At 47.1% G+C, this 142,113-nt stretch overlaps 3 protein-coding genes and 1 pseudogene across 7 annotated transcripts; 1 reads left to right on the top strand and 3 right to left on the bottom strand.

Annotated features, from left to right (window-relative positions):
* Nucleotides 1-859: 859 nt before the first annotated feature.
* On the bottom strand, nt 860-1,441 carry LOC129470570 (large ribosomal subunit protein uL6-like; annotated as a pseudogene).
* Nucleotides 1,442-33,332: 31,891 nt separating this feature from the next.
* On the top strand, nt 33,333-34,400 carry PRAC2 (PRAC2 small nuclear protein). Its single transcript, XM_055258487.1, has 2 exons — nt 33,333-33,412; nt 33,968-34,400. The coding sequence occupies exons 1-2, from the start codon at nt 33,378-33,380 to the stop codon at nt 34,323-34,325; spliced, it is 393 nt and encodes a 130-aa protein (XP_055114462.1). The 5' UTR covers nt 33,333-33,377; the 3' UTR covers nt 34,326-34,400.
* A 4-nt stretch (nt 34,401-34,404) lies between these two features.
* HOXB13 (homeobox B13) lies at nt 34,405-38,460 on the bottom strand. Its single transcript, XM_055258471.1, has 2 exons — nt 37,702-38,460; nt 34,405-36,743 (listed from the first exon to the last, which is right to left on the bottom strand). Exons 1-2 carry the CDS (start codon nt 38,300-38,302, stop codon nt 36,490-36,492), a joined length of 855 nt encoding a protein of 284 aa, XP_055114446.1. The 5' UTR covers nt 38,303-38,460; the 3' UTR covers nt 34,405-36,489.
* A 34,551-nt stretch (nt 38,461-73,011) lies between these two features.
* On the bottom strand, nt 73,012-128,920 carry TTLL6 (tubulin tyrosine ligase like 6). Of its 5 annotated transcripts, XM_055258452.2 has the most exons (18): nt 128,555-128,664; nt 126,921-126,989; nt 124,235-124,309; nt 116,067-116,282; nt 115,185-115,223; nt 112,786-112,904; nt 112,516-112,646; nt 110,863-111,019; nt 108,320-108,463; nt 107,324-107,409; nt 102,660-102,885; nt 101,210-101,385; nt 99,096-99,284; nt 97,463-97,634; nt 96,221-96,499; nt 80,510-80,879; nt 79,754-80,019; nt 73,012-73,740 (listed from the first exon to the last, which is right to left on the bottom strand). In XM_055258452.2, the coding sequence occupies exons 4-17, from the start codon at nt 116,239-116,241 to the stop codon at nt 79,754-79,756; spliced, it is 2,529 nt and encodes an 842-aa protein (XP_055114427.2). In that variant the 5' UTR covers nt 116,242-116,282; nt 124,235-124,309; nt 126,921-126,989; nt 128,555-128,664; the 3' UTR covers nt 73,012-73,740. The 5 variants fall into 5 exon arrangements, with proteins under 5 accessions (XP_055114427.2, XP_055114429.2, XP_063484839.1 ...); XM_055258454.2 differs by lacking the exon at nt 124,235-124,309; XM_063628769.1 differs by lacking the exons at nt 124,235-124,309; nt 126,921-126,989; nt 128,555-128,664 and adding an exon at nt 128,874-128,920.
* Between the last annotated feature and the right edge of the window lie 13,193 nt (nt 128,921-142,113).

Here is a 142,113-nt window from a genome sequence, read left to right as displayed (position 1 = left end):
AGAAATCCCCTGTACAGAGATCCAGTGTGCCCTATAGCCATTCTCCCAATGGTAACATGTTGCAAAACTCCAAGAAGACTGAGTTCTATATTGATGTGATTGAAGTCCCTCCACAGGGTTCCTCTGGGGCCCTTCACAACAACTGTGCGTCCCTTCAGAGTGATGTTAACATTTTCTGGAATGTCAACGGTCTGATTGCTGAGAATCGTCTTCATTCTCGCAGTAGACATGGCTAATAGCACAATAGCACAACCAGGATACTGACACTGATAGGTCAAGATATAGAACAGTTTCATCACCATAAGGATCTCTCATGTTTCCATTTTACAGCTGCCCACATTTCCTCCATTTCCTTACTGCTCCTGCTCCCTGCTCCTTTGTTTGTCTCTTTCTTTCTTTCTTTCTTTTTCCCTTTCTTTCTTTCTTTCTCTTTCTTTCTTTCTTTCTTTCTTTCTTTCTTTCTTTCTTTCTTTCTTTCTTTCTTTCTTTCTTTCTTTCTTTCTTCTTCTTTCTTTCTTTCTTTCTTTCTTCTTTCTTTCTTTTCTTTTCTTTCTTTTCTTTTCTTTCTTTTCTTTCTTTTTTTGAGACAGGATATCATTCTGTCACCCAGGCTGGCGATCATGTGGTGCGATCATGGCTAAAGGCAGCCGTGACCTCCTGGGCTCAGGCGATCCTCCTGCCTCGGCCTCCTGTATAGCTGGGATCACAGGCTCATGCCGCCATGACTGCCTAATTTTTTGAAATTATTATTATTATTATTTCCAAATCAGTAGGTCTTTTATTGTATTGTTTAAATATCACAAATAGGTCTTAGGAATCATCCAGCATCTTGTTTGTATAGGTGGACAACTCTCAAATCTTATTCATCAGCCTGCTGAACAGTTCCCTTTTCAGAGACATAGATACCGTTCAAAAATTTCCTGATATCCTTGTTTTTAACTGTTGTGGCTGAATCAAAGCTGCTGAATTTGAAACAAGCTCAATGGCATTTCCTTCAAGGATGAATTCATCTTTCTGGGCTTGAGATACTGAACAAGCAACACCTGGTCTCATCTGAACCCTGTGGATGTATTTTTCACCCGATAAATTTTGGATTTCAACAAGAGACCCATTCTCCTAGATAACAACGTTGATGAGGAAGTGAGCAGACACAGACCTCATCTTATAACTGAGGCCCAGTGTAACACCCTTGATCGTGTTCTGTACATGACTACAAATATTCTGAACGGCAGCCAGTTCCTCTCTGTTACCCCACCGTTAGTCAACCCGGAGCCTCTTTTTTTTCTTTCCAAGAAGACTGAGTTCTATATTGATGTGATTGAAGTCCCTCCACAGGGTTCCTCTGGGGCCCTTCACAATAACTGTGCGTCCCTTCAGAGTAATGTCAACATTTTCTGGAATGTTGACAGTCTGATTGCTGAGAATGGTCTTCATTCTCGCAGTAGACATGGCTAAAAATTATTTTTAGTATTGGGTTTCCCTGTGTTGCCCAGGCTAACCTCAACCTCCTGGGCTCAAGCAGTCCTTACACCTTGGCTTCCCCAAGTGCTGGGATTACAGGTGTGAGCCACTGTGCCCGGCCTCCTGCTCCCTGCTTAATCCCTGGCAACTACTAATCTGTTCTCCATTTCTATAATTTTTTTTTCAAAAGTGTTATATATATAATGGAATCAAGCAGTATGTAACCTTTTGGGATTGACTTTCTTCACTCAGCATAATTCTCAGGAGATTCATCCAGTTTGTTGCATGGGTCAACAGTTCATTCTTTTTTATTGCTATATAGTATTCCATGGTATGGATGTACTACAGTTTGTTTAACCATTCAGCCATTGATGGACATTTGAGTTGTTTCCAGTTTTTGGCCATCACGAATAGAGTTACTATAAACACTCATGTATTCTTTTTTGTGAACATAAATTTTTATTTCTCTGGAATAAATTCCCAAAAGCCCATATGGTAGTTCCATGTTTAGCTTTTTTTAAGAAACTGCTGACTGGGCATGGTGGCTCACACCTATTATCCCAGCACTTTGGGATGCCAAAGTGGGCAGATCGCTTGAGCCCAGGAGTTCAAGACTAGCCTAGGCAATATAGCAAAATCCCATCTCATACAAAAAATTAGCTGCACATGGTGGTGCATGCCTGTTGTCCCTGGCTACTTGGGAGGCTGGGGTGGGAGGATCACTTGAGCCTGGGAGGCAGAGGTTGCAGTGATTGCGCTACTGCACTCCAGCCTGGGAGACAGAGACCCTGTCTCAAAACACATACAAAATTTCCCAAACCATTTCTAAAGTGGCTGTATCCTTTTACATTTCCACCATCAATGTGTGAGTGACTTAGTTTCTCCACATCCTCACCAACATTTGGTATTGTCACTTTTAACAATGTTAGCATTCTGATAGGTGTGTAGCCATATCTCATTATGGTTTTATTTTGCATTTGCATTTCCCTACTGACAATGACATTGAATCTCTTTCATGTGCTCATTTGCCATCTGTATTTCCACTTTTGTGAAATGTCTCTTCATGTCTTTTGCCCATTTTCTAATTAGATTGTTTGTGTTTTTATTGTTGCATTTTTAGAGTTCTTTAATATTCTATTTGCTAGTCTTTTGTTGGATAAATGGTTTGCAAATATTTTCTCCTCTCTAGCTCGTCTTTTTGTCTTTTTACAGATTATTTCACAAAAGTTTTCAGTTTTGATAATGTCCAATTTATCGATTTTTCTTTTATGGATTGTACTTTGGTGTCAACTTTAAGAGCTGTTTGCTTCGTCCTAGACCTTGAAGATTTCTTCTATTTTTTTTCTAAAAGGTTTTCTTTTTTCTTTTTTTTTTTTTTTTTTTTTTGAGACAGGGTCTCGCTCTGTCACTCAGGCTGAAGTACAGTGGCACAATCACAGCTCTTGCAGCCTTGATCTCCCAGGCTCAAGCAATTCTCCTGCCTCAGCCTCTGAAGTAGCTGGGATTACAAGCATGTGCCACCACAACTGGCCAATTTTTGTATTCGGGTTCTTTTTTTTTTGTAGAGATGGAGTTTCCCAAAGTGCTGGGACTATAGGCATGAGCCACCACACCCAGCCTACATGTTTATCTTGTATCCTGTGACATTCCTGAATTCACTTATTTCTAGGAGGTTTGTTTGTTTGTTTTTGTAGACTCCTTGAGATTTTCTGTATATATAATCATGTCATCTGCAAATAGGAAGAGTTTTCCCTCTTCATTACCAATCTTTTATTTCCTTCTCTTATCTTATTGCACGGACTAGAGCTACCAGCACTATGTTGAATAAAAGCGGTGCTTTATTCCCACTATTAGAGGCAAAGCATTCAGTCTTTTACCATTAAGTATAATGTTAGCAGGTTTTTCATAGTTGCTGCTTATCAAGTTGAGGACATTCCCCTCTATTCCTATTTTTTCTGACAGGTGTTTTTGTTTGTTTGTTTGTTTTTGTTTGTTTTTTGTTTTTTGAGACAAAATTTCGCTCTTGTGGCCCAGGCTGGAGTGCAATGGCACAATCTTCACTCACCGCAACCTCTGCCTCCCGGGTTCAAGAGATTCTCCTGCCTCAGCCTCCTGAGTAGCTGGGATTACAGGCATGTGCCACCACGCCTGGCTAATTTTGCATTTTTAGTAGAGATAGTGTTTCTCCATGTTGGTCAGGCTGGTCTCGAAATCCTGACCTCCGGTGATCCACCAGCCTCGGCCTCCCAAAGTGCTGGGATTACACCACACCCAGTCAGGTTTTTTTTTTAATTATTAAATGGGTGTTGAATTCCGTCAAATGTCTTTTCTGCATCATTGCTATGATTATGTGGATTTTCCTCTTTATACTGTTAACATGGTGGATTACATTGATCAATTTTTGGATATTGAATCAGCCTTGCATCCCTGAAATGCAAGTGTATAATTCTTTTTATATATTGCTGGAGTCCATTTGCTACTATTTTGTTAAGGATTTTTGCCTATATATTCATGCAGGATATTGGTCTATAGTTTTCTTTTTGTTCTACTGTCCTCATCTGGTTTTGATAATAGTAACCTTATAAAATTAATTGGAAAACATTTTCTCTCTTCTGTTCTCTGGAAGAGATTGTGAAGAATTAAATTCTTCTTTGAGTGTTTGGTAGAATTCTCCAGTGAAACCATCTGGATCAGGAAATATTGAGAGGGAGGGAGGATGGATTTTATTACAAATTCAATTTTCTTAGTAGTTATAGGGCTATTCAAATTCAACTAATACCCTAAAATTAAACTAATTTAAACTAATATGCTAAGAAAAACTTCTACACATATAAACTCATACTGGATAAGTTAAGTAGTTTGTGTGTTTGAGGGAAATTGGTTTATTTTATTTAAGTTGCCAAATTTATGCGTGTAGAGATTTTTTGGAGGATATTAATTTCTTGGGGCTGCTGCAACAAATAAACACAACTTAATAACTTGAAGCAACAGAAATTTATTCTCTCACAGTTATGGAGGCCAGAAGTTCAAAATCGGCATCAATGGTCAAATCAAGGCATTGGCAGGACCACACACTTTTCAGAAGCTCTGTAGAAGAATTCATTTCTTGCCTCTTCAAGTTTCTGGTAGCAACCAACATTCCTTGGCTTGTGGCCACATTGCTTAAATCTCTGCCTCCATGGTTGCATTCCCTTCTCTTTTGTCCACAACTCCCTCTGTCTCTCTCTTATAAAGACATTTGTCATTGCACTTAAGGTCTACTAGGATAATCTCATCTCAAAATCCTTACTTAATCGCATCTACAAACACTCATTTTCTACATAAGGTAATATTTACAGGTTCCAGGTATTAGGACCTAGTTAACACTTTGGAGGTCTACTGAGGCTGACTAATGGCCTCCAAACATAATTCTCTAATTCTTTTTATTTCCCTATTATTAAGTCCCATAGTGTTTCCCTATTATCCTTTTGATGCCTGCAGGGTCCATGTGATATCTCTTCTTTCATTGCTAATATATTTCTCCTCTCTTTTAAAATTTGTCAGTCTTGCTAGAGATTTATTGATCTTTTCAAATAATTAGCTCCTTGTTTCGTTGGTTTTCTCTTTTTCTTTTCAGTTTTCTGTTTCGTTTTTTATTTTGAATGTCATGGATTTCTGCCTTTTTTTTGAGACAGGGTCTTTCTCTGTCGCCCAGGCTGGAGGGCAGTGGCATGATCATAGCTCACTGCAGCTTCCAGCTCCTCAGCTCAATTGAGCCTCCCACCTTAGCCTCCCAAGTACCTGGGACCATAGTTGTGTACCACCGTGATTCGTTAATTTTTAATTTTTAATGTTTTTTAGAAATAGGGTCTCGCTATGTTGCTCAGGCTGCTCTCAAACTCCTGACCTCAAGCAATTCTGCCACCTTGGTCTCCCAGAGCGTTGGGATTACAGGTGTGAGCCACCATGCTCAGCCCTGCTCTTATCTTATTATTTCCTTCCTTCTGCTGGCTTTGGATTTATTTTTTTCCCAGGTTCTTGAGGTATGAGCTTAGATCATTGATTTGATAAAGACTTTACTACTTTTCATCTATTTTCTTTTTTCCTTTCTTTCTTTTTGACACAGGATCTCGCACTCTCACCCAGGCTGGAGTGCAGTGGCACGATCTCAGCTCACTGCAGCCTTGATCTCCCCAGCTCAAGTGATCCTCCCACCTCAGCCTCCTGAGTAGCTGAGACCACAGGGACACGCCACCATACCTGGCTAATATTTGTATTTGGGTTTGTTTGTTTTTTGGTTTTTTGAGTGTGTTTTTTTGTAGAGATGGAGTTTTGCCATGTTGCCCAGGCTGCTCTCGAACTCCTGGGCTCAAGCGATCTGTCCACCTCGGCCCCCCAAAATACTAGGATTACAGGCATGAGTTACCATACCTGGGCCTCTACTGTTCTAATATGTGCATTTAATGCTATACATTTTCTTCATCTATGCCCCAAAGATTTTGTTACATTATATTTTCATTTCACTCGCTTCAGTGTATTTTACAATTTCCCTTGGCCAGGTGCAGTGACTCATACCTGTAATATCAGCACTTTGGGAGGCAGAGGCAGGTGAATCACCTGAGTACAGGAGTTGGAGACCAGCCTGGGCAACACAGGGAGACCCCATCTCTAAAAAAAATCCAAAAATTAGCCAAGCGTGGTAGTGTGCTCTTGTAGTCCTAGCTACTCGGGAGGTTGAGGCTGCAGTGAGCTGTGATAGTGCCACTGCATTCCAGCCTGGACAACAGAGCGAGAGCCCATCTCTAAAAAAAGAATAAATAAATAAATGTATATATTATTATAGGTAAGTATTATATAATAGTATAATATATTATACTATCATAATATACTATTATATAATATATAATACATGCAATACATATACATATATGTGTAATTTTATACATGTATTATATATACACATACATTATATAGGTGTATATATAATATTGTATACATAAAATATTTTATATATATACATATATAATTTATCTTGAGACTTCCCTTTTTCGTCCATGGAGTACTTAGAAGTGTGTTGTTTAGTTTCCAAGCATTTGGAAATTTTTCTGTTATCTTTTTGTGACTGATTTCTAGTTTGATTCCATTGTGGTCACAGAACACACTTAGTATTAATTCAGTTGTTTTACATCTGTTTGTTTTATGGCCCAGGATATGGTCTATCTTGAAATGTGTTACCTGAGTAGTCGAAAAGAATGAACATTTTGCTGTTGTTGGGTGAAGTGTTCTATAAATATTCATTAGATCTTGTTGGTTGATGGTTTTGTTGAACTCTTCTATATCCTTGTTGATTTTCTGTCTAGCTGTCCTATCAATTGTCAAGAGAGGAGGATTGAAGTCTTCAGCCACAGTTGCAGATTTTTCTTTTTTCTTTTTTTTTTTTTTTTTTGAACTAAGTGGCTTTTTTATTAGAGAAAGCCAGAATTACAAAGGACTTAAGAGTTGGCATTGGGGCACTTCTTCTTGCCAAAGGTGGGCACAACGTTGACAAAGCGCCGGTTGTACTGCATCCGCCGCTTAGCCCGACCTGTCTTCTTCTTCTTCTCCTGTTTGGCCACCTTAGGAGTCAGATTTTTCTATCTCTCCTTTCAGTTCTATCAGTTTTGGCTTCATATGGATTGCAGTTCTGTTGTTTGGTGCATACACATTTAGGATGATTTGTTTTCTCGCTAGATTGGCTCTTGTATCATTGTATAATGTCTCTGTCTCTAGAAAAGTTTCTTTGCTCTGAAGCCCACTTTATCTGACATATATACATACACAATATATATATATATGTATAGCTACTCCTGCTTTCTTTTGTTTAATGTTTACATAACCTATCTTTCCTATCTTTTTTCATCTTTTTACTTCCAACCTACCTTTATTGCTATACTTACAATGACTTTATGCACCACATCTAGTTAGGTCATGTTTTTTAATCCACTCTATCAATCGCTTTCAATTAGATATCAATCTTTTGCATTTAGACCATTTATATTCAATATAATTATTGATATGTTAGGGAATAAGCCTGCTGGGTTTTTTTGTTTTGTTTTATGTTTTTCTCTCTGTTTTTTTGTTTTTGTTTTTTTCCTGAGACGGAGTCTTGGTCTATTTCCCAGGCTGGAATGCAGTGGCATGATCTCGGCTCACTGCAACCTCTGCCTCCCAGGTTCAAGTGATACTTGTGCCTCAGCCTCCTGAGTAGCTGGGACTACAGGCACCTGCCACCACGCCTGGCTAGTTTTTGTATTTTTAGTACAGACGTTGTTTCAATGTTGACCAGGCTGGTCTTGAACTTCTGACCTCAAGTAATCCGCCTCCCTCGGCCTCCCAAAGTACTGAGATTATAGGCGGGAGCCACCGTGCCAGGCCCACTTTTCATTTTTCTATTTTCTTTTCCCTGCCTTCCTGTGGGCTACTTGAACATTTTCATTAGAATCTTCTTTTTATTTATCTGTAGTACTTGGGGATATTTCTTTACATGTAACTTTTTTTTTTTTTTGAGAGGGGGGTCTCACTCTGTCGCCCAAGCTGGAGTGCAATGGCACGATCTCAGTTCACTGCAGCCTCTGCCTCCTGGGTTCAAGTGACTCTAATGCCTCAGCCACCCAAGTAGCTGGGATTACACGCATGCACCACCACGACAGGCTAATTTTTGTATTTTTAGTAGAGATGTTAGCCAGGCTGGGCTTGAACTACAGGCCTCACATGATCCACCCGCATTGGCTTCTCAAAGTGCTGGGATTACAGACGTAAGCCACCAAACCTGGCCTACACGTAACTTTTTAAGTGACTTATCTAGGTATTACATTGTGTGTACATGGCTTAATACAGTGCACTGGTTTTACCGGTTAAAGTGAAATATAAAAACCTTACCTCCCAAGCTGGGCGTGGTGACTCACGCCTGTGATTCTAGCACTTTGGGAGGCCCAGGTGGGAGGATCCTTTGGACCTAAGAGTTAAAGACTAGCCTGGGCAACATAGCGAGACCTTGCCTCTAAAAAAATTTAAAAATTAGCTGGGTGTGGTGGTGTGCCTGTAGTCCCAGCTACTCGGGAGGCTGTGGTGGGAGGATCACTTAAGTCTAGAAAGTCGAGACTGCAGTGAGCCATTATCATGCTGTTACACTCCAGCCTGGGCAACAGACTGAGACCCTGCCTCAAAAAGAAAAAAAAAGAAATATTACTTCTCTTTACATCCTTTTGCCAGCCTCCATTTATAATATGATTGCCTTAAATATTTCCTCTGCATATTTTTAGAACCACAACAGACTGTATTGTAATTTTTGCTTCAATTATCAAAAATAATTTAGAAAACTCAAGAAGAGGCCAGGTGCAGTGTCTCATGCCTGTAGTCCCAGCACTTTGGGAGGCCGGGGTGGGCAGATCACGAGGTCAGGAGATCGAGACCATCCTGGCCAACATGGTGAAACCCTGTCTCTACTAAAATACAAAAACAGCTGGGCATGGTGGCGCATGCCTGTGGTCCCAGCTACTTGGGAGGCTGAGGCATGAGAATAGCTTGAACCTGGGAGACGGAGGTTGCAGTGAGCCAAGATTGTGCCACTGCCCTCTAGTCTGGGTGGCAGAGTGAGACCCTGTATTGAGGAGGAGGAGGAGGAGGAAGAGAAGGAGGAGGAAGGGGGAGGAGGAGGAGGAGGAGGGGGAAGGGGAAAGGAAGGGATGGGGAAGAAGAAGAAGAAAAGTGTTTTTGAACAATGAGAATACGTGGATGGGGAGGGGAAATAACACACCAGGGGTGGGGAGCTGGGGGAGGGATAGCATTAGGAGAAATACTTAATGTAGATGACGGGTTGATGAGTGCAGCAAACCACCATGGCACGTATATACCTATGTAACAAACCTGCACATTCTGCACATGTACCCCAGAACTTAAAGTATAATTTAAAAAAAAGAAGAAAAGTGTTTTATATTTACTTATGTCTTTGCTCACTGTGTTCTTTCTCCCTTCCTGATGTTTGTTTTCTTTCTTTTTAGAGAAATTTATTTCCCTTTACCCTTTATTCCTGAAATACAATTTCACAGGCAATAGAATTCTGGGCTGACTATTTTTTTTTCTTTCAGCACTTGAAAATATTGGCTATTTCCTTCTGACCCCCATGGTTTCTTTTAAAAAATTTGCTGTTGTTTGAATTATTTTTCTCTACAGGCAAGGTGTCATTTCTGTCTTGCTGCTTTCAAGAGTTTTCTTTGCCTTTACTTTTTAAAAAAAAAATTTTTTTAATTTTGTAGAAACAGGGTCTCACTGTTATCCAGACTGGTCTTGAACTCCTGGACTCAAATGATCCTCTTGCCTCAGCCTCCCAAATTACTGGGATTACAGACATGAGCCATCATGCCCGGCCTGCCTTTAATATTTAGAAATTTGACTTTAATGTATCTTGGTATTTCTGGAGTTTATCCTGTTTTGATGTGTTATCCTATTCACTCAGCTTATTGAATCTGTAGGCTAATGGGGCTCTTTTTTGCCAAATTTGGGGAGTTTTAAGCCGTTACTTTTTTCTTTTCTTTTTTTTTTCCTTTTTGAGATGGAGCCTTGCTCTGCCACCCAGACTGGAGTGCGATGGCGCGATCTCGGCTCACTGCACCCTCCGCCTCCTGGATTCAAGCTATTCTCCTGCCTCAGCCTCCTGAGCAGCTGGGACTACAGGCACCTGCCACCATGCCTGGCTAATTTTTGCATTTTTATTAGAGATGGGGTTTCACCATGTTGGCTAGGCTGGTCTCAAACTCCTGACCTCAAATGATCCACCCACCTCGGCCTCCCCAAGTGCTGGGATTATAGGCGTGAGCCACCGCGCCCCGCCAGCCATTACTTTTTGAGTACTTTTTTAAGCTGTGCCCTCTTTTTCATTTCTTCCAGGATTCTGATGACATGAATTTTAGATCTTTTCATCTAGTTCCACAGGTGCTTATGACTTTTTTCATTTTCTTCAAACTGTTTTCTCTCTGTTTCTCAGATTGGGTGATTTTTAATTATTCTATTTTAAGGTTCACTTGTTCTTTCCTCTGTCCCCTCCATTCTATTGTTTAGTCCATTTCCTGAGGTTTTTTTACTTTGGTTATTATGTTTTTCAGGTTTAAATGTTCCATTTAGCTCTTCTTTATATTTTCTGTTTCTTTACTAATACTTTCTGTTTTTTTGGTTTGTTTCAAATGTGTTCTTAATTATTTGTTGAAGCATCTCTATGATAGCTGCTTTAAAATCTTTGTCAGATAATGTTAACATCTGGTATCTTTGTATTGGCATCTGTTGATTGTCTTTTTAAAATCAGTTTGAGATTTTTCTGATTCTTGGTATCATGAGTGATTTTCAATTGATACCTAGATATCTCATATTATCTTATAGGCTCTGGATCTTATTTAAGTCTTCAGTCTTAGCTGGTTTTCTCTGACACTGCTCCTACAGAGGAAGGGTGGGGGACTGTTACTTCTTTATTGCCAGGTGGGGGTAGAAGTCCAGCTTCTCCACTTGGCCTCCATTGGCACTTCAAGGAGTGGGTATTTCTCATTACTGCTGGTCAGGAGTGGGAGTTCTGCCTCCCCACATGGTTTCTGCTGATATCATGGTGGGGATAGCCTTGTTACTACTATGTAATGGTGAAATTTCTGCCTCTTTACTAGGTCTCTACTCTAGTGGAAAGGGAGAAGGACATTTCATTGCTTCCAGGTGAAGAGTAGTTTTGCCATGTACTCTCCATTGACAATGGGGAGGTGGGGATGGGACCCAGGGACATGGGTACAGTCCTGCAAGGATAAAAGTCCCTGATCTCTACATGGCCTCCTCTGACACCACCCAATAGAGGTGCTGGGGGGCCTTGTTACAGCTTTGCCTTCAAAAGCGTGAAAGTCTCGGCTTCTGCCTCAACCTTTGCTGATGTGGGTGGGACCACAGTTTTTTCTGTAGTGTTTGATTGGAGCAGAACAGTTATTGTCTTCAAAGTTTTCTGTCTTGCTGGGCTGTCCCTTTCCTAGTCCTTTGGCTAGTGAGAGCAGGGTTTTTTTCAGGCTCCTCCTTCTCCTTCTCCTTCTTATTCTTCTCCTCCTGTCTGAACCCATTGGCATTTCTGGGTTGCTGCTCCAAGCCTTGGATATATGATACCGTAAGAAAATTGAGAGAATGTACCACCATGTTTTCCTCAGCCCAGGTCCACAGCCTGTCTGCCGTCTTTGTATCTTTCCTAGTGTTCTAATGTCTGTTTTATAGACAATGTCCAGAGTTCTCAGCTGTATTTAGGAGGAGGAATAGGGAGAAGTACAGTTCCTCTGTATTCCTGGAGTGGAATTCTCTGTCTCTCTGATTTTAAACGAGCCAAACTCAAAAGAGGGCAAGCAGAAAGCGATTTTATTCTTTCTCACGACTATCCCTTTCAATCTGGCCTGTGGCCTCATTCTTCTAGATGAAATTTGAGGCAGATTCATAACCTTTTCAATCCCTTTCAGTTATAAATATGTGCATGTGTGTTTGTTCATATTAACATCAATCCTCTGAACTCTTGTCCAATCTAATTTTTTGCCCTCCCAAACTTGGACCTATCTCAGGGCCTATCTGTATCTATGGTAGAAAGGGGGGTCTTGTGGGTCTTGGTTAGCTTCTTTACTATTTCCCCTCCTTACTCTTTTCTCCTCCCCTGCCTCCCTTTTTCTTTTTTATTTATTTTTAGAGCTAGAGTCTCGCTATATTGCCCAGGCTAGATCAACTCCTGGGCTCAAGCGATCCTCTTGCCTCAGCTTCGTGAGTAGCTGGGACTACTGCACTCAGCTCCCCTTTATTTTCTGTGTTGCATCTGGCTCCACTAGTGTTGAAGTGAGGGAGATCAAGGAGAAATACGGGGCAAGAAAAGATCCTGTGTCTGCTATAGTTTTAATCAGGTGTTGGAGCTCTCCAGGTGTAGCCAAAAGCTAACTCTTTTCTATGGGGCCCATTTGTGGATTTTTCAGTTCCTCCCATTTCTGGTTATTATTTGGAATCAGAATACCAATAACTAAAAAGAAACAGCATTTCAAGCAAGGGAATATCTGTTCTGGCTTGGAAAAAATCTATTTCGCACACATTTTCATTTTTAGAAAGAATATTGCTGTTTAGAAGGAATATTTAAAAGTTTATATTTAGGGCCGGGCGCGGTGGCTCACACTTGTAATCCCAGCACTTTGGGAGGCCGAGGCGGGCGGATCACGAGGTCAGGAGATCGAGACCACGGTGAAACCCCGTCTCTACCAAAAATACAAAAAATTAGCCGGGCGTGGTGGCGGGCGCCTGTAGTCCCAGCTACTCGGAGAGGCTGAGGCAGGAGAATGGCGTGAACCCGGGAGGCGGAGCTTGCAGTGAGCCGAGATCGCGCCACTGCACTCCAGCCTGGGTGACAGAGCAAAGACTCCGTCTCAAAAAAAAAAAAAAAAAAAAAAAAAAAAAAAAAAAAAAAAAAAAGTTTATATTTAGAATGCTGTCAAAAGTTCCAAATTATTTGTTAAATATTTAGAAGATTTTATAGAAAAGGAGCATTTCAAATACAACTCAAGCATTAAAAAACAAATACCAATTAGGCAATAATACCAATTAAGCATTAAAAAAAAGAATACCAGTTAGGCAACCCACTCTCCTGTTGGGCTGTGAACTGGCCATGCCCATTTCTGCCTACATTTTTTGCTCACATCACTCACTGGCTGAAATGCCTTCCCCTTCCTCTAGCCAAATCCTGCTTTTCCTTTGAGGCCCAAGTAGCACCTCTTCATGAAAGCCTCCTGTGACTACCCAAACTCACTTCTCTTTTTCCTCTCACATTTAGCCGTTGACTCTTGCCTCGCGAAGGCTGGTCCTGTCTCTACAGTGAATGTGGTGCACCTCAGGGTAGAATGGAGAGCACAAGGCTTCAAATCAGGCAGTCCGGGTTCAGACCCCAATTCCAGTGCTAAAGAGCTACGTGACTGTAGGCCGATTGTGTGTGACTTCTCTGAGCCCCAGTCTCTTTGCCTGCAAAATGAGAAAAATGATAACAATTGTCATCGGTTGTTCTGAGGATTCTGAGAGGAATTAGTAGGAGAGGGAACTGAGAAGCTGCAGGCATCTACAGAGCCCTCCAACTGGCATTTAGGAAGATGTTGCCCATCAGAGTCGGACCTTCTCAGCATCTTCCGGCTGGGCCCAAACTTCCCAAGACCATTTGAACAAGGTCATCTCTATCCCACCCTGGCCTCCTCCCAGAGGAGGAGAAGAATCATGCTGTTACAGCAGAACCGAAGATTTGGGCAAGGGAGCTAATGATTATGTTCTGCGTCAGGTCAGAGATGGGCTGGGAAAGCCACACCAAAGCCAAGACCAGCAGTTTCCTGGAAAAAGAAGGCTGCACGGAGCCCAGAGTGGCCTGGATCCTGCCTCATTTGCTGGACCAGCTCCTTAGGTGGTTACTGGATGGCCAAGAAGGCAGAGCTTATTAAAGTCAACGAGCTCAGGCTTCATCGCTGCCGTGGTATCCAAGCACCAGTCTGTCTGGGATTTCATTTGCCTGGTGGACAAAGGAGAGGATCTTCCAATACATATCCTGAGTGGTGGGGGTGAGGAGAGAAGGGGAAGAATGCTCTCTAGAGAATTCTCTTTCTCCTCTGAAGTAAATAGAGATCATGTCTTCCCCAACCACACTCAGTGATCTGAATCTCTTGGACTGTGGATTTTTCCTTTACCTGCTGTGAAGCCTTGAAAAGTATGAATTAGCTAGATAATGATCCTCTTAAGAGGTTCAACAGTTAAAGATGTGTTTAAGTTCTTCTGGCAATCCAATATGACTACAGGTTTCCAAAAATTTGAAGGAAACTGAAAATCATGGTTCCCAAACCAGATATTTTCCAGTGTCCAGATGTTCACTGGCATGCAACCAAATGTCTGGATTATGAGCTCCTTTTTTCATTTCTTTCTTTAAGCTTACATCCAGATGTTGGGTCCAACTGGTCAGAGGCCTGGGGCAGAGATAGAAATCAAATCTAGGGTGTTCATCTAGAGTCTCCTGCTCCTCCATTCCTGCTTCCTCCTCACGCTGCCCCCTACATCCTCCCCAACTCACCTGCATGCTACATCTCCGCAAATACAGCTCATATCCAGACACAGTGCTGCCCTTGACAGCTGGGTCCGCAAAGGCAGGTCGGGTATATCTTTAAAGTAAAGTCCTTAACCATTCAGAAGCCTTCCTTCCTCACAGGAGAGCACCTCCCCAGCAGACCTCCGAGGAGACCAAGGGCAGGACAGGAAGGGTAAAAGGAGGTTTCAGGACTGTAGGAAATAAGAGCTTGGAGGTCAAGGGAGAGATCAGAGAAAACATGAATCTGATCAGCATCCTAGTGGTCTAGAGTGGAGACGATCTGGAGAGTCAACCTCAGTAAGGACACACATAGTCAGAGAAGAACCAAAGCCTCTAAAGACGAGGCTGAGAAGTGTATGGTCATAGAAGACTCCTGTCTGTTATTCCTAAAAGCTCAAGGAGGTATAAACTGCATAAGATTTAAATGGAGGAACACACGATCCTACTTGCTTTCAGAGGATTTTGGGGTCCCCATTCTCCCATTAGCAGCCAGGCAACTCTCTCTGTCCTCTCCAAAGAGAGGAGTGGAAAGGCTTCAAAATCCCTAGGAAATAAATGTCCCCTCCACCCAAAGTCCAGTGTGTAGCCTGAGGACAGGACTTTCACTGAGAGAAATATGTAAAAGAAGGGGATAGAAGCCAGGCATCCAGGTGGTGGGTGACAGAAGATAACTTCCTAGCTGGTTTTAGTTAGGGAGGGCATCCTGGGCAAAAGTCAGAATGCAACTTTTTTTTTTAAACCCCTTTTAACAAGATGCTGTTGAAATCCTCTTTTGCAGATGTTCTGCCAATCGAATGGAAACTGTCCATAGTGGGGAGCAGAGAGCCTCATCTTGTCTGGACATCCATCCTTAAGGCCAGAGTTCTCCCACCACCAACTTTAACTTCTGCCCTAGCCCTCTCTCTTCCTTTTCAAAACCCTCACAACCCAGGAAGGGAGATTCTGGAGCCAAGACTGTACCAGCCACACCTCCCCAGAGTTGTTAAGGAAGGAACCCGAAGCCAGGGGTGGTCCTGTGACAATCACCCCCACTACCAATAGCAGGACAGATGTGTTTCTAATGGACTACACTATCCCCAGAGGTCACATGATTCAGGCTGCCAAGGGTACCTGCCCTTGGGAAATCAACTCCTGAAGGTAAGTTGGGATTGGGCCCTGAGAAGATCCATGGAAGCGCAGAGGACCCTGCCTCTCTCTGCTGCTTCATGCTGTAGAGGTGGTACTGGGGAGAGCCTGCCCCACATCCGGCGGGGCAGCTGGGACCATACGTTTGATGACACTCTGCTCCCTCAGTGTGGAGCCTCATCCTCATCTCACAGTCCAGCAGGCCTCTGGCAGGATGGGCTGGTCTCACCCAGTGTGTGAGTTTTTTTGGAAGTGACCTGATTTTGGAGTTTCCCTCCAAGCCTTTCCCAGGCACATGCTTTCTCTCTCATTCTGTCTTCTTTTTTCGATCTTCTTAAATCTGATTTTCTCCTTTTTCCCTCTCTTGTCTCCATCTTTTTTCCAGTCTCTCGCTTCTCTTTATTTCTCCCCGTATTTCACTGTGTTCTCTCCCCGCCCTTTCCCTTCTGTTTCTCTCCCTCCCTCTCTTCCCACCCCCTGCCTGGCCTTCCATATATCAAGCAGAGTTTTATCACCTTATGCAGGGGCAGCCTTGCCACCTGCCATAAAGTTGATAGGCTAATGACAGTTGGTGGATATTGCCATGTCACAAGTGCAGGGACAGCATCAAAAATAGCCCTCATGTCTAAACCACTTCAGCTATCTTTTTTATTTTTAAAATAACTACATTCACATGCTTTTAAGAAACTATAAAAATGTATGAAGTAAAAAGATCTTTCTCTCACACTGTCTCCACCTCTCCTGGTCTCACCGTTGTGCTTAGGGGAAACCATCGTGATTAGTTTCTTCTATGTCCTTCCAGAGTGTCTTTATGCAAATGAAAATTATTGTGATAATATATTCCCATTTTCCCCCTTACTACACAAAAGGTAGACTACCATAATCCCATTCTGCACTTTTTTTCACTTGATAATAAAAACATGATTTTATTAACGGGTGTTTATGGAGTGATTACCATGTGCTATGTGCCTGCTGGGCACTGTGGAACATACACAGGTGAACAAGATACAGTCACAATCCCCGTATTCAAGGATCTGAAGACCGTCTAGTGACAAAGCCCAACAGGCTCATCTACATTCAGCCATGCGATAGAGGGCTGAATGCCTTTAAATAAGTAAAGTCGGCCAGGCATAGTGGCTCATCCCTGTAATCCCAGCACTTTGGGAGGCCGAGGCAGGAGGATCGCTTGTGTCCAGGAGTTCGAGACCAGCCTGGGCAACATAGTGAGACCCTGACTCTACAAAAAATAAAAAATTAGCTGGGCATGGTGTGGTGGTGTGTGCCTGTAGTTCCAGCTACATGGGAGGCTGAGGTAGGAGGTTTGCTTGAGCTCAGGATGTTGAGGCTGCAGTGAGTCATGGTTTGTGCCACTGCATTCCAGTCTGGGGTGACAGAGCGAGACCCTGTCTCAAAAAAATAGTAAACAAAATAAGTAAAATCAAGGAACAGTGAGAGCACAGAAGAGGGAGGAGATTAAATCCAACCTTGAGGACTCATGGTGGGGATGGTGTCTGAGCTGAACTTCGCAGAATGGATGGGATTCTGCACACACAGAGCTGGGGAAGTGAAGGGTTTCATGTGGTCAGAGATCTCAAGGTGAGAAAGTTCTGGCACATACAAGGAAGTGAAGGGCAGAAGCCCAGGGGGTTGGGAAAGGACACAGCTGGAGGGGCAGTGTGTGCAGTGGGAAACTTAGAGAACTGGGGTCAACCACCTGGATTTAAGTACTGGTTCTACCTCCTACTAGCTAGTCAGTTCTTCATCTGTGAAACGGGATAAAAATTATCTCCCGCATTATTAGAAGGATTAAATGAGGCAACATCATGAAGACCTCACAATGAAGGACTGCACAGTGTGAGGTGTTAGGCCTGAAAAGACAGATAGGAATTTGATCTTATATGGCCCTGGGGGCCATGATGCAGAGCTCAGGCCTTATACTGAAGGCTTTGGAGAAGGGAACAGTGAAGTGTTTGGGATAAAGAAATGACATATAGGACCAAGGAGAGAAGGTGCGGGTGGTAGGACAGGCATTTCATGAAATGCTATAAATCTTATCTCTTGGTTACCAATGAAAGACAACTACACATCAGATAAACTTTTACTTTATTATAAAAATGATTTATAGTTTCACTTAGAAATGCAATTTCAGTGGGTAGTAACTCTGTAACTATATGGTGGCATCCTTGGAATATATTGATTTATTCACTCCTCATTTATTTATTCATTTGACCAACATTTGTCCAGCACCTATGAACAGTTAGGCGTTTGTGCCATACCTTTTATCCTGAAGTCAGTTTACCAGACATACCATGAAGGCTGACTGAAGAGGGTCTGCTGAGTTCCACAACTCTCAGTCTTACCCCAGTGCCTCTTTGGAACATCATGGCAGAGAAAGGAGGATCACATATTTCTCTGACTTCTAGCTCCCTGCAGTTAGAAGAAGTCAATCACAGCAGGGCTGAGGACAACAAAAGAGTCAGATCCAGAGGATAAAGTCATGATGTCAACAGTGTGGATCAAGACTGGCCAAGGCTGGGTGCAATAGTACACACTTGTAGTCCCAGCTACTCAAGAGGCTGAGGCAGGAGGATCGCTTGAGTGCAGGAGTTCAAGTCTAGCCCGGGCAACATAGTGAGACCCCCATCTCTTAAAAAAAAAAAAAAAGAAAGAAAGTAAAGAAAAGAAAAGGAAAAGATTAGCCAAGCCAAGAGAAGTCCAGGGCAGAACATTTTATTTCAGGTAATTGGGAATTGATGATGTATCATCACTGGGCCCTGTTCTCCCTTTGAGGGGTTCAAGCCAAGTGGAGGAAATGCTTCATTCCCACTTGCCTTTCTGACCAGATTCTCCTGCAGTGCTGCAGTTTTCTGCTTTTAGGGAGCTGAGGATATAGATTGAGGTATGGTAGAAACTACAGAGTGAGCCTCATCTGCCTCATTTTTTTGTTTTGTTGTGGGTTTTTTGTTTTGTTTTGTTTTTTGTTTTATTGAGAAGGAGTTTTGCTGTGTCACCCAGGCTGGAGTGCGGTGGCATGATCTCAGCTCACTGCAACCTCTGCCTCCCAGGTTCAAGCAATTCTCCTGCCTCAGCCTCCCGAGTAGCCAGGATTATAGGCATGCACCACCACCCCCAGCTAATTTTGTATTTTTAGTAGAGATGGGGTTTCTCCATGTTGGTCAGGCTGGTCTCAAACTCTGGACCTGAGGTGATCCACCCGCCTTGGCCTCCCAAAGTGCTGGGATTACAGGCATGAGCCACTGCGCCCAGCCCATCTGCCTCTTTAATGAACCGAGGTGGCAGAGACGGCACCCTCAGCCCAGCCACTGGAAAAGCCCTTCCAAGTTGGAGGAAGACCTCTCAGCCCAGAGTCATACTTATACCTAACAGCTGTGCCAGATATGATTCTGGGCCATGGAAACATTCAGAGTAAAAGTAGTATATGGGGCATATTGAGATGCTTCCAAGGAAACCTTCTGGGGGGCAAATAAAATGTTTTTATTGAGAAAGGTCTCGCATCTATCATCTAAATCATCTCTGATATGAAACAACAGTCTCTGGTTACTCACACCTGGGTTGAAGGAGCCACTCCTCTGGGGAATCCCTTGTAGCTTTACACGTGAATGGGGAATCCTTTGTTTTAGAGCCACAGCTTACTCTTCAGAGAAAGGGCATTAGGAAGGGAGACAACTGATTCTTAGGTCCAAAGCCCAGAAAGCAGTTCCGCCTCTAAGGCGGAGTGAGCCCCACCTTGGGCCAAGCTGGGAATGAAGCAACACTGGTTTTATTTTTTTGTTTTTATTTTTTACCTTTTTTCTTTTCTTTTTTTTTTTTTTTTTTTTTGAGACAGCATCTCACTCTGTCACCCAGACTGGAGTGCAGTGGTGCGATTTAGGCACACTGCAACTTCCACCTCCCAGGTTCAAGTGATTCTCCTGCCTCAGCTTTCTGAGTAACTGGGATTACAGGTGTGTGCCACCAAGCCCAGCTAATTTTTGTATTTTCAGTACAGACAGGGTTCCACCATGTTGACCACGCTGATGGCCAACTCCTGAGCTCAGGTGATCCACCTGCCTCTGCCTCCCAAAGTGCTGGGATTACAGGCATGAGTCACCGTGCCCAGCCCAACACTGGTTTTGTCACCTGTACACATACTCCACAAGTGTCCCTGACAACCAAGTTTTCAGCTCTCCCAAGCCTCAGACCACATGGCACCAAACAGCTAGATGAAAAATTCAATTAGACACACAGGCACTATTTTCCTACAGGTTACTGAGGTATTAAAACAACTGGAAATTTAGATGAGTTTGTGTTGCTTGTCCAAATATTTTATCAAAATATTTTATAAAAAGGGGAGAAGAGGCAGAAGAAAATAATCAGGTAGACCGCCAGGGTAAGGAGGGACAGGAAGAGGAACATAGCATGCGCTCCCCAAATTCCCAGAGGGACAAAACTTTTTAGGGCAGTTTTATTTAACTGCTATAAATTGTCAAAGAACATGAAATCATCTACATACATTGTGAAACATCTGATATTCCATGGCAACCATGTCAAATGCATGCAGATCATTAAGATAGAAACCAAAACTCATAAAATCATAGATATTTTGCTCTGATGCAGCTGTAAATTATCCTTCAGCTTCACCAGGGGATCTCTGCCATTGTCATGTCTAAGTAACCAGTTTCCTCAATTCCCATGCTTCCATGCCAAGCATTTTCGTTGGGATATCTGCCAACATGCTAAAAATGTACTTCGTTCAATTATGTGGCCAATTCTTGACCTGACCATTCATATCATTTGCTTAGATCTCCCTTTCACTGTGCCTAAGCACAGCCAGCCCTGTGTGACACAGAAAGTTCACTGACAGTTTGAATAATTCAGCCAGGAAGGTCCCCTGGAAGATCACATGGGTAGAGAAGCTCTATGGAGGCAGAAAAACTGGCTCATCCCTGAGAGAGCTCCAGGAACAGTCTCTCCCACGCCTCCTCTCCCATCCATCCAAATTTCTCAGAGCTGCTCTCAAAGCTGCACAGAAAAGATTTGGAGACAAAAGCCAATAAGCGGGCCGGGTGCAGTGGCTCACGCCTGCAATCCTAGCACTTTAGAAGGCTGAGATTGGTGGATCACTTGAACCCAGGAGTTCAAGACCACCCTGGGCAACATAGGGAAACTCTACAAAAAATACAAAAAATTAGCCAAGCATGGTGGTATGCACTTGTAGTCCCAGCTACCCCAAAGGTGGAGGGGGAGGATGGCTTGAGCCTGGGAGTTCAAGGTTGCAGTTGAGTGATGATTGTGCCACTGTATGCCAGCCTGGGTGACCAAGCAATACTGCATCTCAAATAAAATAAAGTTAAATTAAAATAAAATAAAACCTTGCCGGGCGCAGTGGCTCACGCCTGTAATCCTAGCACTTCAGGAGGCCAATGCGGGTGGATCACCTGAGGTCAGGAGTTCGAGACAAGCCTGGCCAACATGGTGAAACCCTGTCTCTACTAAAAATACAAAAGTTAGCCAGGTGTGGTGGTGGGCACCTGTAATCCCAGCTACTCAGGAGGCTGAGGCAGGAGAATTGCTTGAACCCCAGAGTCAGAGGTTGTGGAGAGCTGAAATCATGCCACTTCACTTCAGCCTGGGCGACAGAGCAAGACTCTGTCTCAAAAAAAAAAAAGCCAGTGAGGGGAGGCTCCTCTCACCTCCAATAACAAGGAACTGGCTCCAAGATATCCATTTACCCTTTCTGTAAAATGGACATTCTTTCCCTTTGCCTGTACCTCACCATACATGAGATAAAAGACGTGAAGAACACAGGTACTTGGAAAATGAAAAAGTTTCATACCAGTGTAAGAGGGCTTTTTCCCTAGACCACAGCAGGACTTGAATCCAACCCATTGGCTCAAAGTCCAGCGCTCATTCTATTCTGCCACAGCTGCTGAGCAATGAGGCAAGTTCTATCTTGGGCCAGGGCAGGGCCAGCCCACGGCAGCAGGTAAGAGCCGGTGAGTTGCATTAACCTGCTAGAGTAGGGGAGTGTGACCTGTGAAATAAAGATCCTAATGCTCCCTGCTCCCAGAGTGCAGAAATAGCACTGAGTGCCCTTCCTCTTGAATTTTAAAATGCCTCGTAATACTCTCCCCATGTCCTAGATTATGATATGGAGCTAGAAATTAGCATTCTATTCCATCACACTGTGGGGCCTTCGCTTTGGGGGTTGAAATGATGGTTTTTAATAAGCTGGCTCCAGGCACCTGTCACCAGTAATGGCAGTTCTGCCCGGGAAGATAGATCGCTTCTTGTTAAAAGACCACGGGGCAATAAATTTCCTGAGTCATAACTCAGCTTCCAAATCAGGACTCAGGAGAATCACTTCTACCTTCTGGCACTAACCCTTTGGCCTCTGGTCCCTGCTGACCCTGACCATTAACCTCAGTCACAGCTCTTCTTTGCCCAGGTCATTGTGCTTGCATTTAGGGGAGTTTGGTGAGATCCACAAGGGCATAACTTGTACGTGTGACTATGCCCCAGGACTGGGGTCAGTGGAGGGAGATCATAGAGAGGAGCAGAGCCATGAGTCTTGATGGTCTGCCGTGACAAAACGCAAATCTCTGCTGTCCCAAGGATCCAGGCCATCAAGACTTCAAAATAAGCTCATCATAGAAATTTAAGCAGTTCTGTCAGACACTGGCATCTTTGCTGAGGCATCAGGGGAGTCTTTAAGCGCACAGTGGCTCACACCTGTAATCCCAGCACTTTGGGAGGCCAAGGCAGGCAGATCACCTGAAGTCAGGAGTTCGAGACCAGCCTGGCCAACATGGTGAAACCCCATATCTACTAAAAATACAAAAATTAGCTGGGCATGGTGGCACATGCCTATAATCCCAGCTACTTGGGAAGCTGAGGTGGTGGGATCACTGGATCCCGGGAAGTTGAGGCTACAGTGAGCCAAGATCACACCACTGCACTGCAGCCTGGGTGACACAGTGAGACGCTGTCTCAAAAAAAAAAAAAAAAAAGACCCAAATCAAGAACTATAAGACCAGCGGGCATGGTGGCTCACACCTGTAATCCCAGCACTTTGGGAGGCCAGGGCAGGTGGATTACCTGAGGAGGTCGGGAGTTCCAGACTAGTCTGGCCAACTTGGGGAAGCCCTATCTCTACAAAAATACAAAAATTAGCCAGGCATGATGGCAGGTGCTTTTAGTCTCAGCTAGTCAGGAGGCCGAGGCGGGAGAATTGCTTGAACCCACAAGGCGGAGGTTACAGTGAGCTGAGATCGTGCCGTTGCACTCCAGCCTGGGAGACAGAGCAAGACTCCATCTCAAAAACAAAAAACAAACAAACAAACAAAAAAACAAACAAACAAAAAAAAGAACTACAAGACCGCTCTTTTTGACAGCAGCTTCCCCAACCAGAACCAGCCCAGGAACTGCTTGCAGGACTACCTGGACTTCCACCTCTGTGAGAAGGCAGTGATTGCTAAAGGGGAATTGTCTTTGTGTGTGGATGGTACCAGCCTGTGTACAAGTCCCTCATTCCCATATCCTGGGTCTCAGCCTGGGACGACCACTGGGCAGAAGGCACATTTCCCTAGGAAGATTTGAACTGGCTGCACCCCACCTTTCCTCTGTCCTCCATCCTTCTCCCAGGGCGGTAAAAGGGGACCTGGATACATGGCAATCCCCACCCTGGAACCCTCAATCATGACCTGACTAATTATAAAACTTATCGGAAAGTGAAAGAAAGAAAGAAAAGAAAGAAAGAGGCCAGGTGTGGTGGCTCACACCTGTAATCCCAGCACTTTGGGAGGCCAAGGTGGGAGGATCACTTGAGGCCAGGAGTTCAAGACCAGCCTGGCCAACATGGGGAAACCCTGTCTCTACTAAAAATAGTAAAAATTAGCGGGGTGTGGTGACACATCACCACTACTCAGGAGGCTGAGGCAAGAGAATCGCTTGAACCTGCAGAGGTTGCAGTGAGCCGAGATTGCACCACTGCACTCTCCGGCCTGGGTGACACAATAAGACTCTGTCTAAAAAAAAAGAGAGAGAGAGAAATCCAAGCAAATGTAATCAATCATGTTCTTCAATCTGACCACTTGCTTGTGTGGATTGGAGACTGATACATGGATAATGAACTTTTAAAAATACCACAGAGGTAGTAAATTAAACATATATAGTGCCTACCCTGTAACCCAGAAATTCTACAGGAAATGATTCAATTTGTTCACTGAAAGACTTGTTCAAGAATATTGATAGTAGCTTTATTTGTAATAGACAAAAATACAGACAACTCAAATGTCCATCAACAAATGAATGGATAAACTTGTGGCGTATCCATACAATGGAATAGCAGAACACAATTAAAAAGAATAAACTGCCAATACACACAACAACATGGATTAATCTCACAGATGTTTTGTTGAATGGAAGAAACCCAGACCCCAAAGAGTACACACTGTGTAATTCTACTTATACAAAGTTCAAGAGCAGCCAAAACAAGTCAACGTCAATAGATGTGGGGATTTGAGACTGATCAGAATGGCAGTTACAGCCAGGCACGGTGGCTCATTCCTGTAATCCCAGCACTTTGGGAGGCTGAGGCAGGTGGATCACCTAGGGTCAGGAGTTCGAGACCAGCCTGACCAACATGGTGAAATCCTGTCTCTACTAAAAATAGAAAAATTAGCTGGGCATGGTTACATTACAGATGGAAGCCTGTAATCCCAGCTACTCAGGAGGCTGAGTCAGGAGAATTGTTTGAACCCGGGAGGCAGTGGTTGCAGTGAGCCACACTCCAGCCTGGGCGAAATAGTGAGACTCCGTATCAAAAGAAAAAAAAAAAAAAAGAATGACAGTTACCTCTGGAATATTATACTGGAAAGGATCTGGAGGGAACACACAGGGATAGAGGAAATGAAATGTTTTCTATCTTATTCTGAATGGTGTTTATCTAGGTAAATAGGTAACTTCAAGCTATACACTTAAGATTAATACGCTTTATTGAATATATGTTATACTTGGAAAAAGGAAAGTTGTTTTGTAAAACATCCGTAGTGGGTTTTTTGACAGGAAAAGGTGTCTCATGTCTTTCTTTATAAAATATTAAAAATCCAACTTTATCCTGATTTTAAGTGAAAAAGGAATAAAATAACAATAAAAAAATAAGAAGTCACCACTAAATATGAATGTGTGAAGCCGTTGTAGCAGTTCCCTGTCTGAAGCACAAACAGGAAGTAACTCTGGTGCCCAATAGCATAAAGGTTTTTTCCCCCCTCTCCTCGGCATCCCAAGGATTAAGCATATGCTCTGGCCAGCACGCAACCCCAGTGACCTCACATGGCAGTGCCAATAAAACCAGACTCAGACACCGGGCTCTACCCCAGTCCCTCCATGTCCTTATTGTTGCCTGTGAGAGCAGTTGTCCTTGTAATCCCCAAGTTCTGCCTGTTGTATTTTTAACTGAAAGTAAGTTACAAAATAAATAAAAAATCAATCTATTTCTGAAAAAAAATTATTTTTATATTTTAAAATCCCATTTCTATTTCACATGACAGTGTTAGATGAGTCAGCTATGTATCTGTTAATTTTAACTCTTTTAAAATATTTTCTACCCTATTTTTATCCCTCTTCTATTCATTAGAGAAGGTCAATGCCACAGGAGTGCAACCATAATAGGAAAAAAATCCTCTCTATCAAACAAGGGCTAGCATTGGGGTTGGGAAGAAGGGCCAAGCACTTCTCCTGCCACCCACCCGTCATCAGTAACTGTCAAATATTTACTTTTGGTAAATATTTTGGTCTCTGAACCAAAGACAATACCCTAGGAAGGGGTGAATCAATCCAGTTTGGGTTGGTCCCACCCTTTCTTTGCTTCCTTCACCTATTTCCTGCATTGCTCTTTTTCTTTGTAAACAGATACAAGCTTTCAGGGGGTGGGAGAGCAGTGTTAAAATTTTAAAAGTAAAACACACGAATCTTGAATGTTTAGTTTAATTAATTTTTACACATGTATACATGCACATAACCACCACCTTGATCAAAACATGGAACATTTTGAGCACCTTAAAAGGCCCCCTTTTATTTCCTTCTAACAATGGGGACTTTTTTTTTTTTTTTTAAAGACACAGTGTCTGCTGGGCCTCGTGGCTCATGCCTGTAATCCTAGCACTTTGGGAGGCCGAGGCAGGGGGATCGCTTGAGCCCAGGAGTTCGAGACCAGCCTGGGAAACATGGCAAAACCCGATCTCTACCAAAAATACAAAAAACTAGCTGGGCTTGGTGGTGCACACCTGTAGTCTCAGCTACCTGGGAGGCTGAGGTGAGAGGGGGAGGATCACTTGAGCCTGGGAGGTTGAGGCTGCAGAGAATAGTGATCACACCACTGCACTCCAGCCTGGGCAACAGAGCAAGACCCTGTCTCAAAAGAGAGAGAGAGAGAGAAACTCATTACAGCCTCGAACTCCTGGGCTTAAGCAATCCTGCCACTTCAGCCTCCTGAGTAGCTAGGACTACAGGTATGCACCACACCTGGCTATTTCAGAAGGGGGAATTTTTAACCTAGAATTTTTGAAGCATTCTATTTCAGGGGATTCTACTCTCATGTCTCTAACAAACATACTTAGTGACATAATAATTTCTGTCTTATGAATTATTTTTAAAAGTAAACATGGAAACAAAAAATCTAAATGATTTTTAGATAAATAAATGCAATCATTAAAATCATGCTTTTGAAGAATATTTAATAACACTGGGAAATGTTCATAATCTAACATTAAATAAAAGGCAAGACAAAAAAATTCTTGCAGAATCTCAGTTTTGAAATTGTACATATGTGCGAGGAAAAATAACTGAAGAAAATATAACAAAAGAGTAGTTTGGTAAACTTTGGATGGTAGTATATGGGGTGAATTTTATTTCCTTCTTTATAATTATTTTTATATTTTGAAATTCTTAATAATAAGAATGTGTTACTTTTCTAATCAAGAAAAAAATTTCTTCTTTTCATTTATTTGTTTTCTAGAGACAGGGTCTTTCTCTGTTGACCAAGCTGGAGTACTTTTCTAATCAGGAAAAAAAATTCTTCGTTTTATTTATTTATTTTCTAGAGACGGGGTCTTGCTCTGTTGACCAAGCTGGAGTAGACTAGGCTGGAGTGCAATGGCAGGATCAAGGCTCACTGCAGCCTGAAACTTCTGGGTGATCTTCCTACCTCTGCCTCCGGAGTAGCTGGGACTACAGGCAACTGCCACCATGCCTGGCTAATTTAAAAAATATATAAAAAATTGGCCAGGCGCGGTGGCTCACGCTTGTAATCCCAGCACTTTGGGAGGCCGAGGCGGACGGATCACGAGGTCAGGAGATCGAGACCACGGTGAAACCCCGTCTCCACTAAAAATACAAAAAAATTAGCCGGGCGTGGTGGCGGGCACCTATAGTCCCAGCTACTCGGAGAGGCTGAGGCAGGAGAATGGCGTGAACCCGGGAGGCAGAGCTTGCAGTGAGCCGAGATCGCGCCACTGCACCCCAGCCTGGGTGACAGAGCAAGGCTCCGTCTAAAAACAAAAACAAAAAAAAAAAATTGTAGAGACGGAATCTGGCTATATTGCCCACGGTGGTTTTGAACTCCTGGCCACAAGCAATACTCCCACCTTGTCCTCCCAAAGTGTTGAGATTATAGGTGTCGGCTGAGGTGTCCAGCTGAAACTCCTCTTTTTAAATATGGGTACAGCCTAAAAGACTAACTTTAGGGAAACAGTTTTCTAAATTATGACAACTTCTTTCGTTGCATATTCTGCAATCTAAAAATAGCACTTAGAAGACTGCAATAACTTGAGGAATTGCTTATGACACAGAAAATGTACAGTATGTTTTCAAACCAAATTAGGTTGTATATAACTAGGTTGAGGGGAAGGGGAACAAAAAGTAACTATTAACGGTGGTTGAAAATTATAAAATGTACACATTGAAACAATTTTTTTTAAATTTAAAAGGGGCTGTTTATAAAAAAGTTTTAAAAGTAGCTCTGTGTTTTAAGACCCATATTCTACTCGCTGCGATCGGGATAGTTTTTTTTTCCACTTTGAGGTTCTTGTTTTTTTTAAGGGGCAGGAATATCATTTTGCATCAGGCCCTGTAAAAAAAAAAGGGGTGGGTGGGTAGGGTAGGAACCAGGATCTTGGGGAAAATTATTTCAATGTGTTGAGTCTGAAGCTTTTTGGAAAGCAATGTAGATGTGATCTTGTTTGCTCTGAATCGAATTCCACAGAAACCGTTGTGCAGAATACTGTAAATCCTTAACTTTCATAAACGCCGGCACCGAACTCACGCAAAACTACCCAAGTGCCAAAGACCATTTCTGGGAAGCTCATTCCATGAGACCTTCGCATTTTTCCAAATAAAAGGCTTCCCTTCGGATCTAATTATTTCTCCTCTACAGGGCTGCGGGAGGGGGAGGGGATGTGAGACTAAGGCAATAGATTAAAATTTAAAGTCCTTTCTCGCAGCTTCAGTTTCGCCCCCACACTGTCCCAAATGCTTAGAATCCTCCTCGTCAGAATGGGAACGGTGCCCCGGCTTGTCCTAAAAGACACAGTCCAGGTCCGTGAACTTGACCCAGGCGCCCACGCCTCTTTTCCCCGAAGGTCAGACAAAGACAGAAGGGTTGGCTGGATTCTTTCCCGGGCCACGAAGGCCTGGGGATCGAAAGTTGAGGAGGAGAAGACTGCAAACCCCTTTGGTTCGAGCAAACTCTGTGGCAAGTAAAAGGCAAATTGGTGGGGGCGGGTAGGATAGGGAGAGCATTATCTGGCTAACTCCCGCAGGCCTCTTCCGATTTGTCGGCGGGGACCTGCCTCCCTGCAGTGTCTCTGGCCCCAAATACGGAGGCCGGGAGCTTTTCGTTGCCTCGCCCGATTTAGTATCTCGTTAGCCGGTGTCGCTGAGCCGCGGGGGCCTCCCGGCTGGAAAGGAAGTGCTGCGCTCGAAGAGCCCCACGCCAGACGGAGTGGCCCCTGCGCCTCCCCGCCCGCCGGCGCGCCCTGTTTACCTTCGACTGGATGTTACTGAGCCAGGGAGAGACCCGGAGATACAGTGTTCGATCTTCCCTTGCTCCAGGATCCTGAATTCTTTAAACACACGCGCGCGCGCACACACACACACACACACACACACACGCAGCACTACTACCGCCTGAGCAGGCCGCTCCTCGCAGCCTCTGCAGTTGGCGGGTCGCCTGGAAAGACGCGCCGGTTTCCCGGGTCGGACGGCTCTCCAGGCCGCTATTTCCTCCGCCAACGAGTAGGGAGACGTCCCATTTGCGAAGTTTAAGTTTCCAGGTCCTGGGAAGGCAGCTGGGAAATCCGCGGGGCTCGGCAGCCACTCTGGTAGGAGCCCGGGATCGGATAGCGCGGCGGGCGACAGCCCCCCGGATAACCCCGCCGAGGGAGGGGCGCATGTAAAACAGAGCGGCGACTGCCTCGTTACGACCGACTCGAATATTCTGTAATAATTCTTCGGCCTTAGCTAGTATTCGTTTGTGTACACATTTGTTTATCCTGATTATTAAAATAAATTAAGGATTGGACTGCCTAAAATAAGGTAAACGAACATGAAATGCCAAGGAGAAAAAGAGAAAAAGTTACACCATGTCGATCCTGACCAAAACATTGGCCTGACTTGCCGGATGGCCTCAAGAATCCGGCTTTTAGCTGCAGACCCGGCGGGTGTTCCCGGGAAGGCAAGGATTGGAAGCTCTTTGATAAAGCCGCGCGGGCTTAGGTGGGAGAGGCCCGGCTTCTTGCGTTCCGGGTCGCTCCACAGCCCCCTCCTCCCTTCCCCTCCACCCCTCCGCGTCTCGGCCTGGCTCCGGAGGGGTGAAGGAATGTTTATAGCCTGACTCAAGTTCAATGACAAAACCCTGCCTGGAATGGGAGGTGCGGCGAGCTTCAGCCATCAACCTGACAAAGGCTGGGCGCAGGTCTCGGGCGGAGGACGACGGGCTGGGCCCACCTAGAGCTGGGGAGCTGAGGGCCCACAGGATGGGTACGGACCCCGCGGACCAAGAGCTGCCTCTCTGCCCTCCGCCTGGGGTCTGAGGAGTTTGGCGAGTAGTGCGGGTGCGTGCCTACCTGGGTAGGGGTAAGGCGATCAGCCTCTGAGCGGGCCAGGGGACGTCTGATTACTGCCCAGGCTTCGCCCGGGGGTCCAGGACCCTGTGAGATGCCCCTGCTCTCTGCCCGGCCAGCTCTAGCTCACCCGGAGCGAGGATCCACACCGTCCTTCTACCCACCGCGACCTGCATTTTCTGGCCTCCTCCTCCGAGTTTTGTTCACATCTTCCCTCCCGGATTTGATATTCCAAGCATCTTCTCCAGGGAAGACTCCCAGAAGCCATGCTTGTGTGTGTGTGTGTGTGTGTTTGTGTATCTTTCTCATTCCCTGTTCTCCGTCCTGTTCCCCATTTGTTCTGATTGTAGTCATTTGGTCATGGAATAAAATCCCCTGGCCTCAGGTCACATATGGGGAAGCTGCAGACCCAAGATTTACCAGCATAGGAGTCAGGCCTGGTGGGAAGGGAGAGCATATTTCCATCTCTTTCCTCCTGCCTTCCACCCCTAGTGGAAGATTTTGCATACTCAATAAATGAGTAGTTGGTTGACAAAAATGTCCACATGTGTTTAATCCCCTGTTTGCATATATGCAGATCTGTCCAGTGCCTGAGGAGGGGCTGAGTCTAGGGCATTTGGGTGCACCTGTATGATCTCAGCTGGGTGACTCCGGATGGAAGCAGGTGCTTGTTAGTGTCTGAAGGGCCTTGTGGGGAGAGGTATATTGACAATGGAGGAGTCCCTGGGCTTTCTATTTTATCAGTTGGTGGTAGAGGTTAAGTGCTCCTGCTTTGGGACCCAGATCAAGTAACTTACCCTCTTAGTTTCAATTTCTTTAGGTTATAAAGTGCTCACTCAGTTGTGGGTTTTGTCATTATGGGAGGGGGAACTGGCAGGTAAGGAGCCAGCTGTGGGGAGAAGAGAGTTAGGTGAGTCCTGAGTGTTTTTGTGGATTACTGTGCCCACTCCAAGACCAGTGACTTGGCAATATCAGTGGCTGGCTGAAGATGTGAGCATGTGGCCCCCAGCCTGCTTCTGTACTGGACCCAGAGCCCCTGTGCACACACGTACCTGCTGTGGCATTGATCCCACACTTGGCAAGGCAGAGCTTCTGAGAGGGTGCAGGAAAGGGAATAAGGAAGCCAGGGGCCCAGAGAAAAAGGTGCAATTATTATTATTATTATTATTATTATTATTATTTGTGATAGAGTCTCACTCTGTCACATAGGCTGGAGTGCAATGGCATAATCTCAGCTCACTGCAACCTCCACCTCCCAGGTTCAAGCAATTCTTGTGCCTCAGCCTCTTGAGTAGCTGGAATTACAGATGTGAGCCACCATGCCCAGCTAATTTTCGTATTTTTAGTATTTTCACTATGTTGGCCAGGCTGATCTCAAACTCTTGGCCTCAAGTTATCTGCCCACTTCAGCATCCCAAAGTGCTGGGATTACAGCCATGAGCCAGTATGCCTGGCCCATTTTTATTTTTTTAAGGCCCAGAGCTTTTGCCTTAAGGATGAGTTAGTAAAAAACAAAAACAAAAACAAATTTTATAATCACGGTTAACTTTCACCCAGTTTTCTTTTTTAAAAAATTTTTATTATATAAATAGAGACGGGGTCTTGCTACATTGCCCAGGCTGGTCTGGAACTCCTGTGCTCAAGGAATCTGCCTGCCTCGGCCTCCCGAAATTCCGGAATTACAGGCTGAGCCACCACGCCTGGCCTCGCCCGGTTTTCAAAGTAGATGTTTTGTTAAATGTTGTAATTTTAAATAATAATAACATTAACAATATTAATTTTGCTTATGCCAGGACTCCATCCCATTGGAGACAAACATTAAGTCTTATGGCAGACCTTATAGCGGGTGCTAGTTCCCACTCCCAAGCCTCTCCCCCGCCTAGGCCCTGCAGGTCCCACGTGCTGCGAAACATTTTCTTTGTCCCTTTCTGCCCAAGGAGGCTGCCGGTCTCTCCAGGAACCGCGAGTAGGTGCTCCCGCCAGGTGGTGTCGGTGAGAGCCTGCTGCTCACCCTTCCCTTGTTTCCCAAAACTTCTGAAGGCTCCCAAATTCCTGGGAGACTCCCTCCCAGGGCCTCCTGAAGCAGCTGCCATACTGAGCGATCCGTCGGTAACGCCCTTGGCCCACCGATCAGTTAGTTTACCTTGTTAGAGAGAAAAGCACTCTTGGAGGTAGTAAGATGGGCCGGTCCTTGATCTGAGAAATGGGCTTACAACACCGCTGTTGTCTCTGCAAAGGTGGGGACCAGAATCCAGCTTGCCTGAGCTTGCAAGCAGGCATCGGCCTAAAGGTTTCAGCCTCCCAGTGGCGCTCTGTTTGCACACCTTAGGCTAGGAGAGGAAGGACGGGAGCACAGCACTGGGTTCCCCCCTCCCTGTAGAGTCTCGGGCGGGGCTCAATGAGAAGGCCTGCGGTTGGTGGCTCCCCACCTCATAGCTGCAAGTCGGGGCGAAAGCTGAAGTTTCTCCTCCCAGCAGCCTCCTCGCCTTCCCGCAAACCTCCGAATCTCCCTGGACCTCCTAGTTGCTGTGGCCCTTCCTCCCCTGATTGGCTTCCTCCCTCTTTCCCAAGGCCAGAGAAGTCCTCTCTTCCCCTCACCTTCCTCCCTCTTCCCATAAAACGTTTAGGAAAATGGGGGCGGGGGTGGTGGAGACCACCAGCCTGGAACTTCAAGTTCAATGGCAAAGTCCCTGACCCTCCCCCCAGGCTGGGCGCCAGCATTATTCTAGGGGCGATTAAACTCTTTTACTGCCCCCCTGTGCCCCTCCCAGTTTGGGGGCAGTTTAGGGGAGGAGAGGAGGTAATGGTGGAATTCTTTCCTTCACTCTCTCCCGACCACTTCGTCCCCTCCCCCTCATCCCCTCTACACAGAACTAACTGGTAGGGAGAGAGGAAGAAAGGCTGGCATCGGTTCCCCATTGGATATTTTAAATCTGTCTCAGGCCCAGGCCAGCGCCTGGGGGGAGGGGCGGGGTGTCCTGCTTTTGGGCGAGAGGCCCAGGGCCACTCCAGAGCTTTCTCCCCTCTTTCCTGGAGAGCGACTGTTCGGGTGAGAATGGTATAAATTTCAAAAACAACGAAACCTTCTTTTGCCCCCTCCGCAGCAGTCGCCTCCGGGCTTTATTGCAAGTTTACGGTAACGAGTTCATCTATTTAATTCGCGGTTGCAGGTCGGGGGTTTCTATTAGACAGGACGCAGTGGGGCTGGGGGGCACAGGGTCTCCGCTGAAGGAAACCCAATTAGAGTGAAGCACTTAGAACCTTCAATACAACTTTAATGAAGGGGAGGAGGGGAGCTGCACGGAAGAGAAGTTTGCTCTGGGTTGGGAAACGAAAGCTGGAGCTGCTCCCGAGAACTGGGGGGGCCTGTATGAGGTTTTTTCCTGCTTCGAGGGCTTTCCGGCTTCTGGTCTGGGAACTACTATTTGGAGTAGGGATCGCCTGCAGGGAAGGCGGGGCGGATTCTCGGCTGGCGGCGGCCTCGCAGGGTCCCCGGAAGCGCTCGCCAGCCGGAGTAAAACCCGAAAGATGGAGCCTCAGGTTCGCGCTCTGCGTTGTGGATGCCGGAACCGAGATTCAAAAAGAGCTTCCGGAGGTAGTTTCTACGCATTGCGCCACTACTCCCTTATTCGGCTTCTGGAGGCCTAATAAAATCCACCTGCTTTGGACTTAGAAATTATTTCGGGCCTGGAGCCCGCGTAAACGCGACCCTGTGATCCCGCTTCGTAGCTTGCTGAGAGACTCGCTGCGGGAGTTTGGCTCTGAGGGAGGGGAACGGTCTGGAGGGCAGCTCAGAGTACAATTGCGCCTTGTTAGTGAAAAGGCGCCCTGCTTATTTTCCGGAGTATATGTGTGTGCCTCTGCGTTAGTCGTCTGTGAGATCGTTGTCTGGATTCACCTATTGTGACATTGTGTTCACACGTTTATCCGAATGGTAAGCAAAACATTTCCTCCTGTAGCTTAACATAGCCCTTATTTAAAAGTAAATAGCTGCAGGCGAATATAGGTTTGTAGATGTTGTTGTGATTTAAACACAAATAAGTGAGAGATTTCAATGTGGTCGTCCGGGGATAGGTGGGAGACTAAAATTGGGAAGGGATTCCCAATGAAAGGGTTTAATACAAAACGAAATTTAGTATTTTTTGCACAGGTTCCATACAAGTAAATCCGAAAAAAGTGGGAGGGTCCACACCGCGAATTGTTACGGCGAGGAAGATAAATATATTACTAAAGAAGACCTGGACAGAAGGCGGATGGCGCTGCGGCCTGGCTCCCGCAGACCGACCGCCTTCTTCCATGCGAGATCGCTCGTACCGAACCTCCTTGCCTTCTTCCTGGGTCTCTCAGGGGCTGGACCAACACATTTGCCGATGCCCTGGCCTAATGGCAGGCGACATCGGGTCCTGGACCCCCACACGCAGCTCAGTACCCACGAGGCCCCAGGCTGCTGGAAGCCTGTAGCTCTGCGGGGGATGAAAGCCTGCCCGCAGGTTCTCCTGGAGTGGTGAGCTTCTGCCGGAAGGGGGCGCCCTTGTCTTTTTAATGGTCCTAACACACTCGTGGAATAAATCTCTAAGATTCCACATCTTTTGTTTGCTCTGAATTTATTGCGAGTGAAAAAGAGAGAAAACTCTCAAGTTTTAAGTTTCTGATAGCAGAGTGTGGGAGTTAGAGCATGGGGAGTCCAGATGTCCCAGACCCTCAAAGGTCTCTACCAGGGCCACCTCCGTTAGTGGCGGTGGCAGCCCCTCTTGTGGCCTTTTTCCTCTCTCCAAGGGGGCACCCCGCACCATGCCGCTCCCCCTCATCTATCTCGCCCCCTCCCCACCGGCCCATCTGCGCTAAACTCTCGCCAGTTCCGAAGTCGGCGAGGGAGGAGGTTTACTTGCCCTATCGTTGGTGGGTTTGAGCTTATAGAGACAGAGGAGTAAGAACCTGCGATATTGAAAGCTACCCACATGGGGCTTCCTTGAAGGAGGACGTGGAAGGCAGAAAGTGACCTCCTCTGAGCGGTGCATGTAACCGTGGACCTTAAGCTGGACCACTGGGCTTGGACGATTTTTTAAATCAGGGAATCGACCTCCTCTTCCTCCTCCTCATCCTCTTCCTCCTCCTCATCCTCTTCCCCCGAACCCCCAGTCCCCATGCATTCACACACTTTGGCCTTTTCCCTCAGTCCCAGGCTCCTCTTTGGTAAATAGATTCGTAGGTATCTAAGTCACGTCCCACCCTCACTCCTTCCCAGGAGAGGAGCCAGGGCTAGGATCCCACCCGACCGCGGGCCGTAAACACGAATCCCTTGGCTGCGGCGGCTGCCGCGGGATTTCTTGGAGACCTGGCTCCGGGAGGGAAAGGTCCTCGAGGTAGTGGCGGCCGCGGCCCACCACCGATTGCTCGCCACCGACCCACTACTCGCCACCGACCCACCACTCGCCACCGACCCGCTGCTCGGAGCTTCGGTTCTGTGGGTTCTCCAGACTTCAGACCTGGCGCTCAATCGTGGAGAATGCGCCGGCAGGCCCCTCCCCACCCCCAGCCTAAGGTGCAGGAAGGCCCAGCACGAACCCGCTGGCTTTGCTGCGCGGCCAGGAGATGAGTCCCACCGGGCACTGAGCCCAGATACAGGACATCAGAGAATGAACACAGAGGCAGAGGGCCCCCATGTCCCTCTCAGAGTCCCGGCTCTGCAAAGAGCCCGTCTGTCTCCAGCTTCCAGAATTCCGCACTGTGGATCTGTCTACGTGGACCGGGAAAACAGGATTGGCACCACTCTGCCACTCCGTTTGTGCCTGGGAAGCGCTGAGTATGCAAGGCCACAAACATCTACTTCACTGGGATCCCAAATGCTCAACAAACCATGACCTGCTTTGGTCAGAACCACCAGAAATATTAAAGGAAGACTCAGAGAGTTTGGGGGAGGAAATTAATGGTGAATTACCCAGGCACTTTCTCAAACCTCTTTTTCTCTGGAAGGAAGGACTGACTAGGGGCAGCCTGATGGCTTCATTTTCACACGACAGAAAAATCAGAAAAATCATCGTGTTAAAGATGGGGACTTCCAATACCAGTGGGTACACCCTATGGGGTGGACAAGGAGGGAGGAAGAGACAACCTCTACAATTGTCCACCTGCCCAGCTGTTAGCTGAGAAAAATGCTAAACGGACACCACAGCCACACAAGCGAATCTGCCCTTTCCCCCTCTCCTCAGTCTTCCTGCTGTTACTCGGATGGGAGGTGTAACGGAAGGGGGTCTGAGAGAAAGCTTCCCTGCAAAGGGATCGCCTTCCAAATTTATTCATAATCAGCTCAATTCATGAAAGCAGTTTCTAAAGTGCTCTACAGAGCTCTAGATAGAAAATATGAGGCTAACGATCATGGCAGCTAGTACTGGTTATCGTGATTATCGCCACTGTCAGGATGAATGATTATGACTGGGCCAGGTTCTTTGGGAACCCTGGTGGAGTGGGCTGTCACATGGGGCTTCCCTCTCCCTGCACATACTGGGTACCCAGGCCGCTCCTGAGGAACAGTCCAGCAGCCAGTGGCCTGGGAAGGGTGTTGTCTCTAGGGGCCTCTCAGCGGAGTCCTTGGCCCCAGCCTGGGCTTGGCAGGTTCCTGGTCTCCCCAGGACACCCCCACTTTCCCTCCTCCCACCAAGGCAAGGAGATCTCTTAAGGGGTAGCGCTGTTCTTCACCTTGGCGAGAACCTTCTTCTCTTTGACCCGGCGGTTCTGAAACCAGATGGTAATCTGGCGCTCCGAGAGGCTGGTGGCTGCCGAGATCTTGCGCCTCTTGTCCTTGGTGATGAACTTGTTAGCCGCATACTCCCGCTCCAGCTCCCGCAACTGCCCCTTGCTGTACGGAATGCGTTTCTTGCGGCCTCGACGAAAGGCGCAGGCGTCAGGAGGGTGCTGCCCGCTGGAGTCTGCGCGGCGGGAAAGGGAGGGAGGAAAAGGCATGGTCCGATCCCCACCCATGCAGACCCAGGCCTTGCAAGCCCCAAGCTAAGTCATCTCACAGGTGCACACAGGTCACCCTACAGGCGCACGTGCAATCCTGTTCCTCCAAAGAATACCGCGACACCACCCTGGCTTCCGGCTTGTTCTCTCACCACCGCTCAGCCTTGGCTCCTGAAGGCCACCCTCACCCATCACTGCTCTCACACCCGCGAATCTGCAAACATACCTACACACCACACACAGTCAGGCCTTTGCCCACCATCACATACGTCCACTCTTCATGCATTTCCAGACTCTTGGCCACTCTTTTAGATTCTAAAGGCAAATTCTGGAAACACGTTTCTGCCCCCACTCCCAATACGTACGCGCGCACACACACACACACACACACACACATATTCACCCATCCCAGTGCACACACCTATGTCATGGCTGCAGGAAACCTAAATTTTTATTTGGAAATTGGAAAACTCATCTAATAGAAAGTGAGAGGTTGTATTCTCTACAGTACATCCAATACCTTTTTACCCATCTCCCACACCCACTCCCCACTCACCAAATTGAGTTATTTAGCCTTTGTGTAAAATTAGTTTGGAATTGTGCTGGGTAGGGACACCCTGATCCCCACTCAACAGCAAAGAGATCTAAACCTCTCAGACATGTTGAAAGGCTGGTCCCAGGGCCTCCTGGAGAATTGAGGTGGCCCTCAGGCTTCAGATAGCACCCAGCTCAGGCCCCTCACACTGACCTCCATCCAGGCCCTCCAGCTGCCCAGACGTCCTTCAGAGTCCTAATAACCAAGGGAGGAGCACCAAGCTCATTCTCACCAGCTCCAAGTCTCCCTCCTCCTCCTCCCAGGGAAGTGCCAGTGGGACCCACAACCCCAGGCTCAGAGACAAGGGGACCCAGGGTAATAGAGGTTACCTGCAAATGCAGCCTTCCAGAAGGGACCTGGTGGGTTCTGTTCTCCCTGGCAACACATCTGGCTGTTCCAGCCACCAGCGAGAGCCCAGGACTGGTAACTGTCCACAGGCAACAGGGAGTCATGTCGCGGTTCTCCGGGAGCACCCAGAGTCTGCACCACAGACACGTCCAGGTAACTGGCCATAGGCTGGTAGGTTCCCGGATATCCCGGATAGAAGGCAAACTCAGTGGGGCGGCTGGGGTACTCTTCCCCGGCCGTGGGAGTCTCCGCGGGGTACGCCGCCAGGGTGGCTGCCTGGGCACAGGGTTTCAGCGAGCTCCGGGGCACTCGGCAGGAGTAGTACCCGCCTCCAAAGTAGCCATAAGGCACGGGAGCTGGGGACGTCCCCTGGGGCACCCCAGGGCATGGGTGGCATTGCTTTGGCGGCTCCACCGAGCCTGGCAGATCCAAGGGGGCATAGTTGACAGCAGGCATCAGCGTAGGCGCCGCTTGGTGGCTGGTCAGAGGGGAGTGGGCGACCAGATTCCGCCCACCTCCCGCTCCCAGCAAGCCTTCGATATCCTTGGCTCCATCCAAGGTGGCATAATTGCCGGGCTCCATGGAGCCGAGGGTCGGCTCATGAGGTGCGGGGGCGGGGAATCTAGGGGGCACCCAGCTCGCTCTCCCCACCCAGGCCGGGGGGAATCCAAAGCGTTTTAAATCGCTCCCAGCTCGCGAGGCGCCTGCATTCGCTCAGCACGGCCGTCTTGACGCAAGAGACGCAGGGGCCCGGGCACGCGCGCTGATTGGCTGCGGCCTGGGGGAGAGAAGCTAATAAAATCCTAAAGGCAGAAACTGCGAAAATACTTTACCCCAGCTTATTCTCTCTCTCTCTCTCTCTCTCGCTCTTGCTCTCGCTCTCTCGCTCTTTCTCTCCTCTCTTTTTCTCCCTCTCTCTCTTCTTTTCCCTCTCCACTCCTCTCTCTCTTATTCCACTTAAAAACAACAGGAGAGAAAAGGAAGGAGGTGTCCTTCCGCTGCTTTCCAGTTTGCAGAGTCCCAGTTACACGTCTGGGGGGAGGGGAGGCGTGGTGGGCGGAGGGAGAGGGGACGAGGAGACGGGCCCCACCTCCTTCTCCGCCTCTTCCCTCCCTAGCTCTCTGTCTCCTGCGCTTTGGCAGGTTTAACGAGAGAATAAAAAGCTCTCCCTATAAAGTGTCCATCTTCTGGGGGGGGAAGGGGAGTCGCGGGTGGGGCCGGGAGGCTGCTCCCGGCCTCAGAGGAGAACCCGGGAATGCGCCTGTGTAAGAGGAGGCTGGGAAATAGGGGTTAATAGGTGTTTCTGGCAGCCCCTGGCTTTGGGTCCTGGGTACTAGCACCCCAGTTCATTCCCGGTACCCTTCCTGTCCCAGATGCCCTGGAATGAGCTGCTCCGGGCCCCAGGGAGGTGCCCTGGACGCCCCTTGCCCAGGGACTCGCTACTGCCCAGAATGCTCTGGAGGCCCTGATTCGGGTGAGGCTGAGGGAAGAGGCGGGAGACACGAACGTAGACGTAGAGGACACGCGATCTGGATGGAACCCGGGACACTCCACCTCCGGATCTGAAGGGGAAATGGAGCCTCTAGAGTGGCCTGTGGAAGGGTCTGGATTTCCCTTTGAGTAAAGACGTATGGAGGGACGGAGACCCACAGGACTTGAGGGAGGGACTGGGAGAGGGAGAGATGAGACCCAGGGACAACAACACGAAGAGGGAAAGAGAAAAGTTGACAGAGGGGATGGGACAAAATCTTGTAAAATCCTAAAGTGTCATTCAGAAAAGAGAAAGATGAGAGTCACTTTCCCCTGTTTTGGGGATCTAAGGAAGTCTGAGGAAGCCAAGCCTGGCTGACTGCCAGAAACCAGCTGTGGGAGTTCTGGACCCCAAGAATACAGGCGCCTGTGTGGAGATGCCAGTCTCCCTGCCCTGCAGTCCTCTCCCTATGGTCTGCAAGGGGCCCAGGAAACTGTCCCTGATACTGGCACACTCCCACCCAAGCTGAGTGCCCAGAAAGCCCAAGACCCCCATCTGCCTCCTCTAAGCTTTAAACTTCCTTACAAGGAAAAGGGAATGGGAGGGGAAACCCCAACCACTGGCAGAATTGCTTGAGGCCCCTCTGTTGGGGCCTAATGTGCAATGCAATTCAGAAGAATCAAACGGTTTGTTTCACAAATCTGTCTTTCGAGGTTTTCTGCTTCCTTTACTACCCCTCCCAAATCAAATCCTTCTGTCTGCTTTTTCTAGAACTCCCAGTTTTTCTGGAGAAGACAGGAATGTTTCCATTCTACACGAGGGTCTTGACAATTATATGAAATGGCTTACCCTAAACTCTGGGCAGACTCAATCATAGCCTCTCACCAACCTGACCTTGAACTTGAGCCACTTTGTGGGAAAGGGCCCACAGGCTGTAGTGTACATCACTCCTAATGAGCATTGTTGTAATTGAAGACACCAAGCATGAAATCTTCACTAGATTGTATTTGAAAACAATATGGAAGAAAAGGGAGGAGAGGTCTCTTCAATGCTTTCCAGTTTCTCACCAGAGTTCCTTGCTTGTCTAATTATGAACTGCAGAAATATCCAGATTTTTACCTAAAGACTAAGAATTTTTCACCAATTTTTACTTGGTAGATGATAAATACGTAGGGCATGTCCACAGTTTTAGCTTCCACTAGGCAAACACACATACATGCACATTTATTCATCCTTGTACAGTAGAGGCATTAATAGATTCCTAAATTAAAAAATAATAATAATAATAGTCATGTCCTATGACCCAGCAATTCCATTCCTGAGCATAAACCCAACAGAAATGAATCTTTATATCCATCAGAAGGCATGTACTAGTAGGTCCACAGCAGCTTTATCTGTAGTTGCTCAAAGCCACCCATGGCAGCGCACGCCTGTGATCCTAGCTACTAATCCTAGTGGAGGTGGGAAGATCGCTTGAGCCCCGGTGTTCAAGACTAGCCTGGGGCCAGGCGCGGTGGCTCAGGTCTGTAATCCCAGCACTCTGAGAGGCCAAGGCAGGCGGATCACTTGAGGTCAGGAATTCGAAACCAGCCTGGCTAACATGGTGAAACTCTGTCTGTACTAAAACTACGAAAAAAAAAAAAAAAAAAGCCAAGTGTGGTGGTGGGCACCTATAATCCCAGCTACTCAGGAGGTTGAGGCAGGAGAATCGCTTGAATCTGGAAGGCAGAGTTTGCAGTGAGCCAAGATCGTGCCACTGCACTCCAGCCTGGGTGACAGAGCAAGACTCCATCTCAAAAACAAAACAAAACAAAAAACCAGCAGGGCAACAGGGGTAATAGGGATAATAGGGATATCCCATCTCAAAATGAAACCAAAATATAGTAGCTCAAAACTAGAAACAACCCAAATGTCTATCGGCAGTAGCATGAGTAAAGAAAGCACAGTATAATTACACAATGAAGTACTACACAGCCGTTTGAAAAAGAATAAACCACTACTACACACAACATTGATGAATCACAGATATGTGGATGAAAGAAGCCAGACACAAAAGAGTAGCTTTTGTATGATTCAGTTTCTACATTTCTATGCAGTTCAACGACAAGCAAAATTATGGTGTAGTGATAGAGGTCAGAATAGAGATTGCCGTGGGGAGAGGTCTCCTGACAGGAAAAGGATATAAAGAAGCCTTCTGGGGTGCTGGAAATACTCTGCATCTCAATCTGTATGCTAGTTACAAGACTTTGTTCACTGTGAAAATTCATCAAGCTATACGCTTGGGATTTCTGCACTTTATTGCATATCTGCTATATCTCAAATGTTAAGGAAAAATAATTAAAAACAAAATTTTTTTAATTCATTGCAACACTTCCTGAAACTGTGCTTTTGGATATATAGCATTCTTATCCATGTTCATTGAAATAAGTAGCTAAGTGCATGTAACTGCAGTGTTGTGGAATGCAGAGATGGTTAACTTAAACTTGGGGGGAGTGGAGAGAAAGTCACCAGCTGTGCTGGAGACCCTCCTGTAAACGGATACATTTCAATACAAATAAATTCTATAGTGCTTGTTTTATTTGCTTTACAATTTATTTAGCATCTGCTAGATCCCAGGGAACAGTTCTGGATCTCATTTTTCTTTCATTTCATTTCATTTCATTTATTTTGAGACAGAGTCTCACTCTGTCACCCAGGCTGGAGTGCAATTGCACAGTCTCAGCTCACTGCAACCTCCACCTCCCGGGTTCAAGTGATTCTCATGCCTCAGCCTCCTGAGTAGCTGGGATTACAGGTGTGTGCCACTATGGCCCAGCTAATTTTCTATATTTTTAGTAGAGACGGGGTTTTGCTGTGTTGGTGAAACTGGTTTCGAACTCCTGGCCTCAAGTGATCCCCCTGCCTTGGCCTCCCAATGCGCTGGGATTACAGGCATGAGTCACCACACCCAGCCTTGGATCTCATATTTATTAACACTTGGGCATGTGCCCCCATTTCCTGTACATAGGTCTGTGTGTGCATCTGCCCATGACCTATCATAGACCTCAACTGGCATCAGGTAAAGTAAGATTAAGTCTCCTTATCTGTAAAATATGGGTAATAATTCTTTCCTCACATAAATACTGTGATGATATAATGAGATTTTGCACATAAAAGCATTTCACGATCTGAATAAATATGAGCTCTATTTGTGTTCCTCCATGTGTTTCTGTTTCTAATGAATTACAAGCAACCTGCTTTTACTTGAAAAGGACAGTTGCCCTAAAGAGTGCCAGTCACTTCTCACTTGCCCCCTCAGCCCTGCGTAAGCTACGTAGTTCTCGCATCGGGAAACTGAGGCTCAGAGCCTCCAAGTCCTCCCTGGGGCACTACATGAGTTCAGCGGGGAAGTCCCTGCACAGTTCAGGCGTCCTGATCTTCCAGACTGACTAGGCTGAGCCTGCCCTTCCCCCAACCCCACAGATGCCTTTGTGTCCTGCTGGGAGACTCCTGGCAGACCCTCCGGGAGCCCGGAGCCTCCCCCAGCTTTCTTTACTGACCCAGCCAAAAGCGCTGAAAGCCTCAGCGTGCTCCTTTACATACCCGCCAGACACCTCCAAGAAGGTCCAAGCCAAGTTGAAAGTTAAGAGTCTGTTTACCTCCAGGAGCCCATTCAGCTTGGCCCCACAGACCGCCTGTGACCTTTATAGCCCGGCCTTTGAGCGCGGCCGCCGCGCCCCCGGGGGTTCCGGCAACTGGGCCTTGGCACCTCGGTGTCAGCTCCCGCCCCCGCCCAGGCTAGGGACCCGCCAACGAGGAGTGGGGGCGGGAGGCGCCCACCCGCCGCACTTGTGGGCATTTGCTAGACTATGTTTTATTTTTTTGTAAAGTGAGCGCGCCCGCTGCCTTCGTTCTTCCAACTGGAGCAACCTCTGTGGCGGCGACGAGGGCGGCCGTCAGGTCGGTGGTGATGAATAGAGAGGATTTCTCTGCAGCGCGACGCTCCCCTTTCCCGAAAGGTGGGCTCCACGGTTCCGCCGGCCGCGCGGGTCTGGCTAAACTGCTTGGGGTCGCCCGGCTGCTCTCGATTTTATGAAAATGGCCTAATTGAGGTGTGCTCTTTTCTTTCCTTCATCTTTTCATCTTTTCCTTCCGTCTGCATTTTCTCTCCTCTGTCTTTAGTCTTGGTATCTTCTTTTCTTTTTTGTATTTGTGTTTTTCTCACCGCCTTTGCTTCCTTCCATTTCAGTTATCTTGCTTTTTGTGTGCTCTTTCTTGATTTCTTTCTTTCCTTTTCTTGTTATTGCTCACTCTCTGGCTCCGCCACCCACCCGTTGTTCTGTCTTCATTTTCCCTTTAGTACTTTTCTCCCTGTCTTTCATCTCACTTACACTATTTTTCCCTTTGTTTGCTTTTTCTTCCTCATTTTTCCTTCTTCTCTTTTCTCATTTTTCCTTCCTCCTTCCTTTTTTTTCTCTCTCCTCTCTATTTCTTTTTTCTTTCTCTCATCTTCGTTTTACTTCACTTCCTCCCCCCGCCACACGTTTTTCCTTTGCAGCGCTCTCGCCCAGTTTTTCCATTATTCTTCTCTGAAGTCTGGAAAGGGCCTGCTGGGCTATAGCTCTCAGCGGCCGGAGCCTGCGCTTGGCAGGGGACGGCCTGGAGGACGGCCTAGTGTGGCTGGTGGGTTCGCGGAGCCCTGCCCTGGAGCTCTGCCTGAGGCTAGAACAGCACCGGCTGGAGATGAAGGGTGACTCGGGCCTTTCTCCCTGAAATGAAGTCAAGCGGGGCCTCTCTTGGCCTTAGAGGAACATCTCTTGGACAACTTGACAGCGGGATCCCAGAGCTAAGAGCTCAGAGGATGGAGGCATGGCTGGTCAGGAGGAGGCCCCTGTCACCTCCTCTTTCCTTCCCCAACCCAGTCAGCCCTGCGACACCCTCAGGAATTAGAACCCTCTCAGGACAAGCCTAAGTGCCTCTGAGGCCAGGGCTGAGGGAGCCAGCTATCAAAACCATGGGACAAATGGATCTGAGGAGGAATCAAAGGATGGACAGCTGAAGGGAGAGGCTTGCCCCAACCGCGGGGCGGCCATGGCAGCTGCTGCGCGCCCTGACGCCGCCTGGAAACCGGAGGAGGGCCTAGCCAAGCCCAGAGAACTGTGAGTGGGGTCCAAAGAGGAGGGAGGGAGGAGAGAGGGAGGAAGGGGGTCAAATATGAGGGTCACTGAACGGAGACCAAGAGTCTCCCTTCCTCTGGTCCGGCAGCTCTAGGGGAACAAGCCAGCTGTTCTTGCCTATCAAGCGTCACACGTGCTGAGTAGGGAGACTGGCTGGCCCCAGAGTCCCCAGCCCCCTTCTCTAAACCTGGGCTTTAATGGGGAGTTACCCAATTTGGAGAAATTCAGCCCAGATCAGACCCCAACCATTAGGAAGTCTGGTCCTAGGTGGCCGCACTGTAAAGCAATGCAGAGTCTCATGTAAGGTTCTGTTCTAGCTCAGTGTGCTGGACCGAGTCAGTCGCCCTCTCTGTGCCTCAGTTGTCCTATCTGCACTGTGTAAGGAGGGAAGGACTAGACCAGCGGACCTTTGAATCCCTGCCAGGGTTCACCTTGCCCAGAAGAGTGAGGACGGGCAGCAGGAGGGAAGGGAGCTTTACCGGAAGGAGAGGGAAGAAAACTGCAGAAGGAATAAGAAAGAGTCCAGGAAGCTGCCACGGATTTTTCATGCGTGTCTAGCGCAGGCACGATTATTAGTGCTTTGAGGGAGCCCAGCCTCTGTGGAGGCAACTGTCATGTTCTGACTCATTTTGGGCAGCCAGCCCCACAGTGTAAATTCTGCAGTGGCTCATTAAAGGGGACCAAATTGCTTGGGAGATCACCTCCTCCCTACTTTCCCTATAAATCTCTCCAGCCACCCAGCACAGAGACACTTGGAAGTAAAGGAATAGGAATGGGATCCTCAAATGAGGACCCACAATTAATGTCTTTAGGGGTTTCAGCGACTTCCAGGGTCATGGGAGACTGGGCTTTCTTTGTTCCAACCCCTGGGATCCTGGATAGGACTCAGGAATTAGGAATGTATCAAAAAACCTATCTGCAAATTGAAGAAAGCAATTTGAATCACTTCAAGCTCTCCCACCATCTCCACTTTGTTTTTCCTTTCAGGGAATGTGGGTGTTGATGATATAACTATTAGGAAAATGCTGGCTACTCTCAGGACTGCTAGTGTAGACCCTGCCAGAGGTAAAAATTGAGTCTTCATTTCTTAAATCAAGAGGAATGTCAGCACCAGGGCCCTGGCCCCTCAAGTCCTAAACCCACCTATTTGGCCTAAAGTGGAGCTGTAGAGTTAATGCCTAGGGGAAAGTACAGTTTGAAAGATTGAATTTCTTACTTTGATTCCCCCATTTACCTTAATGAAAATCTTGGGATCCTTCCAAAAACCCAGAACGTGGCCATCTTGTGGCCTACCTCCCTCCTCACTGTCCCCCCAACCCCAATCCCTGTAGCAAAAGCCTTTCCCCTCTCTTCCCGCTAAGATCTCTGTTCCAAGAAACAAAGTTGGGAGATGAAGAAGACAGGCATTTTGCACACACACAGACACACAAGGTGGAGGAAAAAAATAGTCCATAATTCATCCCTACCAAGTCCTATCCAGTTCATGGTGCTCATGGGTTCCTGCTCTTGAGTGCCACAAAAGACTACCCTCTTGGGGCTCAAGGAAGGCTTGAAAATAACACTGCTCCAAGAGTATCTGCCTTTCTGAATCTCAGCCCCAGCTTGAGATGAGCATTGGGCAGTTCCTAGTTACTGCCCTGAGGACTCTAACCTGGGAGAAGTCCATGTGAGCCAGGCCCTCAAGGTTCTGGGCCAGCCATTTACCCCAAATCCTGACACCTTCTGAGACTGGAGAAGTCTGGCTGATTGTCTGCAGCCTGTCTGCATTGACCCTACTAGTCCAGAGGTGATATCCGGCCATATACACAGGACTCCTCATCAAAGTGGGATTTGGGATTGGAACAGAGCTCCGGGCTTTTAATCTGCCTTGGCTCTGAGTCACTTGAGCTTAAACTGATCATTCTTCCCCTCTACTCCTTCAGCGGTTTTCTAAGAGTTCTGAGAGGGAAAGTAAAATGCTCTTCACTTTAAATTGTAAAATCATGCACTTAGGAAGGCCGAGGTGGGAGGATCACTTGAGCTCAGGATTTTGAGACCAGCCTGGGTAACATGGCAAAACCTCATCTCTACAAAAAATAGCCCAGTGTGGTGGCACATGCCTGTAGTCCCAGCTACTTGGGAGGCTGAGGTGAGAGGATCACTTGAACCTGGGTGGTTGAGGCTACAGTGAGCCGAGACTGTGCCACTGCTCTCCAGCCTTGGTGACAGAGTGAGATGCTGTCTAAAAAAAAAAAAAAAAGAAAAAAAAAAGAAAAGAAAAGAAAAGAAAAAGAAAAAGAAAGAAAAAGGAAAATTACTCGCAGTTTTTTTTTTTTTTCTATTTGGTCCCTGTAATGTCTATAGTTTTGTTCATAATTGGAAGGGACTCTAGCCACTGCTGAAGAGACAATGAAGGATCTTTGCTCTCCCCTCATGTTGCTCATAGGTAGGGCTTGGATTTGAGAGGAGATTCCAATTTTGGAGGCTACTGTGTTGAAACTGACACCAGGGGAAGCTTAGAAGCTTAGAAAAGCTTCCTCCTGGCCGGGCGCAGTGGCTCAAGCATGTAATCCCAGCACTTTGGGAGGCCGAGGTGGGTGGATCACCTGAGGTCAGGAGTTCAAGACCAGCCTGGCCAACTTGGTGAAACTCCATCTCTACTAAAAAATACAAAGAATTAGCTGGGCGTGGTGGTGGGTGCCTGTAATCTCAGCAACTTGGGAGGCTGAGGCATGAGAATCGCTTGAACCCAGAAGGTGGAGGTTGCAGTGATCCGAGATGGTGCCACTGCACTCCAGCCTGGGCAACTGAGAGGGACTCCTTCGAAAGAGAGACAGAGAGAGAGACAGAGAGAAAGAAAGAAAGAAAGAAAGAAAGAAAGAAAGAAAGAAAGAAAGAAAGAAAGAAAGAGAGAGAGAGAGAGAGAGAAAGGAAGGAAGGAAGGGAAAGAAAGAGAGAGAGAGAGAAAGAGAGAGAGAAAGGGAGAGAGAGAAAGAAAGAAAAGGAAGAAAAAAAAAGAAAGAAGGGAAGAAAGAAGGAAAGAAAGAGAGAGAGAAAGGAAGGAAGGGAAAGAAAGAGAGAGAGAGAAAGAGAGAGAGAAAGGGAGAGAGAAAGAAAGAAAAGGAAGAAAGAAAAAGAAAGAAAGAAAGAAAGAAAGAAAGAAAGAAAGAAAGAAAGAAAGGAGCTTCCTCCCATGAAATCCTTAATTAGGGCTCTCTGTTTAGGGGATATGTAGAGCTCCCCACATTTCCCTTCTCTTAAAGAGCAGAGAGCTCCAAATTCCCTGGCTCCGCAAACTAGTCAGTTGGTGTTTGGGATCAGGAGAATCCTTGGAGATCATGCAGTGCTAACAAGCTTTGTGCTTGGGTAGCTGGGTGGCAGATGCCTTGGCAAGGTTGCTGTCTTGCCCAATTCAGACAGAACTGGCCTCAGGCAACCCATGGCCAGTTCTGTGGTACCAGGCAGCTCTGAGCTACTGAAGTGGGAGCAGGAGAAGAAATAAACAATACAAAAGGCAGACAGCTATGGCAGCTGGATGCAGTTTTAGAGTTTCTAGTGATGCCGCGACTGTTCTCCATGCCTGCCCCAGGGGAGTCCAAAAAGGCAGGCTGGTACTTGTGTATGTGGAAGCTCACACATTCAGGACGGTGTTCTGGTTCCAGCTCAGTGTCCACCAAGTCCTAAGGACTCAAAGCTTGGTCACAAGGTTAGCCCCTCCCAGGCTGAAAAACTGCTCGTCTAGTTCTATGAGGCAAGGCCAGGGCTTCCAGTTTCTTAATTTCGAGATGAACCTGGAAACTTTCCCTAGAAATGGTGCTCAGCCCCAGAGACAGGTGGGGGAGCTGGGGAAGAACCACGGGAAGTAAACTCTGGTCTCTACATCCCCTCCACCCTCTCAATAACCTGTCTGGCCCAGACCCAGCCCAGATCTCCAGCTGCCTTGGGTGGGGGATACAGATAGGGATTGTGGGGGCAGGGGTGCTCTCTGCCCTTGAATTGGAATCCCCCACACCAGTCTACTGGTAGATTCTTCTTCCTTTGCCCCTTTATCCTCCACCCCCATCGGCATGGTTTTTCTAGCCTCAGGAATCACCTGCCCTGGGAGTGCAGGCCAAGCTTTGGACGAGGGAAAGCACAGACTGGCCCGAGATCCGTGCAGGTCAAGCGCGCAAGGTGGATCGCTCTCAGGTGGGAGAATTCACAGGAATTAAGGGGAACCTGCCAACTCTTCATCAAGACTAGAGGCCAGCCTAAAGAATTTTTCCCCTTTTTGTCCTAGAGACATTCTATCCTTCCTTCTGCGTGTGTAAATACACCTGGTCGGGCAGATTTTTCAGTAATGGGACTGAGTCACCTCACCAGCCGGGGTTTACTCCCCAGCTCCTGGATGGTAAAGCGCCCTGCGGCCCGCGGGTGAGGTCTTTAACCGTTCAGCCAGCGCAGCAAGAGAGCTGGGGAGTCTTCTCGCAGTCCCTTCCTCCTACTCACGCAAAGATCTCCTCTATGCTGGTAGGTGCACCTGCCCTCCACCGATCCTCACCCTGAGCGCAGGTCGTACCTCAAGGCGAAAACCCGCTTAGTGCGTTGGTGGGTGGAGAGCTGCCGCCTTCTTGATCGGGGACTGAGAAGCTGCACTCCCTGACGCCACTGTGGCCAGCACCTCGGGCCGCGCAGACCCCCTACATCTCTAATCCCATAGCCCTCTAGGGCTCCTTGGGGCAGTTCCTTTGGAAAGTCTTCGAAGTGCTAGGTACTTTAAGTACCCTGTAGATGCCTTTTATTTAATCCGTACAACAAAAGAACGGGGCAGGAGTGGGGGGAAATTGTTACTTCCGTTTTGTAGATAAGAGAACTGAGCCGGGCGCGGTGGCCCACGCCTGCAGTCCCAGCACTTTGGGAGGCCAAGGCCGGTGGCTTGAGCCCAGGAGTTCCAGATCAGCCTGGCTTGAACCCTGAAGTTCTGGCTTGACTCCGAAGTTGGAGGGTGCAGTGAGCCGTGATTGCGCTGCTGCGCTCCAGCCAGGGAGACAGAGCGAGAACCAGTCTCAAAAAAAGAAAAAGAAAACAAGAAAGCTGAGTTTAGGAGGTTAATTTGTTCAACTTCAGGCGGAGCTTGCAGTGAGCCGAGATCGCGCCACTGCACTCCAGCCTGGGGGACAGAGCAAGACTCCGTCTCAAAAAAAAAAAAAATTTTTTTGTCCAACTTCTAGAGGCAAATCGAGGCTTTATGGCACCAAATCCTGATTCTGATATTTTCACTTCTCTTCCCTTTCCAAACACAAATCGTTGACACATTTTATTTTATTTTATTTATTTTATTTTGACACAGGGTCTCATTCCCTCACCTAGCCTGGAGTGCATTGGCGCGATCACGACTCACTGCAGCCTCGACCTCCCAAGATCAAGGAGTCCTCCCACTTCAGTCCCCTGAGTAGCTGGGACCACAGGCACTTACCACCAAGCCCAGCTAGTTTTAAAATTTTTTATAGAGATGAGGTCTCGCCATGTTGCCCAGGCTAGTCTTAAATTGCTGAGCTCAAGCGACCCTTCCACCTCAGCCTCCCAAAGTGCTGGGATGACAGGCATGAGCCACTGCACCCGGCCATGACAAATTTTAAAATGGAAATAAATTTCATTATGTCTCATTAGTATCTCAAACTAATACTAAAAAACAGATTTAAGATATTTGGGAAATTATTAAAGGGAAAAGGGAAAAATTAAGGGATTTGGAAAAATCAAAACATAAACTCTAAAATAAAGAAACCCGGCCGGGAGTGGTGGCTCACACCTATAATCTCAGCATTTTGGGAGGCCGAGGCAGGTGGATCACTTGAGGTCAGGAGTTCAAGTCCAGCCTGGCCAACATGGTGAAACCCCATCTCTACTAAAAAAAAAACACACAAAAATCAGCCGGGCGTTGTGGCATATGCCTGTAGTCCCAGACACTCGGGAGGCTAAGGCAGGAGAATTGCTTGAACCCGGGTGGCAGAGGTTGCAGTGAGCCAAGATTGTTCCACTGCACTCCAGCTTGGGTGACAGAGTGAGACTCCGTCTCAAAAAATAAAATAAAATGAAGAAAACCCTTTAATACACTGTCATCTTATTTATTAGTGCCCCCCATGACTTCTAAAACTACAAAAGTGGGAACCAATTTCTGTCCTCTTCCTCCCACCCCATTCCTGCCACCCTGTTTTACTTTGGAGGCTGAGTCCACATGAGTAACAAAGGAGATATACCTGGCAAATGTTCACCTAGAGTTGAATTGTGGGAGGCTCAAACTCCTCTAATGGCTCTGTTACCCACACTGACAGCAGAAAACGAAGCATGGTTGGGTCAACCTGGTGCCAAAACACCTTCCAAGCATGTCCCTTCCATGAGGGAAAAATGGGTATTTGGTGGGCACTAAGGATTCTGAATTTGATTTTATGGGTGGCTCTCAAAGTCTCACTCTTTAAAATTGAGGGTGAACATTGGTGTACATGTGTGGTTTTTTAGGACATGAGCCCACTGCTTTATTGTTTTCTTTTCTTTTCTTTTCTTTTCTTTTCTTTTTCTTGAGATGGAATCTCGCTCTGTTGCCCAGGCTGGAGTGTGGTGGAGTGATCTTGGCTCACTGCAAACTTCGCCTCTCGGGTTCAAGCGATTCTCCTGCCTCAGCCTCCCGAGTAGTTGGGATTATAGGCTTACACCACCATGCCTGGCTAATTTTTGTATTTTTAGTAGAGACGGAGTTGCACCATGTCGGTCAGGCTGGTCTCGAACCCCTGACCTCGTGATCCGCCCACCACAGCCTCCCAAAGTGCTGGGATTACAGGTGTGAGCCACCACACCCAGCCTATTGATTTGTTTTCTAATGGCAAATTTTACAGATACAGAAAAGTAAACAAAAAAGTGTAATTCAACCCCTTGTACCTATCACTCAGCTTCAACAATAATCAACTCATAGCCCATCTTATTGCATTTCTTTCTGGAGGTTTTTTTGTTTTGTTTTGTTTTGTTTTTTTGAGACACAGTCTCACTCTGCCTCCTGAGTAGCTGGGACTACAGGCGCCCACCACCATGCCTGGCTAATTTTTTGTATTTTTAGTACAGACGGGGTTTCACCATGCTAGCCAGGATGGTCTCCATCTCCTGACCTTGTGATCCGCCCACCTTGGCCTCCCAAAGTTATGAGCACCAAGCTCAGCCTTCTTTCTGGAGTATTTTAAAGCAAATCCCAGACTTATTTTTTTTTTTTTTTTTTTTGCTCCAAAATACTTCAGTTTGAATCTGTAACAGATTTAAATTTTTTTTGTTGTTGTTTTTAGAGATGGATCTTGCTCTGTCACCCAGGTGGGAGTGCAGTGTCACTGAAGCCTTGAACTCCTGGGCTCAAGCGATCCCACGCCTAGGACTACAGGACTACAGGCATGTGCTACCACGCCTGGGTACATTTTTTTTTTTTTTTGGTAGAGACAGGAGTTCCCAGGTTGGTCTCAAACTCCCTTGATCAAGCGATCTGCCACTTTGGCTTCCCAAAGTGGTTGGATTATAGGCATGAGCCACTGTGCCCGGCCTATTTTTATTTTATTTTTTGTAGAGACAAGGTCTTGCTTGTTGCCCAGGCTGGTCTCTAAACTCCTGGCCTCAAGGGATCCTCCGACCTTGGCCTCTTGAAGTGTTGGGATTATGGGTGTAAGCCACTGTTCTTTTGCTTTTTTTATATATAAACTTTATGTGATTATCACACAGGACAAAATTAAGAATAATTCCTTAATACTATCCATGTTTGAATTTCCTCAGTTGTCTCAAAAATGTCTTTTTACAGTTAAAGTCAGGATCTAAACAAAGTTCATACATTACATTTGCTTGATGTCTCTTACCTGTCTTACAACCTATAACAATTGCTCCCAATCCCTGTTTTTCATGCCATTACTTTATTTAAAAACCTGGGCCAGCCCAATTCTCAAAAGGTATTGGACATCCTCAAAAAAGATGACTGCTCTATGTTGAACCAAACAACTGATTCTTACAGGTTTCTTCCTCACTTGTCCTCTGGCTGTGGCAGCCAGGTATGGACAGGAGAGCTGCATCCTTCCCTTCACTCCCTGCCAAAGAAAGGAGAGCTGGGATAGGCAGTGCCCTCCCCTGCCCACCCACTATGTCACTTTCTGACTCCCTTTGGTCCCCTCATTGCTCTTGGAGTGAGAGACCTCATTCCTTCTCTCACTGGAGGCAGCCAAGAATGGGATCCTCTGGTGGGTCTTTGGATTATGTAAGTTTCAAACACTGGATACACAGCTCCAGATCTAAAGGCAAGATTGTTGCTCTAGAGGCAGGACTGTTCATTTCCTGCCTTGGGGATGCACCCAGAGGCCTGAATGCTTCCCAAGGGAACCAAATAAAGAACATGGTCTGTTTCAGAGGTGGAGTGGCCAGTCTAGCTCTGTCATCTTTCACTCCTTCCTGCCCTTAGGGTACCACTGAGGTGGAAAGCCTGAACTGCTGTCTCTGCTCTGGCTTGCGCTCAAGCTATGTGTCCTTGGACTGGCCATCTCCTCTCTGCAGCCCTTGGTCTTCTCATTTGTAAAATGGAAGTGATCCTCTCTGCCCATCCTTCCTTACAGGGCTGCTTGGAGACAATCAATCAAGATGAGGGAAATTGAGATTCTACAAAGAGTGTGATGCCTATATAACAAAGTATTGTTTTTCTCATAGTTGGTGGTATTTGAGGAGAAGGTGAAGATTTTGGTTGGAAGAGGAACCAGCAGACAAACTTGTTCTCTTGTGTATAAAAATAAGCCATAACATGCCCACATCCCTCAAGCTAGGAAGAAACCAGGGCTGGATGGTGACCTACTGGAGAAGCTGTGACATCCTGGCATGGGGAAGAGTACCGGGATGCCCACTCCTCTTCCCCAGGAACCACCAAGGAGCCTGGAGCCCGGCTTTATCTCAGCCCTGAGTCCCCCTCTCCCGGTGTGCACACCCCTAGCTTTTTTATTTTTTATTTTTTAGATGGAGTCTTGCTCTGTCGCCCAGGCTGAAGTGCAATGGCAGCTCACTATAACCTGCACCTCCCAGGTTCAGGCGATTCTCCTGCCTCAGCCTCCCGAGTAGCTGGGATTACAGATGTGTGCCACCATGCCTGGCTAATTTTTGTATTTTTAGTAAAGATAGCGTTTCACCATGTTGACCAGGGTGGTCTGGAACTCCTGATCTCAGGTGATCTGCCCGCCTCCACCTCCCAAAGTGTGCTGGGATTACAGGTGTGAGCCACCACACCCAGCCTCCCTGCTTCCTTCTTTCTAGGGCTCCTAGCTTTGGTGCATCAACTACTCAAAGCCCCAACTTCTCTCCAAGAGGAATTTCAAGAAACACTGACCAATCTGGTTACAGAAGCTGAAGGGGCCCCAACCAGGCTGCAATAAACCTGCTTTACCCTTCTAAGCTGAAGTCTCTCTTGCCCAAAACTTTGTTCTCTGGGACCTGGTGAGAGGGTGACTCCATGAGTGCAGAATGCAGCGCAGACATTATTGAAGAGGCCTCACATTTTTCATTTCCACACTACACCTAGCTCATAAAAAGCCAGGGAATATAAAAATAAAAATATAATAAATTCTCCCCTGCAGGACATGGTTTTAATTAATTATTGGGTTATTCGAGGTGACTCATGTGTGAAATGCAATTTGCACTCGTAAACTGAATCTCACATAATCCATTCTAAGTAACTGGCTGCGAGCTATCCTCTCCAGAGACTTACACAAAACTTATATTTATCCTTTGAGGGTCTTGGGGCAAAATGTAAGGATGACTTCAGTTTAAAGAGAGCTCACTTGGCTGGCTAGGGGTACTAAGAAAATGGGTCTTGTTTTCTCAACTGCTGGTTTGATGAGGTTTATTTCTTAGAACATCTGGTGCTTTTATATGTATAGTATATATATAAGGTATATGTATATGTGTATGTACACATATACATTTATATATTTTAGTCATTTGTTTTGCAGTATCTGCAAAGGATATGTGAAGACTTCTCATTGCAGAAGAGAAATTGATGCTGAGTTTTTCTACAGCTAAACTGGCAGCCAAAGCTCCTCCTACTTCCAGGACCTCTGAAATGTGGTCTTTATCACCCATGATCCATGTTCATCTCACATCTCACGGTCTCTCCTGTACAGCGTGGAATTGCTCTTGTCTGGGATTTATACTCCTTTCTGTGTAACTTAAAAAACTCCAGGCCCCACATCTACAAAACAGGCTTCTGTTCAGAATGGGTGTGGGTCTCCCCCATAGAGCCATTAACACTGCAGAGCCTCTTGGTCTACAGCATTAGGGAGTCTACATTTTTGAAACCATTTTGGGATGGTAGGGTTGGGGGGCTGAGTCTGTTCATGTAAACAGAATCTGGAAATGGTGAGGGAGTGCATCTGGCTACTCTATGTAGCTCCACGTGTTTGCCAGGTGCCTTCTCCAGACCCATGCAATGCAGAGGAGGGGGTTGGGTGTGGGAGGGGAAGGGATCCAAGGAAGACTGTGAGCCCCCCACCCAGAGTTCAGCCAGAGAAGGAAAGGGAGACTCTGGCATTGCACCTGGGTTCCTGCCCCAGAAAAGAGGGTAAGATCTGATTTTTTTTTCCAGGAAGGAAGGAAGGAGAAACTGAAGGAAGAACGGGATGTCTTATTTTCTCTCAGTTTTTGTCTGACCCCTGAGTTGGAAGTGGAAGGCTCTGCGAGGAGCCCTGCACTAAGCCAGTTCTGAGCGGAGGAAGCCTCCAGCTTTTTTTTCTTCCTGGTTTTCTTTTCCCTTTTGCCTCCTTTAATTCCCTTTCTTGACCTGGAAGCCAGACATTTTTTTTTTTTCTAAGTAAAAGAAAGGCTAGATTCCAAATACCCCCTCAGCTCCCTGCAGACCCTAGAACTCCATCCTGACTGGTCCCTGAAGCTCCTCTGGCCCTTCCAAACAGTGGATAAAGTCTGTGTCTCAGCTAGAGTCTCAGCCTGGAATTTCTTTTTCATGCATGGGCAGGCCTAGGGACTCTAAACTTCTGAAAAAAAAATAAAATTTTCTTCCTTTCTCTGACCTACTTGAACTTTCAGTTCCAGGAGGAACGAAATAAATGTGATGTAGTTTCAAAGTATGCGGGAATTTAATAAATGCAGGCCATGGAGGGTCACTTTCCCCATGAAGACAACTTTATCTGCCCCACAAGGCATCTGAAACAGTGCCATCCGAAACAGTGCCATGCAAAACAGTGCCCACAAGCACCCACCTGCAAAAAGACACAGTGACGGAGCAACAGCAGCTGCGTCCTCACATGCAGATGAGCTGATCCAGGCTTTGAAGGAGCCAGTTAACCAGAGATGGGTTAATTCCTTTGCCAGACCGGAGGTATTGAATCCAGAGAACCCCCACTCCAGAGAAATGGAAGAAGTCTGTGACAGACAGGCAGAGGAACAGAGGGACAGACGGGAGCTCACATAGGGAAAAGAAGAGGGATGAAAATTGGAGTTAAAGAAATCAGGGACTTTCAGGGCACGCAGAGAAGAGCTGATGGGAAGTCCCAGAGAGCTGGATAGGAGGGTAGCGGAGGCTGGGATTATCCAGAACTTGTTTTGACACAGGTAGACCTGGCTCAGCTCAGCACCCGCTAGGTTGGCTTTCTAGGATGACAAAATAACAAGCCAGCCCTGCCAATTCTGGGAGAAATCAGCCAGAGCCATTGTTTGGCTTGTCTTCGACCAAACAATAGTTGATTGGCTGGAATTTTCACTTTCCCTGAGTTGTTAGCTCCTGTAAGGAGTTGGTCAAGGCCCCTTGCCCTTAGCTAAGAGTAGACCCCAGCCCTTTCTCTCTCGGCCAAGAGCTGATCGACCTGTCAGTGTGGGAAAATCTTTCAATTACTCACCTCTACTGATTGAATATTGAGAGGGAAGTGTTTTGGTTTGTTGCTTGTAAACAAAACAATCTAGAGTGATCCAGAAGTTTTATCAGCTCTAATTTCATCTCTTTCATCAAGTTATAGGCCCAGAAACAGGACTAGAGACCCACCCACATTTTTAAAGCCCCAGAAAGCCTACACGTTTGTGTGTGTGTGTGTGTGTGTGTGTGTGTGTGTGTGGTGTGCGTGTGTGTTTGGTAGTCTGTATAGGGAAGTTTTTATTTTTATTTTCATTTTCATCATTAGTCTTATTCTTGGTTATCTCTACTTGTTTGATGTAACAGAGCCACAGCTATATTCACAACAAAGAAGGCTGAAGCATTTGGGCAAATACTCAGATTCTAATCTCTGCCCCAACCCCCCACCCCTCCATTTAGCCACATCAGTCAGAGGGTCCCCCGCTCCCAGGAGAATGAGAGTGGAATGGGGGATTGAGAAACAAGATTCCAAGGGCCCTACTTGGCTGACAGTGGTCTTTCCTTCTTTTAGTAGTTTCTTTGGAGGGACTGATGAGGGACAGCAGAATCCCCAGGAAGGGAGTGGAGGAGGTGGAATGCTGCCGTCAGTGAAATGGAGAAAGAAGGAAAGGGGGGCGCGGGGGGAGTTGCTGGTTCGGGAAGGGGAGTAAATCAGTCGCTTTATAATTCCACGATGTTTGCATCATTTTGGCTTCTGAGAGGCTGCGTTTTGAGGAGACACCAGAAGCCTGGGAAATTCGCTTACTGGTTCTCAAGTCAGAGTCCCCCTTCCCGGGGCTCCTTCTGGGGACTCCGGGGGAGAGGGATCTCTCTGTCCATTCTGCAACTCCTCTCCTGGCATAGATGCCCCGCACCCCCACCTTGGGCCATCCTTATCTGCCTGTTCCCCATCACGATTGATCCTCCAGGGTCGTCAAGGCTCCTGCTGACTACAAAAGCATCCCCAAATTCCCTTCTTGACCCGGTTCAGGCATATCTCCTTATATTTCCATGTCTCAGTTTCTCTATATTTTTACTGCGGAGGACTCAGAAGACAGCTGAGGCTATTGTCCGGGGAGGAAAGGAGAGAATTCGGACAAATCTGTGGGTAGGGGCCCAGACCCAAGACCCGTGTTTCTCCTGCGTGGGTTGGAGTCTGTCTCAGGTCGCTCCAGGGACATCAAGAGCCCGCGCCGCCGAGCCCGGGCCGCCGTCCAGCGGGAAGCAGCGGACCCACAGGGGCCTCCAGCCGCCTCCCCGCTCTCGCCCCATGTTTCTCCTGGGCCTCCAGCTCAGTGGAGAGAGCATGGGAGTTCTCGGCCTGCGGGCTTCCTCACCACATCCCCAAGAACCGAGGCAGGCACAGGAGGCTGGCTGTGTTTTGAGTAATGCACGCGGAACAGTCCAATCCGGCGAGATGGCCCGAAGCCGGGCCCAGCGGTCGGGGCTGTGGGTCGGGAGAGAGAGGGTCTCCCCATTTCCTTCCTCCGGCTGCTCGGTCACCCACCGCCTACCCAGGCGGAAGCGGGGACGCAGAGGGGCGCAGAGGGAGGCGTTGCCCTCCAGGAGTATCTATTCCCATCGGGGTATGGTGAATGCCATCTCGGCCCATGCTCCACTCCCAGGGCCCCCTCGCTTCCTCCAAAGGCTTCCACCCAGAAACAGCCCCAGTGTCGCGCATTGACTCCCGCCGGCCAAGTAGCCGCCGAAACAGGATCTCCTAAAGCGGGCTCCACCGGGTCCCAAGATCTACGCTGCCGGAAAGACCTGGAGAACTCGGGAAGCCCAGCAACAACAAATAGGTTTCAACTTGGAAACAAACCATTAAAGTTTGGCTTAGTTTTTGGTGTGAATGGTGCAAATAATTTCTCCTCTTCACTCTTCAGTCGATCTCAGCTGTATAGAGCTGCTCTGCGAGCTAAAAAGAAATTAGTATCTATTTCCATCCCCCAACAATTTTTTTTAACCCGGGCTACCAGCTTAAGCAACTGCTTAGGTATCATTCTTGTTGAATTAAGCTCTGAAAGCTCGCCTCAGAAAAAAGTTTTTATTTTAAAGAACGAATTATTAAATCAGCAGTCTGATTTTCATTGGTTTTAATTATCTGAGAAAACTCTGCCTTTTAGTTGTGATAAAGAGTATGTAGACCAGACCTTAATAAGCAGAAATGTAATTAATTTAAGATTTTTCATATTTTCAAAATTGTCCATAGTAGTTTTATTACCTACATATTTAAAAACAAACACTACTAAAATAATTTCCCGATTTTAATCTATCTTTAAAAAATAGGGGCCAGTGTAGTGGTTCACACCTGTAATCCCAGCACTTTGGGAGACTGAGACGGGAGCATCTCTTGAGCCCAGGAGTTAGAGCCAGCCTGGGCATTAGAGTGAGAACCCCCGTCTCTATTTTTTTAATAAAATAAAGAAAAAGAAAAAATAGGTAATGTATGCTAAAGGAAAGAGTCAAAAGTTACATTGGGGACATATATTAAAAAGTAAAATAGGTCTTCCTCTCACCTCTTATCCCAGCTTCCCTTCCAAGAAGCAACTACTATTCCCATAGTATCCTTAGAGAAATGTATATAAATAAAATTTTTTAACACAAATGACAACATTCCACATACCGAGCTTTATATTTTGCCTTTTATTTTAAAAACTCAGTGCATCTTAATGATGATTTTATCTTTACTACTGTCTCTTCCTTTATGATGGTTCCATTTTGTTTTCTGAATATATCTTATGTAATTAGATGACAATTGAGAAATATTTAGTTTGTTTCCAATTTTATTTTCTTCTTTTTTCTGGTGGTGCACACAATATACACTACTCTGTGTATGTGTAAGTATATCTGTATGATATATTCTTAGAAATGGATGATCTCAAAGGACTTGTGCATTTTAAAATTTTGAAGTGGTTGAACATATTTTCAGAATTACAAGCAATTTGTATGTTCTTTTCCAGAAATCTTTGTTCATGTTTACCCATTTTCTGTTGTTTTTCATTGTTCTCGTAATTTGTTTTTATTGTATTTTGTGTTTCGTTGTTCTCATAATTTGTTTTTATGGTATTTTGCTAAAACGTAGGATTGTGTTTCGGTTTGGTTTTGTCAGTAAAAGTTATGCTCGTGACTAATGTAAAGTCTCTCCGTCTATACTTACTGGAATTTTCCCGAAAATTTTTCCTGGAGATGGAGGACAAAATAGAGGGGATGCCGAATGTCGACTCTTGTCAGCTTAGATATTTTTCTCTTATGGAATTCCGACCTTATTGAAAAAAACGGGGAGAGGTTTGTTTTGTTTCTTAATCATTTCTTCGCCATCTCTGACTCTCTTTAAGGTTAGAAGACACGGAAAAGTTCCACGTTGGACCGGGATGGAAAAGGCTGGATCACTGCAGAACAAAGACCTCAGTTCTCGCATCCCCACCCCCACCGCGGCAGCCTCTTTCGCTCTAAGCCTCAGCTTAGGGCAAACTCCCCTCCGCAGGTCATCAGCCTCCCATGGCTGAGCCTCACGGAAAACCACTAGAAGGAAAGTAGGTTAGGGTCTAAACTGTAGCCCCTCCAGGCACCTGGCTTGTTGACATTACCCCTTCCTCCCAGGCAGAGGGGTGTCGGTCAGGCAGAGGGGTGTCGATCGCCTTGGCCTCCAGTTCTTGGTGAACTGAGAGAAAGCAGCCGGTCCCCATTCCCAGCTCCTGGGACCTAGTGATCGCCATGAGCTTATGTATGTTCCTTGGAGGACAGGAGGCTGCTTAGGAGTGGGACAGTAAGGACTGGGCTGGGTCTGGAGGGCTGGCGGGGCAGGAGTTGGGGGCCAGGTATGAAAGCCAGGGGTCGAAGAGATGATCCTAGGGGCCTCAGAGGCCACTCTCGCGCTCTCGAGAAGCACCGCATCTTTCTCTGGACCCCCGCGCTCAGCCAATCGCCCCAAAGTCTCCAGGTGGGGGCTCCGCATTCCCAGTCTTGGTAGCAAAAGCAGCCCTTTCAACCGCACCGAATTTCCCCTGGTGTGAAAAGGCGCCATCGCCAGCATTTTGCCGGGGTTTATGCCTCAATTCCGCATTCCAGCCACTTCCACGAATTACTTGGAAGACAGAATGGTTTGTGCCCATTTATCCTACCTGGAGCACAGACAAGAAACAGCCAAAACATGAAGGCAGATTTTTAGAGGAAAGGCAAAGAGAGAAATCGGCCTTACAGAGTTCCATGGCTCCGAGCCTGGTCTCCGTAATGCAGGAGAGGAAATCACTCACATTTCCAGAGCATGCTCTGTGTGCTAGGAACTTGCCAGCAGCTTCCAAGGTGGAAGGGACTTCAGTCAGCCTCAAATGCCTCACCGCAGCGTTTAAAGTTTGAAATAGAGATACACTTTCCCCCAAGGTTTTGTTATTAAGTTTTACCCCCTCGGAATTATTGGACGTGGGGTACAGGATTTGGTAAATTGAATTTTTAAGTTTTTATTTAAAAATCATTTATGGCCCGGCGCGGTGGCTCATGCCTGTAATCCTAGCACTTTGGGAGGCTGAGGCTGAGGGATCACTTGAAGCCAGGAGTTAGAGACCAGCCTGGCCAACAAAGCAAAAAATATTAGCTGGGGTGATGGCACATGCATGTAGTCCCAGCCACTTGGGAGGCTGAGGTGGGAGGATTGCTTAAACCCAGGAGGTGGAGGCTGCAGAGCTATGATCACATCTGTGAATAGCCACTGCACTCCAGCCTGGATGACACAGTGAGTCTGTCTTAAAAACAAAAACAAAAACAAAAAAATTATTCAGATAATGATTTATTATTATTATTTTGCCAAAAGACTTCTGCTAGCTGTGGCCTGAGGGGCTTTGTCTTATTTCTGACCAAACAACATAACTTTTTGGTCCCATTATCAGGTTATTTCAGGTGAGAAAATGATTTGTCCAAACAATTGCCTGAGTTAGTGTAAACTTAACACTTGTGCTTAAGACGTCTGCTCCTGTCTAGAAAGGGAGGTGGTCCTTCCAGGAAGGAAAAGCTCCCGTCCCCACAGCAGACATTTCCGCCCTCCCTTGCGGATACCAGTGCCCTCGGGTGTGCATGGATGCCATTCCACTCTGCTTCTCTGTCTGCCGCTTGTCTTCCAGAGTGTGGGGAAAGAGCTGGGGAAGAATCTAAGGGTGGAGCTAGTGTTGCACGGTGGTGGCAGTGGGGGTGCCCGAAGCAAGCAGCTGCAGCAAGAAAGACCGGATTTCTAATGGCAGCTCCCTCCACCCTGGACAGATGGGCTGCAAACCTGGGGCCTTAACTCACACAGGCTTTGTCCACACTCCATGATACCAGGGGGAAGCCAAAATCATCCTGATGCTTCCCATCAACTGGTTGTTTCAGTGTAGATGCTGTCTCCTATCAGTCTGATCCCATTTGTGGGCAAGATCTTTAAAAGCAAAGGGAAATAAGAAGCTGAGAATATATTTTAATATTAACAATCTGAGTGGACAACTCAATTCTTCCCTCTTCCCCTCATATTCAGGGTAGAGTGGGGAAGGATTTTAAGCTTCAATTTCTGAAATCATGTTGACCTTCTGCCCTCTCTGGTGAGTGCCACTGCACCTGACATCAACGTCCCCTTTCTTTCTCTTTAGTTTTACTGTTTCCTGGAGCTCTTCTGAGGCAGTCAGTGTCCAGGCAGGCAAGCGAGTTGTGGTGGGGTAGAGGATGAGAGGACACTGTTAGACCACCTGGGTGTCACAGAAAGTTTGCTGCATTCGAGAAGCCTGAAGGAGGGGTGGCAGCTGGGGTGGGGTGTATGGCGAAAGACAGCGGTGGTGTGGTGGAGTCCACCGCCTAGGAAAGCACAGACGCACCTCCAGGCGACCCTGTAGCCTGGGGTCGGGAAAAGGACAGGCTGAGAAGTCTAGAAAGGCAAAGAAGTTAACGATGTTTGGCCGTCTGAGGTCTTATCAGTGCGTCGGGGTCAGGTGGGGGCCGAAGCAACAAGTTCAGGCAGACGCCAGCCGGGGCTGGGACGGTGCAGGTGAGGAGGGGCTGCCTGGGGGACAGCCCGCTCCACTGACCCAACCTGGGACAAGGTAGTGGCTGGGTTAGGGGCTGGAGTGCGTCTTGGAGCCCCCAGGTGAGAGGAAAGGGAGGAAGGGAGTGACTGGTGAAATATTAACCCCCCTCAGGGTTCTGAAGGGAAGGGGAACATCCTCAGAGGACCCAGGGAGAAGACAAACGTCCCTTCATCCTGAGATTCACTTGGAAATCCCCTGAACTCCCAACTCCTGGCTGATGAAACGGAACAAGTTGTCTCTGCCTCGTGGCCTCCGTCACCAAGCCTGAAGGAGAGTCTCTCAGCCGGGTTTGGGAGTAAACCGGAAAATTTTCATTCGTCAAGGAATGCCCCAGGTTGGTTCGCCCGAGTCTTAAAACGAATCGGAGGTGAAATGGAGCGCATTACCCTCTCTTCAGCCCCGACCCTCTATCTTTGGCAGCGAGGGGCAGTGATGGGACTGGGGGTGGGGGGAAGAGCGCCCAGGGCCCCCTCCGGCTTCTCCCACGGTTTCGCGCATCTGGGCCTGGCCAGCGCCTTTGGGAGGAAGGGCCTAGGCGCGGTAGGGATGCCTGGGAGGCTAGGGATTGGGGGGGGTGTTTCTTGGCCCGGCAGGGTGGGGTTTCTAAGCGTGATCTCCTCGCCCTGGCAGAGCCGGGGTGCCGGGTGGGGGCAGGCTCGGGGGCCTCCCTGCGGTGAAGCAGGCTTGTGAACTCAGGCCGTCCGGGTAAACATCCTCTGAGCTTTGGAAACTGTTGGGACTAGAAAGGAGGGGCCGGCAAGGAGAGGGAAGAAGGGGCGGCAGGGGGAGGGAAGGGGGAAGGAGGGATTCTGAGTGGAGGAGACCTCTGAAATCCTCTCTCCTGCCGGGAAACCAGGGCGGCCTTCCGAGCGGGCAGCCACGCTGCGTACTTGAGGCCAAGGCAGGAGCATCAATCACATGGGGCGTAGTTTCTGTCTGGCTAAAGAACGGCTCACGCGGGCCTCGGGAATGCGACTGTGGAAATGACGGGGAAGCTGGAAGGGCTGGGTGGCGGGGGAAGCTGGAGGGCACAGCTTCCAGATGCCAGTTTGTTAAGAATCACCTGAAGGACGTTTCTCGGAAGGGAGAGTGGGCATCTGTGAAGGATTAGAGGCACATACTTCAACTTTTCCTAGCGCAAGAGTGGAAATCCATACTCCTTGGGGAGGGACTTTGTCACTGAACCTTAAGAAAATGGTTACTGGACTGAGCTCGGTTACTTATGCCTGTAATCCTGACGTTTTGGTAGATGGAAGTGGGAGCATCGATTGAGGCCAGGAGTTCTAGCCTAGGCAATATAGCGAGACTCTCATCGAAAATAAAAGAAAAAAAAAAGAAGAAGGAATCTCGTGGCTGTCATTTTTAATGTTGATGGTGTGGAGGGAGGCTGTTTTGACTCTTATTTCCATTCTTGGGCCACCGGCAGAGCAGAGCAGAGCAGGGCAAAGCTATGAGGTTACATAGACCCGGCTTAGACCCCAGTCCCATTCCCCAGCAGCTTCAGGCCCGGGCAACGGTCTCCATCTCCCTGAACACAGTCTCCTTATAGGTAAAATAACTGCAGAGTTGATGCTGGAATTAAATCAATGCAGTGGCGAGCCCAGCGCTGCAGAGTCCGGTGCTTAGTGACTAAAATAATGTCCCGCCTGCCTCAGCTTCCTCTCGGATTTTTTCCAAGGCCAAACTGCGCGTGTCCCAGAAAAAATCCCTCGGACACTTGGCTTCTGCCCCGTCTCAGCCGAGTGACTAGGATGACTGGGAAGTGAATCAAAGGAAAATCACCCAAGCCCACTCTTCTCCACAGCCCGTGAGCAGAAGGAAGGAAGCAAAGAAGCAAGGGAGGAAGGGAAGAAGGGAGAGCTCAGTTCCCTTTCGTCGTTCACGCAGTGGTCCTCCACACCTGGAGACCTAAGGGCTCTGTGGAGGGCCAGGTGCCGTGACAGCAACACTCCTCAGGGCCTGTTTCAGCACCCCATTTACGTGGCACATGAAAAATTCAGGATGAACGCCCTGGCTGAAAGCTCTTCCTGGGTTTGGGACATCAGAAGACCTTCCCGGGATGGGCTCTTGTCTCTGCAGTAGCTATGACCTGGACATAAACCTGTTTCCTACACTGTAAAATTGGCGTAACCACCAGTCCCTCCCAGTCTTCCTCTGGAGTCCTAATGGGAACAGTGACGGAATGAAAGTGACCACCCTGGAACCCGAAGCGCTGTTCCCCTCCGTGGCTTCACACTGATCTCCGCACTAGAATTCCGTGTCTGCAGTTCAAGTTCAAACTACTGTGGTCGGGGAAGGGCTACAGAGGTCCCGAGTGGCCGTGGAGTCACCGGCCCCGTCCAGTCTTGCTTGGGACACGTACTGGTTTACACTCTCTCGGGTTCAGTTTCTTCATCTGTAAATGGGGCTCGTATTCCCCTCGTAAAGTGGTTTTGGGGATAATGAAGCTTGTAAAAGCGCTTTGCCCCAGTGCTTGGCACGTAATACGCGCTACGTTAACAATGTCGCCTATGCGCAGGAACCGGAGGAGCCCCATTCCACGCTCCTTCCGGAACCGAATTCACCTGAGGCTTTGGGGCTTCAGAGCCGGAGCCGCTTGGGCGAAATCAGCAGAACAGCGAAAGGGAACGGGCTGGTCTGGCCCTGCCCTGAGCATTTCTACTGAGACTCCCGGTCCTGCTTCTTCCAGCCTCTGGTGGATTTCTCTCCGACCCCTCTGGAGCGAAGGCCCTTTGGCCCTGCGTTGCATGCGGCCGCGGTGCGGGTTCGGGCTCTGCGCTGGAGCCGGGATGCGCTCCGGCGGAGGGCGCGCGTAGGCGGTGCCTGGGCTTGGGCCCCGCCTGCGAGGCTCAGCGTCGGGGAAGCACTTTTCTCGTCGACCCGGGATCTTTTTTTTTTTTTTTTTTTTTTTTTGAGACGAAGTCTCGCTGTCACCCAGGCTAGAGTGCAGTGGCGCGATCTCAGCTCACTGCAAGCTCCGCCTCCCGGGTTCACGCCATTCTCTTGCCTCAGCCTCCTGAGTAGTTGGGACTACAGGCGCCCACCACTACGCCCGGCTAATTTTTGTATTTTTAGTAGAGACGGGGTTTCACCGTGTTAGCCAGGATGGTCTCGATCTCCTGACCTCGTGATCCGCCCGCCTCGCCCTCCCAAAGTGCTGGGATTACAGGCGTGAGCCACCGCGCCCGGCCCGAACCGGGATCTTTTTCCGCCAAGGGGCGCGGAGCTCAAGGACTCGGGACTGGGCTGTTGGGGGAGGGGGCATGATTTTCCTCTCTGGGCGTCCTAACCTCCAATTCCAGGCAAATTCGCTAGGAAGAACCTTCCCCAGCGCGCCTTCTCCAACAGGACCTCCAAGCCAGCCTCACGCACGCAGGCCTGGCTCTCTCCTGCAGAATCCCCACCTGCGCTATAACTACCCACTTCAGATATGGGGGAATGGAGGAGACATTCCAATCATGCCCTCCACCTACAGTTTCCACGGCCCCTTCTGTTGAATAGTATTTTCCTTTAGGATCCCTAGAAGCAGAGCAAATGAAAAGGCCAGGGGAAAAAAAAAAAACAAAAAAACCGGTGAATTGGCTCTGAGTCCAATAAACGATTCCTCTTTCTTTCTTCGATCCTTTCCCTTCCAACAGAGCGATTGAGAAATCATTTCAGTAATCAGCAAATCTGCTGGGAAATGGAGAACCAGAAGGGAATGTCTTATCCAACAGCTGGTTTTTCTTCTCTCAATAGAAGCCCAGTCTTTCCTTTAGATATGAATATAGCTACTGTGCATTTCTCCATTAATAAATATAAATTTCCCAACTAGGTGGTGAGGGATATGAATTTTCATAGGTACATTGGGCCCTAGAGACACCAAGAAGCTTCAGGTCATAAAGGGGTCTATTCAGGCTATGTCCAAGCACAACCAAATTATGGCATTAAAAACAAGAGGTCTTGATTCAGATCTTTCAGGTTTTAATAACAGAGGGGGATGCTGCTAATATAGCAAAATGATTGAAAATATTTGTAAACATATACTTCTCACTGGACCTCCATTCATGTTGGTGGGTGTGGTAGACAGAATCAAGTATGTCAACTAGCTGTTTCCTGGTTTAGAAACAAAAAATACCCCCAGCCCCACCCCCGCTCTGGAGTCTTTGTTTCTCAGCTACGAAATAGAAAGAAAGAACTCAAGTCCCATTTAGACTGAGGGAGCTCAGCCCATGAAGGGACTGTGGGAACTGACACAGAGAGTTTGGGGTGGACAGGTGGAAGGGTGGAGGAAATGAGATCGGCAGCAGACACTGAGTCAGAGGCCTGAGACTAAGGCCTGGCTCTGTGTCCTTGATATCCCCAAGCCTCAGTGTTCACATCTATAAGATGAGGATAATATTGATCTCACAGAACTGCTGTGAAGAATCAACCACATAATATATGTGACAATGCTTTTTCATTATCAGCCTTTCCTTGGCCTGGACCAAGTTGAAAGGAGACCGTGGGCCAGGAGAGGTGGCTTGGATCACGCCTGTAATCCTAGCGCTTTAGGAGGCTGAGGCAGGAAGATCCCTTGAGACCAAGAGTTTGAGACCAGCCTCAGCAACATAGTTAGACTCTATATCTTAAAAAAAAAAATTACAAAATAAAATTAGCCAGACATGGTGGTGCATGCCTGTAGTCCCAGCTCCTCAGTGAGGAGAGTTGGGAGGATCACTGAGCCCAAGAGGTCAATGCTGCAGTGAACCATGATCTAGACACTGCACTCCAGCCTGGGTGACAAAGCAAGACCCTGTAAGAAAAAAAGAAGAAAAGAAAAAGAAAGAGAATGAGGAAGAAAGGAAAAGAGAAAAAAAGAAAAGAAAAGAGACCTTGGCAAAGAAGGCAAGGGTCCAGCTTGGGCCCCAGCCCAGGGATGGGTGTGAGCATCCCCATGGCTACTTGATGCCCTGTCACGTGGGCTCAGCTGGCTTAGTCTCACCCTCTGCCAGATCCAGGCAGAAGTGAGAATCCATTACAGTGGGCCTGTCTCAGCTCCTGTTTGCTTTGGCCGCAGTGTGATAGTGTCTTGCTGGCTTTGCCAACAGGATTTAGGTGTTTGCTCTCCTGCCTGGCATGGCTGCTGAGGCAGCTGGCATTCTGCTCCTGCTTATCATGCTGGCTGAGACTTCCTGCTGCTGCTGCTTCCCCTTTCTCAGACGGATAGGGTCCTATTTTATTATCATTGTCACAAGACTCCTACGCTTGAGAAAGCAGGGTGGTGAAAAGAGGCCACAGACTTTCCCTTTCAAATGGCTCCCCAAGAAGTACATACTCAAGGACTAAGATGAATCAGGAAGTATGCCAGGAAAAGAAATGAGACAGCCAGAAAAAACAGGCACCAACCCTAAATCTTTAAAGGACTTGCTTTGCTTCCCACACTTCTTTCCTCATGCTTTCTGAGGACAGTAGTAGATAGCAGGGAGTAAAGGGGAAGGGAGCCCCTTGCTGAAGGTCACCCCACGCCAGCCAGAGCCCACGGTTGGAGAGTCTTGGAGGAAGCATGATTATCAGGTGCCTGATGGGAAGAATATGTGCTCAGAATAATCAATCCCCTCCCATAGCCAAGGCAACTCCCAGAGCCTCCAGCCACCTCCCCAGCATATAGTGTGCATTCAGGAGACATGAAATACCCTCCACATGACACACTACCTGCTTGGCTTTCCAGGCTGCTAGTGAATAACTTACAGTCATGGCTGGAGAATGCAAAATAATTGAAAGCAATGCTTAGTAAATTGCAGTTTCAAGGTCTTCATTGCCTTCCTAACAATTTACAAAACTCATTTTATTGCTTTTTTAGATTCCTCGAGTTGAAATACCACTGCATGCTGTAATTAAGCTAAATGACATGCCAGCTGTAAAGGCAAGGGTTGTGAATGATTACATTCAGTTCATGTAATCATCCAGGATGAGTGCGGGGAGGGAGCCTACAACAGCTGCCAGTCTGCCTTGCTTACACTCTCTGCCAGGGTGGAAGGAAAGCTGGAATCTAAAATTACTTTTTTTAAAAAACAGGGTCTCCCTCTGTCACCCAGGCTGGAGTACAGTGGCACGATCATAGCTCACTGTAGCTCACTGTAGCCTCGACCTCCTGAGCTCAAGCAATCCTCCCGCCTCCGTCTCCTGAGTAGCTGGGACTATAGGTGTGCACCACCAAATTTTGTTGCTGTTGTTGTTGTTTGGTAGAGACGGGGTCTCTACATTGCCTAAGCTAGTCTCAAACTCCCAGGCTCAAGTGATCCTCCCACCTCAACCTCCCAAAGTGCTGGAATTACAGGTGTGAGCCACACACCCAGCCTGAAGTCACCCTTTTAAGGCTAGTAAGAGTTACCCATGCTGTCTGAGGCAGCCTAATCCAGTGTGGGGTAAGCCAGGCAAGTGGTTCCCAAACCTGGCTAAGCATCAGAACTCCCTGGCAGAGCTTTTTATTTTTATTTATTTTATTTATTAATTTATGTATTTATTTTGAGACGGAGTTTCACTCTTATTGCCCAGGCTGGAGTGCAATGGCACAATCTTGGCTCACCACAACCTCTGCCTCAAGCGATTCTCCTGCCTCAGCCTCCCAAGTAGCTGGGAGTACAGGTGCCTGCCACCACACCCAGCTAATTTTGTATTTTTAGTAGAGACGGGGTTTCTCCATGTTGGTCAGGCTGGTCTCGAACTCCCAACCTCAGGTGATCTGCTTGCCTTGACCTCTCAAAGTGCTGGGATTACAGGCATGAGCCACCACACTCAGCCAGGCAGAGCTTTTTTTTTTCTTAATTTTATTATTATTATACTTTAAGTTTTAGGGTACATGTGCACAACGTGCAGGTTTATTACATATGTATACATGTGCCATGTTGGTGTGCTGCACCCATTAACTAGTCATTTAGCATTAGGTATATCTCCTAATGCTATCCCTCCCCAGGCAGAGCTTTTTAAATCCAAGTTGACTCCCCCTTGCTCCAAAGTGACTAATAAAGTCTAGGGAGAACCACAGGTCTTTACAATTGCCCAGCTATCTCTGAGCCTGGAGATGAGAGAACCCGCCCCATCCAAGATGGCTATTTTTAACAACTTAGTCTTCAGGAACGTCACTTTTGCACTTGGAAACTTTTCCTTCAGTGTTGCTTTCGTAAATCTGTCTGGGGACAGGAGTTCATCCAACTGCTTTATGAACAGATACGTTGATCTCTATCCTCCCAAAGGTCCTTCTCCTAATGTTCCCAATTTCTTTCATCGGACTCAGTTCCTTTGAAATCTTCTTTATTGTTCCTTTATCCTCTGCCACACAGTCAGCCGCTAAGTCCCAGCTCTATGATATTTTTCTCACTTGCCTCTTTTTTTTTCTTCCAGCTTATTGAGGTATATCTGCCTCCTTTTCTCTCCCCCAGCCAGCCGTCCTGATAGAGGCTGCAAGGGCTTGAATCCTGGACCACTGTATGAGACTCCCAAGCCCTCTCCCACCTTTGGGTCCCTCCCCTTGCCAAGCCATTCTACCATCTACTACCAGATTCATCTTCCTAACACTAAATAAAATCTCCCACTCAAAAACCTTCAGCAGTTTCCCACTGCCTGCTGAATTAGGTAAACACTACCCAGGATAACAGTTTAGATCCTCTGCAATATTTACTCATTCAGCAAATATTTACTGAATTCCTACTATGTCCTAGGTACTAAACTAAAAGCAGAGAATATAAAGATGTAGAGACATGGTACATTCCAGCGGACAGAGAGCTGCACAAATTCATTATCATGAGGAGTGCAATAATGGCAATACAAACAAAGGGTCACTGGGTTTCCAATATGGTCTCTTAATCTATCTTTCCATCTTCGTCTCCCAATTCCCTTTCTGATCCAGCCAAACTGGACTAGATCTTACTTTTTTTTTTTTTTTTTTGAGACGGAGTTTCACTCTTGTTGCCCTGGCTGGAGTGCAGCAGCGTGATCTTGGATCACTGCCACCTCTGTCTCCTGGGTTCAAGCAATTCTCCTGCCTAAGCCTCCCGAGTAGCTGGGATTACAGGCACGTGCCACCACACTTGGCTAATTTTTGTATTTTTAGTAGAGATGGGGTTTTGCCACGTTGGCCAAGCTGGTCTCAAACTCCTGACCTCAGGTGATTCACCCGCCTCGGCCTCCCAAAGTACTGGAATTACAAGCGTGAGCCACCACGCCCAGACTAGACCTTACCTCTTGATCATGTTCAGGGTTTTTAGCTTCTTCCAGGCCTCTATACCTCAGTCCATATCTTATATCCACCTTTTAAAATCCTATTTATCAGCCGGGTGCAGTGGCTCACGCCTGTAATCCCAGTACTTTGGGAGGCTGAGGCAGGCAGATCACGAAGTCAAGAAATCGAGACCATCCTGGCCAACATGGTGAAACCCTGTCTCTACTAAAAATACAAAAATTAGCTGGGTGTGGTGGCGGGCACCTGTAATCCCAGCTACTCAGGAGGCTGAGGCAGGAGAATAGCTTGAACCCAGGAGGTAGAGGTTGCAGTGAGCTGAGATCATGCCACTGCACTCCACCCTGGCGACAGAATGACACTCCATCTTAAAAAATAAAAATAATAAAATACTATTTATCTTTTTCTGCCACCTCAAATATCACCTCCTCCAATGAAGTGGACTTGGTCCTCCCAGCTAGGTGTGAAGGTGTTTCCTTCTCATCTACTGACACTCTTTTTTAGTGGGACTTAACTCAGGCTAGTTATCTGTGGACCCGCCTTCCTCCACTGCACACTCTTTGGGAGCAGGAACTGTCACAGCATTTTTCTGTCTCACAGAAGCACTGTGCTCTGCACAGCCCTATGAGTGAACAGGCAGGGGGTGGGTGGGGCTGGGAAGGCAGCCTGACATTGCGCCTTCTTGTTGGATAAGATCTCCCCACAACCCTCCTTGAGCTGTTAAAGCCTCTAGACAGGATGTGCTACAAAATTTGGCAGGTCCACTGCAAAATGAAAACGCAGAGTTCCTTGTTCAAAAATGATTCAGAATTTCAAGATGGTGGCAATAGGACATTAAGCCACACACAGGGCTCTTCTAAGTGCAGGACCCTATGCGACTGCACAGATTGCATGCCCTGTCTCTAGGAGCAAAGGTGCTGGCACCACAGTGTCCCATGCAAAGCCAAATAATTCTGGCATCGTCTTATTAAGATACTTCCTTTTTATCAGCTCAGGAAGCTTGACTGGCTGGAACTGGTGACCAGCGAGAAAAGGGAGAGATGTAGAGATTCCAGGAAACCCCTTTTCAGCAATTCTTACATCTTTTTTTTTTTTTTTTTTTTTTTTTTTTGAGACAGAGTCTCGCTCTGTCGCCCGGGCTGGAGTGCAGTGGCGCAATCTCGGCTCACTGCAAGCTCCGCCTCCCGGGTTCACGCCATTCTCCTGCCTCAGCCTCCGAGTAGCTGGGACTACAGGCGCCCGCCACCGCGCCCGGCTAATTTTTTGTATTTTTTAATAGAGACGGGGTTTCACCGTGGTCTCGATCTCCTGACCTCGTGATCCGCCCGCCTCGGCCTCCCAAAGTGCTGGGATTACAAGCGTGAGCCACCGCGCCCGGCCAATTCTTACATCTTTTCCTTGGGCCAGGCTATGATCGCTGACGACCTGATGAGAACAATGGGAAAAGTAGCCTCACATCAGTCTGTTTTGAGCCTTCTGAATGGCGTCAGGAATGGGTTTGTGGAGGTTGAGATGGCAATTAAGCTTTTACTCGTCTGCTGGGATAACAAGGCCTTGGCTTCTTTTGCCATCCAGGTGGGCCTTGACTATTTACTAAAAAGAAAAGAACGCTATCCCGGGATCCTTGAAAACCAGGCCGACGTGGGGATGACGTGTACATATGTGTGTTTCAGAACTGGACACAAATGATTTGAGTCTAACGTCTCCATTCAGTATCTTGGATAATTAAGGTATTTTGCCTGGAGGGTACTGTGGGCCTCAAGCACCCCAGGTTCCCCCAACATTCTTGAGGCCAGAAATTCATTCTATTGGAAATCCATAAGGCAAAGCCAGGTCAACACTATGAAGCAAGCACTTGTCTTCAGAACTTACTTCTTCCACCTCTGCCTCATATGCCCCAAAGGTCTCACCAGGGATCAGACTCAGGAAGAGTGAGTGAAGCAAAAATGGATCACATTCCTGGAAAGGGCAGAGAGTGAGCTGGCAGATAAGGAAAGATGTTATGCTTGCGGTCTAGCCAGGCCCTGTACTGGGCAGAGTTGGTGGAGTCAGAGTGCCCCAGAGAGGGCAACGTCCACGTCAGGCTCTGGGCTCCCAGCGAGGATGGCAGGGCTTACTGTAGACCATTTGTCCCAAGAAAGTCTTCAAAGGTTCCTGACATATTTTCAATGTATTTGGAGCTTTTTTTTTTTAGACGGAGTCTCACTCTGTTGCCCAGGCTGGAGTGCAGTGGCGCGATCTCAGCTCACTGCAACCTCTGCCTCCCAGGTTCAAGCGATTCTCCTGCCTCAGCTTCCTGAGTAGCTAGTACTACGGCTGCCCGCCATCACACCTGGCTAATTTTTGTATTTTTAATAGAGGGGGGTTTCGCCATGTTTGCCAAGCTGGTCTTGAACTCCTGACCTCAGGTGATCTGCCTGCCTCAACCTCCCAAAGTGCTGGGATTACAGGCATGAGCCACTGCGCCCAGCCTGGAGCTTTCTTAGTGAGGGGTACTCAAGATAACCATCTCCCCACAACCCTCCTTTCCCATTATCCCTCCAAATCAGGCTCCTCCTCCTGGCAGTAAGCATGGCAATTTCTTTTATTAATGGATGCCTGAAGGGAAAGTGTAACATTTCTGCAGGTTGATAGAAGCATCTTCAGGCTGGATACTCTCGCCTCACCTCTGTTTTCACTGGTGAGATTAAGTTGGGCTGGTGAAGGAGGTCGCCAGAAGATGCTCGGGCACTGAGGTGGCAAGTCTTTGGGCTGGTGGGGATGGGCAGAGGTTGGCCCTTGACCTTGTGAAGTTGCAGCTGCCTCAGTTCTGTCACTCAGGGCTCAGAGTTACGCACCATGCCCATCCCCGACCTCATCTTTTATCTTGGAGATGAAGACCAACTGGCATAGTTCTGTTGGTGGACTGAGGGCTTTTGACTCCTGGAATCATGGGTCCTTCTCTGAAACACTACTCCCCAAGTTGCTTTATCTGGGGGAGTATTCTGGATGATGTTTCCATGTGAGGAACCCAGAGAAGTGCCACTGGCAGGGCAACTGGGGTGTGTCCTAGGGCAGCACCAATCCAACCCCAGAAATCATGGTCCTGCAGCACTGTAAGCTAACTGGGAGGGCACAGAGGCAGGGCTGTTGGCCCCAGTGCTGCTACTAGGAGCTAACGGAAGACCAGGATATCTAGATGAGCAAAAAAACTTCAGTTGATTCTGTGAACATTGGAGACACTGTCGGAAGAGACAAACTGTTTCCTGCAAGTTAAGAGGTAGGAAGGGAAAAGTGGCAGAGATCCAGTCTGATTCTGGGAAAAAAAAAAAATTTTGTTTAGATTTTCTTTTAAAATGGCCTCCAGAATATTAAAGTCAATTAACTCATCAGCACCATTCCTATCTAGTGGATCAAGAGACGCTTAGGTGACTTATATCTGTAGTCACCAGAAACTCATTCTACCTACACAACATTCATCTTCCTGCAGCCTTCTTGCCTGAAACATTGGATATGGATCATTTAAGAGCAGCCAAGATGGCTGGCTGGAGAGAATGTTATAGTGGTTAAGAAGCTGTATGCCCTTGGACAAGTTACTTAACCTCTCTCAGCCTTGGTTTCCCCATTTGGAAAAAGACAACAATGCCTTGAGGACTGAGACAATATATGCAAAGCTTTTAGTACACCAATGGGAAGTGTGTCTTGGGCCAGTTCATGCTGGGCTCATCACCATCAGCACAATATATCCTCATCAGCAACAGCATCACCATCATTGCAGGTGCCATTGATTCAGCAAAATGCCAGGCATCCCACTTTACCAAGCCATGAGTCATCCTTAAAATCCTACAAAATGAAGCCAGGCACAATGGCTCATGCCTGTAATCCCAGCTCTTTGGGAGGCTGAGGCAGGTGGATCACTTGAGGTCAAGAATTTGAGACCAGCCTAGCCAACATGGAGAAACCCCATCTCTACTAAAGCTACATCCAAAAATTAGCCAGGAGTGGTGGCACACCTGCAGTCTCAGCTACTCAGGAGGCTGAGGCAGGAGAATCAGTTGAACCTGGGAGGTGAAAGTAGCAGTGAGCCAAGATCACACCACTGCATTCCAGCCTGAGGGACAGAGCAAGACTCTGTCTCAAAAAACAAAACAAAGCAAACAAACAAAAAACAGACAGAAAAAGTTAGCTAGCAAGAGGCTGAGGCAGGAGAATAGCTTGAACCTGGGAAGCAGAGGTTGCAGTGAGCTGAGATCGCGCCACTGCACTCCAGCCTGGGCAACAGAGGGAGACTCCAAAAAGAAAAAACAAAAGAAAAGAAAAGTTAGCCAGGCATGGTGACAAGCACCTGTCGCCTCAGCTACTCAGGAGGCAGAAGTGGGAAAATCTCCTGAGCCTGGGAAGTCGAGGCTGCAGTAAGCCATGATAGTGCCACTGCAACTCCAGCCTGGATGACACAGTGAGAACCTGTCTCAAAAAAAAAAAAAAAGAAGATCCTACAAAAGAGGTTGTTTATCCCCTAGAATTCAACTCTTATACAGATCTGCACCATGGGCTCAGTGACCAACCCACTGTGAAAGTGGGTCCAGAGGAAGAAGAATGATATTCTAGTCACTAAAGCAGAAAAATGGAGGAATGTGTCAGGGCTCCATTCCTCACATGGGTCAGGATGGGTGCCAAGTTCATGGCCAGGTGGTAGAGGAGGAAACATAGAGCTGTTTGTCCAGTCCATCACTTGTGTGAGGTTGGGCAAGTCATTTAACATCCTCAACCTTGAGTTTCTTCACTTGCAAACTGGGCATAAGGTAATAATGTCTGCCTTGCCAACCTCACATTGTCAATGTGAGGATTCCATGAGATATGGTCTGTAAACCTGATGTGTGGAAGGTGTTATTACTCTTACGCTTTCCAGAGAAACCCCTGATCCTCCATTGAGGCCTCTGCTTGCTCTTCCTTCTTTCCTTCCACCATTATTTATTGTGCAGAAGCCCTCTTTTCACACCACATTCTGCTCCGTCAATGCATTAATATCATGCATTCCAATGGACGTTCTGCTGTATATAGTCTTTTGGGAGTTTGCTTTTTTATGTGTAAGTCCTTTATGGTCCGATTAGTTTGGAGAGAACTTTTAGAAGCCATTATTTGGCCTAAAAGCAGGGGGCCAGCTCTGAAGATCTGGTGACCCCATACGGTATTCTAGGAGGCTCTGCTTGGTCTTTGTCATATCTGCTACCTGCAGAAATGCCTCCACTGAAGAGCCACTTTTTGTCACCTCAGCTCTGACTCAAGACTAATATGAAAAGTATCATTTAACAGACAGATAGTATGGCTTCAAGAGCTTGGGGCTTGAGAATCAGAAGCATCTGACTAAAATCCTTCCTGTGCCCATTAAAAACTGGGGGACCTGCTGAATGTTAAGCTTTATGCTCTTTGAGTATCAGTTTTTTTCTTCTTTTCTAAAGTTCAAGGCCAAGTGCAATGGCTCACGCCTGTAATCCCAGAGCTTTGGGAAGCCGAAGCAAGAGGATTATTTGAGGCCAGGAGTTCAAGACCAGCCTGGGCAACATGGGAGACCCTGTGCTACAAAAATAATTTTTAAATTAGCTGGACATCGTGATGTGCACCTGTAGTCCTAGCTACATGGGAGGCTGAGGCAGGAGGATCGTTTTAGCCCTGGAGTTTGAGATTATGGTGAGCCATGATCTCACCACTGCACTCCAGCCTGGACAACAGAACAAGACTGTCTCCAAAGAAAATAAAAATAAAGCATACAACTGTGATTGAAATTCAATTAGATAAAATATTTATCTAGAAGAGTGCTGGCACATTTATAGTTGGCTAGCAAAAAAGGGTAACTATCACCATCTATCATCCTGACTTTTTCTTTTTTTAGAGATGGGGTGTTGCTATGTTGCCTAGGCTGGAGTGCAGTGGATATTCACCAGCATGATCCCCCTACTGATGAGCATGGGAGTTTTGACCTGCTCCATTTCTGTCTTGGTTTACCCCTCCTTAGGCAACCTGGTGCTCCCCAGCTCCTGGGAGGCCACGATACTGATGCCAAACTTAGTGCGGATACCTGATCAGGATAGCGCATTACAGCCCAGAACTCCTGGACTCAAGCAATCCTTCTGCCTCAGCCTCCCAAGTAGCTGGGACCACAGGCACTCACCACCATGCCCAGCACCATGATTAATACTAACACGTGGCCGTGCCCTCAGCCATTGTTTATTATGGCAGTAAAGATCTATGAGACTCCACAAACTGCTCTTTCAGGGAAAGAAGTCTTCCCTAAGGAACTACTAAACTTATTTTTACTCATCTAGGAGAAAATATTGAAACCATGTCTGCCTACAAAATACCAGAGCTTCTTGGGGAATCTGAGCCCACGTTGCTAAAAAGTGACATGAAGAATCAGCATCTGATGTCAGAGGTATTCACCAAGGTTCAACTGATGGGGAAGCTCTCCCCGTTTCCCAGCTCATTACACCTCCAAGCAGGTGAGGGCCAGCGTACACAGGGATGTACCTGGAGCTTGGGGGTGGGGAGAGAAACCAATAGAACCAGTCCCAATCTTTGAGGAGCCCCCAATCTTGAGGGGGAGGAATAAAGTTCCTGTCCTCAGGGAGACCCCCATCTGATGGCAGAGACATAGTCCATGCCACTAGGGACTCTCTAGTATGATTGGACAGACAAAAAGGACCAAAACAGGATGTTGTGTCTGGCCTTTTCTGCTAAGAGGTTCAGAGCCAAATTCAATGGTCAATGCAGGAAGCACTTTATCACACCCTCTTCATATAATGATCTCTTCCCTTTCTTTGTGTGGCTTCTGATCATTATTATTTCATTTAATAGTCCTATTGAATACAAGTTTTCATGGGAATGTGCTACATCATCCTTTTTTAAATAGTAGAAACAGGCTGGGTGTGGTGGCTCATATCTGTAATCCTAGCACTTTGGGAGGCCGAGGTGGGTGAACTGCTTGAGGCCAGGAGTTCAAGAACAACCTGTCCAACATGGCAAAACCCCATTATCTACTAGAAATACAAAAATTGGCTGGGCATGGAGGCACAGGCCTGTAGCCCCAGCTACTCAAGAGGCTGAGGCACGAGAATTGAAGATAGTGGTAGTGGGTTGGAGCTCCTTAAGGATCAGAGTTTCGCTCCTATTGGAGAATAACAGGCCCACAGGTCAGGGCTGGCTGTAACAGGCTTCTCTGCCCAGGCCTGGGTCTACATGTAAGACAAGTACTTATCACCCACATGTTTTTGTTGTTGTTGTTGTTGTTTTGTTTTGTTTTGTTTTTTTGAGAGGGAGTCTCGCTCTGTCTCCCAGGCTGGAGCATAGTGGCACGATCTCGGCTCACCTCAACTGTAGCTGGAACTACTGGCGCGTGCCATCATGCCCAGCTACTTTTTGTATTTTAGTAGAGACAGGGTTTCACCATATTGGCTAGGCTGGTCTTGAACTCCTGACCTAGTGATCTGCCCGCTTCGGCCTCCCAAAGTGCTGGGATTACAGGCGTGAGCCACCGTGACCAACCGATTACCCATATTTAAAAGACTTGTTCAAAAGACAAATTCCCAGGGCCCCTTCCCAGCCCTCTTATGCCAGAATTCCCAGGGAGTTTGGCCTGAGAAACTACAGGCTTAAACAAGGGCCCTCATATGATTCCTATCATCAGGGAAATGGGGAAACATCAGGCCCAGCTCTTCTCTGAGCATGGTGAGAGGACTATCAGAATCAACTAGAGGAGCTTCATAAAATGCAGATTCCTGGGCTCTCCACCCAGTACGCACTGAATCAGAATTTCAGGAAGGAGGCCCTGGAATATGCATTTTTACAGGCACCCAAGGTGATCTCTATGGGCTGGATGTCTCCTTGCAGGCCCTCCTGCAGTGTGAGCTACTGGTCACAAGGGGCCAGGTCAGAGTATCTGCTCACAGTAAGCTTTGGGTGGCAGGGTGGAGGAAGATGATTCAAATCTCTAGCCTTCTTCTTTAGACAGTCAAGCAGCACAGATCCCTTAATTCCACAGCTCTATGCTGTAGAGTTCTCCGAAGTTTTTACATATGACCTTCCCTCAGAAGCACTGAAGTTCAGACGGAGGGCATCTTACCATCTCCTGGGGCCTTTTGCACGGTGGAACCAAAGCTTCTCAAAGGCCTTTGGTTCCACATCTCAGTGTCTGCTGTCCTGTTGCTCTGTCCCCTCAGCACACTCCGTTACAAGGCCAGCCTTTGGGGCAAGTGATCTAGGCCTAGACCAGGCGGCATAGCTTGAAGGGTGTGAAAATCAACCCATTATGGTTGACATGGTTCTACTTCTGGGATCTCCATATACGACTATCTCAATTTTAGCCATAAGTGGAAGACAAGGCAAAGTGCCTAGTGGGGGAAGATCAGCTCTATCAGAAATATATTAATACATAGCAAGGGGGTCACTTTTTTTTTTGGAGACAGAGTGTTGCTCTGTCACCCAGGCTGGAGCACAGTGGTGCAATCCCGACTCACTGCAACCTTGAGCTCTGGGCTCAATCAATCCTCCTACCTTGGCCTCCCAAGTAGCTAGGACCACAGGCATGCTCCACCACACCCAGCTAATTTTTAAATTATTATTATTATTATTTTTTGAGACGGAGTCTCACTCTGTCACCCAGGCTGGAGTGCAGTGGCGCAATCTCAGCTCACTGCAACCTCTCCCTCCTGGGTTCCAGCAATTCTCCTGCCTCAGCCTCCCGAGTGGCTGGGACCACAGGCATGTGCCACCATGCCCAGCTAATGTTTTGTATTTTTAGTAGAGACGGGGTTCCACTGTGTTAGCCAGAATGGTCTCAATTTCCTGACCTTGTGATCCACCCACCTCAGCCTCCCAAAATGCTGGGATTACAGGCATGAGTCACAGCACCCGGCCTAATTTTTAAATTGTTTGTAGAGACAGGGTCTTGCTATGTTGCCCAGGCTAGTCTTGAACCCCTTGCATCAAGTAATCTTCTCGCCTCAGCCTCTCAAGTAGCTGGGACCACAGGCATGTGCCACCACACCCAGCTAATTTTTAAATTTTTTGTAGAGATGGGGTCTCCCTTATGTTGCCCAGGCTGGTCTTAAACTCCTGGGCTCAAGGGATCCTCCTGCCTTGGCCTCCCAAAGTGCTGGGATTATGGGCATGAGCCACTGCACCCAGCCAGGGTCACATTTTTACTAAGTCTTCATTGTCTACTTACCTGTATGTCTTTATCAATCCATCCGCCCTCCTACCTATCCAACATTCCAGAAAAACACAGAGCACCTGCCAACGCACCAAATTCATTAAGGGGATATGTGTGGGCCTACCTAGCTCCTCTCACATCCTTTTTGGCCAGAGATCAGGCAATGGCTGTATGCTTCTTGATCCTGCATACACGGGTCCCTCATAGCACTTGTGTGGCTTCTACAAGGCCTTGGATCCAGTCGGGCTGGAGTGGCAATCACCAGCAGGTCCCTCAGAGTAACATTATAGCTCTGAGGACTCTGCAAGAGGAGGGAGGACACATCCAGCTGCCTCTTCTCTCCAGAGCTGTCACTGCGGGAGTGGCACTCCCCAGGCAGGGAGGGGTTTTCTGGAAAGGCAAAGCCAGAAGCATCAGCGATTTGTGCTGCTGGATTCAGCACAAATTCCTGGTGAAGACCACCTCCCATGGAGGGTCCCATAGCCTATAACTGGTCCCATGGCCTATAACTGGCTGAAGCTCTTTGAGCCAGAATCAACCATTGCTCCTTTTCTCCAAATAGTTTTTCTTCCCCATTTTTTCATACTTAACATCAGTAACTGGTGCAGCCTCAGCTGAATGAGCCTCATGTGAATGAGAACCAGGAAATGGTGAAGAAGGGACTTGGACAGCAATCTATTTTTATCTTTTTTGTCTTCCCAATCAGACTAGAGACTTCCTAATGGTATGGACTGTGTCTCCACCATCAGACTGGGGTTTCCCTGAAGACAGGGGCTGTCCCCCCTCCAAAGACTGGGAGCTCCCCAAAGATTAGGACTGGTTCTATCGGTCCCTCTCCCCTTTAAGCTCCTGGCACATCCCTGTACACACTGGCACTCACGTGACAGGTTATTCATCCCCAGCTTGGGGTCGTAGTGAGCTGGGAAGAAGGAGAGCTTCCCACTCAGTTGAAGCTTGGTGAGTAGCTTGGATATCAAATGTGGCTTGTTCATGTCACTCTTTAGCAAAGTCCAGTTTGTGTTCGGACTCCCCCAGAAGGTCTTGGATTTTGTGGGCAGAAAAGGTTTTAACATTTTCTTCTGGGTTAAGTGTGGAGGGGTCTGCTGCTTCTTGCATTTAAGAGATGCCACCCTGTCCGTCTCTGGGCCACTGTACTCAGAGCTGGCGGTCACGGCTAGGGTTGGCGGAGACTTTGGGGAGATTGAGAGTTGGGTGGTGGATTCTGGGGTGGTTTCTATGGAGGTTAAGTGCTGGAAGAAAAGACAGTTCAAAATGAGACTGTGGAAAGCAAAGGGTTCCTTCCTATGCTATTTATTTTTATTTTTATTTTTTGAGACAAGGTCTTGCTATGCTGCCCAGGCTGGTCTCGAATTGGGCTCAAGTGTTGCTCCTGCCTCAGCCTCCTGAGTAGCTGGAACTACATGTGAGTGCCACCATGCCCAGCTCCCATGCTATTATTGATTAAAATAAACAGATTAAGAGCTGGTTCATTAGCAGCAAGAAAGATTAGGTTAGAAGAGTTTCTTCACCATGAATTGGTTAAACAGTAGGGCAGAAGACAGTAGAAGTCTCTAAACATGAGACAGATTATAAACAATAAAGATTGGCAATCAGAACAATAGGTATTATTATTGTTGTTGTTATTATTATTATTATTTGAGACAGGGTCTCACCCTGTCACCCTGGCTGGAGCGCAGTGGTGCAATCTTGGCTCACTGTAACCTCCACCTCCTGGGCTCAAGCAATCCTCCCACCTCAGTCTCCCAAGTAGCTGGGACCACAGGCATGCGCCACCACATCCAGCTTTTGTATTTTTTGTAGAGATGGGGTTTTGCCATGTTGCCCAGGCTGGTCTCAAACTCCTGGGTCCAAGTGATCGGCCCACCTCAGCCTCCCAAAGTGCTGGGATTACAGGCATGAGCCTGTAATCTCCTGCCTCCAGGCAGAGGTTGCAGTGAGCCGAGATCACACCATTGTCCTCCAGCCTGGGTGACAAGAGTGAAACTCTGTCTCAAAAACAAACAAACAACAAAAAAAAAAACCAGCAAACAAACAAAAAAAACTAGTCTTGGGGGAAAAAAAGAAACTGCACTTGATGAGATCTGCAGCTTTACAGCTTTTTGTCCAAGGACACCCACAATCCACATGGTGTGGGCAGCAGAAAGCCATAACCTTACTGGCTAGAGGTAAAGTTTGAGGCAATCAGAGAAGCCAGAGAAACAGACTGTAAATTGTGAAAGTGTGAAATCCTTTCATGTGCAGTTTGGCGTGACTGATAAACTACACATGCTGGGGGGTGTGGAATGGGGAGGAAAGGATCTCAGGGGACCCAATAAAAAATAGCACTGGAAGCTGAAATAACTAATAAGATTTTGATTGCTGCTGACCACAGTAGATTTAGAATATGAAGCTAATGGATTGTTCAAATAAAAATTACTCTTTAGGCTGGGCAAGGTGGTTCATGCCTGTAATCCCAACTATTTGGGAGGCAGAAGTGGAAGGATCACTTTAGGCCAGGAGTTTGAGACCAGCCTGAGCAACACAGCAAGATCCTCATCTCTAAAATAATTGTTTAAAAATTAGTCAAGCATGGTGGTTCACACCTGTAGTCCTAGCTACTCAGGAGGCTGAGGCAAGAGGATCACTTGAGCCTGAGAGCTTGAGGTTATAGTGAGCTATGTTCACACCACTTCACTCCAGCTTGGGCAACAGAGCAAGACCCTGACTAAAATATATATATATGTACATATATATACATTTATTTATTTATCACTCTTTAGAAGAACAAACAGAATCCAGAGACTCCACAATGAGTCACTGCATCATGCATAATTCATGATGTCCAGCATCCAAACTTAAAACCACTGGATATGGCCAGGTGCGGTGGCTCACACCTGTAATCCCAGAACTTTGGGAGGACAAGGCAAGAGGATCACTTGAGGTCAGGTGTTTGAGACCAGCCTAGCCCACATGGCAAAACCCCATCTCTACTAAAAATACAAAAATTAGCCAGGCATGGTGACAGGCACCTGCAATTCCACCTACTCAGGAGGCTGAGGCAGAAGAATCATTTGAACTCGGGTGGCAGAGGTTGCAGTGAGCCGAGATTGCGCCACTGCACTCCAGAAGCCTGGGTAACAAAGTGAGATTCTATCTCAAAACAAAACAAAACAAAAAAACCCACTAGATATGCAAAAAAAAAAAAAAAAAAAAAAAGAAAGAAAAAAGAAAAGAAAGAAACCAGAAAAATATAATCCACACTCAAGAGAAAAAACTAGTCAATACTCTAAGACCGGCTGGCCACAGTGGCTCACGCCTGTAATCCCAGCACTTTGGGAAGCCAAGGCGGGTGGATTGCTTGAGGCCAGGAGTTCCAGACCAGCCTGGGCAACATAGCAAGACCATATTGCTTAAAAAATTAAAATAATAGATAAATAAAAATAAAGAAAGAAAATACTATGAGATGACCCAAATGTTGGTTCATTAGCAGACAAGAACTTTAGCAGGCATTATAAATATGGCCAAATAATTAAAAGAATATGGCTGGGTGCTGTGGTTCACACCTGTAATCCCAGCACTTTGGGAGGCCAAGGTGGGTGGATCACGAGGTCAAGAGATCGAGACCATCCTGGCCAACATGGTGAAACCCCGTCTTTACTAAAAATACAAAAAATTAGCTGGGTGTGGTGGCACATGCCTGTAGTCCCAGCTACTCAGGAGGCTGAGGTAGGAGAATCACTTGAACCTGGGAGGCTGAGGTTGCAGTGAGCCAATATTGCACCACTGCACTCTAGCCTGGTGACAGAGTGAGACTCTGTCTCAAAAAAAAAAAAATTAAAAGAATGTATGCATACAAAGTTCAAAAGTTGGGAATCTAAGCAGAAAAACACAAACTATAAAAAAGAACACTAGCTTGGGCAATATGTACAAAAACTACAAAGATTAGCCAAGCATGGTGGCATGCACCTGTGTCCCACCTATTGGGGAAGCAGAAGCCAGAGGATTGCTTGAGCCCAGAAGGTTGAGGCTGCAGTAAGCTGTAATTGTGCCACTGCACTCCAGCCTAGGTGATAGAGTGAGACCCTGTCTCAAAAAAATAAATAAAAAGAACTGAGTAGTATTTCTATAGGGCTTAAAGGTATAATAATTGAAATAAAAAATTCACTGAATGGGCTTAATGGCAGACAAAAGAGTCAGCAAGTTTGACTATAGAGCAATAGAAATTATTCAATCTGAAAACAAAAGAGAAACAAGATTAAAGAAAAGTAAGTAGAACCTAAGAAGTCTATGAGACAATATTCTGTGACTTAACATACATGTTATTGAACGGACCAGAAGAGAAGAGAAACAAAATAAGGGAGCAAAAAATTTTGAATAATGGCAATAAATTTCTCAAATTTGGTGAAAGCCATCAACTTATAAAAACAAGATCAAGAACCCTAAGTAAGATAAATACAAATAAAACCATACTCTGGTTTCTCTTTAGATGGTATAAATCTTCCATCTTTTACAAATAAAACCACACCCAGACACATTACAGGCTCATGCCTATAATCCCAGCACTTTGACAAGCTAAGGCAGGTGGATCACTTGAGGTTAGGAGTTTGAGACCAGTCCGGCCAACATGGTAAAACCCAGACTCTACTAAAAATACAAAAATTAGCTGGGCGTGGTGGTGCACACCTGTATCCCAGCTATTCAGGAAGCTGAGTTGGGAGGATTGCTTGAGCCCAGGAAGATTGAGGTTGCAGTGAGCCGTGATTGTGTCATTACACTCCAGCCTGGGCAACAGAGTGAGAGCCTGTCTAAAAATAAAAATAAATGATTATATTAGGAAAAAAGTCTTACTCAATAGTCTAAGCTTTCTCCTTAAAAAACTAGAAAGGTGGCCGGGTGCGGTGGCTCACGCCTGCAATCCCAGCACTTTGGGAGGCCGAAGCAGGTGGATCACAGGGGGTTGGGAGTTCAAGACCAGGCTGACCAGACCAACATGGAGAAACCCCGTCTCTACTAAAAATACAAAATTAGCTGGGCATGGTGGTGCATGCCTGTAATCCCAGCTACTCGGGAGGCTGAGGCAGGAGAATCGCTTGAACCTGGGAAGCGGAGGTTGCAGTGAGACAAGATCGTGCCATTGCACTCTAGCCTGGACAACAAGAGCAAAACTCCATCTCAAAAAAAAAAAAATAGAAAAGTAAAATAAATCCAAAGCAAGCAGAAGGAAAGTATTAATAAATAGCAGAAATCAATAAAATCAAAAATAGAAAAATAGACAAAACTCAACGAAACCAAAATCCAGGCTTTTTTTTTTTTTTTTGAGACAGAGTCTCGCTCTGTTGCCCAGGGTGGAGTGCAGTGGCTGGGACTACAGGCGCACACTGCCACGCCCAGCTAATTTTTTGTATTTTAGTAGAGACGGAGTTTCACCGTGTTGCCCAGGCTGTTCTCGAACTCCTGAACTCAGGCAGTCCGCCCGCCTCGGCCTCCCAAAGTGCTAGGATTACAGGCGTGAGCCACTACGCCCGGCCCAAAATCCAGTTTTTTTTTTAAAGGTCAATAAAATTGATAACTCCAGCAACATTTATAAAGTAAAAAAGAGAGAAAGAATAAGGAAATTACTAATATCAGGAATGAAAAAGAGGGTATCACTAGACTCTACAGACATTAAAATGAAAATAGGGACTACTATAAATAATTCTTCGTGTATAAAGCCACCTTAGATGAAATGAACCAATACCTCAAAAACCACAAACTGCCGAAATTCATTCAAAATAAAATAAGTGATTTGGATAGTCTTGTACCTACTTTTTTTAAATTGAATGTTTAGTTTACAATACTCTAAAAAAGAAATATCCAGGCCCAGATAGTTTCTCTAGAGAATTCTATCCAAATATTTAGATAAGAAATAATGACAAATCACCAGGCACCATGGCTCATGCCTGTAATCCCAGCACTTTGGAAGGCTGAGGCAGATGGATCACTTGAGGTCAGGAGTTCGAGACCAGCCTGGTCAACATGGTGAAAACCCATCTCTACTAAAAATACAAAAATTAGCTGGGCATAGTGGTGGGTACCTATAAATCTCAGCTACTCAGGAGGCTGGGGCAGGAGAATTGATTGAACCCGGGAGACTAAGCAAAGATCCTGCCACTGCACACTAGCCTGGGTGACAGAGTGAGACTCCATCTTAAAAAAAAGAACAACAAATCTATATAATCTCTTGCAGAAAACAAAAGAGAAAGAAATGCTTCCTACTTCCCAACTCACTTTATGGGGCCAGAATTACACTGATATCAAAGATATACAAAGAAAATAGAAGAAAAAAATCACTATAGACCAGTATCTTTTCTTTTTTTTTTTTTGAGACGGAGTCTCCCACTGTCGCCCAGGCTGGAGTGCAGTGGCGCAATCTCGGCTCACTGCAAGCTCTGCCTCCCGGGTTCACGCCATTCTCCTGCCTCAGCCTCTCCAAGTAGCTGGGACTACAGGCGCCTGCCACCACGCCCGGCTAATTTTTTTTTGTATTTTTAGTAAAGATGGGGTTTCACCATGGTCTCGATCTCCTGACCTCGTGATCCGCCCGCCTCGGCCTCCCAAAGTGCTGGGATTACAAGTGTGAGCCACCGCGCCCAGCCTAGACCAGTATCTTTTATGAACTTAGACATAAAATTTCCCAAAAAAATTTTTAGCAAATTAAATTCAGCAATGTATTAAAAAATATACCATAACCAAGTGAGGTTTATCCTGGGAATGCAAGGTAGGTTCAATATTGAAAAATCAATCAGTGTAACCCACCATATTAGCAGTCTAAAGAAAAAAATCTATATGATTATATCACTTGATGCCAAAAAAGCACTTGACAAGGTTCAACATCCATCTATTATTATTATTATTATTATTATTATTATTATTATTATTTGAGACAGAGTTTTGCTCTTGTTGCCCAGGCTGGAGTGCAATGGCACGATCTTGGCTCACCGCAATCTCTGCCTCCTGGGTTTAAGCAATTCTCCTGACCTACCCTCCTGAGTAGCTGAGATTACAAGCATGCACCACCACATCCGGTTAATTTTGTAGTTTTAGTAGAGACGGGGTTTCTCCATGTTGGTCAGGCTAGTCTCGACCTCCCAACCTCAGGTGATCTGCCCACTTTGGCCTCCCAACATGCTGGGATTACAGGCGTGAGCCACCATCCATTATTTTAAAAAACTCTCAGCAAACTAGGAGTAGAAGTGACCTTTTTCAATCTGATAAAGGGCATCTACAAACACCTGACAGCTAACATCATACTTAATAGTAAAAGATTGAATGTTTCCCCGCTAAAATCGGAAACAAGATAAAGATGTTCACTGTCTCCACCCCTATTCAACATTGTACCAGAAGTCCTAGCCAGTGCAACAAAGCAAGAAAAATAAAGAGACTAATGATTGGAAAGAAATAAAACTGTCTTTATTTGAAAATGACATATGATGAAAATCCTAAAGAATCGACAAAAAAAACTTACTAGAATTCATAAGAAATTTAAGTCTAGGCTGGGCGCAGTGGCTCATGCCTGTAATCCCAGCACTTTGTGAGGCCGAGGAGGGCAGATCACGAGGTCAGGAGATCAAGACCATCCTAGCCAACATGGTAAAACCCTGTCTCTACTAAAATAGAAAAAAAAAAATTAGCCAGATGTGCACCTGCAGTCCCAGCTACTCAGGAGGCTGAGGCAGGGGAATCACTTGAACCTGGGAGGCAGAGGTTGCAGTGAGCCGAAATCGCACCACTGCACTCCAGCCTGGTGACAGAGCGAGACTCTGTCTCAAAAAGAGAAATTTAAGTCTCAAAATTCAAGATAGTATACATTAATCATTATTTCTATATGCTAAGAACAACTGGAAATTAAAATTTAAAGAAATAATTCAATTTACAATATTGTCAAAAAACACTTAGGAATAAATTTAACAAAAGATGTGCAAAATGTCTACATTGAAAACTATAAAACTTTGTTGAGGAAATTAGAGAATATCTAAATAAATGGAAAAATAAATCATGTTGGAAGATTGGAAGATTCACTATTTTGTTTTATTTTAATTTCTTGTTGCATAATACCAAAGATTCACTATTGTTTGTTTTTTTTTTTTGAGACGGAGTCTCGCTGTGTCGCCCAGGTTGGAGTGCAGTGGCGCAATCTTGGCTCACTGCAAGCTCCGCCTCCCGGGTTCACGCCATTCTCCTGCCTCAGCGTCTCCGAGTAACTGGGACTACAGGCGCCCGCCACCACGCCCGGCTAATTTTTTTTTTTGTATTTTTTAGTAGAGACGGGGTTTCACCGTGGTCTCGATCTCCTGACCTCGTGATCTGCCCGCCTCGGCCTCCCAAAGTGCTGGGATTACAAGCGTGAGCCACCGCGCCCGGCCCACTATTGTTAAAGACATTGTTTCTCCTCAAAATTTTCTGCAGATTCAGCACAATGCCAATCAGAATCCCAGCGTGCTTTTTTTGCAAAAATTGATGAATTTATTCTAAAATTTAAGTGGAAATGCAAAGGACCTAGAAGACCCAAAACAGTCTTGAAAAAGAACAGCAAAAGTGGAGGACTTATATTATCTAATTCCAAGATTTTCTTTATAGGTTCAGTAATCAAGACAATGTGGTATTGGCATAAGGATAGACACACACACACACACACACACACACACACACACACACCCCTAAAAAATCAAAGGAACAGAATAGAGTACAAAAATAGATCCACATTTACATGGTCAATCACTTTTCAGCCAAGTTACCAAAACAATTCAATGATAAAGGAAAGTCTTTACAATAAATAGTTTTGGAACAACTGAACATATATATGGGAAAAATAAACCTTGGATCTTGTCATCTAACATACTTAAAAATTAACTTGATGTGGATCATGAACCTGAAACACAAAGCTAAAGTTATAAAACTTCTAGAAAAAAAAATAGGAGTGGCTGGGTGCAGTGGTTCAGGCCTGTAATCCCAGCACTTTGGGAGGCCGAGGCAGGAGGATCACCTGAGGTCAGGAGTTTGAGACCAGCCTGACCAATATGGTGAAACCTCGTCTCTACTAAAAATACAAAAATTAGGCTGGGCGCAGTGGCTCATGCCTGTAATCCCAGCACTTTGGGAGGCTGAGGCGGGCGGAATGCCTGAGGTCAGGAGTTCGAGACCAGCCTGGCCAACCTGGTGAAACCCTGTCTCTACTAAAAATACAAAAATTAGCTAGGCATGGTGGCAGGCGCCAGTAATCCCAGCTACTCAGAAGGCTGAAGCAGGAGAATCACTTGAACCCGGGAGGCGGAGGTTGCAATGAGCTGAGGTCGCGCCATTGCACTCAAGCCTGGGCGACAGAGTGAGACTCCGTCTCAAAAAAAAAAAAAAAAAATACAAAAATTAGCCGGGCTTGGTGGTGGGCGCCTGTAGTCCCAGCTACTCAGGAGGTTGAGACAGGAGAATTGCTTGAACCTGGGCAGCGGAGGTTGCAGTGAGCCGAGACTGCTACCGCACTCCAGCCTGGGAACAGAGTGAGACTCCGTCTCAAAAAAGAACAAACATAGGAGAATATATTTGTGACCTGAGGTATATGAAAATCTCTTAGATAGGATATAGAAAGCAACAGCCATGCTGGGCGTGTGGTGGCTCATGCCTGTAATCCCAACACTTTGTGAGGCCCAGGTGGGCAGGTCACTTGAGGTCAGGGGTTCAAGACCAGCCTGACCAACATGAGGAAACCCCGTCTCTACTAAAAATACAAAAATTAGCCGAGTGTGGTGGTGTGTACCTGTAGTCCCAGCTACTCAGGAGGCTGAGGCAGAAAAATCACTTGAACCCAAGAAGCAGAGGTTGCAGTGAGCCAAGATCATGCCACTACACTCCAGCCTGGGCTACAGAGCGAGACTCCAACTCAAAAAAAAAAAAAAAAAAAAAAAGACAAGAAAGAAAGAAAGAGAGAGGGAGGGAGGGAGGAAGGAAGGGAGGAAGGAAAGAAAGAAGGAAGGAAGAGCTATACAAGAAAAATTGATAAACTTTATCAAAATTAAAATTTTTCACTAATCAAAAAACACTATTAGGAAAAAAACAGGTAAATTTCCAGAATATATAAATTAAGTAATTCCCACAATGGAATAGTCAAAAGACAAACAATCCTACCCAAAAAGGAGGCCAGGCACAGTGGCTCATGCCTGTAATCCTAGCACATTGGGAGGCTGAGGTGGGAGGATTGCTTGAGCCCAGGAGTTTGAAACCAGCCTGGGCAACAAAGCAAGACTCAGTCTCTTAAAAAAAAAAAAAAAAAAAAAATTGCCAGACAGTGGCTCATACCTGTAATCCTAGCACTTTGGGAGGCTGAGGCGGGCTGATCATGAGGTCAGGAGTTCGAGACCACCCTGACCAACATAGTGAAACCCTGTCCCTACTAAAAATACAAAAATTAGCTGGGCGTGGTGGTGCTCATCTGTAATCCCGGCTACTCAGGAGGCTGAGGCAGGGGAATCGCCTGAACCCAGGAGATAGAGGTTGCAGTGAGCTGAGACCACACCACTGTACTCCAGCCTGGGTAACAGAGTGAGACTCTATCTCAAAAAAAAGAAAAAAAAAAGAAAAGATTAGCCAGGAACGGTGGTGAGGGCCTGTAGTCTCAGCTACTCAGGAGGCTGAGGTGAAAGGGAGGATCCCTTGAGCTAAGGAATTTGAGGTTGCAGTGAGCTATGATGGTGCCATTGCATTCCAACCTGGGTGACAGAGTGAGGCTCTGTCTCAGAGCGGGGGGAAAAAAGGGAGGGGATGAAAACTTGAACATGCTTGACAAAGAAAGATAAATAACCAGTAAACATCAGGGAAATACAAAGTAAAACTACAATGAGATATCAAAACATAGCCATTAGAGTGGTTCAAATTTAAAAGACAGGGAGGCTGAGGCATGAGAATTACTTGAACCCGGGAGGCTGAGGTTGCAGTGAGCCAAGACTGTGCCACTGCACTCTAGCTTGGGCAACAGAGCGAGACTCTGTCTCAAAAAAAAAAAAAAAAAAAAAAAAAAGACGGAGAATGCCAAAACGTTGACAAAGATATGGAGCTATGGAGCAACTGGAACTCTCATAAATTGCTGGTTAAAATGTACAATAACACAGTCACTTTGGATAAAGACTTTGGAGTTTCTTATAAAGTTACATATAGATTTACCTTTTGATCCAGTGTTCCTTCTCCTAGGTAGTTATACAAGGAAATGAAAACTTTTGTTCACAAAAGGATGTGTACAAAAATGTTCACAGGAGCTTTAATGACCATAAAATAAACAACTAAACAAACAAAAAACTGGGAACAAACCAAAAGTCTATCAATAGGTGAATGGATAAACAAACTGTAGTATATCTGTACAGTGAAATACAACTCAGCAAACTACTGATTAGCCCAACAACATGGATTTATCTCAGAGATATGGTACCGAGCCGAAGAAGCCAGACACAAAAGAATATATACTATATTATTCCATTTACGTAAAATTCGAGAACAGGCAAAACTAAGGTGAAAAAGTCAAAGAAGGTAGAGTCAGGGTAGCAGGTGCCTTGAGGAGGGATGAGGGGAGGGAGATTGCCTGGGAAGAAACAGGAGGAAACTTTCTGGAGATATCAAAATGTTTGTATCGTGGTATATTATGGTAGCATGTAGGTTATAGGGTACATTTATTTGCCAAAATTGTACAGTTAAGATTTGAGTAAATTTAATCTTAGGGAAAAAATAGGGCTCAGAAAAAAAAAAGAGGACGTAGAATGAGATATATAATCAAATCATATTTAAATACATTTTGTTTATTTATTTTGAGATGGAGTTTTGCTCTTGTCGCCAGGCTGGAGTGCAATGGCACAATCTCGGCTCACTGCAACCTCCGCCTCCCGGGTCCAAGCAATTCTCCTGCCTCAGCGAACTCCTGACCTCAAATGATCTGCCCACCTCAGCCTCCCAAAATGCTGGCATTACGGATGTGAGCCACTGCGCCCAGACTGTATTTTTAAAAATCCATTCTTTAAATGGGAAAACTGAGGCTTAGGGAATTTAAAGTGGCTAAAAGGAAGTTCTATATCTGTTAAAAGGAGACTCCAGGATCCAGTCGAAGGCAGCCAGATCCCCAAAGCATAATCTCTATTTTAAATTGTGGTTAAAATAAATAAATAAATAACATAAAAGCTACCATCTTAGTGATTTTAAAGTGTTCTATATGTAGTAGTGTTAACTATATGCACATTTGTTGTGCAAGAGATCTCTAGAACTTTCGCACCTTGTGAAACTTAACTTCTATATTTATTAGACAATTCCCCCTTCTCTCCCTCCGCCCAGTCCCTGGCAACCATGATTCCACTTTCTAAGAGTGGCTACCCTAGATACTTCACAGAAGTGGAATCGTAACAGTATTTATCTTGTTGTGACTAGCTTCTTTGACTTAGCATAAACATCCTCAAGTTAAGTCCTGTTGTAGCATTTGACAGGATTACTCTCTTTTTTTAAGGCTGAATAATATTTCATTACATGTATATACCACATTTTCTTTATTCATTTATCTGTGGTTGATGGACATTTAGGTTGCCTCTACCTCTTGGTTATTATGAAAAATGCTGCAATGAACATGGGTGTGCAAATATCTTTTTGAGATCTTGTTTTCAACTATTTTGGGTATATACCCAGGAGTGGGATGGTTAGATTATAGGGTAATTCTATTTTTAATTTTTTTTTTTTAGACAAGAGTCTAACTCTGTTGCCCAGGCTGGAGTGCAGTGGCGCGATCTTGGCTCGCTGTAAACCCCCCTCCCGGGTTCAAGCAATTCTCCTGCCTCAGCCTCCCGAGGAGCTGGCATTACATGTGTGTGCCACCATGCCTGGCTAATTTTTGTATTTTTAGTAGAGATGGGGTTTCATCATGTTGACCAGGCTGGTCTTTAACTCTTGGCCTTAAGTGATCCGCCTGCCTCAGCCTCCCAAAGTGCTGGGATTACAGGCATGAGCCACCGCACCTGGCCCTATTTTTAATTTTTTGAGGAAGCTCCACACTGTTTCCTTAGAGGCTGCAGTGTTTTACATTCCCATCAACAGTGCAGAAAGATTCCAATATGTCCACATCCTCACCAAAGATTATTTTCTGTTTTTCATTTTTTTAAAAGTAATGACCATCCTAACAGCTATGAGGTGATATTTCATGGTTTTGATGTGCATTTCCCTGATGACTAGTGATATTGAGCATCTTTTCATGCTATTGGCCATTTGTTTATCTTCTTTAGAAAAATGTTTGTTCAAGTCCTTTGTCTATTTTTAAATTGTATTTTTGTTGCTGTTGAGATGTAGGAATCCTTCATATATGCTGGATATTAAGCCTGCTATGGTGTGAATTCTGATGTCCCCCCAAAATTCATGTTGAAGTCCTAACCCTCAAGGTGATGGTAGTAAGAGGTGGGGCCTTTGGGAGATGACTAGGTGATAAGGGCAGAACCCTCATGAATGGAATCAGTACCCTTATAAAAGAAGCCTCAGAGAGTTAGCTAGCTCCTTCCACCATGTGAGGACACAGCAAGAAGCTGCCATCTATGAGGAATAGGCCCTCACCAGATATCAAACTTGCCAGCACCTTGATCTTGGACTTCCCAGCCTCCAGAACTGTAAGAAATAGATTTCTGTTGTTTATAAATTACCCAGTCTAAGGCATTTGGTTATAGCAGCCTGAACAGACTAAGGCAAATCTCTTATCAGACACATGGTTTGTAAAGATATATACTTTTTCTTTTTCTTTTTCTTTTCTTTTCTTTCTTTTTTTTTTTTTTTTTTTGAGAGAGAGTCTTGCTCTATTGCCCAGGCTGTGGGGCAGTGGCACAATCTCAGCTCACTGCAACCTCTGCCTCCAAGGTTCAAGCGATTTTCCTGCCTCAGCCCCCCAAGTAGCTGGGATTACAAACACGCACCACCACGCCTGGCTAGGTTCTGTATTTTTAGTAGAAACAGCGTTTCACCATGTTGGCCAGGCTGGTCTTGAACTCCTGACCTCAGGTGATCCTCCTGCCTCAGCCTCCCAAAGTGCTGGGATTACAGACGTGAGCCACTGTACCCTGCCCTGGTTTGCAAATATTTTCTCCCATTGCCCAAGTTGCCTTTTCACTCTGTTGGTTGTTGCCTTGACTGTGCAAAAGCTTTCAGTTTGACATGGTCTCATTTGTCTATTTTTGCTTCTGTTCACTGTGCTTCTGGTGGCATATGCCCAAGAAATTATGAAGCTGCAAAACATACTCTCTTAAAGGTGCTTTTCAAACCATGGGTTGTAAACCTATGAAATCATGAATTAATCTGGTAGGTTGTAACTGGTGCTTTTTTTTTTCCTTTTTTCCTTTTTCTTTTTTTTTTTTTTTTTTTTTTTTAGACAGAGTCTTGCTCTGTCACCCAGGCTAGAGTGCAATGGCACGATCTTGGCTCATTGCAACCTCCGCCTCCCAGGTTCAAGTGATTCTTCTGCCTCAGCCTCCCAAGTAGACGGGATTGCAGGCACCCACCATCATGCCCAGCTAATTTTTGTATTTTTGTAGAGATGGGGTTTCATCATGTTGCCGAGGCTGGTCTTGAACTTCTGACCTCAGGTGATCCACCAACCTTGGCCTCCTAAAGTGCTGGGATTACAGGCATGAGCCACTGCGCCCAGCCTTAACTGGTACTTTTTCAAAGAATAGAACAGACAGAATAGCACAGGATAGAAAATGTTAATTGAGGTATCATATGTAGTATGCCTAAGCACTGTTTTAGAAACTTTTTTCCAGGTGTGTGTGTGGGGGCGGGGGGGGTGGGGATGATGGATTGTGAAATAAAGTGCATTTCTTATTGTGGGCTATGGTTAAAAATTTTGAAAACCATTGCCCTACTCTCTACTGCACTTGGTCCAAATGAAGGCCCAACAATGCTGAAGATTTTCCAGTAATTACAGTAGGGTCAGCACTTGGTGGGCTTCAATGGGAGGAAAACAAAGAGATCTGTGCTAGGGCAGTTAGTACCACATTCATGTGGCAACTTCATTTCTGCAAAATAGAAAGTCAACTGCCACCTTAAGTGAGTATTTTTTATTTAAATGTTTTTTTTTTTTTTTTTTTTTTGAGGTAGAGTCTCACTCTGTTGCCCAGACTGGAGTGCAGTGGCATGATCTGGGCTCACTGCAACCTCCATCTACCGGGTTCAAGCAATTCTCTTGTCTTAGCCTCCCAAGTAGCTGAAATTACAGGCATGCACCACCACACCTGGCTAATTCTTGTATTTTAGTAGAGATGGGGTTTCACCATGTTGGCCAAGCTGGTCTCAAACTCCTGACCTCCAGTGATCCACCTGCTTTGGCCTCCCAAAGTGCTGGGATAACAGGCATGAGCCACTGCACTCAGCTTTTATTTGAATTTTATTGGTGCCATTTGTTTTGGTTTGGTTCTATGCTTGCCTAAGTGCTCTAAGTATAAAGATTTTATATCTGCTTTTATGCTTGTATATATTCATAAAAATAATTTAAGTCTACAATAGGGGTCTGAGAGAGTTTTCTTTCCTTCAAAACAAGGTGTCCATACATCAACAGAGTTTGAGAAATACTGTTTAGGCTGTGCTGAGTTCAAAGGTGTACTACCAAAATTCACATCCAGTTGGATAGAACCTCTCAGAATGTGACCTTATTTGGAGAGGGGGTCTTTGCAGGTATGATTAGTCAAATTAAGATGAGATCACACTTGATTAGGGTAGGCCCTAAATCCAATGACTGGTGTCCTTATAAGAAGGCCATGTAGATACACAGGGGAAGGCCAGGCGTGGTGGCTCACGTCTGTAATCCCAACACTTTGGGAGGCTTGAGCTCATGAGTTCAAGACCAGCCTGGGCAACATGGTGAAACCTTCTCGACAAAAAATATAAAAATTAGCTAGGCCTGGTGGTGTGTGCCTGTAGTCCCAGCTACTTGGGAGGCTGAGATGGGAGGATGGCTTGAGCATGGGAGGCAGAGGTTTCAGTGAGCGGAGATTGCACCACCGCACCCCAGCCTAGGTAACAGAGTCAGACCTTGTCTCAAAAAAAAAAAAAAAAAAAAGATACACAGAGGAGAAGCACAGAGAAGAAAGCCACATGACACCAGAGGCAGAGATTAGAGTTATGCTGCCACAAACCAAGGACTGCCAAGCACTCAGCAGCCACCAGACAGAATCCAGCAAGAAGCAAGGAAGGATTCTCCGTCTAGAGCCCTGAGATGGAGCGTGGTCCTGCCAACACCTTGGTTTCAGACTTCCAGCCTCAAGAACTGAGAGAATAAACGGTGTTGTCTCCACCAAGTTGGAGGCAGTTTGCCACAGCAGCTCTAGGAACCACTCCGGGGGATAACCTGCCTCCCAAGAGGGGACGCACAAGAGCGTCTTCCTAAATGCCGGTCCTCCTAGCAGCTATGCCATTCCACAGCGTGGGCTTCTCAAGGGGAGACACCGAGGCCCAGGGAGGCTCAGTGGCTTACTCAAAGGGTCACAGCAAGTTGGGGGTAGAGAAAGGACCAGTAAGCAAGACTCCACCACTCCCTCCCAGAGCTCGGCTCACTACTTACCACAGTGCCAGTGAATACGTTCACTGCAAAGGCAGACTTGGCCTCCTTGATGCTGAAGTTGGGTTTACTGGGCTCCAACTCGGAGCTGCTGAGATTGATATTCCTCAGGTCGGGTACAGAACTGAAGGGCCTCGCAGACGTCAGCTTGGGGAAAACAGGGCCGGCCTCCTTCGTGGGGGCCTCCTGGTTGAGGCTGCTGTCTGTTTCATTCTTCCTTTCCTCTCTGACACTCAAGAGCAAGTCAGGTGTGTAGGACACTAATGTCAATGGCTGGATGTACTGAGGGAGGAAGAAACCACAACACACAGCCATGGGAACCCAACTCTATCCACTTCCAGATTCATCTGCACCCAGGGGTAGGTGCAAAAGAGATGAGGAGAAGGAAAGCAGTTGATAGTAAAGCCTCTCTAATGTGGGGCTCTCAATCTGGAATTCTGGGACCTTTAGAGGGCTCATGGATAGCTCACAGAGTCTCTGAGCCACTTGAAATTGCAGTTTAAAAACTGTGCATTGTGTATTTTCTGGCAAGAGATTCCATAGCTTTTATCAGATTCTTAAAGGGTCCGTGACCCTAACAAAGTTGAATAATACGAAACAAAAATCCCTGCTCTAATCCAGGTGAGCCTTTGAGACAAAGGAGATGGACTGAAAACTCAGCTGAATCTTCCCACTGAGCTAGAAGAGAGTGCTAAGCAGAGAAGGTGTAGACAGACCACAGGCCAACTGGATAGCTGACCCACAGCCAGGACTGATCCACACTTTGCACAGAGGAGGAGAGACCCAGCCATGACCGACATCCCATGTAATGTTCTGAGAGTCCTGCTCCCAGAAGCTCTTCCCAGTGGCCTGCTCTCTCCACTGTGCCCTGGCCTACTAGAGGGGAGCATTCCAACCCAAGCTGCAGTTGAGGACCGGGAGTACATGCACTCCTGAAGACCGCTGCCTAAATAAGGTTCATGCTCAGCCTCCCAGAATGGCCTGGCTGCTCTTACTCCTACTGGAGGAGGCAAGCAGGACAGACCAGTGAGAGTCCTCTGCTGCCTGGATGGAGGGATCCTCTCAAAGATGCTGGCTCCTGTGTGCCTTCAGGGCTCCCCGCACCACCCCGTCGTTGCCCAGCCCTCTGCGCAGCCTTTTGGTGTGTCTGGGCTCTTAACAGTGGTCTCCTCAGCACCCCCCAGTGGATCAGGCCCAGGTGGGGAAGGGTGTTGGCTACGTATGTTCCCCCTGATCCAGGTTTACCTGTTTGGAGGCTTGGGTGGCGGCCTTGTCTTTCTGCTGTTGCTTCTGTTGCCAGCCCCTCACACCCTTCTTTCTCACTTGCTCGCCTGCCGATTCCCCCTGCATCTCTACCTTCTTCTTCATTTGGAAGGGCTTTTTCTCCTGTTTTAGTCTCAGCTCCTGGATCAGTTGCCTGCCCATGAAGAACAAGTGAACATCACGGGAGTTAGGGATGCGCTGCGCAAGCAGGCATTCTCGTTGAGGGATGGACGTGACTGGGCGAAAAGGTAGCAAGTTCCACATTCCCTCATCCAACATATCCATTCTGCACAAGTGATTGAAGGTCAAGGAGCAGAGTGTGGAGGAAAGCATCATTCTGCCAACCATACCATCCCCCATGTGGGAATAGCATCCAAGGAGAGATGTGCAGTAAGGGGACTATTCCTTAGTCCATCACACCCCTATCTGTTCCCCACTTCCAGCAGGCCAGTTCCTATCCATGGCAGGTGCTGGGGAGAGGCTAAAGCCAGAGGCTCTCATATTGGGCCATTTCATGTGCTGGGCCTCTCTAGCCAATGGATGCTGAGAGTGGACAAAAGGTGACATAATATAGCAGAAATAACTCAGTCTCATGAGTCAGGACACAGGGGAGTTCTGGTCCCTCTTCTGTCATCTTTTTTTTTTTTTTTGAGATGGAGTCTCGCTCTGTCCCCCAGGCTGGAGTGCAGTGGCACGATCTCAGCTCACTGCAACCTCTGCCCCTCCAGGTTTAAGCAGTTCTCTGCCTCAGCCTCCGGAGTAGCTGGGATTACAGGAGCGTGCCACCACTCTTGGCTAACGTTTTGTATTTTTAGTAGAGACGGGGTTTCACCATCTTGGCCAGGCTGGTCTTGAACTCCTAACCTCGTGATCCACCTGCCTCGGCCTCCCAAAGTGCTGGGATTACAGGCGTGAGCCACCGCGCCCAGCCTGTCATCATCTTTATATGTGATCCCTCCTCTGCTCTGCCTTCTCTTTCCATAAAATGAGCTGGTGGGAGAGGACTGGACTCAGTGGATGAGTCCCTCCAGCTCCTGGAGTTTACGCCTGTGTGAATCCATGAGACAGCTTTGAGGGGGTGGCTATCCTCAGGAGCGAGTTTCTAGAAAGAGCCACTTCTCTCTACTTCACATAGGGAATCTTCCAATTCCTTGTCCTTGTGAGACCAGGGCAGATGTTCATCTGGCAACTTTCTTTTTCTGCTTTTCTTTGAGACAAGGTCTGACACTGACACCCAGGCTGGAGTGCAGGGGTGCAATCACAGCTCCCTGCAGCTTCCACCCCCTGGGCTCAGGTGATTCTCCTACCTCAGCCTCCTGAGTAGCTGGGAGTATAGGCACATGCAACCATGCCCAGCTAATTTTCCTTTCTGTTGTTTTGTAGAGATGGGGTTTCACCATGTTGCCCAGGCTGGTCTTGAATTCCTAGGCTCATGCCATCCACCTGCCTTGGCCTTCTAAAGTGCTAGGACTACAGGCGTGAGCTACGGCGTGAGCTACGGCTGCTCTGGCAGCTTTCATGGTTGGGGACTCTCCCTGCCACTCCAGGCCAGTCAGCCAATAGATCACACACAATCCCCAGAACCCCACCGACCTCATCCCGGATGCCTTCCTACCGGGCATACTCCTCCCGAGCCCTGGAAGCAACAGTATTCTGGAAGAGGGAGTTGTTGTCCCGGAAAAACTTCTCATACTTCTCTGAATTCAGACTGGGATAAATCAGTCGGAACCCTCCACAGTTTTCCTTCTCATACGTTTCAGTTTTCTTTAACTGCACGGCCCGGAAACCCTTGGCTTCCTCAATCCTGTTGGGAAGCAGAACATGGGGCTGCTGTCACGTTTTCTTGGGACAAAGCCTGGAAGGGATACGTCCAAGCTGGAGGTCGTCTAGGGCCAGATGGAGGCCTTGCACATAATGGCGGTCAATCAGGATTTGCTAAATAAATGCATGACTGTTTCCCTGAAAGGAGATTCTAGCCCTCCTGGGACAGCCAACATCATAATGCACTAAGAGCTGGTTAGCACAGTCTTTCTAACAACTCACCAAATTCTGGCCTGTTCCAAGTAAAACCCATTTTCTACTCGGCTTAGCTCTGACTAGGCAGACTGTCGCCACCTTCCCATTCGCAGCCCTGATTACCCTTTTCTAGAGAATGGCAGCTTGCACTTTTGCCGAATTTGAGGGCTTCCTGGATGACCTTGATGACCGTTTACGAGCTGCAAAGATCTCATTCTTCCTCACAGCCCCCTGGGGAAGTGGGGTCAGATAGGGAGAAATGATAAGCCCCCTTTTACAGCAGGGAAACCCAGAGCCACAGAAATATCCAGGGCCAAATAATGAGGAGACTGATTCAGAGAAGGCCCTTAACCTGACAGCTGCTCCTCAACAGGACACTCCCTCCTTCTCGAGGAGTTTAGAGATGGCAGGCCATGGCGGAAGGCATCCTGGAATCCCAGGCGGCAGACCCACTGGGCTCTGGGTCCAGAGCTGTCATTTACCAGCAGGGTGACCTTGTACAAGTCAGTTCCCTTTCTGGAGTCTTGATTTCCTTAGCTTTCAGAACAAGGCCACACAGCACTCCACCCTACCTACCTGCCCGCTCCTTACAGGGAAGACAGCACAAGTGCCTGAGAAACACGGTGCCATCCAAACATAAATGCTATTTATGTCATCAGTTCCAGAAACTCAACCCCAAAGGATTAGAGTGGCTCTGCCCATGAGGAGCGCAGGGGGCTGTACTGGGGTCTGAAAAGCAACAAAGGATCCCCTTGACTAGGCTCAGAGTCTCCTGACACTAGAATCACTCTTCAGAATGGAAGCCCCAGTTACAAGGCAAGTGCTGCCCAACAGGAAGCAGGGGACGTTAGCTCCTGGCAACATGGGAACATGGAGAAGGACAGACACCTCTTTCTTTATAGTAAAAAAAAAAAAAAGGAATGGTCTTGTTTCTATACTGGTAATTCCTAAAGCTTCACATAATATTAATTAATTTCTATCCATTATATGTAGCTCTATATCTGTAACTTAATCTCCTATTTCTAGGAAAAAAGGAATATTCAGAGTAAAACTATTCAAACTGCTACATTCTGCCAATATAAACTCATTTTCCAAATGGGATTACCATTTGTTAAAGTGACCCCCTCCAACTCCAGGCAAGATTGTAATAGCCTTCGATATATATTATAGTGCCAGGCACTATGCTAAGCCTTTTATATGCATTATCTCATTTAATTCATCCAACAACCTTATGTATCATAGCTCCATTTCATAGAAAGATCACTGAGGCTCAGAGAAGTGACAGAAAGGCCACATAACTAGTAGACTGTCGAGTCATAATTTGGAGGAAGACAGACCATTCTTTTATTTATTTTGAGATGGAGTCTCGCTCTGTCGCCCAGGCTGAAGTGCAGTGGTGTGATCTTGGCTCACTGCAACCTCCATCTCCCAAGTTCAAGCAATTCTCCTGCCTCAGTCTCCTGAGTAGCTGGGATTATAGGCATGAGCCACCATACCTGGCTAATTTTTTTGTATTTTTAGTAGAGACGGGGTTTCACCATGTTGGCCAGGCTGGTCTCGAACTCCTGACCTCAGGTGATCTGCCTGCCTCAGCCTGCCAAAGTGCTGGGATTACAGGTGTGAGCCACTGCACCCGGCCCAGGACAGAGCATTCTTACTGGGAGCAGGGGAGTCAGAGAGAGAGCCCCGCAAGGCTGGGGGGTGCGAAGGTACCTCATCTCCCGAGAACAACACTGCTGCAGGAACTGTCCCCGTTGTCTCTCCTCCTCCAAGACTTTCTTCTTGTCACAGCTTTCCAGGTTGATCAGGACTAAGGTGTCATACAGCAGACCATCTTTCACCTCTTTATCCAACCGAGAGTCGGTGGAGAAGCTTGGAGAGTGGTTGACCTGCGAGGGCAAGATTGGCAGCTAGTGACAAAGCCGTCCAGAGTGAAAGCAGAGAGTGAGGCCAAGATGCCACCTCCAGGGCGCTACCAAAGCCCACCTCAGGGCCCTCACTACCAAGATGAAAGGGAGGGGAGAGAGCATCTGGACTGGAGCCACACTGAAAAAAGGAGGAAGCAGAAATCCCTCTAGTTAAACCACCTTTTATCTCAGGCCTTTCTTCTTTGGGAGCATCAGGGTTACCCTCTCTTTGGTGTGTGTGTTCCACTCCATCTGGGGTGCATGTGTTCTCTCATGTGCACTGGGCATCTAGAGAGCAGGATGGAAGGAGTACTGCCCAAAGGGACAGGCTTGGACATGGGAGGTAGAGAGGAGTGGCATTCAGGAGCCTGGCCAGGGTGGAGGGGAGACAGGTGGGAGGAGGGAGAGGACTCATTCCTGCCCACTGTAAAGTCTGTATTGTTTGGAGGCACCATGTGACATTTGCAGATTTCTAGAAGTTTTTGAAGGGCTTGGTCCTGATGGCTCATTCTGCTCTTTGGGTAAGGGCTGCAAACAGGCACATCCCTCTTCCCACACCTAGAAACAAGAGCTGGGAATGGAAGAAGGGCAAAGCTGCAGGAATCTGACCTGTAATCTCGGGTTCTCCACCCCAAAGACTGACATGTGTTACTGCACCTGGCACTAGCACCCTTTGCTCCCTGAAGGGCCACATGAGAGGGCTCCTGGGAACAATTCTATCAGGAAGAGAGGCAGTCACCAGGAAAGCTTCTCCTCCTCCTCGTACTGCCCCATGGGTCTGGAAGAGGCAGGAAACTCACTACATGGCCCCCCATCCATTTTGGTGGCAGCATGCCCCAGGTCGCTCTCTGCTGGTGTGTGTGAACTGAGTAATCCAGGCCCCTAAGAGTGGGGCACCGCCACCCCTGTCTGATACTGAACATTGCCAACCCAGCTTTGATGAAGAACGCCCCTTTCTGGGAGACAACTCTGTTACAAAAGGTCGAGCTGTCTTTAGAATCACTCTGTGCCTAAGATCAGCACTTCCTTGTCTAAGAGGACCTCAAGAAGGCAAAGGAATTCTCTAATTCCCAGCTGTCTACCCCCCTCTGGTGGCCACTTCTCAGCTAAGAGAGAAGCCCCAGGCAGCAGGCACCACGGGAGGAAGTGGCCTGGGAAGTTGAAACAATTCAGGTGAGCCTGGAGGGCGGAATCCTTGAAGCGGGCTGGCCCCAATAACAGGAGTTCGTTTTCGCCCCTCGCCCAAACCTCCCTACCTCCAGCAGCCAGGGTTTGAGTTTGCGGTCCAACAAAATGTCAAAGCCCAGGATCTCAAAGCAGGCGCTGTTGAGTGTGTGGTTGGGGAAGCAGGTGTGGTAGTTATGCCTGATGATGGGGTGGGCCGAGATGAGGGTCTTAATGATGATGTCCTCAATATCCCTCCATATCTGCTCGATGTTGTAGCTGTGGTCCTCCATGTACGCATTGAAGGTGGAGAGCTTTCTGGAAGGGAACCACAGGCCAGGAGGCAGTATAGCTGGCCTCTGGTCACCCGAGGCCATGGCATGCTGGAAACCAGAAACTCCTGGTGGAGACAAGGCTCCAGAGCCAGTGGGGATGAACGCCCAGGAGCCAGGGTGACACTTGGGCTGTGTCAGTGCCAGAGGAGGTCCCAGGAATCCCAGGACCACACCCTCCAAGTCTCCAGAGCCCTGGGGTGGGTGCAGATGCAGTCACATAAAACATGGTCAGGACACTTTCACTGTGACCCAGAAAATATCTATCAGCAGGGGAAGGGATAAGTCAAGAAAACCCCCCGACACCATGGTTTTACTTTGGCAGCAATGATTCCTCAGCCTTTGGTGTTTATTAGAAGCATGTGGGCAGCCTTTTAAGAACGCTGATGCCTGGGTCCCACCTCAGCCATCTGAGGGGATTCTGGGGACACTAATGACACAGAAGTCTTGTTTTAGGGCTGCCCACAAGGAAAAGGCACCCCAGGTCATGTCCACAGATAAGGTTACCAACTGTGCCAGGCAAACGACTGTCCCAGTTTTAGAACTTCAAGTCCTGAATTCCAGGAAACCCCTCGGTCGTGGGCAAACAGAGACAGCTGGTCACCTGATCACAGATGGACTCAGAGATGTCTACCTCATGTGGAACAGTTCATGAGGAAATACCTGAGTGGGTGCTCAGCCAGCTCTGAGCTGGGCATTACAGAGAGAGGACGGATCTCACAAATCCAAGAGGCAGTGGTGGGGACGGACATTTGCCACCTCACATGCACACGCATGTGCACAGAGAGCCAACATGGAAGTGGCAATGTGGAAGGAGGAGGTGCAGGGGAGTGAACAGCAGAAAGAATGAAAAAGACAAGAGACACGGCTCATCCAGGCAGTTTCAAAAGCTCACTAGATCCCAGCCCAAGGGGTCAAGAAGGAGGAAGCAGGGTCGGCCAGACAATGAGCATTTGATAAGGGCCTTTGGTGCATGCAAAGCCACATGCAAGGAGGGGACACTAGAAACTGTCACCTCTGTCATGGGAAGCCTCAGGACCATTCAGAGAGTCAACACACATGTGAAACAACCAAGGATGCATTTATATAAAGACAGATAAGCAAAGGCTACTCAGCATAGAGGCCACCTCCTCCACCTGCCATTGTCAGAAAACAGTGTTACACACAAATGGATTTTCCAGATCGCTTTAAGCCAATTTTTTTCAAGTGGAAAAAATGTATTTAATTTGCCTAATTGGGAAATAAATTTTCCTGAAATAGATTATACACTTCCCCGACAACATATAACATAACCTTTTCTTGATGACTCAGGGCTCATCACAATGAATATACTTTATTGTGTAATTTCATAATGCCCAGTGGTGAGTCAATTCCATTTAATACCAGCCATGTGCTGAGCACACTGAAAGATGAAGATGGCTTGGTGTCTGCCCCAGAATCCTGCCAGGTTTTCAGGTTTCCTGTCTTCTCCTTCACTGTGACCGCAGCACTACTCCTGGGTTTGTGCCCCAGTGGGGTATTGACAGGGAGGGCAGTTGACCTCAAATGCCAACTTTGGGACAGATGAGACAGTCAGTATGAGAAGAAGATTGTCTCAAAAGATGGAGACGAGGAAGAGGAAAGGAGAAACAAGATGGGAGGGAGAGGAGGAAAGATGAACTCTGCCCAGCACTATGGGAAGAACCCTAAAAGCCAGGGCACCATTGTAACCCTCAAGGAGCAAAGTACAACTAGGGACAAAAGACAAATGTGCACTGGGCAAAGAACAGTTACGGGCAATGGCTGATGTTGACCGTGAGGGTTGTAAAAATACAAAAAACTAGCCAAGCATGGTGGCGGGCGCCTGTAATCCCAGCTACTTGGGAGGCTGAGGCAAGAGAATCGCTTGAATCCGGGAGTTAAAAGTTTTGCACTGAGCCGGGATTGCGCCATTGCACTCCAGTCTGGGTGACAAGAGCAAGACTCCGTCTCAAGAAAAAAAAAAAAGACAGTGCCCTGCCCATGAAGTGGATGGCACGGGCAGCATGGCTTAGTGGGTAAGGGCACCAACTCGGGGGTCAGGCAGCCCTGGTTTCAATCCCAGCTTCCTAGCTGTGCGACCCAGGTAAGTTACTTAACTTTTTCACACCTCAGTTTTCTAATATGCAGAATAGGGATGATAATAATGCCAACTTCATAGTGTTGTTGTGAGGCAGATTAAGTGGTTTCAAGTATGTAAAGTATCATTAGGAAAAGAAATGTCCAAGCTCTCCACCCCTGGAGATGAGAAGGTAGAGATGGGGAAGTTGGGCAGCGAGACCAATTTGGAGTGCTGGGGTGGAGGCAAGGAGAGAGAACACACCCATTCTGGGAAATGCTGAGTTGAAGACATCCAGGTGGAACTGAGGAGAGATGGACCTGGAGCCCAAGGGAGACAGGCTGAGCCCAGCAAGGGCAGGCGGAGGCCACGGGGGGGCAGACGGCTGCTCCAGGACAGAGTGGATGGAGAAGCACAGTGGGGTGAGAGGGAGCTGAACAGAGAAAAAGGACGAGGGAAATGGAAGAGGCAGAACAACACTTGAAGCCTTTGCAACCTCACCTTAGTTCTGCTACCCCGAGACCCCCCTCCATCACAGCCGAGGGCCCAGAGCCTGCTGTTGGGGTGCCAATTCTCATTTGGGGAGGGAAATGAGAACCTTTCCATTCTGTGCCCTTAGACTAAGGAAAAATGACAGTAACCACGCACACTGTCCGTGTTGCCATCACGTTATTTGACCCTTACAGAGACCCTGTGAGGTGGCAGGGCAGGGAGTTTCATCACATTCATCCTCCAGACCAAGAAGTGCAGGCTCAGAGAGATGAAGTAACTTGTCCAAGCTTAGTTGGCAAGTGTTGGAGCCGGGACTACAAGCTAGACCTCCCAGAGTGCCGACGCTCAAAACGCAGCAATGCAAGAGGCCCAGCTGGTGCCCACAGCCCAGGTGGGGAGGACAGGAGGAAGTGGCAGAGCTTCAGGCAGCACAGGTGGCTGACATCTTCTGGAAAAAGGGGAGGCTGCCTCCCACCAGCCTTCCACATCCCCTTTAAGCATCCTTAACTTAGTGATTTTCCGTGTGCTTTTTGGAATGCTGCCACTGAGGGGGTCATGAATTGTCACATGCCTCTCTGATGGTCTGAAGCCAAACTGATTGCCTGTTCAGCAGTCCTTTGAAGCCTGGTGCAGTTGAAAGAGAATGAGCTCTGGGGTCTAACAGACCTCACTTCTCACCCAGTCTAGCAGTCACAGCTGTGGGACCTGGGGCAACTCACGCAACCTCTGAGACTCAGTTTCCTCATCTGTAAGATGGAGATGGCACTAACCCACAGTTCTCCACCTACAGAGGGCAGATAGTAATGCCTTTGCCATAGTGTTGCTGTGAAAAATTCAACAATAGGCCGGGCACGGTGGCTCACGCCTGTAATCCCAGCACTTTGGGAGGCCGAGGCGGGCAGATCACGAGGTCAAGAGATCAAGACCATCCTGGCCAACATGCTGAAACTCCGTCTCTACTAAAAATACAAAACTTAGCTGGGTATGGTGGCACATGCCTATGGTCTCAGCTACTTGGGAGGCTGAGGCAGAATCGCTTGAACCCAGGAGGTGGAGGTTGCAGTGAGCCAAGATCACGCCACTACACTCCAGCCTGGCGACAGAACGAGACTCCGTCTCAAAAAAAAAAAAAAAGAAAAGAAAAGAAAAGAAAAATTCAGCAATAAAAATGCACAGAAAGCACCAAGCACAGACCCCAACACACATGAAGCCTCAGAAATACTTGCTCCTTTTCCCTTTCCCCCTTCACCTGGTCAAGTTCACATTCTTCAGTCCCCTGTTTTCTTAAAACTCAAATGAGACCCGATTAGTCAATAACAGGAATGGAAAACCCTCTCGTGAAGATACTCTCATGAACTGCTCTCAATTTCCCCCCTTCTGGGGAATCTTCAAGCCAGCTAGCCACATTTCAGGGCACTGTGACACGTCATTTGAGAATCTCTAATGGAGCAACATCCAGGGGAACACGGGCCAAGCAATGACTGCCTGGCAAGTCCTTCTCACGTGGCAGACTAGTAATCAATAAATATCTGTTGATTTGGAAATATCAGAAGGGCCAGCTGTAGTAAGGGTATGTTTTGGTGTGTGTATATATTCTGCTGGGGAAACAGCTCATGTTTATCTCTCCTCCTCCCAGCCTCCCAGGGTTTACGATGGGGCCTTCTTTTAATGATTAACAGCCAAGAGGGCAGAGACGAAGGAATTTGTTCTGGGTTGCCAGGCAAAGAAGAACTTTCTCAGACCATGTGACCCAAGATGGAAACACTGATGGGGATTGACAGGGTTTGGATAGAATCCCAGAAAGCAGTTCTGAGGTTGGTAGGGAAAGGAAAGAAAAACGAAGCCTCTTCCTTACCTCTTACTGCCAGAGTGAACGTCTCGACTGAAATTTGAACTGTGCTTATTAATGGAATAATTAGTCAGGTGCATGCAGATATCATCCTGGGGAAAGAGACACACGTCTGTGGGGTCAGCTCAGAAGGGCAGGCCCCCTGCTTCCTCTCTGTGCCCTCCCGTAGCCCCTGGGGCTTGAAGGGATGGAAAAAAAGGGAAATTTTAGGGCTTATTTAGTGTGGCAAAATCAGGAAGTAAGAAGGGGTGTCCTGCAGCCTTGAGCCTAAGAAACTCCAATTCTGCCGGGTTCTGTGGTTCATGCCTGTAATCCCAGCACTTTGGGAGGCCAAGGCAGGCAGATCATGAGGTCAGGAGTTCGAGACCAGCCTTACCAATATGGTGAAACCCCATCTCTACTAAAAATACAAAAATTAGCCGGGCATGGTGGTACACACCTGTAATTCTAGCTACTTAGGAGGCTGAGGCAAGAGACTTGCTTGAACCCAGGAGGCGGAGGTTGCAGTGAGCCGAGATCATGCCACTGCATTCCAGCCTGGGCGACAGAGTGAGACTCCATCTCAAAAAATAAAAAAGAAACTCCAGTTCTTTCTGAGATTGGGTAGTGCCCGGCCTGAGAAAAACTTCAGGAGTCCTGGGGGTCCAGGAAGGCGGGGATGGCAGGGTTGCTCAACCATGGCCTTTTCTCCTTGATTACCCCTGAACGGTGGTTCTGGCTTTGGAGTCAGGCAGACCTGGCCACAAGCCCCAGACTCACCTCTTCCTAGCTATGTGACCTTGGACAAGTCCCTTATGCTCTGGGTTTTAAACTTGTCATCTGTAAAATGGGGATAATAATCCCTCTCTCTGAGGGATCCTGGCAGCGCTAAATGAAACCTGGCACATAGCAAGTGCTCAACAAATGACACTCACAATGTCTTGAGAATGTGGATTTAACTAGGATTTTTTTTTTGAATCATGCTATGGGGGTAGGGTGAGGTAGTGTGTCTCCTTAGCTCACCAGGTTGTCTGTGCAAGGGCAGGAGTAAGAGGTCGTCGCAAAGCGGGCCAGTCCTTCATTGTACACAAAAATCCTGAGAGGGTCACAGGATGTCACCAGTACATAAATCCGTAGGTCAAACTTAAACCCATCAATGATAAAGGGCTGGAAGGACAGAACAGAAGTCAGACATGCATTAGAGGAGAAATTTGCACTTGAAAATCACTAGCTCCTGCCTTGTTTCCATGGAGTTGGCTCCAACATTGCCTAGTGTTGTGGAGGGCTTGTCCAGGGTCAGAGAGAGGAACAAGGAGACTTGGGCTCTGTGTCCCAACATGTGACCCTGTGGAGGTCACTAAACCACACTGTGCCTTGGTTTCCTGATCTGTCAAGTGACACAAGTAACCACCTCTAAGAGGCACCTTGGCAACTAAACAAAGTAACATTAAAAAGTCCTCTGAGGCCAGGCCTGGTGGCTCATGCCTGTAACCCTAGCACTTTGGGAGGCTGAGGCGGATGGATCATCTGAGGTCAGGAGTTCAAGACCAGCCTGGCCAACATGGCAAAACTCCATCTGTACTAAAAATACAAAAATTCGCCAGGCGTGGTGGTGGGCATCTGTAATCCCAGCTACTTGGGAGGCTGAGGCAGGAGAATCGCTTGAACCCCGGGGGGCAGAAATTGCAGCGAGCCAAGATCACGCCACTTCACTCCAGCCTGGGCGAAAGAGCAAAACTGTATCTCAAAAAAAAAAAAAAAAAAAAAATTCTCTGATGGGCCAGGTGCAGTGGTTTATGTCTATAATCCCAACACTTTGGGAGGCTGAAGAAGGAGGATTGCTTGACCTCAGGAGTTCAAGACCAGCCTGGGCAACAAAGTGAGACCTTTTCTCTACTAAAATTCAAAAAAAAATTAGCCAAGTGTGGTGGTGCACGCCTGTAGACTTAGCTACTCAGGAGGCTGACGTGGAAGGATTGCTCGAGCCTAGGAGGTCAAAGCTGCAGTGAATCCTGATCACACCGCTGCACTCCAGCCTGGGTGATGGAGTGAGACCCTGTTTCAAAATAAATAAATAAATAAATAAAAATTATTTGATAAGCCAGGTGCAGTGGCTCACACTGGGAATCCCAGCACTTTGTGAGGCCGAGGCAGGAGGATCTGTTGAGCCTAGGGGTTTAAGACCAGCCTCAGCAACATAGAGATTCTATCTCTACAAAGAAAATTTTTTTTAATAAAAAATTAGTCTGGGCACAGTGGTTCACACCTATAATCCCAGCACTTTTGGAGGCCAAGTCAGGCAGATCACTTGAGGTCAGGAGTTTGAGGCCAGCTTGATTAACATGGTGAAACCCTGTCTCTACTAAAAATACAAAAATTAGCCGGGTGTGCTGGTGGGTGCCTGTAATCCCAGCTACTTGGGAGGCTAAGGCAGGAGAATCACTTGAAACTGAGAGGCAGAGATTGCAGTGAGCCGAGCCGAGATTGCACCACTGCACTCTAGCCTGAGCAACAGAGTGAGGCTCTGTCTCAAAAAAATAACAATTACAAATTAGCCAGATGTGGTGGCATGTGCCTGTAATCCTAGCTCTACTGGGGAGACTAAGGTGGGAGGATTGCATGAACTCACGAGTTTGAGGTTGCAATGAGCTATGATTGTGCCACTGCACTCCAGCCAGAGTGACAGAGCAAGACTCTATCTCTAAAGAAATAAAAATAAAATAAAGTATTTTGATGAGTGGACATATTGTCACCATTCAGGACTACATATTGTTGCAGTTCTTTTTTTTTTTTTTTTTTTTGAGACAGGGTCTCCAGGGTCTCCCCTGTTGCCCAGGCTGGAATGCAGTGGCACAGTCTTGGCTCATTGCAACCTCCACTTCCCAGGCTCAAGCGATTCTCCAGCCTCAGCCTCTAGAGTAGCTGGGACTACAGGCATGTGCCACCACACTTGGCTAATTTTTGTAGAGAAAGGGTTTCGTCATGTTTCCCAGGCTGGTCTGAAACTCCTGAGCTCAAAGCAATCCACCCGCCTCGGCCTTCCAAAATGCTGGGATTACAGGCGTGAGCCATTTTGCCCACCCAATGCATAATTGCACTTCTACAAGAGTTCTCCCTGCAATGTTGTCTCCTGGCCATTTCTTCCCAGAGAGATCAGTGTGTGCCCCTCTGTCCACACTCCTAGAGGGCTCCCTCCCCACAGTGGGCTGTGACCTACGACCTCCAGTCAAAGAGGAAAGCTGATTGCTCTCCAGCATCATGCCCCTTTCCCACATGAGGGCTTCCCCAAACCAAAGGTGCTCTTCTAGCCCTAATGTGTTAGAGGAAAAGGGCCAGCCTGGTAGGGCCAGACCAATTGACAAAGGTAAAAGGATAACAGACACTCTGGCCCGGGCACGTGTCAGCACCCCTGGTCAGAACGTTTGGTCTGACAAAGTGCAAGGCAGAAGCCAGGTCAGCTCCACCTCCACCTTCACCCTTCATCCCCTCATTTCACATTCTGTCCAGTGGAGCTAAAGCCCGTGGTTGCCGTGGGTGATAAATAAATAATCACAATGAGGAAGTACCTTTGAAATATACAGCTGACAGATCATATCCTCCCCTGGTTTGATTTCTTTCGCTGTCCGGGTGATGAATATACCTTTCCCTTGGCAGCCCGAATCCGGCTTACAAATGTATGTCTTATTTTTTCTTGACCTGCTGTACGTCTGCAAATCTCCCCAGCTACCAGAGCAGGGAGGGAACAATATACATCTTTAGCTGGGGAGCAATGAAAAGGAAGGCTAGCCCTTTATGACGAAAAGAAAGAGAAGCTATCTAATGTGACAAAGCCCTGGCACTGACAGATGCCCAGAGGTCCAGCAATGGGAGACAGTAGAGCATATGCAGCGGGGAGTGTGGGCTTCGGAGGGAATTCAGGCCTGGGTTGAAGCCCAAGCAACACCACTTACCAGTGGTGCAACCCTTTGCAAGGACTTGACCTCTCTAAACCTCAACTTCATCATCTATACAGTGAGGATAATAACGACACCCATCTCCTGTGGTGCTTAGTTGCCTGACATAATGCAGGCACAGTGCTGCATGTCCCATCAAGGTGAACATGGCACAGGTAGTTTGGTTTTCTGGGTTTGCAGGTAGAAACTTTGGAGTTCTGGACCTGGCTCAAACCCTGACAAGTGATGTGACTTTGGATCCATCAGTCTCTCACCCCATGCTGGGCTTCAGTGTTTCATCTGTGACACCTCCATTTCAGCCAGAGTATGGGAGAGCAAATCATATATTTGAACATATTTTGAGGAAAGTGTATTCAGAAGAAAGAAAGAAACTAAATTAATGGATTCGGTCTCTCAGTCTCGCTATACTTCTGTGTTTTAACTCAAAGGAACCTTGTAACCATTGGAAAAGTCACTTAACTGCAATGTTCCTCAGTAACCATGAAATCTGGAGCTCCTGTTGACCTGATGGCAAATACATTTCCTTCTAATTTGCTGCTAAGCCCTGAAACTTGTTCCAGAGAAGCCAAGGAAAGTCTGAGAACCCTGGAGCTCTTGGTTTTGGAAAGCACTGGGTGGAGAGGGGAGGGCAGAATTCCTCTGATACCCTTGCCGTGTGAGTATAATCTGATAGTGACAGTGTTCTACCCCTCTGCCCTGTCTCAGCCACCAGATTGCACCCCAGGTCATGTATGTCATCTCACATTTCTCCTGTTCCTCGGTAGTGTGGTCCAGAGCACTTTACATACCAGGAACTGATGTCGTTTTGAAATGGATATAGAGAGCAGAGAAGGGGAAGTGCTGACTGCTATCCATAGCATTGCATGGGACAGAGGTCAGGCATCCCTCCCTGCTCCTAACCAGGGTGCTAACCACTAGCACACTCTCTCCAGAGGTGCTCATGGTCCTTAAAGATTAAGAAACTGCACAGTTACGTGGTTGGAATTAGTTCAAAATCAACAGCTTTCAGGGTCAGAACAAATTCTCACCCCAGCTGCAGGTACAGGCTCCAGGGCACCCAGCCCCTAAATGTCATCTAATTTTACAGGCAGAGCCTTGTGTTTTCTCAACCTTGGACACACCCTTTATCCCTTCTCTTCCTGAACAGTAGCCAGAGAGATGGGAGATCATATGGGCAGGGAAAGTGGCAACCAGGGAATCGGGGGCACGAGGAAATGTAAATGGGGAGGGGAGTGGAGAAGGAAGCACAGGGTGGGGGGCACTCACTCAGCAGGAAGACACCAGGTCCTAGGGAAAAAGTGGAAATCTTTAGGGAACATCTTTAACATGCGGCTCATATTCCTGGCCAGCAAGTCCTTCCGGCAGATTTCACTCATCCCGGGGAAGTGATTGATCTTCTGGAAGGGAAGCCGGAATTCATGAGTAATCGAGGGACATGGGAATACTACAAGATCTCCTCGGGAGACAGGTGTAAAAATGGGGCCCCGCCGGGTAAGATGCCACACTTAAACCAAGGACCATCACTAGCCCAAATACCTGGTAACTTTTCATTTCCATCACCCGCTCCAGTGACACTGAGTAATCTGTCCAATAGAGAGTCCAGTCATCGTTTTCCCCTCCCTCTCTAAGGCCATACTGTTGGGCAGCCCTGCGCACTATTGAAGAAAGAAAAGCCTATTAGTCCAGGAAGTGGGGGAGGAGTATGGGGTGGGGAGATTCCATTACTAGGTGCTCCCAGACCAAGTACTGAAGCGACAGAACTCGGCTCCTTGAGACTGGAAGCCATCTTGCCCTCTCTGGATGCAAGAATGGAGAGTCAAACACTGTCACTGCATCACTTGAGCCCAGGAGTTCAAGACCAGCCTGGCCAACATGGCAAAACCCCATCTCTACTAAAAGTACAAAAAATTAGCTGGGTGTGGTGGGGTGCGCCTGTAATCCTAGCTACTCAGGAGGCTGAGGGGGAGAATAACCTGAGCCCTGAAAGTCGAGGCTGCAGTGAGCCGTGATCATGCCACTGCACTTGAGCCTGGGCAACAGGAGCCCCTGTCCAAAAAAAAGAAAGAAAAGAAAAGAAAGAAAAGAAAAGAAAAGAAGAAAGAAAGAAAGAAGAAAGAAAGAAAGAAAGAAAGAAAGAAAGAAAGAAAGAAAGAAAGAAATAAGAAAGAGAGAGAAAGAAAAAAGAAAGAAAGAAAATAAAGGAACATGGAGAGTTGAAAACTACTGAAGAATCCATCCTGTGCTCAATGATCCCCGTAGAAGGTTATCTGGGGTGAATGATTTCCCTGTTCTGGCTTCCCTTTGCCAGAAAGCAAGCTTCTGGCTTTCCTCCAAACACCAAGTTCTGAATGTTCAGGGAATATAAACTAATCCTTAACATTAGCCAGAGCCAAGCTTAATTAGTATATGGTATATTAAGCATGCATTTTTTTAAGTATACACTGGATTTCAAAACCACGTTTGTGATGTCATATCCTTCTTTCTGTCCCTGTTAGGATTAATAAGTAGGAGCTGACTCCAACACAAACTCAAATGCCTTCAAGGGCCTAGAATGGGAGAAGTGCCTGCAGTAACTGGGACAGTAAAAGACTACCCTAAAGCATTCAAATTCGAATTTAAAATATAGCAACAGGCTGGGCACAGTGGCTCACGCCTGTAATCCCAGCACTCCGGGATGCCAAGGCGGGCGGATCACCTGAGGTCAGGCATTTGAGACCAGCCTGGCCAACATGGCAAAACTTCGTCTCTAATAAAAATACAAAAATTATCTGGGCATGGTGGCATGCACCTGTACTCGCAGCTACTCAGGAGGCTGAGGCAGGAGAATCACTTGAACCCGGGAGGCGAAGGTTGCAGTGAGCCAAGATCATGCCACTGCACTCCAGCCTGGGCGACAGAGCGAGACTCCATCTCAAAAAAAATAAATAAATGGCCAGGCGCAGTGGCTCACACCTGTAATCCCAGCACTCTGGGATGCTGAGGCGGGCAGATCACCTGAGGTCAGGAGTTCGAGACCAGTCTGACCAACATGGAGAAACCCCCATCTCTACTAAAACTACAAAATTAGCCAGGCCAGGTGGTGCGTGCCTGTAATTCCAGCTACTCAGGAGGCTGAGGCAAGAGAATCGCTTAAGCCCAGGAGGCAGAGGTTGCGGTGAGCCGAGATTGTGCCATTGCACTCCAGCCTGGGCAACAAGAGTGAAACTCAGTCTCAAAAAGAATAAAATAAAATAAAATAAATACAATACAATACAGCAAGAGCCGGGCACAGTGGCTCACACCTATAATCCAAGCACTTTGGGAGGCCGAGGTGGGTGGATCACTTGAGGTCAGGAGTTTGAGACCAGCATGGCCAACACTGTGAAACCCCATCTCTACTAGAAATACAAAAAATTAGCCGGGCATGGTGGCACTTGCCTGTAATCCCAGCTACTAGGGAGGCTGAGGCAGGAGAATCACTTGAACCTAAGAGGTGGAGGTTGCAGTGAGCTGAGATCACGCCACTGCACTCCAGGGCAAGACTCCGTGTCAAAAAAAAAAAAAAAAAAAATGCAACAACAACAGCAACACTGTGTTCTAAAGTACAAAATAGGTCTGTAGATCAGATTCAGTTCACAAACTGCAGTTTTGTAACTTGTACTCTAAAACAGAGCCACTGGCTGCAGCAACAGCTGTCTCTTTTACAAGTAGATCCCCAAATCACTATATATAAGAATTACAGATAGTTGAAGTACACACCATTGTGGTGAAAACCCATGACTCTTGGAATAGGATTCCCAACCTCTTTAATTAAATTGTTCGTTGAGCTAGGAGAACTGAAGGACAGGATTTGAAGATACACCCTTTCATCCTCACAAATATACAAGAGTGACTCTTCCCAACCCTTTGGGAGAATCCAGTGGGTCCCCATTATAGATCTGAACGTAGATGCTCACCACTCTCATACCGACAGCTGGATAGATTGATCACCAATCATCTAGAAAAGAGAAAAAGGAAAGCAGCAAGACAGAGACACACTTGCCGGAACAAGTGACTGTACCCAGAAACATCCTGTCCCAGGTGGAGCTGTCTGAAATCTAGCCTGCCATGCTGAGCCTGGTTTGACCATCCCTGTTGCTGAGGACATGAGTCCAAAGGGGTACAGCACGGTGGAAAACATGGCATCAGGGTACTATTACTCTACCCAGAAGGTAGAAATTCTGTATTGCAATTACAGCTGATCTTGCTTGCAGCTCCTCACTAACATCATTGCCTCAAGCCTTTTACTCCACTGGCTCATCAGGGACAGGAATTGAAAATATTTTTGGCCAAAATACTTGTCTCCTTCCTCTTCCCCCCATTAAGGAAAGCTATGCATAAGAAAGTGGACAAGCTTTCCTTCATCAATCAGTCTGAATGGAGCAAGGCATGGTGAAATATTAAACAAGAACCAGAATGCACAAGCTGCAGTTGGATCCTGGCAAGTCAGTATGGTGCTATCATATTGAAGGTGTACTAAACTTCCAGGACAAATAAGCACCTTCTTAAAACAAGGAAATCTTCTCTTCCTGCTATTTTTTAAAGGCATTCTAAACACAAATAGAATGAAAATTAGGACAAGGTGTGGTTTTTTAGATTACACACACAATCATTTGATTCTATAAAACAGATCATCGAAAGTAGATTCTTTTTATATGAACCAAAAGTGGTGAGATGTTGACAGTCTCAGCACACAGTTTCTCCTTTACTCTCTCATCATCAGCCAAGACCCCCTTCCCTCCAGGTCCTTCCTGTTCTTACCAACATGGCTCCCCATTCCCCAGCTTTCAATCCTAACCTCTTTTTCTTCCTCTTCTTGTCTTGCTGCTGGGCATTCTGAAGTCCGTTTTGTGCCCCTGGGTTCTCTCTCACAAAAGCCAGCGCGATGGTTTCTTTTGGATCTTCTTTGGAACCGTCCCCCTTCTCTTCGGAGTTTGCCCCTTCCTGGCTTTCCAAAGTCGGGCACTGTGGCATCTCCCTGGCCTGGGAGGAGGCTCTGGGGAAATACCAGGCCCCTAGAGAGAGAGAGAGAGAGAGAGAGAGAGAGAGAGAGAGAGAGAGAGAGAGAGAGCAGAGGGAGCCGCAGTTACAGGGATCCACCTGCAGGGGGACCCCCTCCCTCGCTCATGTGGGTGGAGACCCAGGGTTCTAATTCAACGCAACAGGTTGCAGTTTATAAAATGCCACCCGGCCTCTGCGGTTCGATGCAAGCTCAGGGAGGGAGTTGATTCCACCTTTTGCCATTGGCTGTGACCTTGGAGACTCACTCAGCCAACCCTAGCCTTGGTTTTTCCCTCCTGGGATTTTCAGGAGAAGCCTGAGATGCTGTGCATGGCACCACCTGGTAAACAATCTTATTAAAGTGAGTGAGTGTCTGGAGACAGCGAAGCCCCCAAGCCTTCCTAGCTGAGAGAGTTAGTCCCAGAGGGTGCAGGTGAAGGTGCTTTGAGGAGGTCTGTTAACTGTTTCAGCACTGCACTGAACCTCCACACAGCAATATGCTGGCCTGAAAATGAGTGCAACTGCCGCTCGTGGAGTACCAGACTAATGTGTAGCTGATTGAACAATAAGATTCAAGCCCAGGGCCAGATGCAGACCTTCAGAGACACCAACCACAGAGAAGGCTATGTCTCCCCCACCATCCATTCCAAAATAAAAACAAGATCAAATTATAAAATACACATAAGGACGTCCAGTAAAGATCTCATCCTCCCTGGCCCCATGAGATTTCTTTCATCTTTGCTCAAAATGTCAAATATTGCCCAGCGCAGTGGCTCATGCCTGTAATCCCAACACTCTGGGAGGCTGAGGCTGGCAGATCATTTGAGGTCAGGAGTTTGAGACCAGCCTGGCCAACATGGTGAAACCCCGTCTCTATTGAAAATACAAAAAAAAAGGGACACGGTGGCTTACACCTGTAATCCCAGCACTTTGGAAGGCCAAGGCAGGCGGATCACCTGAGGTCGGGAGATCAAGACCAGCCCTACTCACATAGAGAAACCCCGTCTCTACTAAAAATACAAAATGAGCCGGGCATGGTGGTGCATGCCTGTAATCCCAGCTACTCAGGAGGCTAAGGCAAGAGAATCTCTTGAACCCGGGAGGCGGAGGTTGTGGTGAGCCAAGATTGTGCCATTGCACTCTAGCCTGGGCAACAAGAGAGAAACTCCATCACAAAAAAAAAAAAAAAATTCATATGTGGTGGCAGGTACCCCAGTACAGTAATCCCAGTTACTAGGAAGACTGAGGCAGCAGAATCGCTTGAACTGGAAGGCAGAGGTTGCAGTGAGCCAAGATCACGCCACTGCACTCCAGCCTGGGCCATAGAGCGAGACTCCATCTCAAAAAAAAAAAAAGAAATATCAAATATCAACTATTTTTAATGGATTTGAATGCCCCTGCTTCACTCCTCCTTAAGAACATGCTTAGCTTGCCTTTGGGTAACCCAGAACTGCCAGGCCCAATTAACGGATTCATATTCCCTCACATCCAAGGCACCTATGACCACAGAGCCAATTTTCTGGTGCTTTCCCTTCCTCTCCTCACCTCCAAAAATCCTGCAAACCTCCTCACATTTCAACCCCTCTCCTCTGACGTCCACAGTCCCCTTGCTACTTACTACCTGTTCCTCCCTCACAAATTCTTTGGATTTGAAAAAAGATAATAATATATTACAATGTATTATCATTGAAATAATATAATATTAAAGGAGGCTTAGAAAATGAGGTAGGATGAGAAATCACCTGTAGCTTTCCTACTCTATCATAGCCACTTTAAACTGTCTGTGAATTCACTTTTATTCTTAATTTCTAAGCATAAGGCCAGGAACGCTGGTTCACGTCTGTAATCCAAGCAATTTGGGAGACCGAGGCAGGCAGATCACTTGAGGTCAGGAGTTTGAGACCAGGCAGACCAACATGGCAAAACCCCATCTCTACTAAAAATACAAAATTAGCCAGGCATGGTGGTGCACACCCATAATCCCAGCTACTCAGCAGGCTGAGGCAGGAGAACCACTTGAATCCAGGAGGCAGAGGTTGTAGTGAGCCAAGATCGCACCGTTGCACTGCAGCCTGGGCAACAACAGCAAGACTCTGTCTCAAAAAAAAAAAAAAAATTAATTAATTTAAAAATAAAAATAATGTCTTTTTTTGTTGTTTTTTGTTTTTCGAGAGGGAGTTTCACTCTTGTTGTCCAGGTTGGAGTGCAATGGCGCGATCTCAGCTCACTACAACCTCCACCTCCAGGGTTCAGGTGATTCTCCTGCCTCAGCCTCCCGAGTAGCTGGGATTACAGGCATATGCCACCACGCCCGGCTAGTTTTGTATTTTTGGTAGAGATGGGGGTTTCTCCATGTTGGTCAGGCTGGTCTCAAACTCCCAACTTCAGGTGATCTGCCTGCCTCAGCCTCCCAAAGTGCTGGGATTACAAGTGTGAGCCACTGTGCCCTGCCAAAATAATAATTTCTAAGCATAATTATTCTAATATAATTGTAATCAATTTTGTATTTGCTTTTTGTCCACTTAGTAGATTATAAACAGCCTTTTCATTGTGGCAAAGTTTACATGTTTCTGGGTTTTTTGGTTTGTTTGTTTGTTTGTCTGTTTTGAGACAGTCTTGCTTTGTCGCCCAGGCTGAAGTGTAGTGGTGCAATCTCAGCTCACTGCAACCTCTGCCTCCTGGGTTCAAGCAATTCTTGTACTTCGGTCTCCCAAGAAGCTGGGATTACAGGCATGCACCACCACACCCGGCTGACTTTTATATTTTTAGTAGAGACAGGATTGCGCCATGTTGGCAAAACTGGTCTTGAACTCCTGATCTCAAGCAATCTGCCCGCCTCTGCCTCTCAAAGTGTTGAGATTACAAGCGTGAGCCACCGTGCATGGCCGTTTCTAGTTTTTTTGTTTGTTTTGTTTTGTTTTTGTTTTTGTTTTGAGATGGAGTCTTGCTCAGTCGCCCAGGCTGGAGTGCAGTGGCGCGATCTCGGCTCGCTGCAAGCTCCACCTCCTGGGTTCACGCCATTCTCCTGCCTCAGCCTCCCAAGTAGCCGGGATTACAGGCACCCGCCACCATGCCCGCCTAATTTTTTGTACTTTTAGTAGAGATGGGGTTTCACCGTGTTAACCAGGATGGTCTTGATCTCCTGACCTCGTGATCCGCCTGCCTCAGCCTCCCAAAGTGCTGGGATTACAGGCATGAGCCACCGCGCCCGGCCATTTCTAGTTTTTAATGGCTGTATGTATTCCATTGAAAGAATGCACCTGAGTGTATGTAACCAATCATTGTCCTATTGTTGGAAATGTAAGTTGCTGCCAATTTTGATATTATATAAGTAGCTCTAAAATGCATTATTGCAGAAGGCCTTTTACTTACTTGGGGCTATTTTCTTAATATCCTGATATTACAGGGCTAATGAACATGCAAATTACATAGCTTCTCATATGTGTATGTGTGTGTGTGTGTGTGTGTGTGTGTGTGTGTGTGTGTGTGTGTATAAAATACCATGTTGCTTCCCAGAAGGATTGCAATAATTTGGAATACTACCAGCAATATGCAACAAGAGCAGGCTCACCAGGGCCCCACAATCTCTTGGGAATCATCTCCCCTCTCTATACAAATTTGCTATTTGTTTTGTTTTGTTTTTTGAGATGGTGTCTCGTTCTGTCACCCAGGCTGGAGTGCAGTGGTGCAATCTCAGCTCACTGCAACCTCCATCTCCTGGGTTCAAGCGATTCTCCTGCCTCAGCCTTCTGAGTAGCTGGGATTACAGGCACCCGCCACCATGTCAGGCTAATTTTTTTGTATTCTTAGTAGAGACAGGGTTTCACCGTGTTGGCCAGCCTGGTCTCAAACTCCTGACCTCAAATGATCTGCCCGCCTCGGCCTCCCAAAGTGCTGGGATCACAGGTGTGAGCCACCACGCCCGGCCCAAACTTGCTAATTCTAGACAACTTTTATACCCTACGGCCAATGTCTTTGATATGACTGCACCCTTCCACCTCTCTCTGTTCCTTTCTAAAACCAAATTTGGTGGTGTGGAGCCCTTTAACTATGGAAGCCACCTATAAATAATATAATTATAAGCTTTTATGTGGGGATAGTTCTCTGGGCTTTTCAAAGAATTTTCATATACATGCTCCCATTGAATGCTTACAGTGAGACAGAGGGCAGAATTGTTAAGTCAGCCAAGGATTGCCACTTGTTTCTTTCTCTTTCTGAAGAGGGCTGCCACTTACAGGCAAGACCCTTTATGGTGACACCAGAGCAGGGGGAGGAAGAGATGTGCTCAGGACAGATAAAACCTGGGTCTTGTGAGTCAATTGTTACCAGTGAACAGGCACATTCTTGGCAAAGTTCAGGGGAACTAAGGTACTTGAAATCTTGACCTCGGACTGCTTCCTTCCTTGAAGGTAAACGGCTAGCTCCACTCCCCTAGCCCTCCGCAACGGCTCCTATGTACCAAGCCCTCAAGGAGGAGTGGCTCTGTTTACCTAAAGGTTAATGTTAACTTGGGGAGAGAAAACTGACCCTGAATTTGACCTCTGGAAGTGCGGGTTCTCTTTGCCCATTTTTGAGTCCTTGCCTGAGTGGTAAGAACAAGTCATGGCTCCTTCTATGTGTCTGCCTCAAAGAGTAGGCCAGGTGCAGTGGCTCACGCCTGTAATCCCAACATTTTGGGAGGCCAAGGTGAGAGGATTGCTTGAGCCCAGGAGTTCAAAACCAGCCTGGGCAGCAAAGTGAGACCCCATCTCTATTAAAAAAAAAAAAATTAGCTGAGTGCAGTGCCGCATGCCTGTAGTCCCAGCTACTCAGGAGGCTGAGGTAGGAGGATTGCTTGAGCCTAAGAGTTTGAGGCAGCAGTGAGCCACGGCTGCACCACTGCACTCCAGCCTGGATGACAGAGAACCTGTCTCAAAAAAAGAAAAGAAATGCCAGGCGCGGTGGCTCACGCCTGTAATCCCAGCACTTTGGGAGGCTGAGGTGGGTGGATCAACTGAGGTCGGGACTTCGAGAGCAGCCTGACCAACATGGAGAAGCCCCGTCTCTACTAAAAATACAGAAAATTAGCCAGGCATGGTGGTACATGCCTGTAATCCCACCTCCTCAGGAGGCTGAGGCAGGAGAATTGCTTGAACCCGGGAGGCAGAGGTTGCGGTGAGCCGAGATCGTGCCATTGTACTCCAGCCTGGACAACAAGAGCGAAACTCTGTCTCAAAAAAAAAAAAAGGAAAAGAAAAGAAAAAAAAGGTCAAATTATGTTTGCTCTTGCATGAGATGGCCTCAAGCATGTAGAGTAAAAAATTGAGCCCATGAACTTTTAGATGAACTGTTTCACCATGGAATTATTGCCTGCATTTCCTCGTATTCTAGGCTGCCTATGACATAAGAGCCATCTTGGATGGTACCCGAGACAGGTGCAAGATGGCAAACAGTACTTTCCATGTGACTTTTGCTTTGTCTTTGGCCTCTTTGCTTTCATTTCCCCCAAGCTTCTCTCCCTGTTTAATCTCCAAGGCTGAATCCTGTCTCTCCAAAAATCCTGAAAGAGAGTATCTCCTTCAAAGTTTGCCTACTGGGGACATGCATGCTGAATCTAGCTTGCAGAAATGTCTACTTCTGGGGCACAGTAGCTCATGCCTATAATCCTAACACTTCGGGAGGCCGAGGTAAAGGAATCACCTGAGCCCAGGAGATTGAGGCTGCAGTGAGCTGTGATCATGCCGCTGCACTCCAGCTGGGCAACAGTGAGACCCTGTCTCAAAACACAAACAAACAAAAAAACCTATGTGTATATATAGTATGTGTGTATATATATATATATATATATATATGGTACATATATACACATATATAGTATGTATATATATATATATAGTATGTGTGTGTATATATATATAGTTTTCAACAACTAGAAAATGCAGATTTCCATTTCTTTTGGAGAGGTCTCTATTCCTTCTACCAGCAATCAACTAGAGCTCAGTAATGCCTCCTGTAATTTTCCAGTCTGCCCCAATGCCCAACACTCCTTTTTGTCTCCCTGACACAGGAGCCAAGTGACAGTTATCCTTACGCTATTCTTTTTCTTTTTTTTTTTTTTTTTTGAGACAGAGTCTCACTCGTCACACAGGCTGGAAAGGAGTGGCGTGATCTTGGCTCACTGCAACCTCTGCTTCCTGGGTTCAAGCAATTCTGTTGCCTCAGCCTCCCGAGTAGCTGGGATTACAGGTGCCTGTCACCATGCCCGGCTAAGTTTTGTATTTTTAGTAGAGAATGGAGTTTTGGCCGGGCGCGGTGGCTCACGCCTGTAATCCCAGCACTTTGGGAGGCCAAGGCGGGCAGATCACGAGGTCAGGAGATCGAGACCATCCTGGCTAACACGGTGAAACCTCGTCTCTACTAAAAATACAAAAAATTAGCCGGGCGTGGTGGCGGGCGCCTATAGTCCCAGCTACTTGGGAGGCTGAGGCAGGAGAATGGCGTGAACCCCGGGGGGCGGAGCCTGCAGTGAGCCGAGATCGCGCCACTGCACTCCAGCCTGGGTGAAAGAGCGAGACTCCATCTCAAAAAAAAAAAAAAAAAAAAAAGAGAATGGAGTTTTATCATATTGGTCAGGCTGGCTTGAACTCCTGACCTCAGGTGATCCACCCACCTTGGCCACTCAAAGTGCTGGGATTACTCAAAGCGCGTGAGCCACCAAGCCCAGCCTATTTTTCTTATAGTAGCATTGAGACATCTCTTTTTTAGAGACATGGTCTTGCTATGTTGCCCAGGCTGGTCTCAAACGCCTGGCCTCAAGAGATCCTCCTGCCTCAACCTTGGAAGTAGCTGGGATTACAACCATGAGCCACTGTGCCCAGCTCGAGAGGTGACATTTTCTTAAACGCAGCCCACTTCTTTCATTTAAGCTACATGCCTGACCCTATAGACATCTGAATTTATACCAGTTCTGCTCTAGCATCTCTGGCCTCCAAGCAGTTTCAAGTGAAAACAAAAGCTACTTCCACCAGGGCTGAGCAGAAAGCTTTTTTTTTTTTTTTTTTTTTTTTGAGACAGAGTCTTGCTCTGTCACCCAAGCTGGAGTGCAGTGGCATGATCCCGGCTCACTGCAACCTCCACCTCCCAGGTTCCAGCTATTCTCCTGCCTCAGCCTCCCAAATAGCTGGGATTACAGGCACCTGTCACCATGCCGGCCTAATTATTTTTGCATTTTTAGTAGAGACGGGGTTTTGCCATGTTGGCCAGGCTGGTCTCAAATTCCTGAACTCAGGTAATCTGCCCACCTCAGCCTCCCAAAGTGTTGGGATTGCAGGCGTGAGCCACCACGCCCAGCCAGAAAGCATTTTCATTCCCTGGTTTTCAGAATAAGAATTAAATTTGACCCAGGTGAAGCTGGGACCCCCCCACTCCCCACCGCCCTCAGACTTTTCAGATGTGGACTTTATTTGGTTCTACAAGACTTCTCTTACCAGTCTTAGCAACCACTCCCTGCTCACCTGGTAGTTCCCACCTACTGTCCTGCTTAACAGTTTTGTTGGTGCCAACACCAAAAGCAGTCTTGTAGCCTTGAGGAATAAAAGGAGGAAAGGCAAAAGACATGGCCTAAGGAGAATACAAAGGAGTGAGGGGAGCTGCTGGTGGCATCCTGAAATATACATACATCATGGTGTAAGGGCCTCTGCCGTCAGCTATAGGTGACTAAGCCACTTATTAAGAGGCAGCTGCAGTGTAGTAGCTAAGAACTCAGATTTCGAAGTCTGTCTGGATTTAAATCCCAGCTCTGCCAGTTCCTAGTTGTCTGAACTCAGGCAGTTTATTTAGCCTCCTGCCTTAGTTTCCTCATCTGTAAAGTGGCTTCTCCCAGTTATGGAGATTAAATGAGTTTACTCATTTGACTTAATGCAACACAAAGTTCTTAGAACAGTGTCTGGCACATAGTTGGTACCCACAAAGTGCTCTCTACCATTACCAGCTGTGTAACCCTGGACTGTGAACTTCCTGATGGAAGAGGCTGTGTCTCTGCATTCTCAGCTCCTAGCAGTGTCTAGAAAAGATATTAAAAATGAGATGTTCATATGCTCCTTGAATTAATGGGCTGGAAGAATGAATAAATGCATGAACTAATTAAGCTTCTCCAAGGTTCATTTTCCCTAGCTATATAATAGAAGTGTTGTTGTGAGCATTAGGTAAGTAACATTTGTTATTTACATTGTTAAAACATCAACCTTGGGTCCTTCTCATATAGCTGGCACTTAAAATGCTTGTTTCATTCACTTACAATAGACTATTGACAACCCACTTACCAAGTAGCAGGCATTACACTAAAGCATTTATAAACATAATGTCTCATCCTCATAATAACCTATCATAGATACTCTTTCCTCTATTACAGATGAGAAGACTGAGACAGAGAGATTAAGGTAAGAGGCACTGCTGGGGTTGGAAGACATGTCCATCTGACCCCACAGCCTGTCTCTCCATGCTCCCCTCACTGTCTTTTCCTCTCCACTGGCCATCCATAAATAGTGTGACCATAAAGTAAAGTAACTGATCTCCTAACTCCCAAAAGCAATCTTAGTGACTTTAGTCCCTTAAGAATCAGCTGGGGAGAGGCATGATGACTCATGCCTGTAATCTCAGCACTTTGGGAGGCCAAGGTGGGCAGAGCACTTGAGCCCAGGGGTTTGACACCAGCCTGGACAACATGGTGAAACCCCATCTGTACCAATAAATACATAAATAAATAAGCCAGGTGTGGTGGCGTGTGCCTGTAGTCCCAGCTATTCAGGAGGCTGAGGTGGGAGGATCACTTCAGCCCGGGAGGCTGAGGTTGTAGTAAGTAGAGATCACACGACTGCACTCCAGCCTGGGAGACAGAACTAGACCTTGTCTCAAAAACAAAAAGAAAAAAAAAATCAGTTGGTCCCACATCATTTTCCTTAAAGTCAACTGCTTCTAAATTCCTATCTCCAACAAGGGCTTGGATCTCTCCAGATTTGCCATAACCTGGTAACAGCTGTATTGTTTCTACTTGTATTTATTTTCACTCTCTTTCCCTTCTTTTCTCCAATGCCCACATTATACCAGGGCTCCTATTAAGGGTGTAATGAGAATATTTTCTAAGCTTCTATGGAATTCCTGAATGTTAGAGCTGGGAGGAATCTTTTTAGAGGAGGTTTTGAACTCCCTGCCCTCTGCCAGTCTGTGCTAGGGGAGGGGACTTGTACCTAGCCAGAGAGCAAGAAATCAGAAGCACCACAAAAATCCCAGCTTCCTGGTCCCCAAGTTATCTTCCCATTATGCTGGGTTAGTGGACAAAGTGGACTAAGTGCTTTAGAGGGTTTTAAAAAGACTAAGGCCGGGTGCGGTGGCTCACGCCTGTAATTCCAGCACTTTTTAGGAGGCCAAGGCAGGTAGGTCACTTGAGGTCAGGAGTTGGAGACCAAGCTGGCAAACATGGTGAAACCCCGTCTCTACTAAAAATACAAAAATTAGCTGGGCATGGTGGCAGGCGCCTGTAATCCCAGCTACTCGGGAGGCTGGGGCAGGAGAATCGCTTGAACCTGGGAAGCAGACGTTGCAGTGAGCCCAGATCGCACCACTGCACTCCAGCCTGGGTGACAGAGGGAGACACTGTCTCAAAAAAAAAAAAAAAAAGATTAAGAGCTGTACTACCAATGTAACAAACACAGTAAATAGCAAAATAGCATCTTCAGTTTTTCTTAATGACACAAGAAAGAGCATTGTGTCATTAAGGAAGGGTATTAGTTCACCTTTCCAAGTAGGATAGTTAAGACACTGAAAAAATTCTTATGTTTCCTTCCATTTTAGGTTTGATCTTGAGATCTTCCAAGCCAGAGGCTGTCAACAAGATCCTGGTTAGACAGCATGAAAATGTCCTACATTGGCCACCAGGGGGAGGGAATGGGCACTGGGACGGGTCCATTGCTGGTTATTTGGAAAAAACTCAGAGGAGGTTCCCTGTCTCATTTCCACTTCTGAAGGACTATACCTGTTGACTACTCTCCTCTCCCCTGGAGGTGTTGCAGATGGTGGAAAATGTTTAGTGCTTTCTTTTATCTTTCTTTCTTTCTTTTTTTTTTTTTTTAGACAGGGTTTCAAAAAAACTCCAGCCTGTTGCCCAGGCTGGAGTGCAATGGCACGATCTCAGCTCACCGCAACCTCTGCCTCCTGGATTCAAGTGATTCTCCCGCCTCAGCTTCCCGAGTAGCTGGGACTACAGGCATGCACCACCACACCCGGCTAATTTTGTATTTTTAGTAGAGACGGGGTTTCTCCATGTTGGTCAGGCTGGTCTCAAACTCCCAACCTCAGGTGATCAGCCCACCTCAGCCTCCCAAAGTGCTGGGATTACAAGCATGAGCTACCACGCCCGGCGGTTTAGTGCTTTCTTTTGCAAAACTGAATGAACACGGGCATCCTATAAATGACAGAAAACAATAATTTGGTGGTTGACTAAGAGAACCGTGGGAGAACATATTTCAAGTTGTAGCCAAGTTTTTTCATCTCTGACTTTCACCACCGGGACTTTTTTTCTAGTCTATAGGAATATATAGAGCACTGAAAGTTTTGCCTATTGTGTCTGTCTGTGAAGTCCCTCTCTTTCACCAGATAATAGGTTTTCCTTCACGTACCTCCTTTTCATCTTTTGGTCCTCATTTCCCTACTGGAAGCATCCCTCTGAAGGCCTCCAGTGGCTAGTTCTTGGAAAATGTCAAATTGGATGGGGGAAGAAAAGATGTGGAGGTAAGACCTCTGGATCTTGCATTCAGCTTTGCCCCTCCAACTCAGTATGTCATAAAAATCCAAGCAATTATTTCCTCTCCCACTCCCTATCTTCTCTGTAATTACAGGACCACTAGGAGGATAAAAGCTTCACATCTAGAAAAGTGCTTTGAGCTTTGATTCAGACAGGATAAAATAAGATGTTTTTTGTGGTCTTTTGACTTTTCGTTTTAGTCACCCTTTGAATTTCAGCCCGGGGCCTGAAAGGGTCCTAAGCAAAATATGGACTAACAAGGGAGGGATCGGGCACCCAGTCGCTCAAGGGCTTTGCCAATAAGAAGTGTTGAGAATGACAAGTCACATGTAGTGGGAACAATAAGAATCTTGCTGATTTAGATGCCATCTTTTATTCTGCTAGAAACTGAGAAATTCTGCAAGATTGGAAGATGCAATATTCAGATCAGGCTCATGCCTAGTCATTTTCTCCACAATATTCAAGGCATTGCTAACAAAGACAGATGGATCTGGATCCAAATCCCAGCTCTACTAGTTTCTAGAATGTGTGACCATGGGTGAGTAACTTAGCCTCTCTGTACCTCAGCTTCTGTATAAGTAAAATGGGGATAATAATATTCATTTTATGGAGTTGTTTTAAAGATTAAATAAGTTAATATTTCTAATATGCTTAAAGCAGTGCTTGGTTCAAAATAAAGGCTATATTGTAAAATGAAAATATAAGCCAGGCGTGGTGACCCATGCCTGTAATTCCAGCACTTTGGGAAGCCAAAGTGGGAGGATCACTTGAGCTCAGGGGTTCGAGACCAGCCTGGGCAATAAAGTGAGACCCTCCTCACCTCCATCTCTTAAAACAAACAAAAAAGAAAATATAATAATAAGATTGGCATAAATATTAAATTTTTTTTGGAGTGCCTCGCACATACTGGTGCTTTAAAAACGTTAGCTCCCTTCCCACTTCATCCCCCAGTGTGATATTTTTCTTAGAGTTCAAATCCCAAAGGAGAACTTTCTGCAAAGCCAGAAGAGTATTCTTTCAGGAGGGGTGAGAAATAACAACTGGAAATGAAAGAACACCAGGCTGGAAGGCGGTAGGGGCATCAGCGGAGGACTTTGACGGCCATGAAAAATGGGAAGTATCTTGCTGGAAGGTTTCTCCAGACAAAGGAAGAGCAGTGATGAAGAAAATGACCCAATGATGGGGATGAAGGGGATGAAGAGAGTTGTGTGAGTCCCAGGGATCACTGGTGTCTAAGGGACAGCTCCTTGGTGGACTGTGGTTTAGGAAATCGAGGGAGGGCGGGAAATGAACGTTAATAAGAGGGACTGAGAAGGGGGGAGCCCCGGAGCCGAGGGACCGTGAGGGTGAGTGCCTGGCGCCGTGGAACGCCACCAGGGAGGGCAGCGGGGTACCCTGGGGACCTGGGTCCAGTGTGGGTTTAAGGAGACGTGTCTAGCCAGGTTTTCAGGGGACAGGCACCAGGAGGCTGCGGTCTGGAGCCAGCACCGGGCTTTGGGGCGCTCTTACCCGCGATTCCTACTCCCCGGTCTCGCCCCGCTGGGCTGCTAGTCCAGCTTGCAACCACACCTGCCGGCCCCCTCCTCGAAGGATGAAGGAGTAACGCTCCCATTGGCTGCCCGACAGCCCCAACCCCAACCCGCACTCGCCCTAACTTTGGGTCCGCCTGGCCCTCATATTTGCATACGGGGCCTTCTAGGCCTTCGATTGGCCCCTGCAGTAGCTGCCATGCCCCCTCCCTCCCGAATCCAATTAACCGCCCAGGCGCTAGGGGAGGGGGGCGCCCACGGTTGTCCCAGGAGACGCGGAGGACGCGCGCACCGCTCACCCGGGCGCCAGGGGCTGGACCGCCGCTCGCTCCCGCAGCCCTACCCGTGCCCAGCGATCCGAGCCGCAGCCCCAGCCCACCCGCGCCGGTGCCATCGGGCGCCGTGCGCGGGCGCGGCCGGGAACGTCTGGCTCCGGAGGTCCAGCTGCGCGGGGCTGCGGTGAGGGAGGGGGGAATCTTGAATTTAGGCCTTCCGGAGAGGGCAAACCTGAAGCAGGAGGCGCTGTGGGAAAACATTGGTTGGAGACTTAAATCAGCATCCCAGGCATATTAGTGCTTGTGTCACCTTGGGCAGGCCACGTTACCTCTGTGAGGCTTAGCTTCTTCAACAGGAAAATAGGCGTTGCAAACCTGTAATGACCGCTCAGGCGTACTGAATCCTGACCTCACTTCCAGAGTGTGGGGGGTCATGGCCTCCAGTGAACTGATCAGTAAGAGAGAGCCGCCTAGACCGACTGAAGAGTCAGTGAGACTTAAGGGGTTAGGGGTCTGGGATTCTCAGAGCAACCATTTGGTCTCAGGTGGAGAATCTGTAGTAGTGACTGGATTCAAATCATTGTAGACGGCCGGGCGCAGTGGCTCAACGCCTGTAATCCCAGCCCTTTGGGAGGCCTAGGTGGGTGGATCGCTTGAGCTCAGGAGTTCAAGACCAGCTGGACAACATGGCGAAACCCCCTCTCTACTAAAAATACAAAAATTAACCGAGCGCGGTGCGCGTGCCTGTGGTCCCAGCTATCGGGAGGCTGAGGCGGGAGGATCGCTTGGACACAGGAGGCAGAGGCTGCATTAAGCTGAGATCGCGTCACTGCACTCCAGCCTGGACAACAGAGGGAAACTCTGTCTCAAATAAATAAATAAACAGTGTTCATTTGGGCCTGAGTTGGTAACCTAAGTTCCTCCCAACACAGATCCCCTTCACCTGCTGATGTGCACAGGCAGAACACCAGAGGCAAGGGTGTAGCTTAGCCTCAAGCCCACCCTGGAAGCCTACTACGTGGTGCTTACAGTCACCCTGGCGTGAACAGAAGGCCCAAGGTGGAACCAGTGGCCCATCTGCTGCTCTTCCAGAAACCTCTCTGCCATCCAGTCAGCACTCTTCCCATTTCCCCCCGCAGGTGGCCCTGTGCTGTGGTGCCCCTCCCCCACAGGCCCTAAGGGGCCAAGTGACCATCATTAACTGGTCACCCAGCAGATGCTTCCCTAAGACCAACTGTCCCAGCCTGTTCCCCTCCCCCATCCCACTGTTTTCTTTCCCCAGGGTCCCACCAATCTGCTCTGCCTAGCTCCTGTTTTGTCTCCGGTCCCTCAGGAGTGATATTGTGATGGAAATGAGGGAGAGGATACAGGAGAGAGCAGCAAAGATTTACGGCTTTCAGAGAGTTTCCATTAAAATCCCTGACAACTGGCTATTTATGAGAGGTTGCAATGGGAGCTTAGAGGCCAGAGCCCGGCACTGCTGTCCTTTCAGGGCTGATGTCGGAGCAAACACAGGGTGAACATGGTGAACAGTGAAGCTGCCCTCACTGTAGAGCAAAGCAAGCTTCAACCCGAGTGACAGCCAGGAAAGCAGAGAATATCAGTGATTTGTGCCTGGCAAACCCTAAACAGACAAATCCACAAGGTAAACACTGAGGGACTTACTGGGCCTGGGCATGAAAAACTGAAGCAGAATGCTGGAGGGTCCTAATTGTCAAAAAATTTGGACCATGTCCTAGGAGCTCTCAGAGGCAACAGTGTGGAAAAATCCAGGTCCAACCCTGTTGTTTTCACTGTTGTTTTGTTCCTAAGGCACCCACCTGACTAAATAGATAAATAGTAAAACCCCCCGTAAGGTTGTTTGCTCTGCACTTCACACACAGCCCTTTCTCAGTTTGGGGTTCTTCCTTTAAGTAGTTAATGAAACAAAGAGATATCCTGCTTCTGCTCCCTGAACCAAGGTCCCTCCTAGAAGCCCTTTCTTCCTGTGCCAGTCAAAATAATTTTTTTTTTTTTTTTTTGAGACGGAGTCTTGCTCTGTTGCCCAGGCTGGAGTGCAGTGGCACGATCTCGGCTCACTGCAACCTCTCCCTCCTGGGTTCAAGCAATTCTCCCGCCTCAGCCTCCTGAGTAGCTGGAATTACAGATGCCCGCCACCACGCCCAGCTAATTTTTGTATTTTTAGTAGAGACGGGGTTTCACCATGTTGGCCAGGCTGGTCTCAAACTCCTGACCTCGTGATCCGCCCACCTCGGCATCCCAAAGTGATGGGATTACAGGCGTGAGCCACTGCACCCGGCCAAAATAATTTTATTTTGTTTTTTTCAAGATGGAGTCTTGCTCTGTCGCCCAGGCTGGAGTACAGTGGCACGGTCATGACTCATTGAAGCCTCAAACTCCTGGGCTCAAGCAATCCTCCTGAGTAGCTAGGATTACAGGCTTCTACCACCATGCCTGGCTAATTTTTTAAAAAAACAATTTTGTAGAGACGGGATCTTGTTTGATTGCCTCTCAAAATGTTGGGATCACAGGTGTGAGCCACTGTGCCCAGCCAAAATAAAGTCTTGATATGTGTACCAGGAATGAGGTAAGGAGTGGGAATGAGGCAAGGATGCTTAGGTAAAATTTTGCATACCCCAGATTTTTTTTGCTTTAAGTCTGCAATGCATGAGAGAATGTTGTAGAAGTGTGTATAATCACAGAATTAGGCTTCTTTTAAATCAGAAGAGTTCTTAGAGACCTCCATGGCATTTGTCCTGTTTTCAGATGAGGAAACTGAGGCCCAGGAAAGTGAGATGGCTTTGCTCAAGGTTTGCAGTGGGGTCATAGAGTCCATTACCCCTTCCTCCACACGCTCTGCTATTAGTGAAATAGAAATAGCAATAGAAACTGCTGCCAAGCACCTCTTCTGAATCCTCTCCATTTTGATGTGTAACTGTATCTGATGGGGCTGAAAGAGCCCTTGGACAGGGGACTGCCCACCCATGAGCAGTGGAGCTCCCAGGTTTCTGGGGGGTTTTTTTGTTTTTGTTTTTGTTTTTTCAAGATGGAGTCTCGCCCTGTCACCCAGGCTGGAGTGCAGTGGCACAATCTCGGCTCACTGCAACCTCTGCCTCCCGGGTTCAAACAATTCTCCTGCCTCAGCCTCCTCAGCCTCCTGAGTAGCTGGGACTACAGGCACCCACCATCACACCTGGCTAATTTTTGTATTTTTAGTAGAGATGGGATTTTGCCACGTTGGCCAGGCTGGTTTTGAACTCTTGACCTCAGGTGATCCACCCGCCTCAGCCTCCCAAAGTGCTAGAATTATAGGCGTGAGCCACTGCATCCAGCTAATTTTTGTGTATTTTTAGTAGAGATGGGGGTTTCGCCACGTAGGCCAGGCTGGTCTCGAACTCCTGACCTCAGGTGATCTGCCCGCCTCGGCCTGCCAAAGTGCTGGGATTACAGGCAGTTTTCTGTTTTCATTTTGCCTTTCTTCTTCATCCTCCTCCACCTTCTGGGAAAACAAACTTCTCTGTTCGTAGATGTTTTTTTTTTTTTTTCTTTTTGCCCTGTAAGGAAACAACGTGGCTGCTTTTAAAGCATCCTTGTCTTGGTGTAGATGGCCCTCAGACAAGTTCCATAGAAAGTGTCCTGATTAGCTGGGCTTAGTGGCTCATGCCTGTAATCCCAGCACTTTGGGAGGCCGAGGGGGGCGGATTACTTGAGGTCAGGAGTTTGAGACCAGCTTGGCTAACATGGTGAAACCTCGTCTCCACTAAAAAAAACAAAAATTAGCCTGGCATGGTGGCAGGCGCCTGTTAATCCCAGGTACTCAGGAGGCTGAGGCAGGAGAATCACCTGAACCCGGGAGGCAGAGGTTGGCAATGAGCCAAGATCTTGCCACTGCACTCCAGGCTGGATGACAGAGCGAGACTCTGTCTCAAAAAAAGAAAATTATTTGGGCACCGTGGCTCATGCCTGTAATCCCAGCACTTTGGGAGGTCAAGGAGAGCAGATTGCTTGAGTCCAAGAGTTCAAGACCAGCCTGGGCAATATGGAGAAACCCTGTCTCTACTAAAAATACAAAACTCAGCTGGGTGTGGTGGTGCACACCTGGAGCCCCAGCTACTTGGAGGCTAAGGGAGGAGGATTGCTTGAGTCTGGGAGGTGGAGGCTGCAGTGAGCCAAGATCATGCCACTGCACTCCAGCCTGGGCAACAGAATGAGACCACAGATCAAAAAAATAAAATTGGGCCCGGTGCGGTGGCTCACACCTATAAGCGCAGCACTTTGGGAAGCCAAGGCAGGCAGATCACTTGAGGTCAGGAGTTCAAGACCAGCCTGGCCAACATGGTGAAACTCATCTCTACTAAGTATAAAAAATTAGCCGGGTGTGATGGTGGGCACCTGTAGTCCCAGCTACTCGGGAGGCTGAGGCAAGAGAATCACCTGAATCCAAGAGGCAGAGGTTGCAGTGAGCCAAGATGGTGCCACTGCACTCCAGCCTGGGCAACAAGAACGAAACTCCGTCTCAAAAAAAAATTTTTTTTAATAAACAGCTTAAATATTCAATTGTTAGAAAACGGTGAAGTAAATCATGGTAGAATCAATTATTTTATAGCAAAAAAGCAACTAACATATATGAAGTTTCATTGCACCGAGGAAGTTTTTTACTTAATAAAAGTAGTAAGTGAAAAAAATATAAAGGCTATGACTATGTCAAACATGTATTTACATGTTAAAAAAACTGAAAAAAAAAGAGAATTTTCTTAATAAAGATAAAACCAAGACTCTCATATAGATATAAAAATGAACACGTTAAGGATTTTACAGTTGACCCTTGAACCATGCAGGGGTTAGGAACATCAACCCCCTATGCAGTTGAAAATCTGCAGATAACTTTTTTCTCTTTTTGGCAGACCTGGTGAACCAGAAGTTTTGGGTTGTTTTTTGGTTTGTTTGTTTGTTTTGTTTTTGTTTTTTGTTTTTGTTTTTGAGATGAAGTCTTACTATGATGCCCAGGGTAGTCTCTAACTCGTGGGTTTAAGTGATCCTCCCACCTCAACCTCCCAAGTAGCTGGGATTAAAAGTGCACACCACAGCACCCAGCTCTCCCAGTACTACTTTTGTTTGTTTTGCTTTTTGTTTTTGGGGTTTTTTTTTTTTGAGACGGAGCCTCACTCGGTCGCCCAGGTTGGAGTGCAGCTCACTATAAACTTCACTCCCCAGCTTCAAACCATTTTCCTGCCTCAGCCTCTGGAGTAGCCGGGATTACAGGCATGCACCACCTTGCCCAGCTAATTTTGAATTTTTAGTAGAGACGGGGTTTCTCCACGTTGGTCAGGCGGGTCTTGAACTCCCGACCTCAGGTGATCCGCCCACCTCAGCCTCCCAAAATGCTGGGATTACAGGAGTTAGCCACCGCGCCCAGCCACAGATTCTCTTTGACCAAACTTTAGTTAGCCTCCTCTGAGCCCTCTTTGACCTTGGGCTTCCATGTCTGTCCTTGCTGAGTCTGATTTTAGCAAGAATCTTTTTTGCTTTTTGGCTTTTTTTTTTTTCCTTTTTGTGAAGAACCGAGTCTAGCTATATTGCCCAGGCAGGTCTCAAATTCCTGAGCTCAAGCTATCCTCCCGCCTCTGCCTCCCTAAAAGCTGGGATTACAGGCGTGAGCCACTGCACCCAGCAGTTTTGGCAACATTCTTAAGGCAGTTTAAAGAGAACCCTCCACCCTTGATAACTGATCACCCTCAAAAACTGATCAAATTCCTCACCCCCCACTCTTTTTTTTTTTTTTTTTTTTGAGAGGGAGTCCTCACTGTCGCCAGGGCTGGAGTGCAGTGGCGCGATCTTGGCTCACTGCAACCTCCACCTCCTGGGTTCAAGCGATTCTCTTGCCTCAGCCTCCCAAGTAGCTGGGATTACAGGCGCCCGCCACCACGCCCAGCTAATTTTTTGTATTTTTAGTAGAGACAGGGTTTCACTATTTTGGCCAGGCTGGTCTCAAACTCCTGACCTTGTGATCCTCCCACCTTCACCTCCCAAAGTGCTGGGATTACAGGCGTGAGCCACTGCGCCCAGCCTCCCCCACTCTTGATATGTGATCAATCTCTAGCCTGCCTTTGGCAAGAATCCTGTTAAGTTGGTTTAGCAAGAAACGCTCCCCGCCCCCACTCTTGATGTCTCCTCTTAATAATTTTCCATCCATGGATTTTCCTCACTCTGCTCCTTGCCTATAAATCCCATTTGTCCTTATTGTATTTGGAGTTGAGCACACTCTCTTTCGCCTATTGTAATGTCCCTAATGCAACAGTCCTGAATGAAGTCCTCCTTACTATTTTAACAGGCTCCAGAATGATTTTTTCTTTAACATCTTTCCTATGAAGCCTTCCTTCTTGCCCCTAGGAAAAATTGATTCTGTGCGCTCTTAGCACTGTGTAAAAATTCCTTTTCTAAAGCCAATATCTTGGCCGGGTGCAGTGGCTCACGCCTGTAATCCCAGCATCTTGGGAGGCTGAGGCAGGCAGACTACCTGAGGCCAGGAGTTCAAGACCCACCTAGCTAATATGGCGAAACCCCGTCTCTACTAAAAAATATAAAAATTAGCTGGGCATGATGACGTGCGCCTGTAATCCCAGCTACTCAGGAGGCTGAGGCAGGGAGAATTGCTTGAACCCGGGAGGCAGAGGTTGCAGTGAGTGAGCTGAGATCGCACCACTGGACTCCAGCCTGGGCAACAGAGTGAGACTACACCTCAAAAAAATAAATAAATAAAGCCAATATCTTGTGGTATTATAGTCATTTATGTGTTTGTCTTCCCTTATACCTTGCTGAATTCTTCATTAAAAACATAATGAGGATAGTGGATAAGAATGGGGCCAGGCGAGGTGGGTCACACCTGTATCCTAGCACTTTGGGAGGCCGAGGCAGAAGGATCACCTGAGGCCAGGAGTTCGAGACCCGCCTGGCCAACATAATGTGAGACCCCATCTCTAGAAAAAATAAAAAATTAGCCAGCTACGCTGGGTGCGGTGGCTCACGCCTGTAATCCCAGCACTTTGGGAGGCTGAGGTGGGCGGATCACAAGGTCAGGAGTTTGAGACCAGCCTGACCAACATGGTGAAACACCATCTCTACTAAAAATACAAAAATTAGCTGGGCCTGGTGGTGCGCACCTGTAATCCCAGCTACTCAGGAGGCTGAGACAGGATAATCTCTTGAACCTGGGAGGCGGAGGTTGCAGGAGCCGAGATCACACCATTGCACTCCAGCCTAGGCAACAGAATAAGACTCTGTCTCAAAAAAAAAAAAAAAAAAAAAATTAGCCTGTTACAATGGTGCATGCGTATAGTCCCAGTTACTCAGGAGACTGAGGTAGGGGCATTGCCTGGGCCCCAGAAGTTGAGGCTGCAGTGAGCGGTGATCATGACACTGAACTCCAGCCTGGTGACAGAGTGAGATCCTGTTGTTACTGGAAAGGAGTCCTGATCCAGACCCCAATGGAGGGTTCTTAGATCTCCAGCAAGAAAGAATTCGAGGTGAATCCATAGAGTGAGAGCAAGTTTATAAGGGAAGTAAAAGGGGCCGGGCGCGGTGGCTCACGCTTGTAATCCCAGCACTTTGGGAGGCCGAGGCGGGCGGATCACGAGGTCAGGAGATCGAGACTTGTTGAAACCTCGTCTCTAATAAAAATACAAAAAAATTAGCCGGGCGTGGTGGCGGGCGCCTGTAGTCCCAGCTACTCGGAGAGGCTGAGGCAGGAGAATGGCGTGAACCCGGGAGGCGGAGCTTGCAGTGAGCCGAGATCGCGCCACTGCACTCCAGCCTGGGCGACAGAGCGAGACTCCATCTCAAAAAAATAAAAAAAAATAAAAAAAAAAATAAGGGAAGTAAAGGAATAAAAGAATGGCTACTCCATAGGCAGAGCAGCCTGGTGGGCTGCTGGTTGGATATTTTTATGGTTATTTATTTATTTATTTATTTATTTATTTTTGAGATGGAGTTTCACTCTTTTGCCCAGGCTGGAGTGCAGTAGCACAATCTTGGCTCACCGCAACCTCCACTGCCCCCCACCCACCCGGTTCAAGCAATTTTCCTGCCTCAGCCTCTCAAGTAGCTGGGATTACAGGCGCCGCCACCACGCCCGGCTAATTTTTGTATTTTTAGTGGAGATGGGGTTTCACCATGTTGGCCAGGCTGGTCTCGAACGCCTGACCTCAGGTATCCACCCCCCACGGCCTCCCAAAGTGCTGGGATTACAGGTGTGAGTCACTGAGCCTAGCCTTTTTTTTTTTTTTTTTGAGATGGATTCTTGCTGTGTCGCCCAGGCTAGAGTGCAGTGGCGTGATCTCGGCTCACTGCAACCTCCGCCTCCTGGGTTGAAGCGATTCTCTTGCCTCAGCCTCCCGAGTAACTGGGACTACAGGCATGTGCCACCACGTCCAGCTAATTTTTTGTATTTTTAGTAGAGACAGGGTTTCACCGTGTTAGCCAGGATGGTCTCCATCTCCTGACCTTGCGATCCTCCCACCTTGGCCTCCAAAAGTGCTGGGATAACAGGCGTGAGCTACTATGGCCAGCCAGTTATTTCTTGATTATATGCTAAACAAGCGGTGGATAATTCATGAGTTTTCTGGGAAAGGGGTGGGAAATTCCTGGAACTGAGAGTTCTTCCCCTTTATAGACCATATAGGGTAAACATCCTGACATTGCTATGGCATTTGTAAACTGTCATAGCGCTGGTAGGAGTGTCTTTTAGCCTGCTAATGAATTATAATTAGAGTATAATGAGCAGTGAGGACGACCTTTCATCGCCATCTTGGTTTTGGTGGGTTTTGGCTGGATTCTTTACTGCAACCTGTTTTATCAGCAAGGTCTTTATGACCTGTATCTTGTTCCAACCTCCTGTCTCATCCTGTGACTAAGAATGCCTAACCTCCTGGAAATGCAGCCCAGTAGGTCCCAGCTTTATTTTAGCCAGCCCCTATTCAAGATGGAGTCACTTTGGTTCAAACAGCTCTGATACTGTCTCTTTAAAAAAAAAAAAAAAAAAAAGTGAAGAGTACAGTACTGGAGTCAGAATGCTTTGCTCAAATTCTTCTGATGGCACTTATTAGCTATGTGAGCGTGGCAAAATAATTTTATGTCTCTAAGCCTTGCTTTTCTCATCTATAAAATGCGAATAATAAAAATACTGCCCTTAGAAGAATGAAATGAGATAATATACTGTGTCATGCACAGAGTAACCACATACCCCCTCAGTCTTTTTTTTTTTTTTTTTGCCCTGAGACTTAGCAGTTGAAGATAGAAGTGAAAGATTTTCTCTGTAGGTCTGAATATAAATTCCTATTCCTTCAATATCCAGTTATAAAGGGTTGCAGCTGCAGCCCTCCCTTGACGTTTCTATTAGAAATAAATCAGATTAAGGCCTGGCTCAGTGGCTCACGCCTGTAATCCCAGCACTTTGGGAGGCCGAGATGTACAGATTGTTTTTTCTTTGTTTGTTTGTTTTTTTAATTTTGAGACGGAGTCTCTCTCCATCACCCAGGCTGGAGTGCAGTGGCACGATCTCAGCTCACTGCAAGCTCCACCTCCCGGGTTCACACCATTCTCCTGCCTCAGCCTCCTGAGTAGCTGGGACTACAGGCGCCCACCACTGTGCCCGGCTAATTTTTTGTATTTTTAGTAGAGACAGGATTTCACCGTGTTAGCCAGGACAGTCTCAATCTCCTAACCTCGTGATCCGCCCGCCTCGGCCTCCCAAAGTGCTGGGATTACAGGCGTGAGCCACCGCACCCAGCCCGAGATGGGCAGATTACTTAAGGTCAGGAGTTTGAGACCAGCCTGGCCGACATGGTGAAACCCCGTCTCTACTAAAAATACAAAAATTATCTGGGCATGGTGGCATGCACCTGTAATCCCAGCTACTTGGGAGGCTGAGGCAGGAGAATCCCTTGAGCCCAGGAGGTGGAGGTTGCAGTGAGCTGAGATCACACCACAGCACTCCAGCCTGGGTGACAGAGCAAGACTCCATCTCAGTAAATAAATAAATAACTATATAAATACATAAATCAGACTAGCCTGGGCATGGTGGTTTATACCTATAATCCCAGCACTTTGGGAGACTGAGGCAGGAGGATCACTTGAGCCCAAGAGTTCGAGACCAGCCTGGGCAACACAGTGAGACCCCATCTCTACGACCCCATCTCTACTTAAAAAAAAAAAAAAACAAAAAAAAACAGGTGCAGTGGCTCATACCTGTAATACCAGCACTTTGGGATGCCAAGGCAGGTGGATCACCTGAGGTCAGGAGTTCAAGACCAGCCTGGCCAACATGGTAAAACCCTGTCTCTACTAAAAATGCAAAAATTAGCCTGGCATGGTGGTGGGCACCTGTAATCCCAGCTACTTGGGAGGCTGAGGCAGGAGAATTGCTTGAACCCTGGAGGCAGAGGTTGCAGTGAGCTGAGATCATGCCACTGCACTCCAGCCTGGGCAGCAAAGGGAGACTCCGTGAAAGAAAAAGACAGATGGGGAGTGGGGGGGTGGGGAGAGAGAGAGAGAGAGAGAGAGAAATCGGACTAACTGTTTTATTTTGTGCTATTGAATTTAGGTGCTGAAAATATCAACAAAATAACCTGTTGATAAAACAAAGTCTAGTTTATCCTTACTGCAGTGAGAAGAGCACTACTTTGACAGAGTTGTGGAGGCTCAAAGTAGGGAGCACATAGTGGTATATACTGAGTCTTTGAAATTTGGTTTAAGTGTAGGCTCTTTCAATGTGGGTTGGGGGTTGATTAGGATGGGGTAAGGATCATGATACAATCATTTAGGATTGGTAGACACAACAAAGAGAGTATTTTGAGGCCAGTGGTTGTATAAACACCCAACGAGCTCTTGTCCACTGCTCAGAGAGAGCCAATTTATCAAGACGGGAATTGTAATAGGGAAAGAGTTTAATACCCATAGAACCAGCTAAATGAGAGAGCGGAATTTTATTATTATTCAAATCAGTCTTTCTGAAAATTTGGAGGCTGGGTTTTTTAAAGATAGTTTGGCCGGCAGGGGGCTAGGGAATGGATGCTGCTAATTGGTTGGGGATGCAATCACAGGGTTATGGAAAATATTTCTTGTGTGCTAAGTCTGTTTCTGGATGGGGAGTCACAGGACCAGTTAAGAGTCCTGGGTTCTGGTGGAGCCATCTGATTGTCAGAAATGCCAAAGTCTGAAAGGATCTATCAAGAGCCCAATCTTAGGTTCTACAATAGTGATGTTATTTATGAGAGTAATTGGGAAAGTTGTAAATCTTGTGACCTCCAGAATAATAGCTGGTAATAATTTAACTATGCCAACATTTTAGCAGAATTCAGTCCTCTCTCATAATTCTAAATCTGTGGCCTTTTATTAGTTTTATAAAGGCAAGTTTAGTTTTGGGAAGGGCTATTTTTATTTATGTTTTTCTTTCTGAGACAAGGTCTCGCTCTATTGCCCAGGCTCGAGTGCAGTGGTGCAACCACTGCTCACTGCAACCTCAAACTCCTGGGCTCAAGTGATCTTCCTACCTCATCCTCCTGAGTAGATGGGACTACAGGCTGGAGTGCAAAGGCGCAATCTCGGTTCACTGCAATCTCCGCAATCTTGGTTCACTGCAACCTCCACCTCCTGGGTTCAAGCGATTCTCTTGCCTCACCCTCCCGAGTAGCTGGGATTATAGGTGCCTGCCACCATGCCCAGCTAACTTTTGTATTTTTAGTAGAGATTGGGTTTCACCATGTTGGCCAGGCTGGTCTCAAACTCCTGACATCGTGATCCGCCCGCCTCGGCCTCCCGAAGTGCTGGAATTACAGGCATGAGCCACCACGCCCGGCCGGCCTTCATTTTTAATTTACTGAAATAGTTATCATGTTAATGGAGACAATAAGCTGTGTGGGTGCAGATGGTTTTCATTCTCAGTGCTTTTAGAAAATCTAATAAGTAAAATTAAGGGAAATGTATCCAGGATACTGAGGGCACTTGTCCCTGCAGACCGAGTTTAAAATGGAAGATATTATTTTGGTAACTCAGAAGGTGATTTGAACTTTAGATGAATGACCCACTTCCTGGCTTACTCATCATTTCCCACCATCCATTCATCTCAGTTGAATGCCACCAGTCTTGTGAGGAAGCAGATTAGGAATGCTCATTCCCGCCGGGTGTGGTGGCTCATGCCTATAATCCCAGCACTTTGGGAGGCCAAGGCGGGTGGATCACAAGGTCAGAAATTCGAGACCAGCCTGGCCAATATGGTGAAACCCTGTCTCTACTAAAAATACAACAATTAGCCGGGCATGGTGGCTGACGCCTGTAGTCCCAGCTACTCAAGAGACTGAGGCAGGAGAATCGTTTGAACCCGGGAGGTGGAGGTTGCAGTGAGCCCAGATCATGCCACTGCACTCCAGCCTAGGCGACAGGGCAAGACTCTGTCTCGAAAAAAAAAAAAAAGGAATGCTCATTCCCCTGCCTGAAATCTAAAGCTGCTTCAGAGGCATAAATTTTCTGGTCAGATGGCAAAGAAAAATTTCTTTCCACATTTAAACAGTGGAAGAAGGGGCACTTCCAAATTTAATCTTTCATAGACAGCATATACAGCATTTAACATCTTCTGGATGTTAAAGAAAAAAATATTCTGACAATTGTTAAAATGGCAAGGAAGAATTTATTCAGGACCAAAGGGGAGATTATGCTGCACTCTGAATACAATAATGACAAGTGGGATTTATAGCCAACAGGCAGAGTGAGGGGTCACTGCATGGAAAATTACTAAAATGAGATTCTTGTTAAACCAACTTAACAGGCCTCTTGTTGAAGGCAGGCCAGGGTGATTAGATATTAAGGATGGGGGATTTTCTTTAAATTGACTTAGCAGAATTCTTTTCTTACTGAGTTTATTTTATTTTATTTATTTATTTTTTTTTTGAGACAGGGTCTCGCTCTGTCTCCCAGACTGGAGTGCAGTGGTGTGATCATGGCTTTCGGCAGCCTCCACCTCCCAGGCTCAAGTGATCCTACCACGTCAGCCTCTTAAGTAGCTGGGACTACAGGGGCGCACTGCCACGCCCGGCTAATTTTTTTTATTTTTTGTAGAGACAGGGTCTCCCCATCTTGTCCAGGCTGATCCGAAACTTCTGGGCTCAAGAGATCTCCCACCTCGGCCACCCAAAGTGTTGGATTACAGGCGTGAGCTACTGTGCCCTGCCATGAGTTTATTCTCTTTTTTCTTTTTGAGACGGAGTTCAAGGCC

Source organism: Symphalangus syndactylus, chromosome 20, assembly GCF_028878055.3.
Source record: "Symphalangus syndactylus isolate Jambi chromosome 20, NHGRI_mSymSyn1-v2.1_pri, whole genome shotgun sequence".
NCBI lineage: Eukaryota > Metazoa > Chordata > Mammalia > Primates > Hylobatidae > Symphalangus > Symphalangus syndactylus.
Note: the sequence above shows the minus strand (reverse complement) of the source record. Positions and strands in the feature narration are given on the sequence as shown.

What these genes read in the sequence shown, in the direction of transcription:
- PRAC2 (XM_055258487.1), top strand. Translation starts at nt 33,378, where the DNA reads ATGCCGGAACCGAGATTCAAAAAGAGCTTCCGGAG. An exon ending in TTCAAAAAGAGCTTCCGGAG is followed by an intron (nt 33,413 to 33,967) that starts GTAGTTTCTACG and finishes TTTTTTGCACAG; the next exon opens with GTTCCATACAAGTAAATCCG.
- HOXB13 (XM_055258471.1), bottom strand. Translation starts at nt 38,302, where the DNA reads ATGGAGCCCGGCAATTATGCCACCTTGGATGGAGCCAAGGATATCGAA. An exon ending in CTGGAAGGCTGCATTTGCAG is followed by an intron (nt 36,744 to 37,701) that starts GTAACCTCTATT and finishes CCCGCCGCGCAG; the next exon opens with ACTCCAGCGGGCAGCACCCT.
- TTLL6 (XM_055258451.2), bottom strand. Translation starts at nt 128,657, where the DNA reads ATGGGAGCGTTACTCCTTCATCCTTCGAGGAGGGGGCCGGCAGGTGTG. An exon ending in GTCAGCTGTATATTTCAAAG is followed by an intron (nt 108,464 to 110,862) that starts GTACTTCCTCAT and finishes CTGTCCTTCCAG; the next exon opens with CCCTTTATCATTGATGGGTT. An exon ending in GCTCGGGAGGAGTATGCCCG is followed by an intron (nt 97,635 to 99,095) that starts GTAGGAAGGCAT and finishes CTTCATGGGCAG; the next exon opens with GCAACTGATCCAGGAGCTGA.